The sequence below is a fragment of the Heterodontus francisci genome, chromosome 11 (genome assembly GCF_036365525.1).
Source record: "Heterodontus francisci isolate sHetFra1 chromosome 11, sHetFra1.hap1, whole genome shotgun sequence".
Classification (NCBI taxonomy): Eukaryota; Metazoa; Chordata; class Chondrichthyes; order Heterodontiformes; family Heterodontidae; genus Heterodontus; species Heterodontus francisci.
This window is the reverse complement of record NC_090381.1, coordinates 46,204,370-46,346,805: the sequence shown is the minus strand read 5'-3', so window position 1 is coordinate 46,346,805 and position 142,436 is coordinate 46,204,370. Positions and strand designations below refer to the sequence as shown.

General features: G+C 43.5%; 2 protein-coding genes across 5 annotated transcripts; both read right to left on the bottom strand.

The window, feature by feature from the left end:
* Positions 1 to 3,129: 3,129 nt before the first annotated feature.
* rbp1.1 (retinol binding protein 1, cellular, tandem duplicate 1) lies at positions 3,130 to 24,249 on the bottom strand. Its single transcript, XM_068042104.1, has 4 exons — positions 24,177 to 24,249; positions 23,392 to 23,570; positions 17,250 to 17,351; positions 3,130 to 3,205 (listed from the first exon to the last, which is right to left on the bottom strand). Exons 1-4 carry the CDS (start codon positions 24,247 to 24,249, stop codon positions 3,152 to 3,154), a joined length of 408 nt encoding a protein of 135 aa, XP_067898205.1. The 3' UTR covers positions 3,130 to 3,151.
* A 13,325-nt stretch (positions 24,250 to 37,574) lies between these two features.
* nmnat3 (nicotinamide nucleotide adenylyltransferase 3) lies at positions 37,575 to 123,544 on the bottom strand. Of its 4 annotated transcripts, none has more exons than XM_068042101.1 (5): positions 123,490 to 123,544; positions 117,839 to 117,991; positions 91,759 to 91,942; positions 85,981 to 86,093; positions 37,575 to 38,136 (listed from the first exon to the last, which is right to left on the bottom strand). In XM_068042101.1, exons 2-5 carry the CDS (start codon positions 117,978 to 117,980, stop codon positions 37,727 to 37,729), a joined length of 849 nt encoding a protein of 282 aa, XP_067898202.1. In that variant the 5' UTR covers positions 117,981 to 117,991; positions 123,490 to 123,544; the 3' UTR covers positions 37,575 to 37,726. The 4 variants fall into 4 exon arrangements, with proteins under 4 accessions (XP_067898202.1, XP_067898201.1, XP_067898203.1 ...); XM_068042100.1 differs by lacking the exon at positions 123,490 to 123,544 and adding an exon at positions 123,050 to 123,448; XM_068042102.1 differs by lacking the exons at positions 37,575 to 38,136; positions 123,490 to 123,544 and adding exons at positions 54,670 to 55,514; positions 123,050 to 123,459.
* Positions 123,545 to 142,436: the final 18,892 nt, after the last annotated feature.

Genomic DNA, 142,436 nt, shown 5'->3' with positions numbered 1-142,436 from the left:
ATGCCAAGGAAACAGTCTCAGCATTTACCCTGTCGAGCCCTTTAAGAATTTTATCCATTTCAATGAGATCACCTCTCATTCTTCTAAACCTCAGGGAATATAGGCACTTTCTACTCAATCTGTCCTCATAGGACAGCCCTGTCATTCTAGGAATCAATCTAGTAAATTTATCAATCTATCATTGTTCTTCAGGTATTTGCAATATTTTTTGTTATATATATTTTCTTTTTCTACATTCAGGACATGGGCATCACCGACAACACCATCATTTGCTGCCCATCCCTGGTTACCCAGGTTAGAGTGGATTGCTTGGCCACTTCAAAGGGCAGTTAAGTGGCCATGCTAGTGTAGGTCAGACACATACAGGCCAGACTGGGTAACGATGGGAGATTTTCTTCACTAAAGGAGATTATTGAACCAATTAGATTTTAAAACAATCTAACTTTTAATTAATCTGGTAAAAAGTTAAGTCTAGATTTTAAAAAAAACTTAATTCAAATTCTCAAACATTAACTAACGTTCTCTGGATCATTAGTTCAGTCCTCTGGATTACTAGTCCAGTAACATAATAACTATACTACCATACTATTTGTTTGTAAATTAAGTTATTATGTACTTATTCTAAACATCTGGTTTAAATAGTAATATTTATCATTTCAAAGAGAAGTGCAGTGCAAAACAACATAAAATCTATAATGCAGATTTTTGCAAGTGGGATTATTGTTAGGCCTCAGCCTGCAGGGACTGAATATAGAAAAGGGTATAGCTTCTGGAACATAGAAGATAGAAAGAAGTCTGCTTACGGGAATAGCTTTAGAGATTTGAGAGAAAAGATGGTCAAAAGAATGGCACATCCTTCAAACTGAAAGTAAATTGATGCATTTTTAAATCCCAGGGTCTCAATATCAATGCGGAGTTGGGAGGTTATGGGGGAGTGTGGAAGCACGAAGCAAATCTGGTGAGGAATCCCTGCCAATCTTAATTGATGAGGGCAATTATTTTGAACTTTTTGAAAGATGAATGGAAACTTTCTGTTTTTGCTGTGGTAATTACTAATCAAATAAACACATGGTGCACACAGGATATTTTGACACAGTTGCAGAGAAACAGGTTTCAATCTTGCTCTACAACATCTTATTTTGTAATTGCTTGGCCATGAATGCCAAAGACACATTTCAGTTGTGCAAACATTACTGTCGTTTACAGTTCAAATGATAACTATTACTTTTTTGTGCACTTTAACCCAAATGGAATTATTCAGGTCTGCCCACGACTTCTACCTCATTACAGATAGATTATTTGCCATGGTTCTGAGACTGGATATTAAGGTCATTGACCTCAATAAATTAAAATTGCAGTAAGACAAATGCTTGTCATATGGGGACTCCATGGACCTGTCACATTTGATCAAATCTGTCAAAACATTTAATCAAGTCATTTAATATGCGTTATTACTTTTCAAAAGCTACTGTCAGGTGGGATATAATTGACTGCAGATAAACATACATATCTGGTTTAAGCGTTGAATGTCAATGTGCCAAACCAGTTACTCTCATTATACACAATTCCCAATTGAGACCGAACACTTCAATACATAATTTCAATCAAAGAATAAAGTGTTCCCCAGTTATTCACATTTTCAGCTTCTAATTGCTTAGCTTCAGGGCTATCATTTTTGCATGTCAATCATCTAGTACACACACCATAGGCAGGATTTGATTTTTACCACTTGTGTTGATAGTATTGCCCCTACAGTGCTAAAAATGTATTCTAGTCAGTCGATGAAAAATGATAGTTTTCATTCAAATTTAATGTTCTTCCAGCACACTTCAAATTATCACAGTACTATTTCACATTGCCACAGAGGTTTCAGAAAGTGGCCAGACTTCAAAGAGTTCTTTACACACTGGTTAAGCAGAGGCCATGTAGAATTTCTGCCCTAGATTTATTTTTACCATGGTATAATAATTTTCCAATGGAGCATTTCCAAGTTTATTGTCATCAGCATAACTGGACAAGGTATGTATAATACTGAAAGTTTGTTATTAACATCTATCATACAGTACTAATAATATTTTGTGTGTCTCCAGTCCCCTTCACAGCAGTGTGTAGTGTTATACAACAACCTTGCTTTATTCCTTTGGGAGAGCAATTAATATATAAGGTTGCATTTTGGATTTTGAGTGAAATATGTGTTAACATAATTACGAAAGATCACAAAAATAAATCAGTTCATAAAAGATTTTCAAGATCTATTTGTACATTGAAGAGATTTTCCTATTTTGTTGCAATCAAATGGACCAAGATTCAATACTATAAATTGATCTTTTATAAACAGTCTATAGAAATTCTGACCTAAGCTCACTTTGCCTTAGCAAACTCTTATGTTTGAATAGAAGTGAATTGTAACAGCAACAAAGATAAGTTCAACATTTAAGTGCTGAACTAATTCTATTGAAATATGCTGACTAATAAGATTTATTATAATTAATTTAGGTTGCAAGGTTCAAGTCATAAAAGTAGGGGGAAAGTGCACCACTCTGTGAAATGGGAGCGAAGTCCATGTTTCCAACAAGGCAACACCAATAAATGATTCCCTGTCTGCATTGACTGGTGTGGGTGAATGAGGAGTGAGGAAAAAAAGAGATTTCCTTTACATTTACACAATTGAGTGAGTGAATGAGAACAAAGTGAGTAAGAAAAATATTTGAAAATGAGAGAGCGATAGAAAAAGAGGCAGGCAAGAAAAGAGACAGAGAGATAGGAAAATATGGAGAGATATAGAGATAGAAAAGATAAAAGGAGAGATAAAGCACAAACCATAGAGAAACCATTGTAAATTCAAACATGACATTAAACTGAATGCAAATTAGTGAATCATTATTTGTAGAAAGACAGAAATGAGACACCGAACATATCAAATTAGTTTTCAACCAAGGAGCAATATAATTGGCCAAGTCACTGCTAATAAAAAATGACATTTAAACTATTAAAACTAAACAGAATGTATTATTTCTTGTAACATTTAAAAAGGTGACCTAGTTACTGTCTCCATTGATATTATGAACAGCTTTACTCTTCAAAGTAAAGGGTTTAGAGGCTGTAGAGATCCTCCAACTTCTGTTTTGTCTCCAGTCATGCGGTGAGTTTTTCACTGCACTTTTTTAAAGATCTGTTTACTTGTTACATCTCCAACCCGCAATTCCTGAAAGGGGGTGAGGAATAGAGCAAGAAAGAAAATAAAACAGTTAAAATTAATTGATCTCTTTAAACATTTATGAAGTGTATTTGGAAGATCATTCAATCTAGGATATTACATATACTTTTTAACAATAATATTTTGGGGTGCTCCCTAATTAGCCAGAGAACAAATTCACTGCATGATGTCTATAGCAGAAGGATCCAGGATCAGTGATGGTCTTAAATCCCACTGTAGGTAGCAATGCTTCAGACATGGTAATGGAGAATTGAAATTGGGAACTCCAAGCGTTGGGGCTTGCACAAAAGATGCCATGTTCTCCTAGATGGAATAAGGCATATGAACAATAAGGATCCTGTATTGAACCATACATTCAGGTGGGTCTCAGGTTCTATGCCTAGTTTGTTTATTTAATTTCAATAAGCCCCAGTTTCCTTAGGCAGGGTAGAGAAGGGAAAGAAAAATGGAAAGTCAGTCTGCTCACTCTGATTATTATCTAGTGACCCCTGGAACTCTGCATCCCTGGATATTGAGTGAGCATATGTTCAGTCTCAGCTCATAGACTAAACAGCCTACCAACTATTACTGTCCCAGTCTCATACATAATGAACAGGCCCTTGAATATGGTATACAAGTGATGCAAGCATTAACCACTGGCCTCAGAAGGAGGGAAGAAAAAAGTATTTTGAGATGTCAATGCTGCAGCTTTTTGAAGGTTGCCACATGGTACAGGTACAAATTATAAAGTAAGTACCACTAGCCGCAATTTAAACTCCAGTTATGATTTGGATGGGTCAGCAATGCAGTGAATTGGAAACTCATCCATTAATCCAGAAATAAGGCGAGGACTATTTTAATATCCTGGACCTCATCTAAATCCCACTGACTGACTTCAAACCTGGAACAAGCAGGAAATAGTGGAAAAATCATGTGGTCCAAAATCACCCACTGACACCAGGTAAGTGATGGGACTGGCTTCTTGGCTGTCTCACGTGCAACGGGGCAGTCCTGCTTCTCCTGGGCCCATAAAGAATATACAAAAACTTATCTGTTTGTGCTTCATCTGGCCCTGGGTCCTCTTCCCAATGTCCAAGTCTGTTGAGAAAGCTGCATTGGTTTCCATGCTTAGGCCACCCATTAAAATTGCAGTCTGGTCTCCATGACATTGTTAGGACCCAATATACTTATGTAACACGGACTCTGCCAGCTTTGGCAGGGTGGTGTCCTTGCTGCCTACTCAGTAGAGCACAGGAATGTGTTCCAGGCAGGTCAGTAATGTGGGTGATTCTAACTGCCATCCATCTGTTATTTGCCTGGTGGGTAAGGTTAAAATTGCTAGAATTTACTAAATTCAAAATTGAAAAATGTGTGTTTACAACATAGTGAACCATTTAATGAATCCAAATAGCTACCATTAAGGTTTACTAATTGAATAAGATCTGAGATTAGAATTCTGAGTTTATTTACTAATTTAGATTCTTGTCCATGTTTGACCAAACTATAGGTTAAATGCAAAATGTAGTGTGGATCAGCAACATGCCCTTTGCCCTTTACTCATGCCACTCAAGTCAGTAATTGGGAATTATGCCAGATTGATGCCGGTTAACCTACTGTGATATTTCTTGTTCTACCGACATAAAAGAGAATGAAATACCTGCCTGTGTGGTTGAAGAGATCCAAGACAGCACAAATGACTAGTCTGTGAGCAGGTTTGCCTTTAACCAAATACAGACTCATTTGTTTTTATGTTTAAGGTTCCTAAATAATTTTGCAAGAAGCAAGATCTTCTGCAAGATCTTTTAGCTATCTGAAAAAGCAGAAACCAAGCCGCGTTGGAAGGCGGAGTGAAGAGACAGCAGTTCGAAGTTTGACTCCTACAATTATACCTTGTAGGATTCATTAATTACCAGTCCCCGCAAATGGCAGGGGAATATTGATTTATCACTAACTGATACCATATGTTCAAATTGAGGTTAATCTCAAACCAATATTACTCTTTTGGCTAAATTGGTGTTGATGGGGTTGATTACTGTTACGACCAGGTGAGAAAGGCGTCCAGGGGTCCCTCTCAGCCTTCACCTGGTCTTACCGTAACAGAGTTTAATTTTAAACACACTGTGTTTTTAGCTCCCCCTTGGTGAATCCTTGTTCACCACTTTCCAATTATAATGCGAAGAAACCAGAACAAACAGGTTTTCTTAGGTTAAAAGAAGAAAGGTTGAAATTTATTAAACTTAAACTCTAATTCGGTTGACGCCTACAGATACACGACACGGCCACGCTACATGCATACGCGATAAACATCTGAGACAGATAGAGACAGAAAAGAGCAGAAGAAAAATAAAATGGAAAAGTTTGAGGCAATATCTGAAGAGTTGTTGTTATGGTTCTTCGAGCTCACTGTAAAGTCCTTGATTATAGGTCAATCTTGATCTTCCTTGGAGCCCAGTATTCTTCTTAAATCTTGTTCGCTGATGGAGACTTTTCTCTCTTGGGGTTCATGTGTCTTCAATGGATTCAGAGGCTTGTGAGAAAGAGATGGGAGCAGACAGGAGAGATCTTCTGCTCAGTACAGGAGCAAACAGACACTCTGAATTCAAACTGTTTGTACAATTCAGAAAACCCAGCTGCCAAGCAGGTTAGTCATGTGACTAATTAGTCTGACCACATCTTGGATTGTATCACCTTAGCAGTCTCTGGAATGCTCCTTTTACACAGAATACCTGGTGATCAAGGTCTATTGTGGTTTGAATGTGTTTTTTTTTCATCCATGGGATGTGGGCATCACTGGCTATGTCAGCATTTATTGCTCATCCCTAATTGCCCTTAAGAAGGTGGTGGTGAGCTGCCTTCTTGAACCGCTGCAGTCCATGTGGGGTAGGTATACCCACAGTGCTGTTAGGAAGGGAGTTCCAGGATTTTGACCCAGCGACAGTGAAGGAAACGCGATATAGTTCTAAGCCAGGATGGTGTGTGACTTGGAGGGGAACTTGCAGGTGGTGGTGTTCCCATGTATTTGCTGCCCTTGTCCTTCTAGTTGGTAGAGGTCGCGGGTTTGGAAGGTGCTGTCTAAGGAGCCTTGGTGTATTGCTGCAGTGCATCTTGTAGATGGTACACACCGCTGCTACTGTGCGTCGGTGGTGGAGGGAGTGAATGTTTGTAGATGGTGTGCCAATCAAGCGGGCTGCTTTGTCCTGGATGGTATCGAGCTTCTTGAGTGTTGTTGGAGCTGCACCCATCCAGGCAAGTGGAGAGTATTCCATCACACTCCTGACTTGTGCCTTGTAGATGGCGGCAGGCTTTGGGGGAGTCAGGAGGTGAGTTACACGCCTCAGGATTCCTAGCCTCTGGCCTGCTCTTGTCGCCACGGTATTTATATGGCTACTGCAGTTCAGTTTCTGGTCAATGATAGCCCCTAGGATGTTGATAGTGGGGGATTCAGTGATGGTAATGCCGTTGAATGTCAAGGGAAGATGGTTAGATTCTCTGTTGTTGGAGATGGTCATTGCCTGGCACTTGTGTGGCGCGAATGTTACTTGCCACTTATCAGCCCAAGCCTGGATATTGTCCAGGTCTTGCTGCATTTCTGCATGGACTGCTTCAGTATCTGAGGAGTCACGAATGGTGCTGAGCATTGTGCAATCATCAGCGAACATCCCCACTTCTGACTTATGATTGAAGGAAGGTCATTGATGAAGCAGCTGAAGATAGTTGTGCCGAGGACAATACCCTGAGGAACTCCTGCAATGATGTCCTAGAGCTCAGATGATTGACCTCCAACAACCACAACCATCTTCCTTTGCACTAGGTATGATTCCAACCAGTGGAGGGTTTTCCCCCTGATTCCCATTGACCTCAGTTTTGCTAGGGCTCCTTGAAACAATACTTGGTCAAATGCTGCCTTGATGTCAAGGGCAGTCAGTGAATGATTCTTTGTCCTTCCACGCACTGTTGGTTAATATGCAGATGTCTTTTCCTGCCACGGCTGATCTGATTAACAAGTCCTTTCTTCACTCCAATAACAGTTTAAAATCAATATTCATGACAAAAGTAATGTGCCTCATTCTTGGCAGGTGGGGGCCTAGCATGACAATTACAAAATGCTCTCCTAGCATGACCACCTCCACACCCAGCGGAATGAAATGTGATTTGAGAAAAGGCGCATTTCATTAAAGGGGTCGAGAGAAAATATAAGATACAAAAAAAAAATGCATGTCTTCTCATTCACAAATCCTAAAACTTATTAAAATCACCCCTTTTTTGGCATCCCAATAAATATCTGGTTCTTTTTTGGGGAAGTTTCTCTTCTGTTTGCCCATTTCCATGGCTACCTAGGGTCAGGAGAGTCGGTAGTGGGTGGGTCTATCCTGAACTCTCTTCCAGTGCTTTGCTGAGTCATGGAAAGGCTTTTGACTTTGGGGGATGGGTGGTTTTCTTTTTTCTGACTGTGGAGGAGGATTCTTTGCTAATCTCTCCTTTGTCCCAGAGGACACGCCTGCCTGCAGGTATTTGTGCAGACTCTACTGCACTCCCCTGTGGTACTTCGACTAGGTGAGGCATCACCCTCACGGTTTCTCTGCCCCCTAGAGGTCTTTCTTTGTCTTTGCAGTTTCCTGTAAATGCTGTTAACAACTCTGGTGGGGTGCTTCTGGTGTCTGCAATTACGTAGGAGGATGTGGGGTCCAGCTTATCACATTTTTCAGAGTTGGCGACCAGATAGTAGGGGTTTTTATCTGGGATTCCTCCCGAACTTCCTTTAACCTGCCCTCTTGGTCACATTTTCCCCTTCCCTTTCGAAACTTTTGCCAGCCTTGTGCTTGCCTGTCCCCTTTTGTTCTCAGCAGGGGTCCCTTACAGTTCACCAGCCCTCTGCTGGAAGGTCCTCCTAACACCAGTACAGGACTTAGGGGTGCAGGTTTCACTGTAGGTTAGGTTCACTGTAGGTTTCCCGTCAACCTGGCACATGTGGCAACTCCTGCAGTACTCCACCACACCTTTGTGGTGTTTTGCCAGTCAAGCTGCTATCTTATGCGGGCTTTGGTCTGTCGTATACCGGCTTGTAGAGCCACTATAGTCTTGTTGGCCCTTCTTGATATTTCTCCCCGGTACCTCTGTGGCACCACCAACAGGTGAACTACTGTCCACTCCTTGCTCTCAGGTCTGTGAGGAGAACTCCATTTCATCAGTACCTCATTCTTTAAATAGTAGTAATCAGGGACTCCCTCTGCTTCACTTTCAGACTGGGCAGCCTGTGCTAACTCTCGCAATACTGGGTCGGCTTGCTGAGCCTCAACTAGGGAAAATCCATTTTATTCATTCTCTGAGTCTCCTAACTTTCCAAAGAAAGTCTCAGACAGACAGACCAGGTCATCTGCCTGCAGTGCCAATTCAGTCTCCTCTGGGGGAGCTATTTTGATCATGGCCTGATCCACTACATATTCAAGGACACTGCAGGGGTCTGTCTCCTGCCACCGCCCTGTCTCTCGGGCCTCCTGCAGTCTTTCTTTCACCACTGGGGGGGCTACCACCTTCACACCCGCCAGATCATTACCTAGGAGCAGGTCAACGCTGTCCACAGGCAAACTAGGGACAATCCCTACGATCACCGGTCCCGAAACTAGTTCGCACTCCAGGTGCACCCGGTGTAAAGGTACAGGCATAGACTGCCCTCCAATACCATTCACCACCATTCTGGTGTTCACTGCACTCTCTGGGGGAAAGGTCAGGCCTTTTCCCAGTAAAAGGGATCTAGTGGCCCCTGTGTCCCTGAGAGTTCTATGGGCTTGCTTGCCCCACTCGAGGAGTATGGAGTTATTTTCCCTTCAGACACAAAACCCTGATAATCCTCAGGAATCCTATTAAATTTTCCTGCACTTGCAGTAGTAAGCTTCCTGGATTGCACTCTTACTGCAGTTAAAGCCACAGCTTGTTCTGCTGTGCTTTCCATCAGGTTCACTTCTTCACTGAGCAGGTGTACCCGGGTTAACCCAACAAGTATTCCCTTTAGTTTCCAGCAGTCAGCTTTTAAATGGCCTCCTTTATTACAATGGAAGCACACAGGTCTCTGGGTCTCACTCTTGCTCACAGCATCTTCCTTTTTGGCTGGAGGAGGGCCCCCTGTGTCTCCTGCTTTCCTTTCTCTTCCAGGACTGCCTGGGCTGCTATCACCTTCCTACCCTTTGTCCTTTAGGATTTGTGGGGGTGACTAGGAAAGGTTCTCCCCTGGGATACCGAGTTATAAATTAAAGCAAACTCATCGGCCAGAATGGCCGCTTGCCGGGCTCTCTGGACCCACTGTTGCTCTACATGGGTCTTTGTGGAGAGTGGGAGAGAGTGTTTAAATTTCTCTAACAGAATTACTTCTCTGAGATTCTCGTAGCTGTGCTCTACTTTAAGAGCCTTCAGCCATTGGTCAAAAGCCAGCTGCTTAATTTTTTCAAACGCCAGATTAGTTTGATCAGCTTGCTTCTTGAGGGTTCTAAACTTTTGGCGATAGGCTTCGGGTACTAATTCATATGCCCTGAGGATAGGATTTTTTGTCAGTTCATAATTTGATGAACTCTCATCTGGCAACAGGGAATAAACCTCATGGGATTTTCCAGTTAGCTTGCTTTGCAGTAAAAGAGGCCAGGTTTCAGCTGGCCAATTTAGCTGCCTTGCCAGTTTCTAAAAGGACACAAAAAATCCTCCACATCCTCCTCATTGAATCTTGGAATTAGTTGAACTAGTTTTAACAATTCTGTACCCAGCCCTGAATTATGCTCCTCCATATTGGCCATGCTTTCACTGGGACTACTCTGGTAAGCAGCATGCGATAGACAGAGCTAAGCGATCCCATAACCAACGGATCAGATCTAAGCTCTGCAGTCCTGCCACATCCAGCCATGAATGGTGGTGGACAATTAAACAACGAACTGGAGGAGGTAGCTCCACAAATATCCCCATCCTTAATGATGGGGGAGCCCAGCACAGCGAAAGATAAGGCTGAAGCATTTGAAACAATCTTCAGCCAGAAGTGCCGAGTTGATGATCCATCTCGGCCTCCTCCTGAGGTCCCCAGCATCACAGATGCCAGACTTCAGCCAATTCGATTCACTCCGCCTGCTTTCAAGAAACGACTGAAGGCACTGGATACTGCAAAAGCTATGGGCCCTGACAATATTCCGGCAATAGTACTGAAGACCTGTGCTCCAGAACTTGCCGCGCCCCAAGCCAAGCTGTTGCAGTACAGCTACAATACTGGCATCTACCCTGCAATGAGGAAAATTGCCCAGGTATGTCCTGTACACAAAAAGCAGAACAAGTCCAACCTGGCCAATTACCGTCCCATCAGCCTACTCTCAATCATCCGTAAAGTGATGGAAGGTGTCATCAACAGTGCCATCAAGCGGCACTGCTCAGTGACGCTCAGTTTGGGTTCCGCCAGGATCACTCAGCTCCTGACCTCATTACAGCCTTGGTTCAAACATGGACAAAAGAGCTGAACTCAAGAGGTGAGGTGAGAGTGACTGCCCTTGACATCAAGGCAGCATTTGACCGAGTATGGCATCAAGGAGCCCCAGCAAAACTGAGGTCAATGGGAATCATGGGGGAAACCCTCCGCTGGCTGGAGTCATACCTAGCACAAAGGTAGATGGTTGTGGTTGTTGGAGGTCAATCATCTGAGCTCCAGGATATCACTGCAGGAGTTCCTCAGGGTAGTGTTCTAGGCCCAACCATCTTCAGCTGCTTCATCAATGACCTACCTTCAATCATAAGGTCAGAAGTGGGGGTGTTCGCTGAAGATTGCACAATGTTCAGCACCATTCGTGACTCCTCAGATACTGAAGCAGCCCGTGTCCAGATGCAGCAAGACCAGAACAATATCCAGGCTTGGGCTGATAAGTGGCAAGTCACATTCACGCCACACAAATGCCAGGCAATGACCATCTCCAACAAGAGAGAATCTAACCATCTTCCCTTGACATTCAACAGCATTACCATCGCTGAATCCCCCACTATCAACATCCTAGGGGCTATCATTGACCAGAAACTGAACTGGAGTAGTTATATAAATACCGTGGCTACAAGAGCAGGCCAGAGGCTAGGAATCCTGATGCAAGTAACTCACCTCCTGACTCCCCAAAGCCTATCCACCATCTACAAGGCACAAGTCAGGAGTGTGATGGAATACTCTCCACTTGCCTGGATGGGTGCAGTGCCAACAACACTCAAGAAGCTCGACACCATCTAGGACAAATCAGCCCATTTGATTGGTACCCTATCTACAAACATTCACTATCTCCACCACCGACGCACAGTGGCAGCAGTGTGTACCATCTACAAGATGCACTGCAGCAATGCACCAAGGCTCCTTAGACAGCACCTTCCAAACCCGCGACTTCTACCAACTAGAAGGACAAGGGCAGCAAATACATGGGAACACCACCACCTGCAACTTCCCCTCCAAGTCACACACCATCCTGGCTTGGAACAATATCGCCGTTCCTTCACTGTCGCTGGGTCAAAATCCTGGAACTCTCTTGCTAATAGCACTGTGGGTGTATCTACCCCAAATGGACTGCAGCAGTTCAAGAAGGCAGCTCACCACCACCTTCTCAAGGGCAATTAGGGATGGGCAATAAATGCCGGCCTAGCCAGCGACGCCCACATCCCTGAATGAATTTTAAAAAAGCCGCTTCAGCTCTTTCTTCGCATTCCTTCCGGAATATTTTTGCTCTCTCCTTTTCCTGCCTTTCATTTCCTTCACATTCCTTCTGGAAGGCTCTCTCTTTCTCCCTCTCTCTTTCCTCAAATTCAAGTTTCCTCTGTTCCGATTGTATCTTTTCTAGCAGTACCCTGTCGGAGTCTGCTTCTAACCCTGTTTCTGCTTCTTCAGATTCCAAGGAAAAATGGTTTGCCACTTGCCTTAAGAGTTCAGACTTCCTAGCCTTGTCACATACAGTAATCCCACACTGCTCAGCCATTTTCCTCAACTCCACCATAGACAGTGCTTTTAACTTAGCCCAAGTTACTTCACCCTGGCTGGGGGAGTTACTAGCTTCAGTTGCAGACATGTTAGTAAAAGCACACACAACCACAAGAAAGCCTGTATTGAAATCTTGCTCTTTTTTGCTTGGGAACAATTTGGTTTCCCACTTCCAATTTCTCGTTTGTCTGTGGGTCAATTCCGGACGCTAGCACCCAAATTACTGTTACAACCAGGTGAGAAATAGGTCTAGGGGTTCTCTTAGCCTTCACCTTGTTCGCCACTTTCCAATTATAAGGCAAAGAAAGCAGCACAAACAGGTTTTCTTAGGTTTAAAGAAGAAAGGTTGAAATTTATTAAAGTTAAACTCTAATTCAGTTGACGCCTGCAGTACATGATGCGCCCACGCTAGCATGCATATGCCATACATGCAAATAGAGACAGAAAAGAGCAGAAGAAAAATAAAGTGTAAAGGTTTGAGGCAATATCTGAACAGTTATTGCTACGGTTCTCCGAGCTCACTGTAAAGTTCTTGATTGTAGGTAGATCTTGCTTTTCCTTGGGGCCCAGTTCCTTGTTCGCTGTAGCAGAATTTTCTCACTTGGGGTTCATGTATCTTCAGTGGATTCAAAGGCTTGTCAGAGAGAGATGGGAGTAGCCAGGAGAGATCTTCTCAGTCCAGGAGCAAACAGACACTCTAGTTCAAATTGTACAATTCAGAAAAACCCAGGTTGCCAAGCAGGTTAGTCATGTGACTAACTGGTCTAACCATGTCTTGGATTGTATCACCTTAGCAGTCCCTGAAATGCTCCTTTTACACACAATACCTGGTGATCAAGGCCCGTTGTGGGTGAATGTATCAGGGAATGGTCTTTTGTCTGTTAATGTGCAAATACATTTTTCCAGCATCGGCTGATCTGTTTAACAAGTCCTTTTTTCACTCCAGTAACAGTTTAAAATCAGTGTTTATGACAAAATTAATATGCCTCATTCTTGGCTGGTTGGGGTCTAGCATGACAATTACAAAATGCTCTCCTAGCCAGTTGCATTCAGCAGGGCTGGTGGAAGGCTGCAGATGGTTCTGCAGGATGACCTTGAGCTCTAGCCCTAAAAGACCTAGCTTCAGACTGAACCAACTTGGCATGGGAAGCAGCAATCAGGGCTGGCTGGCTGATAGGTAATAGCAAGGGTAAAGGCAGAGAGGCTGTGATGGGAGGAGAAATACTGACATCCTGAGAGAGGTCAGAAGATCCATGCTCTACAGCGCCACTGCCACACTGGGATGGCAGTGATGTTGAAGGACAGATTGCTAGACTGCTGTGACACACTGCAAGCACCTTTGAACACTGGTATTTGCAGCTATGATGGCAGCAGTTCTGAGCTTGTATGGCAGCAGGCTAACCTTGCATGATTTCCATCTCAGCTTCCACTAGAGCACCCAGACATTGATTGGCTTCTGCTTGTGTTGCACTGGAAGCTGAGACAGCAGCCATCTATTGCTGCATCATGGCTGGGTCTTCAGGCATACTCATGGAATTGGTTACCACTTCCATGCTTGAAAGGATGGTTTCCAAGCTCTGTGCAAAGATCTGTGTCAAATTGGTGCTGGACTCCTTCATGATGACACAAAACTGGGTGGGAGGGTGAGTTGTGAGGATGATGTAGAGAGGCTTCAGGGTGATTTGGACAAGTTGAGTGAGTGGGCTAATGCATGGCAGATGCAGTATAATGTGGATAAATGTGAAGTTATCCACTTTGGTAGCAAAAACAGGAAGGCAGATTATTATCTGAACGGCTACAAACTGCGAGAGGGGAATATGCAACGAGACCTGGGTGTTCTCGTACACCAGTCGCTGAAGGTAAGCATGCAGGTGCAACAGGCGGTAAAAAAGACAAATGGTATGTTGGCCTTCATAGTGAGAGGATTCAAATACAGAAGCAGGGATGTCTTGCTGCAATTATACATGGCCTTGGTGAGGCCACACCTGGAATATTGTGTGCAATTTTGGTCTCCTTATCTGAGGAAGGATGTTCTTGCTATAGAGGGAGTGCAGCGAAGGTTTAACAGACTGATTCCTGGGATGGCAGGACTGACGTATGAGGAGAGATTGAGTCAGTTAGGATTATATTTGCTGGAGTTCAGAACAGTGAGGGGGGATCTCATAGAAACCTATAAAATTCTTTCAGGGCTTGACAGGGTAGATGCAGGAAGGATGTTCCTGATGGTGGGGGAGTCCAGAACCAGGGGTCATAGTCTAAGGATACGGGGTAAACCTTTCAGGACTGAGATGAGGAGAAATTTCTTCACCCAGAGAGTGGTGAGCCTGTGGAATTCGCTACCACAGAAAGCAGTTGAGGCCAAAACATTGCATGTTTTCAAGAAGGAGTTAGATATAGCTCTTGGGTCTAAAGGGATCAAAGGGTATGGGGCGAAAGCTGGAACAGTTTACTGAGTTGGATGATCAGCCATGATCATAATGAATGGTGGCGCAGGCTCGAAGGGCCGAATGGCCTACTCCTACTCCTATTTTCTATGTTTCTATGCACCCTGACATTGATTACAGGCTCTCTGGCAGGCTTCAAATTTATCAAGCATTTCATTGTGCGTACCCATCTCTCTTCTTCTGTAGGCCACCCCTACAATCTTCATTTGAGTCCTCTGTACCAGAAGTTGTGTGCAGCCTTGCCCTCTGGCATGCTGGCATCTTTCCTACCTTTGTCCCCTATCCTGGCTAGAGGCCATTTCATCACCTGCAGAAGCTTTTCGTAAACAATCCTTTAAAGTTTAGTATCAGTATCTGAGCTGGTGGTTGCGAGTGTGGGAGCAAGTGATGGTGTTTCTTCTTCATCATTGTCTTCCTGCTTTTTTACCTCTTGCTCTTCCACCACTGCCTGGCCAGGTTGCAGTTCATAGTAATGGTTGACGGGTGTTTTTGTGACTGGAAGGCTGTTTCCAGTGGGGTTCCGCAGGGCTCAGTGTTAGGTCCCTTGTTTCTTGTGGTATATATCAATGATTTGGACTTGAATGTAGAGGATATGATTAAGAAGTTTGCAGACAACACAAAAATTGGCTATGTGGTTGAAAATGAAGAAGAAAGCTGTAGACTGCAGGAAGATATCAATGGACTAGTCAGGTGGGCGGAACAGTGACAAATGGAGTTCAATCTGGAGAAGCTAATGCATTTGGGGAAGGCTAACAAGGCAAGAGAATGCACAATAAATGGAAGGATACTGAGATGTGTCGAGGAACTGAGGGACCTTGGAGTGCATGTCCACAGATCCCTGAAGGTGGCTGGACAGGTAGATAAGATGGTCAAGAAGGCATTCAGGATATTTGCCTTTATTAGCTGAGACATAGGATATAAGAGCATGGAGGTTATTCTGGAGCTGTATAAAACACTAGTTAGGCTACACTGGAGTACTGTGTGCAGTTCTGGTCACCGCACTATGGGAAAGATGTGATTGCACTAGAGAGGGTACAGAGGAGAGTTATGAGAATGTTGCCTGGACTGGAGAATTTTAGTTATGAGGAAAGATTGGATAGGCTAAGATTGTTTTCTTTGGAGCAGCAGAGGCTGAGGGGAGACCTAATTGAAGAGTATAAAATTGTGAGGGGTCTAGAGACAGTGGATAGGAATGCCCTATTCCCCTTGGTTGTCAAGCGACATAGGTTTAGGGTTAGAGGTAGAAGGTTTAGAGGGGATTGGAGTCGATATATTTTCACCCAGAGGGTGGTGGGGATCTGGAACTAACTACCTGAAAGGGTGGTAGAGACAGAAATCCTCATAACATTTAAAAACTACTTGGATATGCACCTGAAGTGCTGTAACATAGAAGGCTGTGCACCAAGAGCTGGAAAGTGCAATTAAGTTGGATGGTTACTTGTCGGCTGGTGCAGACACGATGGGCCAAATGGCCACCTGCCAGGCTGTAAATTTCTATGATTTCTATCTGTTTAATGAACTGGGACGTGAGGAGTATTAGGAACAAGCATATCATCATCTTCAATGTTTCAGCCCCACCGCAGGCCACAGCCTCAATCATGGCCACTTCAATGATGGTGAGCTGCTCCTCCTCCATTGGGAGGAAGACATGCAGCCATGCCCATCCCTCCTGGTTAGGTGCTGCTGCCTCCGGTCATACGCCACCTTGTTTGGCAAGAGAGAGGGAAGTGTGTGAGTGAGTGTGGTGCAATATGTTTGGGTGATGTGGCTGTCATGATTGAAAAGCTGGCAGTGTGTGCAAACTGTGAGGTATGGGTATGAGGCTTGTAGCATTACTAAGTGCACGATGGTGATATGAAGCTATGAATTCTAGGTATGAGTCGTGGTCAATAGGTAGGTGAGTGATAGGGGTATGTTACATTGAGAAGACTGTGAGCATAGTGGTGTAGATTGTAGGATATAGCATTTGAAGATATATTCACTGACCTTAGGCACTCAAGTGAAGTCGTGGGCTGCAGTGCTGTCAGACCCTCAGGGCTGAAAACCTACCATTGACCTCCACAGTTATTTGGTCCCACTGCCTCTGAAATGTTTTTCTGGAGGTCTCCTGGCCTCTGTGGATAGGTGACATCTCTCCTCCTCTCCATCTCCTGGACCAAGGCCTTCAGTGTAGTGTGGAAAATGTTGGCGCCCACTCTCTGTCATGTTGTACCATTCTTGTATCTTTCCCATGCCAAAGTCACTTTAAAATGACTTCCACCACCTGCTCTACCCAAAATTTACCTTCTATTTAAGGGATGCAACTTAGCTTTAAACAATGCAGGCTAGCTCGAACTTGTGCTAGCCTTTTATGATTTTGCACTGCCTGCTCAGGCATGCAGCCACTCAACAGCACATTCAGCGCTGGCTGAACAGTACAATCATTTAAATTAGCAGGAAGCACAAAGCTTTCTGACTGCGTGGGAAGCAATGGGCACAGGTTAATTGTAACTCGCGATCCCCACACTCGTTTTCAGGAGTTATGGCATTTCATGGCCTAAATGTGATAAGTTTCAAGCAGCAAAAGTCAATACTCTCAAAACTACAAATGGTCTGAAGATATAAGTAGCACCATATTATCCACTGACAAATGACATACCAGATGTAGTTCATCACCCTCTATCCAATGAGTCCATCCTCGACCCTGTTTCTCTCCTCTTTGTATACACACAAGTTTATCCCCATCCCAATTCACTGTGGTCTAAAATGGAAAAACAATGAAAATAATATCACACGCTCGTAACAAAACTATTCAAAATAAGTTTCAGATTTGCACTTCATTTATTGACTGGCCATAATAACTCATGTTCCCTTATTAATCTAAGGATTTATTTCAGGAGTCCATTTCATAGGCTTCATAGGTCTGCATGCACAATTACAAAATTATGAAAAACCACTCTCCCTCATCAGCTGAAATGTTCAATATTGGACATACTTTAATTCAGCTAATAATCAGCCAATTTTTTCTGATGCAGTGTTAAAACCACTATAGGTCAGCACCATTAAATGAAGCATGACTGGCCAATTTCATGGCTTATTCTCCATTCTGAAAAATTAATTAGGTACCTTAAAAACCGTAAAAGGTCCTCATGCCTATACTTCAATAAATCTTTTGTGGAAAAATCATCAGAAATCATTCAGTCAGAAATTTTCAACATTTTCTTAATTTTACCTGAAATGTCCATGTTTACATTCCAACTTTTGGTTTTTAGAATTAAGATATCTTGTATAATCATTGACATGTGATGTGTAACGTCTTGAAGGTTGTATTGATAATAAATCCTCTAAAAATCTGATTTTCACACAACTATAATTTTAAAATATACAATGTGCATGTAATTGTCAAAGAGACACGCTGAATTGCAAGATTTGTAACTGGCCATATGATCTTAGACTTCAGGACTCGAGCTTTAACAAACTAACAGCAAATGAACTATCAGAAAGATTCAAAGTAGGGACCTTAGTTGATGCAACGGACAAGAATGAGGTCCTTTGGTGTTTGGGTACAATACAGACTTGGACGTTTTTGAGAGCTTTAAGAGTCCCAAGTGAGCAGCATTAACTCAATTCCTTAGTGAGTGCAAGTCCAGTTGCAAATTCATAACTCGTGGATTCCCAGATAAGATATAAGGATAAAAGCAAAATACTGTGGATGCTGGAAATCTGAAATAAAAACAAGAAATGCTGGAACCACTCAGCAGGTCTGGCAGCATCTGTGGAAAGAGAAGCAGAGTTAACGTTTCGGGTCAGTGACCCGTCTTCGGAACCCCGAGAGTTCCGAAGAAGGGTCACTGACCCGAAACGTTAACTCTGCTTCTCTTTCCACAGATGCTGCCAGACCTGTTGAGTGGTTCCAGTAAGATATAAGGATGACTGGTGTAGAAATGGAAAAATAACACTCTGGTACTGGAAAGGGATCTTCTTCTAAGGTTGGAGTCACAGTGCGTTGTGGGGGGAAGGTAATTCCCTCTGTGAACTATGCACAACAGATTCATAAACCCAGTAGAATATAAGCTTCGCAATACCACCAACTCACCTAACCTGAAAGTCCTGAGAGTGTTTGACCTGACATTGACCACAGAAAGGGAGGGTATTTCATCATCAAACATCCTTCATCTTAATGAGGACCAATATTTGCCCAAAATATAAATCAGTTTTAAAACAAAGGCTATAGTCAAAGTGTTATACAGCTTTGTCATCATTAGCAACTTCAATACCTGTAGCTCAGATTATATTTAATAGGTTATAGAGCCAGTAAATTGGTAGCTCTATGCAGACACACACTGGCAAATACATCTGCAGCTACTATTTTAAGAAGAAGAAGAAATTGATTTATACAGCACCTTTCACAACCTCACAATGTCTCAAAGCAATTTATGGCAAATTAATTACTCTATAGGGAAACATTGTAACCAATTTGCACACAGCAAGTTCCCACAAACAGCAACAGAAACATAGAAAACAGGAGTAGGAGTAGGCCATTCATCCCTTTGAGGCTGCTCCGCCATTCATTATGATCATGGCTGATCATCCAACTCAGTAACCTGTTCCCGCTTTCACCCCATATCCTTTGATGCCTTTCGCCCCAAGAACTATATCTAACTCCTTCTTGAAAACATACAACGTTTTGACCTTAACTGCTTTCTGTGGTAGCGAATTCCACAGGCTCACCACTCTCTGGGTGAAGAAATTTCTCCTCATCTCAGTCCTGAAAGGTTTACCCCGTATCCTTAGACTATGACCCCTGGTTCTGGACTCCCCCACCATCGGGAACATCCTTCTTGCATCTACCCTGTCAAGCCCTGAAAGAATTTTATAGGTTTCTATGAGATCCCCTCTCACTGTTCTGAACTCCAGCGAATATAATCCTAACCAACTCAATCTCTCCTCATATGTTAGTCCCGCCATCCCAAGAATCAGTCTGGTAAACCTTCTCTACACTCCCTCTATAGCAAGAACATCCTTCCTCAGATAAGGACCCAAAACTGTATACAATATCCCAGGTGTGGCCTCACCAAGGCCCTGTATAATTGCAGCAAGACATCCCAGCTCCTGTACTCGAATCCTCTCGCTATGAAGGCCAACATACCATTTGCCCGTTTTACCGCTGTTGCACCTGCTTGCTTACCTTCAGCAACTGGGGGGGGGGGGGGAATGAGAACACCTAGGTCTCGTTGCATATTCCCCTCTCTCAGTTTATAGCCATTCAGATAATAATCTGCCTTCCTGTTTTTGCCACCAAAGTGGATAACCTCACATTTATCCACATTATACTGCATCTGCCATGCATTAACCCACTCACTCAACTTGTCTAAATCACTCTGAAGCCTCACTGCATCCTCCTCACAACTCACCCTCCCACACAGTTTTGTGTCATCTGCAAATTTGGAAATATTACATTTAGTTTCCTCATCTAAATCATTAATATATATTGTGAATAGCTGGGGTCCTAGCACCGATCCCTGCAGTACCCCACTAGTCACTGCCTGCCATTTGGAAAAAGACCCATTTATTCCTACTGTTTGTTTCCTGTCTGCCAACCAATTTTCTATCCATCGCAATACACTACCTCCAATCCCATGCGCTTTAATTTTACACGTTAACCTCTTATGTGAGACTTTGTCGAAAGCCTTCTGAAAGTCCAAATAAACCACATCCACTGGCTCCCCCTCATCAACTCTACTAGTTACATCCTCGAAGAATTCTAGTAGATTTGTCAATCATGATTTACCCTTTCCTAAATCCATGCTGACTCTGTCCGATTCTACCACTGTTCTTTAAGTGCTCTGCTGTAAAATCTTTAATAATGGATTCTAGAATTTTCCCCACTACCGACGTCAGGCTGACTGGTCTATAATTCCCTGTTTTCTCTCTACCTCCCTTTTTAAATAATGGGGTTACATTAGCTACCCTCCAATCAGTAGGAACTGTTCCAGAGTCTATAGAATCTTGGAAGATGACCACCAATACATCCATTATTTCTAGGGCCACTTCCTTATGTACTCTGGGATGTAGATTATCAGGCCCTGGGTATTTGTCGGCCTTCAATCCCATCAATTTCCCCAACACCATTTCTCTACTGATACTGATTTCCTTCAGTTCCTGCCTCTCACTAAACCCTGTGTTCCCCATAATTTCTGGTATGATATTTGTGTTCTCCTTTGTGAAGACAGAACCAAAGTATGCATTTAGTTGGTCAGCCATTTCTTTGTTCCCCATAATAAATTCCCCTGTTTCTGACTGTAAGGGACCTACATTTGTCTTCACCAATCTTTTTCTCTTCGCATACCTATAGAAACTTTTAGTCAGTTTTTATGTTCCCTGCAAGCTTACTCTCGTACTCTATTTTCCCTTTCTTAAGCAATCCCTTGGTCCTCCTTTGCTGAATTCTAAACTGTTCCCAATCCTCAAGTCTGTTGTTTTTTCTGGTGAATTTGTATGCCTCTTCCTTTGATCTAATGCTATCTCTAATTTCCCTTGTAAGCCATGGTTTGACTGCCTTTCCCGTTTTACTTTTGGGCCAACAGGAATAAACAATTGTTGCAGTTCATCCATGCACCCTTTGAATGTTTGCCATTGCCTATCCACCGTCATCCCTTTAAGTAACATTTCCCAATCCATCATAGCCAACTCGTGCCTCATACCTTCGTAGTTTCCTTTATTAAGATTCAGGACCCTAGTCCCAGAATCAACTACGTCACTCTCCATTTTGATGAAGAATTCTATCATATTATGGTGGCTCATTCCCAAGGGGTCTCGCACAACTAGATTGCCAATTATTCCTCTCTCATTACACAATACCTAGTCTAGGATGGCCTGTTCTCTGGTTGGTTCCTCAATGTACTGGTCCAGAAAACCATCCTGTATACACTCCATGAATTCCTCCTCTGTGGTATTGTAACTAATTTGATTTGCCCAATCTATATGCAAATTAAAGTCACCCATAATTATAGATGTTCCTTTATCGCACGCGTCTCTAATTTCCTGTTTAATGCCATTCCCCACTACAATGAAATCAACGACCAATTAAATTGTTGTAGTGGTGTTGGTTAAGGGATAAATATTGACCAGGGCACTGGGAGAACACTGCTGTTATTTGAAATGTGCAATGTGATCTTTTGTCCACCTGAGAGGGCAAGCAGGACCTTGGGTTAATGCCTCAAGCAAACGTTAGCACCTCCAATAGTGCAGTACTCCCTCAGTAATGCACTGGAGTGTCAGCCAATATTATGTGCTCAAGCCTTGAAGCAGGGGTCACTGCACTCTTCAGCTTTAACAATTTTTCCCTCTATGTGCTGAAAGTGTGAACAGATCATGGTGCCACGAGGTAAACAGGGCATCTTGGTCCAGAGTGAACAGAGCAACCAACAGGGCATCTCCTGAACCAATGAGATTTAAGGAATGGGAAAAAAAGATTGCAGAAGAACTGAGAAGGAAGATGAATTCAATGTCAAATCAGGTGCAGAAAGAAATAAAGAGAGGGAAAGACTGGATTAAGAGAGAAAAAATAGACAGAGAGGAAAAGTAAGAATTCCTTTGATACCTCTAGACTTGACTATTCCAACACACTCCTGGCTGGTGTCCCACATTTTACTCCCTGTAAAAATGAGGACATCCAAAGCTCTGCTTCCTGTGCCTTAACTCGCACCAAATCCTGTTCCCCTATCACGCCCGTGCTTGCTGACCTACTTTGGCTCCTGGTCAAGCAAAGTCTTGATTTTAAAATTCATATCCTTGTTTTCAAATCTCTCCAAGGCCTTGCCTCTCCCTAACTCTGTAATCTCCTCCAACCCCACAACCCTCCAAGATATCTGTGCTCCTCTAATTCTGGAATCTTGTGCATCCCTGATTTTAATCATACCATCATTGCTGGGCATGCCTTCAGTTGCCTAGGCCCCAAGCTCTGGAATACCCTCCCTACACCTCTCTGCCTCTTTACCTCACTTTCCTCCTTTAAAACTCTCCTTAAAACCTACCTCTTTGACCAAGGTTTTAGTCATCTGACCTAATATCTCCTTTTGTGGCTTGGTGTCATACTTTGTTTTATAATACTCCTGTAAAGTGCCTTGGAACGTTTTATTATGTTAAAGGTACAATATAAACATAAGTTGTTGTTTTAAAATTTGGTGTTGTTAAAATCTCCTCAATCAATTCACAACCTGAAGGAATGAGACTCTACATTTGTAGTTATTGGTTGTCAGTGCCAGAAAGATAGACTGGCAGTCATTAACATTTATCACGTTGTTAAAAGGGTACTTGTGCTTGTAATTACTAGCCCTAAATATCTCTGGCAGTTTTTTTTTGTCTACTGCGCAAATACAGCACTTTCACACCATTCAATGCAAGTCAATGTTGAGGCAGGCAGTGAAATCATTTTCACAAAGCTAATGGTGGAGCAGCACAACTCGGGCAGCAATCTTGGATATTGGCATTTGACCACATATCTGCCCCTCGCTTGTACCATTTATGCAAAAATAATGTAGGGGCCATTAGCCTCACCACTATTTTGACAGCAAAATCTGGCCTAAATATGTCTGGAAATGAACTTACACAGAACACTTGTATTCATTGCGAATTTGACCCGGTACATATAAGCATTTACCACAGCAAAAGTGCCATTATCCCCACACCACTGATTGCTGTGTCAGTGTTTCCTATGTTTATTCAGAATAGCACGATCAAAATCCATCCTGATCAGAAGCTTAACAGGTCTTGAGGCACTGTGGCTGCACAATGCTTACCATACATTGGCGATCATCTATTCCAGTTAAGTCTTCAGGGAACTCCTTGCCAATATCGAATTCCATGAGATAATTACGGAGGCTGCTGATGGTTTTAATGACCATGTGGTCTCCCTGCTGAGTAATATCCTTGTCCGGTTTCAGCAAAACTGCAATTTTCCGCAAAGCAATGTTTACATCTGTAAAAAGTCAGAAATAGGATTTGTGTTCACATGAAACATTGATTTTACACTGCACATTAGTCACAGGATTAAGTGAAAATTGAATACTATATAAAAAGAGCATTTCATTTCAATTATCATTCTCTCGCATATATTATATTTTCATATGCAGTTAATCCAGTTGCCTCCCTTTACACCTCATCTGACGTACTGACATTAATCGAAATGAAGGCTAAGGTGTTCGCGAGGATCAGAGTTCCTGCATTAAGTCATAAATTCAACCTTCTGTCATTACATCGCTGAATTAGTATCAATGAAAGATTTGCATTGATGTTGCATTTTTCATGACCTCCAGGACGTCCCAAAAGCGCTTCATAACTAATGAAGCACCTTTGAAACAAAAACAGAACAAGCTGGAAATAACTCACAGAACTGAAATGTTAACGCTGTTTTTCTCTCCACACATGTTGCTTGACCTGTTGAGTATTCTCGCATTTTCTGTTTTTACTTCAAATTTCCAGCATCTGTAGTATTTTGCTTTTATATTAGTTAAAATAGTGTGTCAACCATTGAGTGCAAAGCTGTAAAGTTCTGCTTACACAGATATCAATGGTCAGATTTTACCTAGCGCTTTCAGGTACTCTTCGAAGTTCTCATTGGATATCATTTTCCAGTATCCGCTGAAATCGGTTGACATCTCTAAGGCTTCGGAAGCAGAAGAGCTGGAGCTTGGGCCACACTTCCCAGTCCTCACTGAGTTCAAAATCATGTGCAGACTATAGTCCAACACTCTTGATCAGCCTGACTATAACAGTGTGAGCCGTTTGATCCGATTAATTGGAGAATGCTGCAATGAATTTTCAGGTCAGGATCAGAAATCTCTTTAGCCGAAATCAATGGCGCTTATTAAGTAACATTTTATTGGTATTCAGTGTCTCAGAAACGATTGAGTTCATGCTTTGTTTTGTTCTCTCTTGAAAGCAGAATGTTTCCGGTTGCAATGTTATTTAACTGAGGGTTCTACATGGTCCAGTAGATTATAAAACAGCGTGGCATTCATACATCATCACAACAAGATGAGAGCCACATTCAAATAGTTTGTTGGGACTGCACACTTTTCTAACCTACTGCCAAGCATGCTTATAAGAATATATTTCGTTTATTTACGTGTATAAAATTAGTTTATTTCCTATAGCAATGTTCATGGAGAGCAAAGGGGGGTTGGAGCACTTTGCCGTTTTCCCTTAGTTCTGAATTCCAAACCCAACAAACCTCAAATTGTGCTCAGATGATAAATTAGCAAATTACCAAAGTGTTGCCTCATTTGCATACATGGCCTGTTTTTCTTTTAGAATATTCAGATTGTGGCAATATTTTGGAAAGTCTTTGCCTATTTAACTTATCCAAACCCTTCATAATTTGGAACACCTTTATGTGTCTTTTCTTAACACTCCCTGTCCCTGAACATTCTGCTTCTCTCGTCTTTCATAATTTAAGACTCATTCCTGATATCATCTTAGTAAATGTCCTCTGTACCATTTCTACATCATTCCTAAATTGGAAACCTGCCATGGAAATAGGAACATAGAAATAGAAATAGGCCATTTATCCACACCCAGAGCTGTTCCACCAATTAGACCTTAATTCAATCTATCCATCTTGGTTCTGTAACCCTTTAAACCCTTCCCCAACAAAAATCTGCCAACCTCAGTTTTGGAAATTTTCAGTTGACGCACCAACCTCAAAGCTTTTGGTAGATTTCCAGCTTTCCACTACCTTTGTGTGAAACGCTTGTTCCAACATCACTCCTGAACAGCCTGGCAGGTCATTTTGAATAAATATAGTAAGGGGTTTACACCAGTTCAGTTAATGAATGGTATTGAATTTATATTATACATATATGCATTTAGGTGTTCATATCCTGTTTAAATTATTTAACCACCTGATTGACAATGACAGCAAAATTTAATCAGAACTATGATTATCATGACCTCATCATGTCACTGTAAAAATTGTTTTTATAAATTTGCTACCTGATGTACTGACCTATTGCAGGTTTTCCCAATTTAAATTATATGGATTCATGCATATATTATATGAAACTACTATCTATACATTTTCATTACCGGGTATTTGCAGAAGGAATATATTCAAGCTTCTTGGTATGACGTGAATGTACAGCAAGGAATGCAGGTCAAGATGCTGAGGCAACCTGCTTGTTCTTGGTGTCCTCAAATCAGTTGGATCTGGGGACAGGATTATATATATATGAGGTGGGTGTGGAGAAAGGTCCTGCCTGGTCGTGGTCAAGTCCATTGAATATTGTCCTTACGTTGCCAGTGAGGGATTTGCTGTGTTGCTTGGGAAAAATGTTGTCTCGAGTGAGCTACCAGGACGAGGCTCCAAGCTGCAGAGTATTTTTCCAGTTCTAGACAGAGGCTGAACATTACTCATTCTGACTAGGATATGTCCCAGTGTGATTCAGCCACGTTTATTGTGAGAAAGGTTGTATTCCACCATAGAGCTAATAGCAAGGGTTGTATTAGACTCCTCATTGTGGGTAGGCCCAACAGTGTGGTCCTTGTTGGTTCTCAAATTATTTTCCAGAATGATTGAAAGAAAGCATATGACCAGGATATGTGTAAAGCGGCTTTCTTCTGGTCAAAATTCCTGCAGCAGTCATATGGTATGGAGGGATGGAATCTGTGCACCTTGAGCAGGGTGAGGTACATGAAATGTTTTCTCTTCAGTTAGCCTTCACCCATTTTGCTGCAGGTGGTGATGTTGAAAGCCTGTCTCTATACTTCTTGCCATCTCCCCTTCAATTAACAAATGTCCCACATCTTCTACCCGGGATTCCTTTGAGAGATGATTCTCAAGGCATAAAAATGTTTATCCCAAACTTACAAACACTGATTGCAGCTTCTATGGCTATTTCAAGCCAGGCTCACACAATATATGCAATCAGCATGTCCAAGGTAAACAGTGGGACAGTTTCAAACTGCAACATTTTTGTCATTTAATTTGCCTCAACAATTTTAATTTTCACACGCACTTAAGTTCTGATCACAGATATAAATACATTTTTAAATTCTTACCTGGTGACTGAATATTGCTACAACCAAGGCAGGAGTAATGCACTGTCAATTCAGTCCTACTACTCCACTGGTCATAGCATATTAGTAAAGTTTCCCAGTTGCTGGAAATTAGCCAAATTAAACAGTTTATTTATCCCCAGAATAAAGCACACCAAACTAGGTTTCTTTAAACAACAACAAAATTAACTATTCATTAATAAACCAAGTTTTAAATGATAATGAGGTAAACTATATGGATGAAAAGATTTTACAACTCCTTATTTTTCCTAACCCTCATACACAAATGCATGCATTCAAAACCAAAATGGTTAACTGGGGAAAACGGATGTATTGATTTAGAAATGTTTCTTAGGGATAATAAAATAACTGGGTTGTAACTTCTGGTAGGATATTTCAGAATCAGTGAGGTGTCCCAGAGTCAAATAGTCAGATGCCACTCAAAGTCTGTCCAGGTGAGTTTGATAAACAGTCTGTGATAGATAGGCATTCAAGGCAACTCGTCTGCACAGGGCATCACACAGATCTTTCAGTGACAGGTTGTGGCAACAGGTCAACTGAGATTTTAAAGTAGCAGTCTTACAGGAGAAACTTTTTTGAGATTTCAGGATCTCTCCAAAAAGACAAAACAGAAATCAGAGGCAGAGATTTTTGACAGCCTGGAGACAATAGGAATTTTGCTACCTTCAACAATGCAGACTTCCTCTCAACAAAGCAGTGTTTCTCCACAGAATGTAGCAACTCCTCTTTTCCTGGGTCTTTTCCTCTCTTCAGACATAAACAGCAACAATAGTTTTAGCCCCATACATTAGATTTGCAACTCCTTCAAAGTTCTTTGAACTTCATGAAGAAATTAGAATTTTACTTGATAAGGAATTATTTTTCAAGAGAAAGAATTTTCTGGGCTGTATTCCTGGCCAGTCTCAGCAGTAACTGAACAACCCAAAAGTGAAACTAGCTTTTCAACAGAAGTCACAAGACTGTTGTAAAATCTTCCTGCTGCTTGGTTATGAGCTTACAGCCTGCACTTCAAATACTAGGTCAACAGTCAGTCACTGTTCATAGCAAGTCCTTTTTTTCCAGTCTTAAAGGCACACAGACCTCTTAGTTTAAAAAGAAACAAAACACTTATCACAATATCTAGTGGGGAGAACATCTGATGGCCCTGGTTGACTGTACTTCAGGTTTAAAAAAAAACATAGAGGTTTGTCCCTTGTAGCTTGTCGTTGGTTATCTGTTCCATCTCTGTAATCTTATTGGGTCAGTAGAAAACTATAATTTCTGGTCACCAATGGAGAAAATTGGCAATTTTACAGTTACACTGCATATGCAAAACAAAGGAGGAGAACACGTTGTCATTCTGTAATTCAGCAATTTGTGCAAACTGCTTTTGAAAATTGTATTATGTTCAGATTATTTTTCTGTAATACTGCATGTGTGCTATCAGGTCCTATTGCAGCCGTGGTATCACTTAAAAAACATTTTCACAGTATGTGAGCAACACTGGTTAGGCCAGTATTTATTGACCATCTCTAATTGCCCTTGAGAAGGTGGTAGTGAGCCACCTTCTTGAACCACTGCAGTCCATGTGGGGTAGGTACACCCACAGTGCTATTAGGAAGTTCCAGGATTTTGACCCAGCGACAGTGTTGGAACAGCGATATAGTTCCAAGTCAGGATGGTGTGTGGCTTGGAGGGAAACTTGCAGGTGGTGGTGTTCCCATGCATCTGCTGCCCTTGTCCTTCTAGGTGGTAGGGGTCCCAGGTTTGGAAGGTGCTGTCGAAGGAGCCTTGGCGAGAACCCTGTTCATACTGCCAGCATTTTCATGAAAATAGAATCTTACATGTATGTGAACTACGACCATCACTCTAATTCCACTTGAAGCATAGTGTATGTAAACTAAACTGCATACATTGTTCAGTTGACTATCCACCATTCCTCACACAGGAAAAACAATTGCAATTAGGAAGACTACATCTTGAAAATACATTTCTGTGTTGCTTGAATAAAGTCCGTGTTGACAAGAGACAATCAATAAATTCTGTCTGCATTTGTCAGAAACATCTTTTGATTCTATTAGATCTAATACATTGGAGCTTGTCCAGATAGATTTCTTCATGTGTATTGCTTGTGTTAACTTTAATAAATGGGAAGAAAAAGCTTTTTAAGAGATCCATACATAATACGGTAGAGTTGTCAGTTGCCATTATTTATGTCTGACGTGGCTCAACTCTGGTTCTGTGAAGTGCTGACACTGCTTTCCGCACAACAAGATATCCTATTGGAACATAAACTAAAGATGCTATACTTTCTTGTAGCCCACAAGTCTTCTCTAGATCTAGCATTCAAAATGAACTCTCCTTCCTTCTGTGTTGATACAAAAGGCCTGTTACCCGACCCGAACCGGACGGGACCCGACGACCTGTGTCAGGTTTGGGTCGGGTCCAGTTGAACTTCCAGGTCCGGCATTCGGGCTCAGGTTGGATACGCTCTATCACAGGTAAGTGGCTCCAATGTTAATTTAATTTTTACACTAGAAAGGTGGTCTTGTTACAGTTATTTTAAGCTTGTGCAGATCTGTAACAAAATGAAAAGTGGAAGGTAAGTTAACTGATGGTTGGGTCGGGTCAGGCGGGGAAAAAAATGGAAGGACTCGGGCCGGGTCAGGCTCGGGTCAGATGTGGTTCCGTCGGGCTTGGGTCATTTTTTTTTTGCAGACCTGAGCATGCCTTTAGCTGATACTGCAATCCTGAAAGACTTAGCATGAAAGAATGTAGCACATCTGAGGTCAAATGCCCACAACGGCTGCAATCGCCAATGCAACGGATGACCCAGTTCAGAAGCAATTGCATATTATTATTTGACAAGGCTGACATGGGATCAAGTCAGAGGTACCTGTATGTCTCCACTCCTACTTTGACTTTCAAGGTGAACTAACAGTCCAAGGGGAATTGATATTAAAGGACAGCAACTTGTGGTACTAGCTGCATTGTAAGAAATTAATGTCAGAAGCACATTCAACACAAATCAGCATAGAGGATTATATCCGTAGAGTTTGTGACAGCCTCCTTTGGACCAGGATGCCAACAGAACTTAAACAATATATTGTAAGGTTTTACATCCGTTTGACTCTTCGTAGCTCTTCACGTAAGGGACCATTACTACAGCACGAGATGTGCATCGGCCTTCATCAAAGGTTGGGGTTGACCTTTGAGTTACATCTGTACCCTGCTCGTTGTGCATGACTGTTACAATAACTGTATCGAAATAGCCAGCCTCACTCCTTTGACTATGTGCAGTGTTCTCACAGAATTCCAGGAGATGTTTGCAATATTTGCAATAATAGCCATCCTAATAGCGGATAGCAGTCCAGTTTGCATCCACAGAATTTGCAGTTTTTGTCAAGATGTGGGGATTTAAAGACATGATGTCATCACCTTGCTACCCATAGTCTAATGACAAAGCTGAGAATGCCACCAAAACTGTCAAAAGACTCTTCACGAAATGCAAGGTGTCCAGTTAATCAGAGTTTCTGGCTCTATAAGATTGGTGCAACACAATGAATGGAGCTGTAGGTGCAAGCCCTGCACAGAGATTTATGGATCATAGGTGTATGACACAACTTCCGATAGTACAACAGCTCTCAATGTCTGACTGAAGAAGGCATTCATGCACTTGTTGGTACTGTTACGACTGAGGTGGGAGGAGTGCACTGTCCTCTACTTCCACTTCTCCACGGGTCACAACATATATTTAAATGTTTACCCAGTTACCAATGTGGCCAATTATATACTCTATTATCATTTCAGACTAAAATCCACCAACCAGGTTTTTTAATAAACAACAAAATTATCAATTTATTATTAAACAAGACATATTCAGTAAAGTATTAACACACAGATTGAAATATAAAAGTTCCCTTCTAACACACAAACACACACACACCAGAAAGAAAAACTAAAGAGGTTTTCTCTGCAGAGATCACTTTACAAAAAAAGACAAAATAAAAAATACTTTGGCCAAATTCTTGTTAATTTTTGAAGGAAAAGGATAAAATATGGAATGATATGTTGTTCCTTTTCTGGCATCCCAAATAGATGTAGACAGCTGTCAGTGGGATCTTTTTGGAGCAGTTCTCTTCAAGCGACGTCAAGGATTAATCTGGCAGGCTTTCCAGGAGAAATGCGGCATCAGGGGTTTCAGCTATCACACACTGGATTCTCAGGGTTTCTCGGAGAGGTGGAGAAAGGATGAGTTGGGTGCTTCTCTCAGCAGGCTGCAAACCCCAACTGACTCAAAAAAATATTAAAAACGAAATCAACGCCTGACCACCATAAATCTTGACATGCCATTTCTCTGTAAACAACTCCCCCTAGTCACCAAGGCTCTTGTTGTTTACTTAGCTGATGACATGTGACTTCCAGTAAGTGTGTTTTTAAACCAAGTTCCAAAGTCCTTCCAGTGACCTATTTTTTTTCAAAAAACATCAGTGGAATCTCTTCAGTCTCAAATGAATCCATTTCCACAATTCTAAAACGAGTCCGCAAAAATATTAAAAATTGGAAGCACTTTCACAACAATATAAAGCAATGTTAGCAGAATTACTATAATGGAAACATTACACCTCTTTAAGAAATACACCTTGGTGACATAATGTTGATGGAACTCCTGGGACAGAGTACTTGGAGTGCTGGCATATGCTCAAGTGTGGTGGGTTCCAGAAGTTACGATGTGCAAGTTGGAGACTTGTAATATTGCTAGAACCGGTCTATTCATGCTAATGAGCTACCTTTAATTGAAGCTTCTTTATGACATGATCTTATTGAATGGCAGAGAAGGCTCAAAGGGCAAAATGGCCTACTCCTGCTCCTATTTCTTGTGTTCTGAGATTGAGAACTTTTCTGAAACTCAGGTCCCCAGCAGACCACCAAACTGTCCACAGTCCCAAAACAAGAAACAACTACAAAATCCGAAACACCTGGTAGTTTGATACCAATCACTGATCACAGATCTGGAATACAGCACCATCATGTCTCGATTGAAGGACTATTTGTTTTTGTAGTGCCGACTTGTGATTGTGTATTTTGTTTCACTTACATTTCAAAGTGCCTCTATGCACTTTTTTAAAACTCTGAAATAGGTAGATGGCATATCTCTTTTTTGAAGGGAAAGATGTGACATGGGGTGCACATTTGCTATATGTGTGTGTGGCATCTGAGTCATCGCCATGAGAATGATCATATGATTCTGCAGGTGATGAATCAAGTGATTTGTTTTCTCTCTCCAGTGTGTGGTCTGCTAAAGCAGCAGATCTGTGCAGCTCCTGAAACTACTGTAAATTAACTTGTAATTTCGTACGCTTAATAAACCATTGATACTCTTTCTAACACACAGCTACGCCCACTATTTAAAGAGATATCAGAACAGTAGGTGACTCAGAATTGAAGTCATTTTGAGAAGGTTTCTAGAAGTTAGAGAACCAGAGGAATAAACTGTCAATACTGAAGCCAACTACAATAATAAAGATCATTACAACTTCACACCATTTGATATCAAACCAAAACAATTCCACAGAAAAATCTGGTGTACATAATTACCACGAAGGAAATTTCAAACTGGCGACTTTCGGAGTCAACAGTTCTGATTCCTGTTGTTACTTCCTGTCTTCTTCCTCTTTGGGAATGGGATTCAAAGCTAAGTTATTTGAAGTATTGCCATAGACATAAACGCAGTGATGTGGTGATGGCAAACTCGGTTCCAGAATCCAGATTGCCTGTACACTGTATGAGAACCTTCAAAGGTGTCAATAGGGTCCAATCCTGAATAAAAGGTCACACTGGGTCTGGTTCCAGAATTTCTGGTACAATTTCAGTGATTTAATGACAACTCTGATCGGCATAGGTGCAGGGGTATAATTATGTCAAAGCTGATTTCCTGCCCCTCATAAACCTTTGAAAGCAGTGAATATGTCAATGTAAAGCGTGGTGGGGAGCGGGTTCAGCCAATGATTAATGATTGCGGCAAAGGTGGGACCATCTCCAGGAAAACTGCTTTCTTTGCAGTGGGAAACTGGCCTTTCCTGCCATGGTGGGATCCACTTCCACCAGGTTATAGCACTGTATGCCCACTTCATGTATATGTACAGTATATTGACGGAATGAGAGTGACATCATTTGCCAGTCCTGTCTCTTTTTTTGACATCTAGACAGCAAATGGAAGCCTGAAGCGCCCACACTGTCACGCTGAGGAAATGTCTGGCACAGACCAAATGCATGGCAGACCCAATATAACAGATCCCACCCCAATTTCTGATCTCATTGGCCCCTGCCTGATCCAAGAACACTCCTAATTCAGCCTGATCCCCAAGTAAATTTGGGGCCATAAATATAAGGGAATAAATTTTTGATTTGGGTAAAGGGGGCGAAATTGCATCTGCTGTCTGATATATGTCTTTCCCGATTTTCATTCCCAAGGTGTGAAATTAAGTCTGCTGAAAGATTTGCTTGTATTCAATTATATTGAAAGCTTTGGAGAACAGAATAATGAATAAAAAATGCTGGGGATCTAAATTTGGACTGAGCTCCACCAAGTATGCATCCCTTCTTTAGAAATGAAGTGAGCTTCATATTAGAGTGCCACCAGGCAACTCAGCTTTAGGAATTAGGCCACTTTCTTTCAAAGTCCTCGTTCTGCCCTTCAACAACAATTCAGCCAATAGATCTCATCTGACTTATTTCTGAGAGCAAACAAATTGAATTTTAGTTTTTCCATGAAATTACACTTAGGTTTTCTATAATAAAACCAGCTAAAACAAAAAAAACCCCGATTGTATTACACCACTCATACTGATAGGAATGTAGCTCACAATAAAACTGCATTGAAAAATCACTTTGGGGTATAAATAGGCTTCCAGTTAAATGATAATAATAGTATTTTGCCATCATACATGATGTACAAAGAGGCTGCTCTGATTTTTGTCAACTTTGTAAATCAATACAAATCAGACAAAGGATTTGAATATTTGAAATAAATTATGTATTTGAAATAAAAGTCCAATTGATCCTGATAAAGTTTGCCAATATGAAATGGTATAACCAGATAAGGATTTCACTGAACTACAGATGAAGAGCTAATTGGCAAGTGTTTGTACAACAATCCATCATTTGTCACCAGTTCTATCTGTGTAAAAACTGAAAACATTTAGATAAATGCTATATTGTTTATGCAAGTTAAGACTTGGGGAGGTGGTGGCACAGTGGTATTGTGACTGGACTAATAATCCAGAAATACAGGCTATTTCTCTGGGGACAACGGTTCGAATCCCACCACAGCAAAAGGTGGAATTTGAATTCATCTAATAAATTTGGAATTAAAAGCTAGCCTAATGATGGCCATGAAATCATTGTTGATTGTTGGAAGAACCCATCAGTTTGCTAATGTCCTTTAGGGTAGGAAATCTGCTGTCCTTACCTCGTCTGGCCTACATGTGACTCCAGACCCACCAGCAACGCGGTTGACTCTTAAATGACCTAGCAAGCCACTCAGTCGTATATAACTACTACGAAGTCAATGAAACGGGAAGCACAACCCGGCATCGACTAGGCACCGGAAACGACAATGGCAAACTTATCCCTGTTGACCCTCCTTACTAACATTTGGGGGCTTGTGCCAAAGTTGGGAGAGCTGTCCCAGAGACTAGTCAAGCAACAGCCTGACATAGTCATACTCACGGAATCATAGCTTACAGTCAATGCCCCAGCCACTGGGCCATCACCATCCCAGGGTATGTCCTGTCCCACCAGCAGGACAGACCCAACAGAGGTGGCGGCAAAGTGGTATACAGTCAGGAGGAAGTTGCCCTGGGAGTCCTCAACATCGACTCCGAACCCCATGAAGTCTCATGGCATCATGTCAAACATGGGCAAGGAAACCTCCTGCTGATTACCACCTACTACTGCCCCTCAGCAGATGAATCAGTACTCCTCCATGTTAGGAAGCACTGAGGGTGTCAAGGGCACAGAATGTACTCTGGGTGGGGGACTTCAATGTCCATCACCAAGCATGGCTCAGTAGCACCACTACTGATGAGCTGGCCAAGTCCTAAAGGACTTAGTTGCTTGACTTGGTATGCGGCAGGTGGTGAGGGAAAAACGTACTTGACCTCGTCCACACCAATCTGCCTGCCGCAGATGCATCTGTCTATGACAATATTGGTAGGAGTGACCACCCCACAATCCTTGTGGAGACGAAGTCCAACCTTTACACTGAGGATACCCTCTATTGTGTTGTGTGGCACTACCACTGTGCTAAATGGGATAGATTTCGAACAGATCTAGTAATGCAAAATTGGGCAACCATGAGGTGCTGTGGGCCATCAGCAGAATTGTACTCAACCACAATCTGTAACCTCACAGCCCAGCATATTCCCCACTCTACAATGACCATCAAGCCAGGAGACCAACCTTGGTTCAATGAAGAGTGCAGGAGGGCATGCCAGGAGCAGCACCAGGCATACCTCAAAATGAGATGTCAACCTTGTGAAGCTACAACACAGGACTACTTGCGTGCCAAACTGCATAAGCGGCATGCGATAGACAGAGCTAAGCAATCCCATAACCACGGTTAAGATCTAAGCTCTACAGTCCTAACATATCCAGCTGTGAATGGTGGTGGACAATTAAACAACTAACTGGAGGAGGTGGCTCCACAAATAGCCCCATCCTCAATGATGGGGGAGCCCAGCACATCTGTGCGGCAGATAAGGCTGAAGCATTTGCAACAATCTTCAGCCAGAAATGTCGAGTGGATGATCCATCTCGGCCTCCTCCTGAAGTCCCCAGCATCACAGATGCTAGACTTCAGTCAATTCGATTCACTCGCATGGTATCAAGAAATGACTGAAGGCACTGGATACTGCAACGGCTATGGGTCCTGACAAGATTCCAGCAAAAGTACTGAAGTCCTGTGCTCCAGAACTTGCCGTGCCCCTAGCCAAGCTGTTCCAGTACAGCTACAATACTGGCATCTACCCGACAATTTTGAAAACTGCCCAGGTATGTCCTGTAGACAAAAAGCAGGACAAGTCCAACTCAGCCAATTACCGCCCCATCAGTCTACTCTCAATCAGTAAAGTGATGGAAGGTATCATCGACAGTGCTATCAAGTGGCACTTGCTTAGCAGTGACATGCTCAGTTTGGGTTCTGCCAGGGCCACTCAGCTTGACCTCTACAGCCTTGGTTCAAACATGGGCAAAAGAGCTGAACACCAGAGGTGAGGTGAGAGTGACTGCCCTTGACATCAAGGCAGTATTTGACCAAGTATGGCATCAAGGAGCCCTAGCAAAACTGAAGTCAATGGGAATTGGGGGAAAACTCTCCACTGGTTGGAGTCATACCTAGCGCAAAGGAAGATGGCTGTAGTTGTTGGAGGTCAATCATCTGAGCTCCAGGACATCACTGCAGGAGTTCTTCAGGTTAGTGTCCTAGGTCCAACCATCTTCAACTGCTTTTTTCAATCATAAGGTCAGAAGTGGGGATGTTCACTGATGATTGCACAATGTTCAGCATCATTCGCGACTCCTCAGATACTAAAGCAGTCCGTGTAGAAATGCAGCAAGACCTGGACAATATCCAGGCTTGGGCTGATAAGTGGCAAGTAACATTCATGCCACACAAGTGCCAGGCAATGACGATCTCCAACACGAGAGAGTCTAACCATATTCCCCTGACATTCAATGGCATTATGATCGCTGAATCCCCCACTATCAACATCCTAGGGGTTACCATTGACAGAAACTGAACTGGAATAGCCATATAAATACCGTGGCTACAAGAGCAGGTCAGAGGCTAGGAATCCTGTGGCGAGCAACTCACCTCCTGACTCCCCAAAGCCTGTCCACCATCTACAAGGCACAAGTCAGGAGTGCGATGGAATACTCTCCACTTGCCTGGATGGGTGCAGCTACAACACTCAAGAAGCTCGACACCATCCAGGACAAAGCAGCCCGTTTGATTGGCACCCCATCCACAAATATTCACTCCCTCCACCACCGACGCACAGTGGCAGCAGTGTGTGCCATCTACAAGATGCACTGCAGCAATGCACTAAGGCTCCTTAGACAGCACCTTCCAAACCCGTAACCTCTACCAACTAGAAGGACAAGGGCAGCAAATGCATGGGAACACCACCACCTGCAAGTTCCCCTCCATGTCACACATCATCCTGACTTGGAACTATATCTCCATTCCTTCAATGTCGCTGGGTCAAAATCCTGAACTCCCTTCCTACCAGCACTGTGGGTGTACCTACCCCACATGGACTGCAGCGGTTCAAGAATGCAGCTCACCACCACCTTCTCAAGGGCAATTAGGGATGGGCAATAAATGCTGGCCTAGCCAGCGACGCTCACATCCCATGAATGAATAATTTTTTTTTTAAAGTTGCTGTTTTTAGGTAAGAATTGGCAAAAGTCTCATTATTTTCAGTGCACTGTAACCTTAGGAACTAGATAATGGATAGTGATGTTGTTGTTGTGGATAATAAATCACACTTTTAAACTGTTCAGAATTTCTCTATTACCTTTCTATACAACCTCAGGAAAGTCACTTTGCAGTTGGAAATTCCCCACGCATGCAACATTTACTGTTGTATACAGATGGGAAGTTTAGCGCAAATTTTGGAGTAACTGGAGGAAAACAACTGAATTCTGAATCTAATCATCATCATAAATCCTTATCGCAAGTTACGTTATAGTTTCCTCCATTCCTTCCTTTTTCTCGCATCATCTCACTCACCCAATAGGCTGAATGAGCTTACCATTTAGACAAGCATTGCCCTGGTTATACTTGCACTTTCTCTGTTTCCATTGTTTCCCTTTCGTGACCTGAATTCAGAATTGAAAAATGATCCACTAATTGTACCCAATGAGTTTTAATAAATTTTTCAGGTAATAATAGAGAAATACAGTTAAAATATCAACTCACTCCTTCTTCACTATTATGACATTTTCAAACAGCTTTTTATTGTTATGAATTACAAAACATTGTTGACTCTGACAAACTAAATTATCAATTACACTTTAATCATTTAGCATATTTATCATGTTGCTCTGGGAATTTAATGGCTGCAGGATCTCATTAATAGTCTGCTGCTCACTTTCTGCAGTATATATATTGTGCTGCTGAATGTAGTCAATGACACTTTCTGGGAGCAGGTATTTCACACTGTGTCCTCTGCGCAAAGCACGGCGTATGTGAGTGGCACTTATATCATTTGGTACCCATTCCCTCACCACATGGATGTTGTGCCTATGTTTAAAGAGGATATCAGATTCGTAAATAAATCTCTGTGGATCTACATCCCCACGGCTAATACAAACCAGACCAAATTTCTGAACTATTTCCTCAATGTGTTTGTCCTTCCAGAGATTGGGAATGTCAAACGTTTTCAAAACATCCGCTCCGCAAAGTAATTTTAGCCTTGGTACAACTGCAGGGAGATAAACACAAAATTCACACGTCAATGAATGAGTCAAATATTTGTGATAAAAATATGTTTACCTGGAAGGCAATCTGTTTAAGACTGATAGGCTGAATGTGCTTCAACAGATTCAATTATAACACAACATGCAACACACTGCTGTGAAACAAACTAAAACAGTGGCTAACATATGCATTTAATATCATCACCATGCCTGGGAGCTGATATGTCGCACTGCTCTCCATATGAAAGACATTATTTTGCTCCCTAATAGTTCAAATGATGAAGAATTGGGCTGAATTTTCTGCGTGGACTACGTCAGCTCCTGTGGAACTCAAACTAGTGAGAGTCGCTCCGCAGCCTACCTGCTGACTCCTGCCAATTCTGGGGTTTCCCATTGGAAATGTGGGGGAAAATACAATCCATCTACCCAAACTTGGGCAGACATATTACAAATAATGCAAATAGGTCATCCAATTTATTTTCCATTATTTGTGCCATAGCAAAATTGGGTGCAAGGGATGTTTGATCATTCGTGGCACCCTGCATTGCTATTGGTAACATAGGGGACATTAAGTTTTAACAGCCAAGAAACCTTTGTAGCCCCATTGATTGCATTCATTTAGGTGCCTTTTTTAATTTTCCATTTTCTTAAATAAAAGTTAATCAGGCAGCACAGAGGCCGCTGGCCACACTAAACCGCAGCAGCCTCCTCATCCTATTCCAGCCGATTCTACCTTTTCCTCTCCTCTCTTGGTCCCCATCCCCCAGAAATTTTCCTGATCTTGGAAAATCAGCTGGGGTTAAGGGCACATCCTCAGGGAATATGGAACTCCTATCTCAGAGATTCTGCAATAAAAGAAAATACAAGCCAGTGTATAACTGAGCTATACAGGTCAAAAGGGTCCAGGATTGATTCCCATTCAGCTGGAGAAGCAGTAAGGGTTTAATTGCCTCAGTAACCCTGGGTTATGGAAGGGAAAACATGTTGGGGCTCCTACTTCTGATTGTTCTCCGTTGACCTTTGCTGGAAAGGGCATATGTGGTATTTGTATGTGATCAGTATTAGCCTTGGTTGTGATGGCAAGTATGGCTAATAGATCTGCTGACACTCACTGTCTGGGCTTAGACATAAAGAATGGCCATTTGGATGAGGCATCTTGGGGCAAGGAAACAGAACAGCATCTTCAGGAGGATAGGGGATTAAATAGGTAGAAACACAGAATTGTGGGCTAGATCACCACACTATTCACAGCCAATTGTTGGAGAATCTCATGTAAGTGAAACCTATCACTCGTCACCACATGATAACGCAAAATGTATGAAAAGATAGGAACAGGAGTAGGCCATTTAGCCTCTCGTGCCGTTTTGCCATTCTGTGACTTCAAGCTGATCAGTGACTTAACTCCATATACCCAGCTTTGCCCCGTAACCCTTAATACCTTTGGTTAAGAGAAATCTATCAATCTCAGATTTAAAATTAACTATCGATCCAGCATTAGCTGCTGTTTGTGGAAGAGAGTTCCAAACTTCTATTACCCTTTGTGTGTAGAAGCATTTCCTAATTTCACTTCTGGATACTTGCAGAAATCTTAGTGGAAACCTTTTAACCTTTATGATTTATAAATATACACAAGTCCCAACCAAATGAATACTTTATTCTTGAAATGTGTAACACACTGGTGACCTCAAGCTCATCTCCCATAGGGTTACAGATTAAAGATTTTGGCACATGGCACTAAGACAGTTATTGGTCCCTGCACAATGAGTGTCCTTGATTCATTCCTCCATTAAAGCCGGGCGATATTATTATTATGGACAGCTCTCTGAGGCCCGACAGTTTCATTATTTTCTCTGAATTCATTACTTCACCTTCCTGGTATGGTTCATTCAATTGTCCGCTTCCATATAATGTTCTTTCCTTTCTACTCTCTTTTTATTTTCAGTTTGTCTTATCCTTCTTTTCTTGCTATTTTCATCATTCGGATTTGGTTTGTGTGATTTTTTCCCCCCCGTATGCTTTTCTATTCTCTGTATCCTTTTTTCTGGCTGGTTTTATTTTAACCTTCCTTTTGTTAGCTTCGCAAGTTCCACTGATGCTGTTCCAATTTGTACTGTCCCTTTTCAAGGGCATTTGTTTTGCTTTTTAACATTATTCCTGATTTTTCAGTTTTTCCTTTAAGGTATTAAAATTATGTTTACATTCATTCTATTTTACCAACAGGATCATAAGTAACTCATCACTGGACATCTGCCAGTCAAACTCTACTCTACTACCACAGTCTGTTTAATACCGGTAAACAAAGACAGGCTTGGCCAGTTTTCCCGCTACCAATTTACTAGTCAAATCTTAAAATATTCTTAGTAAGTACTTGGATGAACAAAATCAATCAACAGTTAACTTAAAACTGATTGTTTTGTGCTGTCTATCAGTTTTATAAATACCTATGAACATACCTATGAACTACAGGAAAAGACCAGCTGGTCCATCAAGCTTGCCCACACCATGATAGCTGGAGCATCATGATCTAATACAGGGGTGTCCTACCTTTTCATGTGAGGGGCCACATTACAAATTTTGTTCTACATATGTGTCCGGTGAGCAAATTTTCAAAAGATAAAAGCTTTGTAAATTTTTCTTAGAATTAATCAAAACAACAAAAAAGTGCATTTTTGAGAACAAGCTTTAAATGAGACTAATTTATTAACTTACTTTCTCGTCACAATGTTGAACACTTTCATGAGATACCTGGCATTGTCTTGGCTTACACAAGTAGTCAATGTCTGCCCACACACTTGATGTAGCGATGCGGAGTATTTGGATTGATGTCCATCTGTCAGGAGTGACCTTGATCTCTTTCTTCCCTCTCTCTCCCTCCCCTCTCTGAGTCCATGTCTCTCCCCTCTGTCTTTCTCTTTCCCCCTCTGTGACCCACCCTCCCCACTTCTCTTCCCTCTGTGTCTCTCTCTCTCCCCACTCTCTCTCTCCCTCTGCTCCCCAGACTGGTGCTGGTTTAAAGGGCTGCCTGACTCTCTGTGTGCTCCATCAGCACCGACCCGCTCCGTGCTGACCCACTTGCTGCTCTCCCCTCTCTTTTCTCTCCCTCTCCCCCGCAGCAGCCATTCCCATTCACTTGCTCACTCCATGAACCGCCGAAAAACAGCAGGGGTGGCCGTTCCCAGTGCGCCTGCACTGCGAACCACCAATTAGCGCTCACCCCACCCTGGCAGCTTGCTGTCCATCACAGACAGTGACCAATCACAGAACATGTCAGACGCAGGTCCCACCTACCCCCGCCACCTGACATACACTTTAATAGGAGAGCCGTCAATTAAAGCCAAGCTACACCCCTCCTCCAATAGCAATTGGCCAGTCCCAGAGATCCTGCTGTCAATCAAAGCCAAGCCACAGGCAGTCTGTCAGTCACACAGCATTGGTGGGCTGGATCGAAACCTTTGGTGGGCCAGAATCTGGTCCACGGGCTGTATGTTGGACAACTCTGATCCAATACTTCCTTACCACCCACCAGCACGGTCACCTCAGCCCTCCGCCACCTAATGTGGTGATTCAAATTACTACAAGCTAGATTTTAAGAAGTGGGGGGGGGGGGGGGGGCCCATAGAATTGCAATAGGTGGCAGGGGTGGAGGGCCGAGGGGGCCGGGGACGGGATCGGCTGATGACAGTCTTCCTGCCCAGAGGCCAATTGAGGCCCTTAAGTGGCCTATTAATGGCCACTTAAGGGCATCTTCCCACAGCTGCTGGGCTCTAACCAGCAGCAGGGGATGCCTCAGCCACACAAGGTGGGCACCTTTAAAATGAAGGATCCTCCCTGTGGGCTTGGGGGGGTTCCCTCCTTCGTGGGCAATCTGTGGCCCATGGAGGATCCACCACCAGTAAAACAAACAACTTAATGGCTCCCCAGCCCCCTGGACATTACACCCACCTTCCCACCACCCCCCCACTCCCCCGCCCCACCCACCCATCACCGGGTACCTCTGGACTGGCCCCGGCGAGCCCGCCTCACTTACCTGAGGTCCGGGGTTTCAACGTTGGGCATGGGTCGAAGGCCTCTGCAGTACCAGTGGCCACTGCTCTCTGTGGCACTGCCGATACTGCTAAGCTGCCGGCCCTGTGATTGGCTGGCAGCTGGCAGGATCCCCGTCATTAAGGGAATGGAGATCCCGGCACCAGGTACTTAGGCTTCAAAACACCAGATGACTCTGGGGGGAGGAGAGGGCCAGCAAAGGCAGAGACGGGGTTCCCCCCACCATTTCAGCCTAGCGCAAGGAGCCCCACCTCCTCCACAAAATCCAGCCCTATTTTTCTCATACTAAAGCTGAAGACTATTAACAAAGCACATGATTTTAAAACTTAAAAATATGCATGTTTATATTTTTTGTGGATATATTGAACAGTCTGTATTATCATAGTACTTTCACATTTGGGTAAGCACCTACAGTGGTGCAGAATTAATTTAAATAGGATAAGTTCCAACATTGAAATTTGGAATCTTATACAAAAAGTAACTTAGTGATTGCTCTGTACCACAGGTTTGTATATTTGAACAATAGTTTATAAAAACTCTGGAAATTTATTTCTTTCCAAAAATAATTGCTCAGTAAGAAACAGTGCTGCTGACCCAAGTGTTTCCTGAAAATAATCTCTGAACTTCTTCCTCTCCCTCACAAAAGCATAGTCAATCCTCTTAACACATCAAGGGTAAGCATTTACAAAAGGACTGACTGAAAATTAATACCATTTCCCATGCCTCCTAAGTGCCCATTTATAGAACAAACCCATTCTGAAAAAGGATCTACAGAGACAATTATTTTAAATGCATACCATTCAGGGTTAGTGAGAAAAATCAGCGAACTGAACAAAAGACATTTTACCGTGCTTCAGCTGAGAGTAGATTGAAGAGGTCTTATTGTATTGTTGAAGCAGTTTTACTCAGGAACTACGTGTGTAGAAAATTTCTCTGAAATTTCCATATTGATTCCTAAGGGAAATTTTCACTAGCTGCTGAGTTATAGAATGGAGTTTTTGAAAAGTTTTCCCTCTACCTTAGGTTGCAATCAAAGTTGATAAATTATGTAGGCCAAAGAAATTGAGCTCTTACACCATGCACTGCCATGGTGATCTCCTGATATTGAATTGCAAAAGGAAAGCTATAAGAATAATTGTTTTCACATAGTACCTTACCATGACATGTCTCAAAGCACTTCACAAAATGAAATACTTTTTGAGTCCAGTGACTATTGTGTCGGCAAACAATAGGCATTCTGCACAAACAATATTTTACAGATACAAACAACACACCTGTAAGATGAATAAGCATTTTTTCCATCTTTGTTTGAATGGTATTGAGTCAGGGAGGAGAATTGCAACGCTAGGGACCCCCTGCTCTTCTTCAAATAACGCTACAGGATCTTGGAACACTTTAACCACAGGAATAGGCATGTTGCACCTGGATTTAACATCTCATTCAAAAGGACAATGCAGCACTTCTCAGTATTGCTGTAGAGGAGCAGCCAAGATTACAAACATAGGTACAGGTGTGGGGTTTGAATCTGCATTCTTCTAATTCAAAGGAGAGAATCTTACCAACTGAATCAATCCATCATGCCAGTTCAGGCTAGACATTTCTCCAGAGGGAGGGAAAGAAAACTGGAGAGCAAGTCAATCCACACATCCGTTAGCAGTCAGCTCTACAGCAGCATTTGTAAAGTGCTGAGCCAAGACACAAGTCCATCCTCTCAGAGAAGCTATATTATATGAAGATGCTTATGACGCAGAAAAAGGAGAAACAAGAAAAGGTACCGCAGGCACACATGTAGGCTGAATTTTATGACCCTGTCACAAAATGGCAGTGGTCCCACTTGTGACCTCAGTGGCTGCAGCACCGCAATTAGGAGGATGGCTGCCATTCTGCATAATGGTGGTGGCTGTTCCCCCAATCACATGGTGGGGCGTGACAATGGAGATGCCATTCATGGTGTCACCTGATGTTGCAGCAGGTGCTGGCACCATACTTAAAAGCCTGCCAGCCCTGTATTTACTCTTTCTGTGCATACAAGCCCCTTGCAGGGATCCCCTGGTCACGTACAAGCCTCTTGCAGGGGTCCCGCTGGTCACACACAAGCCCCTTGCAGAACTCCCCCCATTCACATACATTCATAAACAAGCCCCTTGCAGTGATCCCCCTGGTCACACACAAGCCCCTTGCAGAACTCCCCCTGGTCACACACAAGCCTCTTGCAGGGATCCCGCTGGACACACACAAGCCTCTTGCTGAGATCCCCCTGGTCACACACAAGCCCCTTGCAGAACTCCCCCTGGACACACACAAGCCTCTTGCTGAGATCCCGCTGGTCACACACAAGCCTCTTGCAGGGATCCCCTTGGACACACACAAGTCCCTTGCAGAGATCCCTGCCATCCTCACAAAAGCCCTTTGCAGAGATCCCCCCATTCACACACAAGCCCCTTGCAGGGAGCCCCCTGGCCACACACAAGCCCCTTGCAAGGAACCCCTGCTCACAAACAAGCCCCTTGCAGAGATCCCCCCATCGACACACAAGCCCCTTGCAGAATTACCCAGTTCATACACAAGCCCCTTGGACATTCAACATAGTGGTAACTGCCACTGTCAGCCACTTCCCCTATGCTACTCTGGTTCGATTTCCTACCCTTTCGCGGCACCGAGGACTCTTGCCTCAGTGGCGCCAGCTTTTCAAAGTTGCAAAACTGAAGGCATGTGAGTGCTACATGTGAACTAAAAAATTGAGAAAGCTTCAGTGGATCGCAGTGAATTAGATTCAAATGTATTAAAAACTGTATTTCAAACATTTCAATTACGATGCCGTCGCGTTGGGGCATCAGTATCGCCGAGGTACTTCCCCGCCTCTGACAATATCAGCACATTGTGGTACGTTACCAGCTTTCGTGGTGGACAGCTCCGTGGAGATTCTCCGTCAACACCCCCCACGCCACCGAACCCGCCTCCGACAAGAGAATAAAATTCAGCCCATGAATGGAATCAGGGACATGAAGATATGTTTTTGTTATCATTCACATCAAATCTTATAGATAAGGTAATACTTCAAAATGAGCTTCTAAAAAATAGTTTAAAAGGACGTAAATAGAAATGAATGAAAAATAAATTGAGAAAGGATTCAGAAAATCTTCTTATTCAGCGTGATAAATGCTTGAAATAATTTATCAAACAAGATAATAAAAACACAAACATTGGGCAGATTTTCCCAGCCTATTGAAGGTGGGTCTGGGGGTGAGGGAGCTGGGAGAGCAATGGAAAAGGACATCGGGTCGGGTCCCCGACATGATCCTGCCCTCTTGTGGCTATCCCTGGAGTGGGCTGCAAGTTCAGCGGGGAACGCCTGTGGGTCTGGCGGGAATGCAACTGAGGTAGTTTAAAAGGCAATTAAGAGCCTTTTTAAGCATGGATTCCCTCTTTCCCAACATCGCGTGGTTTACAAGCTGTGTCTGCAATGGTGGGTTGGAGAAGGCAAGTGCACAGCAGGAAATCATTGAGGAGTGAAACTGACATGATATGAGCAGTATAAAGGGTGAAACCAGCAAGCCTGCAGTCAGCCACATAGAAAGGCTTGCGAGGACCGGAGCAGATCCTTCAGCCTAAACTCACTGATTTTGTCAGCAACTTTGTGCACTTATTTCAAGTGCTTTGGACACATCTGAGGGTGATCTCACCTTATTCCCTACATCCACATATTCGGAAGTTGGTTGGACCTCCGAGGAGGTGGTGCAGGATCCTCCGGCTCAGCAGCCACAGTGGCAGGGACAGCAACTCAAGCAGCAGAAGCTTCCATCCCCACAGCCACGTGCAGCTGGATGGACAAAGGGCTGCACCTCGAAGGAGGTAATACCCTCAGCACAGAGTCTAGACCCCTGGGGTTAACTTCCTCAACCTCTCTGAACAGCAGTGCTTCCGAAGGCTCCGGCCCTCACAGCAGGTGGCTGCAGAATTCTGCAGCATCTTGGAAGAAGACCTACAGCCAAGAGGTGCAGGTGGCCACCCATTGCCCATGGCTGTCAAGGTGACCGCAGCCCTCAATTTCAATTTGAACGCATCCTTCCAGGGATCAGCTGCTGACATAAGTAGGATATCACAATCTGCAGCTCACAAATGCATCAGCCTTCGACAGCACTTTCCAAACCTGCGACCTCTACTACCTAGAGGGCAAGGGCAGCAGATGCATGAGAACCAGCATCTGCAAGTTCCCCTCCAAGCCACACACCATCCTGACTTGGAACTATATCGCCGTTCCTTCACTGTCGCTGGGTCAAGATCCTGGAACTCCCTTCCTAACAGCACTATGGGTGTACCTAGATGCAAGGACTGCAGCGGTTCAAGAAGGCAGCTCACCACAACCTTTTCAAGGGCAATTAGGGATGGGCAATAAATGCTGGCCTAGCCAGCGATGCCCACATCCCCCAAACGAATAAAAAAAAAGCCAGGTCACCAATGCCTTGTTTGTGAGGGCTTCCAACGACATTAAATTTGAGATGGATGAGGCCAATCAAACACAGAGGGCTGTCAGATTTGCCTTCCTTGCAGGATTTCCACAGGTCCAGGGAGTTGTAGATTGCGCCATGTGGCAATCAAGGCGCCATCAGAACAGCCAGATGTTTTTGTCAATCGGAAGGGATTCTATTCTTTTAATGTGCAGCTGGTAATGTGACCATCGCAAGAGAATAATGCAAGCGTGCGCCAAGAATCCAGGCAGCTGCCATGACACATACATTCTTCAGCAGTCTCAGGCTCTGCAGCTCTTCTCTCCACCAGACAGCCACCGTGGACGGCTCCTGGGCGACAAGGCAGAATCACTCAAGACCTGGCTGATGTCTGCAATGAGGAACCCCACCACAAAGGCACAGGAGAGATACAACTGAAGCCATATTACCACCAGGGCCAAAATAGAGAAAGCCATTGCCCAAAATGAGGTTCTGTTGTTTTGACCAATCTGGAAGTGCCCTTGAGTTTGTCCCTGCAAGGGTCTTCCAGATAATGGTGCTCTTCTGTGCCCTGCACAACAGGGCAGGTAGAGAGAACTGGAGTTGGCACCAGAGGAATATGGAGAGCACCCAGGATCCTCGGAGAGGAAGGAGGAGCATCCTGAAGTGCCGTTGATGCCTCCAGCTACAGACCTGAATGCTTGAGAAGTCCGTGACGCCTTCATCCAGACATACTTCACTGGAGATCTGTGCTTGTTGCATTGAAATCACAACCTATCGCAAACCACCTCCCCCACCAGCAATCCTCCTCCCTACGGACACGTGTCCACCCACCACATTTACAACCTTACCTTTTCATCAATGTGGCTCAGGCTATTCAGCAGCACTCAATTGACCATGAACAATGGGTTATCTAACAAAGTAGATTCCAGAACAATAAGGAGGCCACAAAAACTCATGTCTTCATTGAAATAAAGAGCATCCATGTCACACTAACAATGCAATAAGCACCCAAGTGATTCTCTTTGTGCAACTAAGACCTTTTCCTTGTACTTTTTATCTTATTTTTACGTGGTGCTACTTCTGTGGCTTCAGGTGAGCTGGAGACAGGCTGCTTATTCCCCTGTTTTGTCACAGGAGATGCCCATCACTGATGTCCTCTGGGTTCTGGGGCCATTGAGGGCCCTGCCAAAGACTATCCCACCAGCACCTGTGCAGGGGAAGAATCCGTCATCAGGACAGAATGCAACATGTGTGGCTCTGTCAGAGGGGGTGCAGGCAAGGGGGCACCTTGAGAAGAGTTCCAACTGCATTCAGCCCTTCTCCATCGTCCCTCGCAGGGCTCACCTGCATTCACTCTTGACTTATGCCTTGTGGATACTGTAAGACTTTGTGAGTCAGGAGGCAAGTTACTCACCACAGTATATCCAGTCTCTGACCTGCTCTTGTAGCCACAGTATTTATGTGGCTGGTCCAATTCAAGTTCTGATCAGTGGTGACCCCAGGATGTTGATGGTAACCCCTTGAATTGCTGAAGATCAGCTTGATATTGAGGAAATCCACACGTCAGCTCCAGTAGTTCCTAATGCTAATGAGTCAGTGAAAGAATTTTCTCCTGACCATTCTAAAGAGGGATAATCACAAGCTCAACAGTGAATTCATTAAAGAACACTGGGATATATTTAGTCTCTTATTAGTGTTCATTGAAATTATATATGTAATACAATGAATTAGATTGTGTGGTTATTGTCACTTCTTCTTTGGCCTCCTTGTCTCGAGAGACAATGGGTAAGCGCCTGGAGGTGGTCAGTGGTTTGTGAAGCAGCACCTGGAGTGGCTATAAAGGCCAATTCTAGAGTGACAGACTCTTCCACAGGTGCTGCAGATAAAATTGGTTGTCGGGGCTGTTACACAGTTGGCTCGCTCCTTGCGCGTGACTTTTTTGCTGCTAACAGCTAAGTCTCTTCGACTCGCCACACTTTAGCCCCGCCTTTATGGCTGTCCGCCAGCTCTGGTAATCACTGGCAACTGACTCCCACGACTTGTGATCAATGTCACTGGACTTCATGTCACGTTTGCAGACGTCTTTAAAGCGGAGACATGGACGGCTGGTGGGTCTGATACCAGTGACGAGCTCGCTGTACAATGTGTCCTTGGAGATCCTGCCAACTTCCATGCGGCTCACATGGCCAAGCCATCTCAAGCACCGCTGGCTCAGTAGGGTGTATATGCTGGGGATGTTGGCCGCCTCGAGGACTTCTGTATTGAAGATACAATCTGCCACCTGATGCCAAGGATTCTGCGGAGGCAGCGAAGATGGAATGAATTGAGACGTCGCTCTTGGCTGACATACGTTGTCCAGGCCTCGCTGCCGTAGAGCAAGGTACTGAGGACACAGGCCTGATACACTCGGACTTTTGTGTTCCGTGTCAGTGCGCCATTTTCCCACACTCTCTTGACCAGTCTGGACATAGCAGCGGATGCCTTTCCCATGCACTTGTTGATTTCTGCATCAAGAGACAGGTTACTGGTGATAGTTGAGCCTAGGTAGGTGAACTCTTGAACCACTTCCAGAGCGTGGTCGCCGATATTGATGGATGGAGCATTTCTGACGTCCTGTCCCATGATGTTTGTTTTCTTGAGGCTGATGGTTAGGCCAAATTCGTTGCAGGCAGCCGCAATCCTGTCGATGAGTCTCTGCAGACACTCTTCTGTGTGGGATGTTATTGCAGCATCGTCACTTACGCTTCCTTAAGCACTGTAACCTGCACATGGCAAAAACTGCTATTGTTCAAAAAAGTTGTCTTCGCCAGATTAAATCTCAATGATTTAGATTGTAAGCAGACAGTGTGTAACACATCTTTCATTCTCATTTCACAAAGTATACATTTGATTTATTGTAATGCAAGACTTGTTGGACACCTTAAGGAGAAATTGATTTACCTGTTCACACATTGATAGCAAATCTTATTACTTTGAAATTTGATCAACACATAGTGAAATTCTGTTCTGACAATTTTTCATTACATTCTTCTTGTTATAACAAATGGTTTTCCAGGTCCGATTTAAAGATTGCACATCAAGAACCTGTCACCAAACCTCTTACAAAAAAAGTCGCAGTCATGATATTCAAATTGTTAATATTGAAGGAAATATTCTTTATTAAGCCCCGTTGAAGAATTTGGAAGTCTGCACCTGAAGAAAAGGTATTTAAATCCCTCTTACTCCAATTAGTCAGACAGAATTTATACAAAATAAGTGGTTCAGCGACATTCGTAGCAATACACCATTAGCAACCGTTTAAGATCTGAGAAAGTGTAAGAACAATAAGTCATACCTAACAAAACAGTAAATACAATAAAAGTAAATGCAATTTGTGTTAGACTTTTCAACCTAGAGATTAATGACAGTGTGAAATTTTGATATAAAATATGCGAAAGGAAAGCAATCTTTCCCATTGCAGCTTTCGACCTATATTACAGTTGACAGCAACAAGGAGACCAAGGGAAGCCCATGTCAAACAAAATATGGATCCCCCATTTGCTGGATGTGCTCCTCATTCTAAAAATGCTGTTTTCCTTTTCAAACCTGTAGCCAAGCTGCACACATAACACAACTGGCAATTAAGCTTAGAGTACATGTTACAGGTGAACTCTGGTAGATGCTTGCCAGTCATGTTCAACATAATCATTTTCGAAGGTCTGAATGAAATATGAACATGAGTATAGAAACCAAAGCATTTTAACACAAAAATATGTGGCCAGGAAGACAATTTAATTTTTTTTTAATTCATTCAGGGGATGCCAGCATTCATTGCCCATTCCTAATTGCCCTTGAAAAGGTGGTGAGCCGCCATCTTGAACCGCTGCAGTCCATGTGGGGTAGGTACACCCACAGTGCTGTTTGGAAGGGAGTTCCAGGATTTTGACCCAGCAACAGTGAAGGAATGGTGATATAGTTCCAAGTCAGGATGGTGTGTGGCTTGGAGTGGAACTTGCAAGTGCTGGTGTTCCCATGCAACTGCTGCCCTTGTCCTTCCAGGTGGTAGAGGTCGTAGGTTTGGAAGGTGCTATCAAAGGAGCCTTGGTGCATTGCTGCAGTGCATCTTGTAGATGGTACTGATGCCACTGTGTGTTAGTGGTGGAGGGAGTGCCAATCAAGTAGGCTGCTTTGCCTTGGATGGTGTCGAGCTACTTGAGTGTTGGAGCTGCACCCATCCAGGCAAGTGGAGAGTATTCCATTACACTCTTGACTTGTGCCTTGTAGATTGTGGACAGGCTTTGGGGAGTCAGGAAGTGAGTTACTCGCCGCAGGATTCCTAGCCTCTGACTTGCTCTTGTAGCCATGGTATATATATGGCTACACCAGTTCAGTTTCTGGTCAATGGCAAGCCCAGGATGTTGATAGTGGGGGATTAAGTGACCATAATGCCATTGAATGTCAAGGGGAGATGGTCAGATTCTCTCTTGTTTGAGATAGTCATGGCCTGGCACTTGTGTTGCGTGAATGTTACTTGCCATTTATCAGTCCAAGCCTGGACACTATCCTGAGGAACTCCTGCATTGATGTCCTGGAGCTGAGATGATTGACCTCCAACAACCACAACCATCTTCCTTTGTGCTAGATGTGACTCCAACCAGCAAAGAGTTTTCCCCCTGATTCCCAGTGACTTCAGTTTTGCTAGGGCTTCTTGCTGCCATACTCGGTCAACTGCTGCCTTTAGGTCAAGAGCAGTCACTCTCACCTCGAGTTCACTCTTTTGTCCATTTTTGAACCAAGGCTGTAATGAGATCAGGAGCTGAGTGGCCCTGGCGGAACCCAAACTGAGCATCAGTGAGCAGGTTATTGCTAAGCAAGTGCAACTTGATAGCACTGTCGACGACACCTTCCATCACTTTACTGATGATTGAAAGTAGACTGATGGGGCAGTAATTGGCTGGGTTGGATTTGACCTGCTTTGTGTGTATAGGACATACCTGGGCAATTTTCCACATTGCTGGGTAGATGCCAGTGTTGTAGCTGTACTGGAACAGCTTGGCTAGGGGCGCAAGTTCTGGAGCACAAGTCTTCAGTACTATTGCCGGAATGTTGTCAGGGCCCATCGCCTTTGCAGCATCCAGTGCCTTCATATTATGTGGAGGGAATCAAATTGGCTGAAGACTGGCATCTGTGATGCTGGGGACTTCAGGAGGAGGCCGAGATGGATCATCCACTCAGCACTTCTGGCTGAAAGATTGTTGCAAATGCTTCAGCCTTATCTTTTGCACTGAAGTGCTGGGCTCTCCCATCATTGAAGATGGGGATATTTGTGGACCCACCTCCTCCAGTTAGTTAATTGTCCACCACCATTCATGACTGGATGTGACAGGACTGCAGAGCTTAGATCTGATCCGTTGGCTTAATGTTCACACTGCCGTGCTTTGATCAGATTATCATATTCTCAAACCCCATTTCTGCTGTTTGGCAAGTTCACAGCCTGGCTCTCCCTGGTCTACTCTACATCCAGTTCAAGCTACATTGATTAGATTCCCAGAAGTGGAATGAGTGAGAAAGAATTGAATAAGTTCAATCCTTTTCCTGTTTTTCACTTTCAGCAGGTCCACCATATACAGAATCTGCAATTTAATATTTTCAGTGATGCAATCTAATTTTCAAGATTCACAGTCAATGCAAATCATCTGCCCTATTGACAAATGTTAGGCTTTTCCATTTCTGGGTTAAACGGATAAATCTCTATCACTGCTTCCTTGCTGATACCGATCTCAGTCCAAAATTTATGAAATTGATGTTTATTTGCCACTGCTGGAAAAATGTGTTCTTTGATTTGATTAAAGAAACAAAGATATTCATTTATATAGCACATTTCACAACCACGGGACGCTCAAAGCGCTTTACAGCCCACGAAGTACTTTTGAAGTGTAGTCACTGTTGTAATGTAGGAAATGTCAATTTGCATACAGTAAGCTCCCACAAATAGCAATGTAGTAACGACAAGATAATATTTTTCTGATGTTGATTGAGGGATATATACTGGCCAAGACACCGGAGATAACTCCCCTGTTCTTCAAAATAGTGCCATAGGATCTTTTATATCCATCCGAGAGGGCAGGCAGGGCCTCGTTCAACGTCTCATCTGCAAGACGACTTCTCCAACAGCATGGCACTCTCACAGTACTGCACTACAGTGTCAGGCTTGATGTTTATGCTCAAGTTCTGGAGTGGAACCATGTGACTCAGAGGCGAGGATTCTACCACCTGAGCCACGGCTGATACTCATTAGTTCATAATCATTTCTATAATTTTACTTTATGCTTTTGAGCTTCTGAAGTAGAAAGAAAATTACGACAGTGTCATTATTTGCACCACAGTCAGTGGCTGCCAATCCACATCTATGGAATGTAGCCAGTCTAGTGAAAAGGGTAAAGCTAAAAATATTTGGGAGAAAGTACGGAACCGTCACTCCCACCCGAAAATAGCGCAAGCAAAAAAAGACCAAAATACACACAGAAAAACAGCAGAAATTAACAGTAAAAATATCATACCAACAGCAAAGCCTCGATGAGAAATGCGACACCAACTATGGGTCCTGACAACATTCCGGCAATAGTACTGAAGACCTGTGCTCCAGAACTTGCCGCATCCCTAGCCAAGCTGTTCCGTTACAGCTACAACACTGGCATCTACCCGGCAATGTGGAAAATTGCCCAGGTATGTCCTGTACACAAAAAGCAGGAGAAGTCCAACCCAGCCAATTACCGTCCCATCAACTACTCTCAATCATCAGTAAAGTGATGCAAGGTGTCATCAACAGTGCCATGAAGCAGCACTTGCTTAGCAATAACCTGCTCAGTGACTCTCAGTTTGGGTTCCACCTGGGCCACTCAGCTCCTGACCTCATTACAGCCTTGGTTCAAACATGGACAAAAGAGCTGAACTCAAGAGGTGAGGTGAGAGTGACTGCCCTTGACATCAAGGCAGCATTTGACCAAATATGGCATGAAGGAGCCCTAGCAAAACTGGAGTCAATGGGAATCGGGGGAAAACTCTCTGCTGGTTGGAGTCATACCTAGCGCAAAGGAAGATGGCTGTGGTTGTTGGAGGTCAATCATCTGAGCTCCAGGACATCACTGCAGGTGTTCCTCAGGGTAGTGTCCTAGGCCCAACTATCTTCAGCTGCTTCATCAATGACCTTCCTTCAATCTTAAGGTCAGAAGTGGGGATGTTCGCTGATGATTGCACAATGTTCAGCACCATTCGCGACTCCTCAAATACTGAAGCAGTCTGTGTAGAAATGCAGCAAGACCTGGACAATATCCAGGCTTGGGCCGACAAGTGGCAAGTAACATTTGCGCCACACAAGTGCCAAGCAATGACCATCTCCAACAAGAGAGAATCTAACCATCTCCCCTTGACATTCAATGGCATTACCATTGCTGAATCCCCCACTATCAACATCCTAGGGGCTACCATTGACCAGAAACTGAACTGCAGTAGTTATATAAATACCGTGGCTACAAGAGTAAGTCAGAGGCTAGGAATCCTGCAGCGAGTAACTCACCTCCTGACTCCCCAAAGCCTGTCCACCATCTACAAGGCACAAGTCAGGAGTGTGATGGAACACTCTCCACTTGCCTGGATGGGTCCTGCTCCAACAACACTCCAGAAACCCAACACCATCCAGAACAAAGCCACCCGCATGATTGTCACACCATCCACAAACATTCACTCCCTCCATCACCGACGCACAGTGGCAGCAGTGTGTACCATCTACAAGATGCACTGCAGCAACACACCAAGGCTCCTTCGACAGCACCTTCCAAACACGCGACCTCTACCACCTCGAAAGACAAGAGCAGCAGATGCATGGGAACATCACCACCTGCAAATTCCCGTCCAAGTCACACACCATCCTGACTTGGAACTATATCGCCGTTCCTTCACTGTCATTGGGTCAAAATCCTGGAACTCCCTTCCTAACAGCACTGTGGGTGTACCGAACTCACATGGACTGCAGCGGTTTAAGAAGGCAGCTCACCACCACCTTCTCAAGGGGAATTAGGGATGGGCAATAAATGCTGGCATAGCCAGTGACGCCCACATCCCATGAATGAATGAAAAAAAACAACGAAAAATGGCTACGACCTAATTATGGCTATGACAGTGAGCAACACGAGAAATATTTTTCAGCAACTGCACCCAAGATAATAATCAAGTTCTGAAAACAAAGCAAAAAATGGGATTTATGGGTAATTTTTCAACACAAAGGACCTTGCTATATATTTAAAGAACCAAATGTACCCATTAACCAGAGAGTGCAGGAGAAAGAAAGTGAGAGAGCGCGACATAAATAAATGGAGTACTTTTGTGGTGGAGACAACAACTTATATCTATATAGCGACTTTAACGTAGTAAAATGTCCCAAGGCACTTCACAGGGACGTTATCAAACAAAATTTGACACTGAGTCACATAAGGAGATATTAAGACAGATGATTGAAAGCTTGGTCAAAGAGGTAGGTTTTAAGGAGCGTCTTAAAGGAGAAAAGGGAGGTAGAGTGGTGGAAATGTTCAGGGAGAAAATTCTGGAGCTTAGGGTCTTGACAGCTGATGGCACAGCTGCAAATGCTAGAGCAATTAAAATTGGGAATGCTCAAGAGGCCAGAATTCGAGGAGTTCAGATATCTCAGAGGGTTGCGTGGCTGGAGGGGATTACAGGGATGGCGACGGGCAGGACCATGGAGGGATTTGAAAACAAGTATGAGAATCTAAAAACTGAAGTCTCGCTGAACCAGAAGCCAATGTAGGTTATTGAACACAGGGGTGACAGGGGTGATGTGTGAATGGGAAGTAAAAACACAAAGTGCTTGAAAGACTCAGCGTGTCTGGCAGCATCTGTGGAGAGAGAAACAGTTAACATTTCAGGTCTGTGATCTTTCATCAGAACACCAAAGCATTCAAGCATGAAATTATCCAATTTTCTTGCTTCTAATGCTCAGCATACTAAATATTACCAAACTACTGCAATGGCAGCACTGCTCATTTGTAAGTCAAATTGTCTTTTATACACCATAGCCCAGATTTTGCAGGAGGAGACAAACGGTGAGGCTATCAGCAAGGAGCAAGCAGCAACGTCTGGTGCCTGCACATGAGCCATTAAACATGGAAATTAAACAGGAAGCTGCTGTCTGTTTTAGATTTTTTAGATTTTAGAGATACAGCACTGAAACAGGCCCTTCGGCCCACCAAGTCTGTGCCAACCATTAACCACCCATTTATACTAATCCTACACTAATCCCATATTCCTACAACATCCTCACCTGTCCCTATATTCCCCTACTACCTACCTATACTAGGGGCATAGCCCAGCTCCTCCACAAGCTTCACTACATCAGTACCTCACCAAGAGATTCGGCATTCAAATGCACGCAGGGCAGGAGGCTGTTGTACTTACTTATTAGATACCCATTAAACACACTAGAGAGTTAGAACTGGTCCGTTCAAGTGTAAGCGAATTTTTAATGATGTGTTGAGTAACAATTACAACCAAACAATCTCTCCAGAAATTTACTTTAAGAAATGTGGAATCTCATTCCTTCAGATTTCAATTATTGTTGGAGATTTGAATTCTTATTTCTTATGTTCTCAAAATAAAAGTAATCAATTTTTAAATCTTTTTTCTTTCCCCCCCCTTAATCCCATTTTCTGTCCCTTCCTTCATTTTGCATTTTGTACATGATTTTACATTGAATTAAATATTCGAGCTTACACTTCCTGGTTTAGACTCCGCATGCCTCAGTAAGAATTCTTCAATCTGATTGGTTGAGGAGACACAATGTTGCTTGCCCTGTTCCCACAGATTCCACATCCCCTAAAGATAGCAGTGCACAGTTTTGCCTGTCTAATAACCACAAATCTCAGCATAAAAGCCTAAAGAAATTCTGTGGCTAATTTAAGTGTAATGAGCAGCAACTGCCATTCATTTGCCACTGATTGAGCCATCATGTTTGCATTAAAAATTTCTGTTGGGATTAAAACAGTGAATAAAGATTATGTGTAAGGCTGTGCCAATTGGCTAGTTTTACCTCAGGTTTATAGATATCTCCATCCAAGTACATTCCTCAACAGACTAGCTATATGTTTATTCGGATACAATAGAAGGGAGGATGGAAAAGTGGGATAAATAGAATCATAGAAAGTTTATGACAAAGAAAGAGGCCACTTGGCCCATCGTGTCTGTGCCGTCCAAAAAACGATCCAACTCTTCTAATCCCACCTTCCAACATTTGGTCTGTAGCCCTGCAGTTTACGGCACTTCAGATGCATATCCAGACTCCTTTTGAATGAGTTGAGGGTCTCTGCCTCAACTACCCTTTCAGGCAGTGAGTTCCAGACCATCACCACCCTCTGGGTAAAAAGGTTTTTCCTCATCTCCCCTCTAATTTTTCTACCAATCACTTTCAATCTATGACCCTTCACCACCACTCTTTCCAGGCCCCTCAAAATTTTGTACATTTCAATCAGACCTCTCCTGAGCCTTCTCTGTTCCAAGGAGAACAACCCCAGTCTACTCAATCTTTCCTCATAGCTGCACTTGTCCAATCCTGGAAACATCCTCGTAAATCTCCTCAAAACTCTCTCTAGTGCAATCACATCCTTTCTGTAATGAAGTGACCAGAACTGCACATAGTACTCAAGTTGTAACCTAACCAATGAGTTATACAGTTCCAGCATAACCTCCCTGCTCTTCTATTCTATACCTCAGCTAATAAATGAAAGGGTTCCATATGCCTTCTTAACCACCTTATCGACCTGTCCTGCTACCTTCAGGGATCTGTGGACATTCTCTCCAAGGTCCCTTACTTCCTCTACACTTCTCAGTATTTTCCCATTTATCGTGTATTCCTTTGCCTTGTTTGACCTTCCCATATGCATCACCTCACACTTCTCCAAGTTGAATTCCATTTGCCACTTTTCTGCCCATCTGACCAGCCCATCAATATCTTCCTGCAGCCTACAGCTATGCTCCTCACTATCTACCACATGGCCAATCTTTGTGTCATCCACAAACTTCTTGATCATACCCCCTATATTTACGTCCAAATCGTTAATATACACCATAAAAAGCATGGGACTCAGTACTGAGCTCTGCAGAATGCCACTGGAAACAGCCCTCCAGTCGCTAAAACAGCCATCAACAATTATCCTTTGTTTCCTGCCACTGAGTCAATTTTGTATCCACCTTGCTGCATTTCCCTGGATCCCATGGGACTCTTTTTTAACCAGTCTGCCATGTGGGACCCTGTCAAAAGCCTTGCTAAAATCCATGTAGACCACATCAACTACACTATCCTCATCTATCTTTCTTGTTACTTCTTCAAAAAATTTGATCACCTTGTTCAAACAAGATCTTCTCTTAACAAATCCATGCTGACTATCCTTGATTAACCTGTGCCTTTCTAAGTGACAGTTTATCCTGTCTCTCAGAATAGATTCCAATAATTTGTCCACTACTGAGGTTAGACTGACTGGCCTGTAATTATTCAGTCCCTTTTTAAACAGAGGTACAACGTTAGCAATTCTCCAACCATCTGGCACCACACCTGTATCCAGTCAGGACTGGAAAATGATGGTCAGACCTTCTGCTATTTCCTCTCTTACTTCTTTTAACAGCCTAGGATACATTTCATCTGGCCCTGGTGATTTATCAACTTTCAAGGATGCTAATCCCATTATTACTTCCTCTCTCCCTATGTTTATCGCATCCAATACTTCACACTCTTCCTCCTTAACGACAATATCTGCATCGTCACCCTCTTTTGTGAAGACAGACGCAAAGTATTCATTAAGAACCATACCAATATCTTCCGCTCCTACACATAGGTTACCTTTTTGGTTTTTTATGGGCCATACTCTCCCCTTGGTTATCCTCTTACTCTTAATGTATTGATAAAACATCTTTGGGTTCACTTTGATTTTGTGTGCCAATATTCTTTCATGCCCTCTCTTTGCTTTCCTAATTTCCTTTTTGATTTCACCCCTCCACTTTCTATACTCCTCTTGGCTTTCTGTAGTATTGAGTTCTCGGTGTCGGACATATGCTTTCCTTTTCTGCCTGATCTTACCCTGTAGGCTCCTTGACATCCATGGGGCTCTAGATTTAGCCGCCTCACCCTTTTTCTTTGTCGGAACATGTTTACCCTGAACCCCTTGAATGCCTCCCACAGTTCTGACACTGATTTAACTTCAAGTAGCTGTTTCCAGTCTACTTTTGCTAAATCACTCCTCATTTTAGTAAAATTGGCCTTGCCCCAATTGAGAACTCTAACTCCTGTTCTATCTCTGTCCTTTTCCATAATTATGTTAAAACTGACTGAATTATGATCACTGCCACCAAAATGCTCTCCCACTGTCACTCCTCCCACCAGCCGTCTTCATTTCCTAAAACTAAGTCTAAAACTGCACCCTCTCTTGTTGGACTTGCTACACACTGGGCAAAAAAGTTCTCCTGAATGCATCTCAAGAATTCTGCTCCCTCAATTCCTTTCACACTAAAACTATCCCAGTTAATGCTGGGGTAATTAAAATCCCCTACTATTACTGCTCAATACTCTTGCACTTCTCAGAGATTTGCTTACATATCTACTCTTCTATCTCCCTCTGACTGTTTGGGGGTCTATAGTACACTCCAAACAGTGTGATTGCCCATTTTTTGTTCCTTAGCTCATCCATATGGCCTCATTTGATGAGCCTTCTGACATATCATCCCTCCTCACAGCTGTAATAGTTTCCCTGACCAAAATTGACATTCCCCCTCCTTTCTTATCCCCCTCCCTATCGCATCTGAAAACCCTGTAACTAGGAACGTTGAGCTGCCAATCCTGTCCCTCCTTAAGCCATGTTTCTGTAATAGCTATATCATACTGCCACGTGTCTATCTGTGCCCTCAGCTCACCTGCTTTATTTGCTATACACTTTGCATTGAAATAGATACCCTTAAGCACTGCAAAACTCTTTTTTTAAATTTTATAACCCTTGTTTCCTCTGTCATCCAGACTCATCCATTAATTTTCCATCTTCCATTTTAATTTCTGATTTTGTCCCAGCTGAGTCTACCCTCAGGTCCCCATCCCCCTGCCAAACTAGTTTAAACTCTCCCCAACATCACTAGCAAAACGTCCCGTAAGGAACTCAGTCCCAGCTCTGTTCAGGTGCAACCCGTTAGGTCTGTACAGGTCCCATCTCCCCCAGAGTTGGTCCTAATGTGCCAGGAATTTGAAGCCCTCCATCCTGCACCATCTTTCCAGTCAAGCATTCATCTGTGTTACCCTTCTATTTCTATACTCACTAGCACGTGGCACTGGGAGTAATCTGGAGATTACAATTTTTGAGGTCCTGCTTGCTAATTTCTTAACTAGCTCCCTAAATTCTGACTGCAAGACCACATCCCTCTTTCTACCTATGTCGTTGGTGCCGATGTGGATCACGACTGCTGGATGTTCACCCTCCCCCTTCAGGATGCTCTGCAGCCACTCAGTGGCATCCTTAACCCTGGCACCAGAGAGGTAACGCACCATCCTGGATTCACGCCTGTGGCCAGAGAAACACCTGTCTGTTCCCCTGACTATTGAATCACCTGTCCATATGGCTCTTCCAGTCTTCCCTGTACCCCACTGTGCAGCTGAGCCATCTGTGGTGCCATGGACTTGGCTCTGGTTGCACTCCCCAGGTGAAGCATGACTTTCCTCAGTATTCAGAACTGAATACCTGTTGGAGAGTGAGATGCACTCAGGCGTCTCCTGCACTAACTGCCTGATTCTTTTTGACTGTCTGGTGATCACCCATTCCCTCTCTCCCTGCATAGTCTTAATATGTGGGGTGACCACATCTATAAACGTGCTTTCCACATAGCTCTCATGAATGCACCGCAGTGTCGCCAGCTACTACTCAAGTTCCAAAACCTGGAGCTCAAGCTTCCTGCACAAATGGCTCTCCAGGATACTGGAAGCATCCTGAAGCTCCCACATAGCACAGGAGGTGCACTCTCGAGGTTGAAGCAGCCATGTCATTCCTTTATTTATTAGCTGACCCTTTGCTACTGCTAAGAAAAACCTGACCAATACTACAACAGCTTAGAATTATTAATAAGACCTTACTTGTCCTGATAAATCCTACTAAAAACCAATACAGTTCACGAATTAAAATAGCTCAAAAAAAAAACAACTACTCACTAGTTCCTTATTATTAAGCCATTTATACACACCCTAACAATAGTGTACTAACCCAGCTATTTAGAGTTATTCCCTCACAGCAGTTACTCACCAACTAATCACCTTGCAGCTTTCCTGTGCTGTCACTGCTAACTTTGTTTTCAGAGTCTGGCACACCTGGACTCCTCTCTGCAGCTCTCCCGGAAGATGAGTGCTCTATGTCGCAATCCTTGGCCTCTATTTATCCACTCCTCGCTCCGTGTTCTTCCCGCAAGTCCGCTCCTCTCCCAGAAGGTAAGCGCTGTAGGTTGCCATCCTTGAGCTCTATTTAGCTGTTCCTCGCTCTGTGTTCTTCCTGCAGGTCGGCTGTTCTCCCGGAGGGTAAGCACTGTAGGCCACAATCCTCGGGCTCCATTTATCCGCTTCTTGCTCCGTGTCCTTCCCGCAAGTCCGCTCCTCTCCTGGAAGGTAAATGTCACATTAACTTCATTTGGTCCCATTGACATTTTCTCTTTGTCTTTCCAGGTGTCAAATCTTTCCTCAGCAACATCAAATCACCATAGAAAATGCCTATGTTTTACTGCAATTACTGTTTGCTGCTCCTACTACTCCCATAGTAGGATGAACATATAGGCCCAGAAGATGCTGGAGAGGGTTGGATCATTTTTCTCACCCTTTCAGTCGAAAAGATTTTGTGCCACAAATTATTGGAAGTACAAGTTGATGACAGCATGGCGAGGCCAACAATGCATCTGGGACACAAACAAGAAATGCTGGAAATACTCAGCAGGTCTGGCAGCATCTGTGGAGAGAGAAGCAGAGTTAACCTTTCAGGTCAGTGACCCTGCATCTGGGATCTTAGTGAACAACAGGACCAACAGTCCACCTTCTTAACCAATCAGAAACAGAGGAATGACAAAGAAAGAAATAAGTGAATTAGAGTTAAACTAGATACAGAAAGAGAAAGGAAGAAAGACTGGTTTAAAAGACTGTAAAAGGTAGGTACGGTAGCATACTGGACTAGTAATCCAGAAAACAAAATTTGAATGCAAAATGGCACCTGTGCTGCGTGCACATACTTCTGGTGCAATGCGAACGGGCATTATTCTGGGTAGGTTAGGAACACAGGTCTGGGAGTGTGCACTGGAAGTATTTAGCATTGACAGATAATGACGTCAGTCAATGTGTCATACTAATTTGACTCTAATGCCATTTTTGACATCAATGTTCCAGCTAATGCCCTCTCTTAACTTTGCATAGCTGAACACGCATTCAACAGCAGAAAGGCTACATACTGGCTATGCTATTTAAAGGGATCATCAACCACTCTCAGGTTAATTGCTGATTGATTTCTATTGGCTCCAGCTGAGTTAGTAGAAGTGTTTGGTGGTTTGTACAGTCATTTAAAGTTGGTGATGTCAACGAGGAGTGGTGTGGCACATGGTGAAGGCATTGGTTCTCTCCGAAAGGGTTTTGCTCAGACCACTTGCTCCCAGTCAAGGGTGCTGTAGTTTCCATCGCCCTTGGCCTGCAGCATGGCAGATAGAATGAGTAGAGGAGGACAAGCTTCTTGAAGAAGGAAGAGGAAGAATGGGAGAAGGGCTCACAGCAGGAGGCCATATCCATGCAGGGTCTTCAAGGGAACAATTCTCCTACTTCAACCTGAGCGAGGAACAGTATATAAGACACCTCTGTTTCATTAGAGGTGCTCACTGAAATCTGCCCTTTTGCAGGCAGACCTGCAGCCTCACAGCCCAGAAAGGACAGCACTGCCAGTTGCTGTGAAGGTGATTGTGGCCATGAATTTCTTCGTGTCGGGCTCCTTCCAGTTAGGAGCAAGAGACATCTTCAACATCTCACACTTCGCTGTCCACTGTTGTATAAAGGAGGTGACTGACACACTATATGCAGAGAGAAGAACACATTACCTGCACATGGCTTTGCCAGGATAGTGGGCTTCCTCACAGTGCAGGCTGCCATTGAGTGCATGCACCTTGCTTTGTGGGCACCGCATCTAAATTCAAAGATGTAAGGCAACTGCAAAGGGTTCCACTCCCTCAACGTGCAGATGGTGGGCAAATAAGTGGGCGGTACAGTGGCGCAGTGGTTAGCACCGCAGCCTCACAGCTTCAGGGACCTGGGTTCGATTCTGGGTACTGCCTGTGCGGAGTTTGCAAGTTCTCCCTGTGACCGCGTGGGTTTTTGCCGGGTGCTCCAGTTTCCTCCCACAGCCAAAGACTTGCAGGCGATAGGTAAATTGGCCATTATAAATTGCCCCTAGTGTAGGTAGGTGGTATATTAGGGAATATGGGATTACTGTAGGGTTAGTATAAATGGGTGGTTGTTGGTCGGCACAGACTCGGTGGGCCGAAGGGCCTGTTTCAGTGCTGTATCTCTAAATAAATAAAAAATAAATAAAGCGAGGAATACACAATAAATGGGAGGATATTGAGAGGGGTAAAATAAGTGAGACACCTTGGAATGCATGTCCACAGGTCCCCAAAGGTGGCAGGACAAGTAGACAGAGTGGTGAAGAAGGCATATGGAATGCTTTCCTTTATTGGCTGAGGTATAGAATACAAAAACAGGGACTGTTTTTACAGATGGAACTGTATAAAACACTAGTTAGGTCACAGCTGGAGTATTGTGTACAGTTCTGGTCACATTACAGAAAGGACATAATTTCTCTGGAGAGAGTACAGAGGAGATTTACAAGCATGTTGCCAGGGCTCGAAAGTTGCAGCTATGAGGAAATATTGGATAGGCTAGGGTCGTTTTCCTTAGAACAGAGGAGGCTGAGGGGTGACTTAATAGAGATGTACAAAATTATGAGAGGCCAAGATAGACAGGAAAGACCTGTTTCCCTGAGCGGAGGGGTCAATTACCAGGGGCACAGATTTAAGGTGATTGGTAGAAGGATTACAGGGGACATGAGGAAAAACTTTTTCACCCAGAGGGTGGTGGGTGTCTGGAATTCACTACCAGGAATGGTGGTGGAAGCAGAAGCCCACAATTCTTTTAAAAGATACCTGGACATGCACCTGAAGTGCTGTAACCGGCAAGGCTATGGACCAGGTGCTGGAAGGCGGGATTAGATTGGGCGGCTAGTTTTTTTGGCCAGCACGGACACGATGTTCTGAATGGCCTCCTTTTTTATAATTGTTCTATGGTTCTAACTACGCTTAACATGTCACACAGTTCAATGCACTCTATCCTGACAGCTGTCAAGATTCCTTCATTCTGAGCCAGTCTGCTGTGCCATCAGCATTTCAGCCACCATGAGAGTGGCTACTGTGTGACATGGGCTTTTTGCTCACCACCTAGTTCTGGGGTGCAACCTGCACATACGTGGGCAGCTTGCGTATAACAAGAGCCATGCTGCCACATAGAATGTCATCAAGCAGACCATCGGGGTGCTTAAACAGAACCTCTGTTGCCTGGATTGATCTGGCGGAGCCCTGTAGTACTCTCCAGGCCATGTGTCACTATTTGCTGTGCTCTGCTGCATCCTGAACCATCCTGTCATCATGAGGGCACAATCCTTGCCACCAGGATAGAGTGAGGAGGAAGGGAGGAGGCAACCAACACATCCCCTTTCTGGCCAGGAAGTTCATGATCAGCTCACCCAACTGTGGTACCTGTGAACACAAACCCGATTCCCTATTCAACAACAATCCTGCATCTTGCCATCCATTTGTAAAGACCATCACCGTGCCACTTGGCCACAATGCTGAAATAAAAGCCACCGCAAAACAAAAACAAACATTCCAAATCAACTTTATCAACCTGGAGAAGTGTGAGCTGATGCGCTTGTGGAGGAATACACGATTAACAGGAGAATAACGAGAGGTGTAGAGGAAGTGAGGGACCTTGGAGTGAATGTCCACAGATCCCTGAAGGTAGTATGGCAGGTCAATAAAGTGTTGAAGAAGGCACATGGAATCCTTTCCTTTATTAGTTGAAGTACAGAATATAAGAGCAGCGAGGTTATGCCTGAACTGTATAAATTATTAGTTAGGCCCCAACTTGAGTACTGTGTGCAGTTCCAGTCATCTGATTACAGAAAGGATGTAATTGCACAAGAGAGAGTACAGAAGAGATTTACGAGGACGTTGCCAGGACTGGAAAAATGCAGCTATGAGGAAAGATTGTATAAGCTGGGGTTGTTCTCCTTGGAACAGAGAAGGCCGAGGGGAGATTTGATTGAAACGTTCAAAATTGTGAGGAGCCTGGACAGAGTGGATGTGAAGGGCCTATTTACCTTAGCAGAGAGATCAGTGACTAGGGGACATAGATTTAAAGTGATTGTTCGAAAGATTAGAGGGGTGATGAGGAAATAATTTTTCACCCAGAGGATGGTGGGGGTCTGGAACTCACTGCCTGAAAGGGTAGTTGAGGCAGAAACCCGCAACTCATTTAAAAGGAGTCTTGATATGCATCTCAAGTGCCGTAACCTACGGACCAAACGCTGGAAGGTGGGATTAGGCTGGGTGGCTCGTTTTCAGCCAGAGCAGATAAACTGGGCCTCTTTCTGTGTCGTAAACTTCCTATGATTCTATGATTTATCAAACAAGCCATTCAATATTCCCCCATACTAAAGTCAACTAATCACCCGTGTGCATTTTTTAGTGTTTGTCTTCCATCTACCTTTGCAGGCCTTGTGCCCCTACATAGTGCATCCCAGTGGCTACAGTATAGCTGGTGGAAGGCTGTTGATTTTCAGTGGTAGAGACTGCAGATGGCCATGTAAGATGACCTCGTGCAGCTCTGGTCCTAGAAGACCCGGCTTTGGATTACACCTTGTTACGGCCAGGTGAGAAAGCTGTCTAGGGGTCTTTTACTGTCTTCACCTGGTTTTATTATAACAGGGTTTAATTTTAAACACACTGTGTTTTGAGCTCCCCCTTGGTGATCCTTGTTCACAGCTTTCCGATTATAAGGCAAAGAAATGGGCACACCAAATTTTCTTTACGTTTAAAGAAGAAAAGTGAAATTTATTAAACATTAAACTTAAACTCTAATACGGTTAACGCCTATGGATATACGACGTGCCCACATTCGCATGCACACATGATACACATATGCAAATAGGGACAGAAAAGAGAAGAAAAATAAAATGGAGAGATTTGAGGCAGTCTCTAAAAGGGGGCTTCTTGTTACTGTTTCTATGTTTCCAGATCGCCGTACAATCCTTGATTGTAGACAGCTCTTACTTTTCGTTGGGGCCCAGTATTCTTCTTAAACCTTGTTCACTGAAGGAGACTTTTCTCTCTTGGGGTTCATATGTCTTCAATGGTTTCCGAAGCTGATGATAGCGAGAGGAGTTCTATGCCGTATGACTCTGAGAGCAGACAGGAGAAAGGTGCTCTCAGTCCAGGAGAAAACAGCCTTCTTAGTTCCTAATCCCTGTTGGAAGTTCAAATTCAAAAAACTCCAACAGTCAGTCAGTCATGTGACCAAACTGGCCTGACCATGTCGGTTTGTGTATTCGGCCATCTTAGTAGTTAACCTGGAATGCTTCAACATCTGGTAATCAAAAGTCCATTGTGGATTAAATTGGAGCAGGGATTAGCTCCTTTGTCCTTTGAAGTACTTGTCTGTTGATATGCTAATGTCACTCTCCAGCCAAAGTCTCTAATTCTTTTTTAAAGCAAGTTCTTCCTTCACCATCAGCAGTTTAAAATCAATGTTCATGTGGCAAAATTAATTTTCCTTATTCTTGGCAGGTGGGGACATGCCTGACAACCTCCTCACCATGGGCGGCGGCAGTCTTGGCTGGTTGGCTGACAGACAACAGCGAAGGTACTGGAGGAGTGGCAGCAATGGGAGGACTAATGCTGTCATCCTGAGAGGATAGCAGGTATGTGCTCAATGGAGCCACTGCCATAGAACCATGGCGCTCCAGCAATCTTAGTAATCTGCTGGAGGACAGATTGCTGGACTGCTGCTGCCTGAAAATCCAATGTGGTAATGATTGGAGTGAGTAAAGTCAGGGGCTGTATACTGTCCTCTTCAGCCACAATCATGAATTCTGAAGGTTGTGTTGCCTGCCTGGTGCCAGGATTAGAGATATCAGCCCAGCTGGAGAAGAACTAGGATTGAGAGAGAAGTTGTCAAAGTCCATATTGGGACTAACAAGATTGGTAAGTGTAGGCAAAAGGTCCTGTTTGGAATGTATCAGGAACTAGGAGTTAAATTAAAGAACAGGACCTCAAGGGTTACAATCTTTTCAGTATTACCCAAGCAACATGCAAATTGCAGAAGGACAAGCAGATTAGGGAGCTGAAGAGGTGGTGTGGGAAAGAGGGGTTCTATTTTATGGGGCACTGGCACCAGTATTGGGACAGGAAGGAACTGTAAAACAGGGATGGGCGTCATCTGAATTGGGCTCGGACTAGGATCACAGTAGAAAGGATAAATAGGGTGGTCACAAGCACTTTAAACTAATAAGTGGTGGGGAGGCTTAGGTGGAGAAGGTAGTATAGATAATAGTTCAAAAACAAACAAAAGGGAAGAGAGTAGAATAACAGTCAGAAATTGTGCTTAGGCACCATCAGTAAAGGGAAAGCTAAAAGAGGTAAAGTAATTAAACCAGGAGAGAAATAAGAAGTGTGTGCATAAAACATTAGAGCAGAAGGACAGCGTTCTTTATACAAACATATAGAGTATAAGGAACAAACTGTATGAATTGCAGGCGCAAATTCAACTTGGAGGGTATGACATGGTAGCTATTACTGAGACATGGCTGCAAGACAGTCAGGACTGGGAGCTAAGTATATGCGGTTATAAGGCCTTTTCACGTGGGGGGGCCCACATTACAATTTTTGTCTTACATAGGAGGCCAGTGAGATAATTTTGGAACGATAAAGATATTAATCTTACTATTAATCAAAACAACAGCAAATGTGCATTTTTGTGAAGAAGCTTTAAATAAGACGACTAATTTATTGACTTACTTACTCTTCACTATGTTGGACACAGATTTAGTGAGATTCCTGGCATTTTTTTTTGCTTGCACAAATAGTCAATGTCTGCCTGCACACTAATTGTAGCAATGTGGAATATTCCGGATAGATGTCCATCTGTCAGGAGTGATGTTGATCACTCTTTCTCCCTGTCTGTCTTTCTTCCTCTCCCTCTCTGTGTTGTCCCCCCTTCTGTCATACCCCCGCTCTGTATTGTTCCCTCACCTCTCTGTGCCATCCCCGTCTGTGTCATTTCCCCGTGTGTGTGTGTCATTCCCTCTCTCTCTCTCTGTCCCCCCGTCCTTGCTCTCTCTCTGCCTCCTCTCTCTCTCTCGCTCTGCCTCCACTCTCTCTCTCGCTCTGCCTCCACTCTCTCTCTCCGTCTCTCTCTCTCCCTCCCTCTCTCTGTGCCTCCTCTCTCCGTCTCTCTCTCTCCCTCCCTCTCTCTGTGCCTCCTCCTCTCCGTCCCTCTCACTGTGCCTCCTCTCTCCGTCCCTCTCCCTGTGCCTCCTCTCTCCGTCCCTCTCCCTGTGCCTCCTCTCTCCGTCCCTCTCCCTGTGCCTCCTCTCTCCGTCCCTCTCCCTGTGCCTCCTCTCTCCGTCCCTCTCCCTGTGCCTCCTCTCTCCGTCTCTCTCCCTGTGCCTCCTCTCTCCGTCTCTCTCCCTCTGCCTCCTCTCTCCCTCTGCCTCCTCTCTCCCTCCTCTCTCCCTCCTCTCTCCCTCCTCTCTCCCTCCTCTCTCCCTCCTCTCTGCCTCCTCTCTGCCTCCTCTCTGCCTCCTCTCTGCCTCCTCTCTGCCTCCTCTCTGCCTCCTCTCTGCCTCCTCTCTGCCTCCTCTCTGCCTCTCCCTCTCTCTCTCTGTGCCTCCACTCTCTCTCTCTGTGCCTCCACTCTCTCTCTCTGTGCCTCCACTCTCTCTCTCTGTGCCTCCACTCTCTCTCTCTGTGCCTCCTCTCTCTCTCTCTCTGTGCCTCCTCTCTCTCTCTCTCTGTGCCTCCTCTCTCTCTCTCTCTGTGCCTCCTCTCTCTCTCTCTCTCTGTGCCTCCTCTCTCTCTCTCTCTCTGTGCCTCCTCTCTCTCTCTCTCTCTGTGCCTCCTCTCTCTCTCTCTCTCTCTCTCTCTGTGCCTCCTCTCTCTCTCTCTCTCTCTCTCTCTGTGCCTCCTCTCTCTCTCTCTCTCTCTCTCTCTCTGTGCCTCCTCTCTCTCTCTCTCTCTGTGCCTCCTCTCTCTCTCTCTCTCTCTCTCTCTGTGCCTCCTCTCTCTCTCTCTCTCTCTCTGTGCCTCCTCTCTCTCTCTCTCTTCTCTCTCTCTGTGCCTCCTCTCTCTCTCTCTCTCTCTCTCTCTGTGCCTCCTCTCTCTCTCTCTCTCTCTCTGTGCCTCCTCATCTCTCTCTCTCTCTCTCTCTCTGTGCCTCCTCTCTCTCTCTCTCTCTGTGCCTCCTCTCTCTCTCTCTCTCTCTCTGTGCCTCCTCTCTCTCTCTCTCTCTCTCTGTGCCTCCTCTCTCTCTCTCTCTCTCTCTCTGTGCCTCCTCTCTCTCTCTCTCTCTCTCTGTGCCTCCTCTCTCTCTCTCTCTCTCTGTGCCTCCTCTCTCTCTCTCTCTCTCTCTGTGCCTCCTCTCTCTCTCTCTGTGCCTCCTCTCTCTCTCTCTCTCTCTCTCTGTGCCTCCTCTCTCTCTCTCTCTATCTCTCTCTGTGCCTCCTCTCTCTCTCTCTCTCTCTCTCTCTGTGCCTCCTCTCTCTCTCTCTCTCTCTCTCTCTGTGCCTCCTCTCTCTCTCTCTCTCTCTCTCTCTCTGTGCCCTCCTCTCTCTCTCTCTCTCTCTCTCTTCTCTGTGCCTCCCCTCTCTGTGCCTCCTCTCTCTCTCTCCTCTGTGCCTCCTCTCTCTCTCTCTCTGTGCCTCCTCTCTCTCTCTCTCTGTGCCTCCTCTCTCTCTCTCTCTGTGCTCCTCTCTCTCTCTCTCTGTGCCTCCTCTCTCTCTCTCTCTGTGCCTCCTCTCTCTCTCTCTCTGTGCCTCCTCTCTCTCTCTCTCTGTGCCTCCTCTCTCTCTCTCTCTCTGTGCCTCCTCTCTCTCTCTCTCTGTGCCTCCTCTCTCTCTCTCTCTGTGCCTCCTCTCCTCTCTCTCTCTGTGCCTCCTCTCTCTCTCTCTCTGTGCCTCCTCTCTCTCTCTCTCTGTGCCTCCTCTCTCTCTCTCTCTGTGCCTCCTCTCTTCTCTCTCTCTGTGCCTCCTCTCTCTCTCTCTCTGTGCCTTCCTCTCTCTCTCTCTCTGTGCCTCCTCTCTCTCTCTCTCTGTGCCTTCCTCTCTCTCTCTCTCTGTGCCTCCTCTCTCTCTCTCTCTGTGCCTCCTCTCTCTCTCTCTCTGTGCCTCCTCTCTCTCTCTCTCTGTGCCTCCTCTCTCTCTCTCTCTGTGCCTCCTCTCTCTCTCTCTCTGTGCCTCCTCTCTCTCTCTCTCTGTGCCTCCTCTCTCTCTCTCTCTGTGCCTCCTCTCTCTCTCTCTCTCTGTGCCTCCTCTCTCTCTCCTCTCTCTGTGCCTCCTCTCTCTCTCTCTCTCTGTGCCTCCTCTCTCTCTCTCTCTGTGCCTCCTCTCTCTCTCTCTCTCTGTGCCTCCTCTCACTCTCTCTCTGTGCCTCCTCTCTCTCTCTCTCTCTGTGCCTCCTCTCTCTCTCTCTCTGTGCCTCCTCTCTCTCTCTCTCTGTGCCTCCTCTCTCTCTCTCTCTGTGCCTCCTCTCTCTCTCTCTCTGTGCCTCCTCTCTCTCTCTCTCTGTGCCTCCTCTCTCTCTCTCTCTGTGCCTCCTCTCTCTCTCTCTCTGTGCCTCCTCTCTCTCTCTCTCTGTGCCTCCTCTCTCTCTCTCTCTGTGCCTCCTCTCTCTCTCTCTCTGTGCCTCCTCTCTCTCTCTCTCTGTGCCTCCTCTCTCTCTCTCTCTGTGCCTCCTCTCTCTCTCTCTCTGTGCCTCCTCTCTCTCTCTCTCTGTGCCTCCTCTCTCTCTCTCTCTGTGCCTCCTCTCTCTCTCTCTCTGTGCCTCCTCTCTCTCTCTCTCTGTGCCTCCTCTCTCTCTCTCTCTGTGCCTCCTCTCTCTCTCTCTCTGTGCCTCCTCTCTCTCTCTCTCTGTGCCTCCTCTCTCTCTCTCTCTGTGCCTCCTCTCTCTCTCTCTCTGTGCCTCCTCTCTCTCTCTCTGTGCCTCCTCTCTCTCTCTCTCTGCCTCCTCTCTCTCTCTCTCTGCCTCCTCTCTCTCTCTCTCTCTGCCTCCTCTCTCTCTCTCTCTGCCTCCTCTCTCTCTCTCTCTGCCTCCTCTCTCTCTCTCTGCTGCCTCCTCTCTCTCTCTCTGTGCCTCCTCTCTCTCTCTCTGTGCCTCCTCTCTCTCTCTCTGTGCCTCCTCTCTCTCTCTGTGTGCCTCCTCTCTCTCTCTGTGTGCCTCCTCTCTCTCTCTGTGTGCCTCCTCTCTCTCTCTGTGTGCCTCCTCTCTCTCTCTGTGTGCCTCCTCTCTCTCTCTGTGTGCCTCCTCTCTCTCTCTGTGTGCCTCCTCTCTCTCTCTGTGTGCCTCCTCTCTCTCTCTGTGTGCCTCCTCTCTCTCTCTGTGTGCCTCCTCTCTCTCTCTGTGTGCCTCCTCTCTCTCTCTGTGTGCCTCCTCTCTCTCTCTGTGTGCCTCCTCTCTCTCTCTGTGTGCCTCCTCTCTCTCTCTGTGTGCCTCCTCTCTCTCTCTGTGTGCCTCCTCTCTCTCTCTGTGTGCCTCCTCTCTCTCTCTGTGTGCCTCCTCTCTCTCTCTGTGTGCCTCCTCTCTCTCTCTGTGTGCCTCCTCTCTCTCTCTGTGTGCCTCCTCTCTCTCTCTGTGTGCCTCCTCTCTCTCTCTGTGTGCCTCCTCTCTCTCTCTGTGTGCCTCCTCTCTCTCTCCTCTCTCTCAATCTGTGCCTCCTCCCCCTCTCTCTCTGCCTCCTCTCTCTCCAAACATTGCCGAGAGCGGGAACAGTGGCTTCTGAAGTTCGGACAGGTTCGGAGTTTCCTGGTGGGCTTTTAAAAAAAGATCGGAAGCCGCCAGAAAATCCCGATGCTGTCCTGGCAGGTGCTGGGAGTGGGAACAATGTTTATAAACTTCGGACAGATTCAGGATTTTCCGGTGGGTTCTGATTTTTTTTTTTTATTAACAGCCCGCTGGAAAACCCCAAATCTGTTCAAAGTTCAGAAACCATTGTTCCCACTCTCATGCAGCACCTGTCAGTTTTGAATATGGAAATAAGTGTTAATGAGCATCAGATAAAGATCTGAGCTTAGAAACTCCAATTCAGATGTGATATGGACAGTGCAATTTTTTATAAAGTCTGGTCAAAAAGAAGAAGCCAATGGGAAAATTTTCATCTCTGAAAATACCAGTCACGGACCCCTGGCAAGGATGAGGAACAGCCGGGTACAGTTTACACCCACAGGCCGGATGGAAACCTTTGGCCGGCTGGATCCTGGCCCGCAGGCTGTATGTTGGACAACCCTGGTATAGATCTAGTGTTAGCAGCTGTGAAGTGGTAGATTATAGAAATGCTGAGTTTAGACAAGCGTGTAGTAAAGAAAGTGTGGTTTTAATGGAGGATTTTAACTTTCATATAGATTGGGATAAGCAAGTTAGCACATGCCAGGAAGTGAATTTCCTGAATGCGTCTGGAATAGTTTTCTGCAGCAATATGTTCAAGAACCAAGAGGGCAGGCCAGATTAGATTTAATAATGAGTAACGAGTCAAATTTAGCTAACTGTCTAACGGTGCGTGAATATCTATCTAATAGCGATTATAATATGATCAAGTTCAACATAATGTCTGAAAGGGAGAAATCCAAAACAGCTACTAAGATTCTAGATTTAGGTGAGGCTGATTTTAATGGGATGAGACAGGGACTGTTCACAGTAAATTGGGGGAATCTATTAATGAGTACAATAACAGAAGATCAGTGGGAGGCATTAAAAAAAAGAATTTGTGATACAGAACCAATTTATACCCATAAGTGGCAAGAGCACTACTGGCCAAAAAGTACAGCTACGGACAGCTAAGCGATAACATAAAACTATAAGAAAAAGCATACAAAAATGCAAAAAATAGCACAGCTCCTGCAGAATGAAAAAGATACAAAGAACAAGAAAGGGTGACAAAGCAGACAGAGCCGCGAGAAACTTGCAAGGGGTATCAAAATGAACACAAAAACGTTTTACAATTATATTAGGAAAGAGAGAGTGGTCATGTGCAACTGATAAATGGGATATTGTCAATGAAAATAAGGAAAAGACAGTATTTACAGTAGAAGACGTCAGCAAACTAGACATGCCAAAGAAAATAATACTGAATCAGGGACAGGGTCTCACCAAAATTGACAAAAGCAAAATAACAGTAATGAAGAAAATAATGGCACTAAAGAGCAACAAATCCCCAGGGTTTCTAAGAAGTAGGTGAGTACATTTCAGTTGCCCTAACAATAATCTTCCAAAGTTCTCTATTGATTCGGGAACAGTTACTTTAGATTGAAAAATTATGAATGTTACTCTGCTATTTAAGAAAGGTGAGAGGAGGAAACCAGGGACTTATAGACCTCTTAGCCTAACATCTGTTCTTGGGAAATTGCTAGAGTCTATATTTAAGTATAGGGACTGATTATAGAGAGCCAGACTGGATTTGTAAAAGGTAGTTCATGTACTGTGGGTGTACCTACACCACATGGACTGCAGTGACTCAAGAAGGTGGCTCGCCACCACCTTCTCAAGGGAAGTTAGGGATGGGCAATACATGCTGGCCGAGCCAGCGATGCCCACATCCCGTGAAAGAATAAAAAAAAAGTCTGAATAACCTGATTTAATTTTTTGAAGCAGTAACTAAAGTAGTGGTTAAGGGAATGTTTGTGGATGTCATTTATATGTATTTCTAGAAGGCATCTGATAAAGTTCCAATTAAAAGACTGTTAGCTAAAGTTGAAGCTCATGGAACTGAGGGCAAATTATTGACCTAGTTAGGAAATTGGCTGATTTGCAGGAGACGGAGAGCAGGGATATTGGGCAGGCACTCTAATAGGCAGATGTAACTAGTTGTGTCCCGCAAGGATCTGCATTGGGGCCTTAATTATTCACTGTATCTGTTAACAACTTAGATGATGGAATAGAAAGCCACAAATCCAAATTTGCTGATGACAGAAAGATAGATGGCATTGTAAGCAGTGTAGATGGAAACACAAAATTGCAAAGAGATATTGATAGATGAAGTGAGTGGGCAAAGCCGTGCCAAATGGTTTTCAACCTAGGCAAATATGAGGTCATCCACTTTGGACCAAAAAGGATAGAACAGGGTACTTTCTAAACGGAGAAAAGCTGGAAACAATGGAGGTCCAAAGAGACTTGGAGGGTCCACGTACATAGATCATTAAAACATGAATAGGCACAGAAAATAATCGAAACGGCTAATGGAATGCTGGCCTTTATATCTACACGACTAGAATACAATGGGGTGAAAGTCATGCTTCAGCTATACAAAGCCCTGGTTGAACATCACCTGGAGTACTGTGAGCAGTTTTGGGCACCACATCATGGGAAGGACATACTGGCTTTGAAGGGAGTGCAGTGCAGATTTACTAGAATGATACATGGGCTCCAAGGATTAAATAATAAACAGAAATTACATAAACCAGGATTGGAACTTAAATTCCTTGGAATTTAAAAGTTAAGGGGTGATTTGATTGAAGTTTTCAAGATATTAAGGGAAAATGATAGGGTAGATAGAGAAAAGCTATTTCCATAGGTGGGAAGACTAGGACCACGAGGATAGTCTAAAAATTAGAGCTCGGCCTTTCGGGGATGAAATTAGGAAACACTTCAACTCACAAAAGGCAGTAGAAGTTTGGAACCGTCTTCCCCAAATGACACTTGATGATTTAAAATTAACAATTGTTCTATCTGAGATTGATAGATTTTTGTTCACGGTCATGCTAGGCCTCCACCTGCCAAGAATGAGGCACATGAATTTTGTCATGAACACTGATTTTGAACTGTTATCGGAGTAAAGAAAGGACTTGTTAAACAGATCAGCCGTGGGTGGAAAGACATTTATATATTAACAGACAGTGTTCGGAAGGACAAAGCAGCCATTCCCTGACACATTCAACCCACAAAGGAGTTTTGATCACCAGACGTTGAAGGTGGGGGAGCTCGCATTCCAGGTTGACTGCTAAGATGGCCGAATAAACAAATGGACATGGTCAAACCAGCTAGTCACATGACTAACCTGCTGGGCAACCTGAGTTTTTTTTTTGAATTTGTACAAACTGTTTGGGCAGAAAGTCTGTTTGCTCCTGGACTGAGAAGATCTCTCTTCTGTCTGCTCCCATCTCTTTCTCACAAGTCTCTAAATCCACTGAAGACACATGAACCCCAAGAGAGAAAAGTCTCCTACAGCGAACAAGGTTTAAGAAGAATACTGGGCCCAAGGAAAAGCAAGATCTACCAACAATAAAGGACACTAGTGAGCTCGAAGAACCGGAACACAAAAAAACCTCCTCAGATATTGCCTCAAATTTTTCCACTTTATTTCTTCTGTTTTCCTTCTGTTTCTATTGCATGTGTGTATTGCTTGTGCATGCTAGCGTGGGCGCATCGTGTATCCATAGGCTTTAACCGAATTAAGAGTTTAAATTTAATAAAATTTTGCTTTTCTTCTTTAAACCTGAGAAAACCTGTTGTGCTGGTTTCTTTGCCTTATAATTGGAAAGCTGTGAACAAGGATTCACCAAGGGGGAGCTAAAAACACGGTGTGTTTAAAATTAAACCCTGTAACGGTAAGACCAGGTGAAGGCTGAAAGGGAACCCCTAGACCTCTTTCTCACCTGATCGTAATATTCACCAAAGGTGTTAAAGGAATGAGGCAAAGGTGGGCAAAGGTTGTACTATGAGGAGAGATTGAGGAAACTGGGCCTATATTCTCTAGAGTTTAGAAGAATGAGAGGTGATCTCATTGAAGCATACAAAATTCTTACAGGGCTCAACAAGGTTGATGCAGGAAAGATGTTTCCCCTGGCTGGGAGTAAAGCCTGGCTCAGGTATAAAATTAAAACCCGACCCGACAACAGCCAACCCAAACCCAACCCGGGCCCGAGTCCTTTAATTTTTTTAAATGCCCGACCCGACAACAGCCAACCCAAACCCAACCCGGGCCCGAGTCCTTTAATTTTTTTAAATGCCCAACCCGACCCGAAAATTACAAACATATTATTGAAACAGAAAAAAATCATAGATTAAAACAAAAACAATACGAAACAAAACAGTACAGTCCAGCCCGACCTGACCCGACCCTGAATGCTGGACACAGAATACAGACCCGACCCATGTAGTCGGGTTAGGTCGGGCTCGGGTCGGGTAGCCAGGCTTTAGCTGGGAGGTCTAGAACCAAGGAAGACAGTTTTAGATTAAGAGGTAGGCCATTTAGAACTGAGATGAGGAGGAATTTCTTCACACAGAGCGTGGTGAATCTTTGGAATTCTCTACCCCAGAGGGCTGTGGAAACTCAGTCATTGAGTATATTCAAGATAGAGATTGTTAGATTTCCAGGTATTAAAGATATCAAGGAACATAGGGATAGTGGGGAAAATGGCATTGGGATAGAAGATCAGCCATAATTTAGTTGAATGGTGGAGCAGGTTGGAGGGGCCAAATGGACTACTCCTGCTCCTATGTTCCAATTTGTGTATGCTGCCCATCTGAGTCCTCTGCAGCAAAACTCGTGTGTGATATCACCCTGCCACTCGTGCCTGGTGACTCATCACATGCCGATCCCATCTCTATGCTACCCTCTAAGATTCATGCAGTGCCAGTATCTGAGATGGTGGCTGCGAGCGTGAATCTGAGTGACAGTGTTTCATCATCAATCTCTTTCCTCTTCATGCTCCTACACCACTGCCTGGCCAGGTTGCAGTCCTTGGGTATCTGAAAGGAGAAAGGCATAAGAATAGGATTGCAGTTAGGGCACAAGGGGGTGGGGGAAAGTAAGAGGTCCATGCTTTGACCATCTGCAGGGATCGTGAGATGAGGGGGAAGTGGGATGTGGGAAGGAGGAAGGAGGATTAGGTAGGAACATCTTCCATGCTTTCAGCTCCGCTGTTGGCCACAGCCTCCGTCATGGCTGCTCTAATGATGGCGAGCACAATCTCCTACACAGGGGTGAGGGCATGCAGTCGTGCCTGTTCCTGGTTGGTTAGCTGCTGCTGCCTGACGTTGTGCTCCACCTTGTCCTGCAAGATAGAGGGGTGTCAGTGAATGTGGTGCAATATGTCTGGGTGATATGCCTATCATGGTGAGATGTGGGTGTGAGATTTGCAGCAGTGCTAGGTGAGGGTGAGGTAAAAGTATGAATGTGAGGTATAAGTTATGATTGATCGTGATTGTTGGTAGGTGAGTGAAGTGGGGGTGGTGAATTGAGCAGGGTGTGAGGCTAGTGGTTCTGTTATAAGGATATGGCATTTGACAATGCATTCACTGATCTCGACAACTAGTGTGAGGTCATCGAACCTCTTTTGGCACTGCATGCAGGTCCTCAGGGTTACAACGCTGGCATTGCCCTTCACGACTATCTGCTCCCATTGCCTTCTCAGAGTTTGTCTGGAGGGCCTCTTGTGGATACAGGATATCTCTTACCCTGTCCACTTCCTGCACCAAGGCCTCTGTGCTGCGTAACAGAAATTTGGAGCCCGCTCTCTTACAAGTTCTACCATTCCTGTGTCATTCCCAGGCCAAAGTGACTTCTATAATCACTGCCAGCAGCTGCTCCAGCCAAAATGCATCGACCTTTGAGAGTTGCAGACTGGCTTTAACTAGCACAGATTAGCTTGAACTTATGTCAGCCTCTCAAGATGTTGAGCCCCCTGCTCAGGTGTGCAGCTGCTCAGCAGTGCACTTGACATTGGCTGCATGCTGCAATCATTTAAATTAGCAGGTGGCACAAAGTTTGTATGCTGCCTGCATGGGAAGCAACAGGCATGGGTTAATCACGCATCGCAATTCCCGTGTCTGTTTTTGGGTACTAATGAGTCTCGCCCCCATGAGTTCAAATCCCACCACAGAGAATGGCAAATTTAAATGCAATTAATTAAATTAGTCTGGGAATAAAGGGGCCATGAGATAGTGCTACTGGATTTTGGTAAAAACCCATCTGGTTCACTAATGTCCTTTAGGAAAGGAAATCTGCCATCCTTACCTGGTTTGGCCTTTCTGTGATCCCAGACCCACAGCAATGTGGCTGACTCTAAACTTCCTTGTGAAATGGCCCAGCAAGCCACTTAGCTGACACTCAAGAAGGTTGCTTACCACCACCATCTCACAGGCAATTAGGAATGGGCAATAAATGTTGGCCTCGCCAGCGACACCCACATCCAGTGGATGAATAATAGTAAAAGAAACGGTGAAGAGAAAGAAAAGGAAAGTAAGAAAAAAAATATAGAAAATTTTAAAAAACCTCTAGGAATGACTTACTAACAGCAGGAGCGAGACACCACCATTTCAGTTTTTCCCTCCCTGGGCCTCCAGGATTGAGTGGCAGAGTAGGAACATAAACACTGTCATTCGAAGGGCTCCTTGCACTGTTAAATACCAGCTGCATTTTTACTGCAGCAACTTGATTTGAATTTATCGCACTAGTTTTAGTTTTAGAGATACAGCACTGAAACAGGCCCTTCGGCCCACCGAGTCTGTGCCGACCATCAACCACCCATTTATACTAATCCTACACTAATTCCATATTCCTACCACATCCCCACCTGTCCCTATATTTCCCTACCACCTACCTATACTAGGGGCAATTTATAATGGCCAATTTACCTATCAACCTGCAAGTCTTTTTTGGTCATGTGGGAGGAAACCGGAGCACCCGGAGGAAACCCACGCAGACACAGGGAGAACTTGCAAACTCCACACAGGCAGTACCCAGAATTGAACCCGGGTCGCTGGAGCTGTGAGGCTGCGGTGCTAACCACTGCGCCACTGTGCCGCCCATTTTCAACAATTTCTTGAATGTCCCATTTTTTGTGAGGCTAACTGCGGATTGGTGCAAATCGTCCAGTAATTTGCGGTGATTCGTAACTATGGTGCATCTCTTCCTCCCCACAAATTGCTGGCTTTTGTATGCACCAATAATGGTGAGGACATTAAACCCACTGTTAATTTCCCAACAAATTCTCAGACATAATTCAATCTGAACACTTACATAAAAACACAGCAAAATCTCCTTGCAGCATATGAACTGTCAAATAGTGATTGTTACAAGTTAGCAGCATAAGGAGGAATCCAGTCACTGCGTATAAATTCGTCTTCAATGGTCACACAAAATAGGTGAAAAGTGCATTAACTGTTCATTTAGCATTCCACCCAATATTCATTTCCAATGACTTCAGCGATTCTATTGTGTTCAAATCCCTACAAGGCCTTGCCCCTCCCTATCTGTGACCTCCTCCAGCCCTATAACTTGCTGAAAACTCTGCAATGGTGCACATAAAAAAGTCCATGGTACTATTTTAAAGAAGAGCAGGGGGGTTATCCTGTCTCCTGGCCAATATTTATCCCTCAACCAACATCACAAAAAGAGATTATCTGGTCATTATCACATTGCTGTTTGTGAGAGCCTGCCTTGCGCAAATTGGCCACTGTGTTTTCCACGCCACAGAATCGTAGAATCAGGCTATTTGGCCCATCCTGTCTGTACCAGCTCTCCTAATGAGCATTTCACCTAGTGCCACTCCCCCGCCTTCTTCCCGTAACCCTGCACATTCTTCCTTTTCATATAACAGTCTAATTCCCTTTTGAATGCTTCAATTGAACCTGCCTCCACCACACTCTCAGTCAGTGTATTCCAGACCCTAACCACTCACTGTGTGAAAAATTTTTCCACGTCGTTTTGCTTCTTTCACCAATTACTTTAAACCTGTGCCCTCCCGTTCTTGATAATTTCACAAGTGAGAACAATTTCTCCCTATCTACTCTGTCCAGACCTCTCATGATTTTGCATACCTCTATCAAATCTCCTCTCAGCCTTCTCTTCTCCAAGGAAAACAATCCTAACTTTTCCAATCTATCTTCATAACTGAAGCTAGTCATCCCTGGAACCATTCTTGTGAATCTTTCTGCACCCTCTCCAACACCTTCAAATCCTTCCGAAAGCGTGGCACCCAGAACTGGACACAATACTCCAGCTGAGGCTGAACTAGCATCTTATAAAAGCTCAACATAACCTCCTTGCTCTTGTACTCTATGCCCTTATTAATAAAGCCCAGGATGCTGTATGCTCTCTGAACCTATCCTGCCACCTTCAATGACTGATGCACATATACACCCAGGTCCCTCTGCTCCTGCACCCCCTTTAGAATTGTACCTTTTATATTATTTTATACTTTAAAAGTATCTAATTGGCTGTAAAGCACTTTGGGATGTCCTGTGCTCATGAAAGGCGATTTTCTTATTTTTCTAACCCTGGCCTCTTCTGCACCCCCACTTCCTTCGCCTCACCACTGGTAGCCCTGCCTTCAGCCATCTAGACACTAAGCTCTGAAATTCCCTGTATAATCCGCTCTGCCTCTCTCCTCCTTTAAGATGCTCCTCAAAATATAACTCTTTAACCAAGCTTTTGGCCACCTATCCTCACGTCTCATGCTTTGATTCAGTGTCAGATTATGTCTGATTATGCTCCTGTGAAGCATCTTGGGACTTTTTACTACTTTACAGGCACTGTATAAATGCAAATTGTTGTTGATTATAGTCTTGAAAAATTGTACCCTCGGACTTGTTCCATATCAAGTCCGGTTATATTCTGCATGCCTCTATTACTGGACTATTCTTTATCTTCTACTCAAGATTTGTCAACCTGCTTTGGTGATTGCATTGCACCTTGTTAGCCTAGTAGTTAGTATCTGACTTTGCATTTCTCTTCCAGCCTGATAATTCAGCCCGAGGCACAACTTCATTTATTGTGGTCGATGATTTTTAGGTAATTGCTATATCTACCATTCACAAGTCAAAAACAAATTCTACCTTCAATTGCAGTTCTGTACTAAAATGTTAATCTTGACAAATAATAATCATTCGATAAATTGCTGGAAGGGTTTGATCAGCTTTGCAGGGGAAGAGTTAAACATTCCCTTGAGTGGGAGTCTGTGTCGGTCAACAGCAAAAAACAAAGCTCCTGTAATACTGTCAGTTGCACAACCAGCTGAAGGCTAAGTGACAGTCAGGTGACGAATTGGTGAGTGCGCAGTAAGCGTGAAGATCCACAGCATGATAAATTTAGACTTAGAGGACACTAGAACACTAGAGAGATTAGTTGGTACTGAATTATTTATTATTCATCATTATTTATTGAAAACTTTTTATTTCTCAGTCAGTAGCTACTCTGTAAATGGGCTACATATGTCTTTGGGTTTGGGAAAGAAGACAGGATTAGGGCTGCTAGTTATTTAAGTAGACAAAATAATCCAAGACACTTGGGAAGTAAGTAATATTTTTAGATTCTGGCTGACCGTTAAATGGGGGGAAAGGGAGAGAGAAACTGAATTTAATTTCAGATTTTAGGAACTTTTCTGTCTTAAGTGACTTTCGGACCACTACAATATATCTTACATTAATAACTAGACTGCGTATGCGTCCATTGGAACATAGGAGCAGGAGCAGACCATTCAGCCCATTGAGCCTGCTCCGCCGTTCAATTAGATCATGGCTGATCATCTACCTCAATGCTACTTTCCTGCACTATCCCTATATCCCTTGATATCATTAGTATCCAGAAATCTATTGATTTCTGTCTTGAACATGCTCAATGATTGAGATTCCACAGCCCTCTGGGTAGAGCATTCCAAAGATTCACCACCCTCTAAGTGAAGTGTAGAAAGGCCTCAATGTGCAGATGGAAGTTTAAAAATTCACTGGTAAATTGAACAGGCAGTAAAACTAGAACATAGTTTAAATAATGTAAAATGAGTTAGTACAGAGCACAGTCTGGTTGTTTGTTGAAGCTTGTAATTGTCATCAGTGCTGCTGAGAGCAGGGCTTGCTGCAGGAATTCACTCAATTTGTTTGAACTTTTAATACATATGAAACCAAGGGAAAGACAAATTCTGGTGCTTTTGAACCTTAATGAACAATGTCACTCACAGATCAAAGGAATGCATGGTGTGGAAAATAGAATTCTCACTAGTGCAGTACAGTCTGCTCTTCTGAGACTTGTTAAGGCAAAAAAGTACTTGGTTGGGAAAGAGTAACGGGAGCTGTAGTTTGATTCCATTCCATGCTACACCTGACTTAGGAATACTCAATAGTGAGAAGGGGTGTTAAATATAGAAAAATACTTCATACTGACATTCTTCTCCTTGGCAAGTCTAAGATTTCACCTCCCAAAAAGAGAAAAACTTAGCAATCTTTCTTTCTCAAAGCTCCCATTAGTGTTCTATTAAAAGTTACATTGACATACTTCTGTACAACAAGGGAATGAGTCACAAAGCATTACATTCCAGAGAGTGTAAAAATTGAACATCTCTAAAAAAAAAAATTTTTTTAATGTTTGCAAATTTACTGAAGAATTAGAAATAATTTGCTGGATTTTTCATGGAAGTCACTCACAGTAATAAAGAAAGAACATACGAACTTGCACTTATACAGTGCCTTTCATGAGCCCAGGATGTCTCCAAGTGCTACACAGTCAATGGAGTGCCTTTGAAGTGTAGCCACTGTTGTAACATAGGGAAACACAGTTTTTGCATAGAGAAGTCCCACAAAGGTAATAAATGGCCACTGTTTTAGTGGTATTCTTTGAAGGATAAATATTGGCCACGACTCTGGATGACACCCTGCTCTTCTTCAAATAGTGGCATGGGATCTTTTATGTCCATCTGAGAGGGCAGACTTGATTTAAAAGTCCAGATTTTGCTGCCAAAATAAAGGCGAGCTTAATGGCGCTCGTCATTATTAATGTGAAAATAGTTCAGCAACTTGTGGTGAGGAAGAAATACTCGCGAATTGCGAATCACCACAAGTTGCTGGGCAATTTGCACTGCTCCGCCAGTAGCCTTGTGAAAACGAAGCTCACCCTCACCTCCCCTTGGGTTTCATGAAATTGCTGCATTTGTGCATTGTCAGTTAGAGCTTCTACTTAACAGTGTAGGTACCTGCTTAATGAGCAGATTTATGTTCCTGCAATGCCGTTCAATCTCTACGGCCTAAAAATTGTGGAATCCAATTCCCATAAGCAGTAAATACATACATTGTTCTTAGGAAAAGTAAGAAAAAAATAAAATGTTTTAATTTTATACATCACTTTGTCTGTTTTACCTCTCATAATCCAATCTTTCCCTCTCTGCAAAGGCCCTGACAACATTCTGGCAATAGTATTGAAAACTTGTCCAGAACTAGCAGCATCCCATCCAAGCTGTTCCAGTACAACTACAAAACTGGCATCTACCCAGCAATGTGGAAAGTTGCCCAAGTATGTCCTGTACACAAAAAGCAGGACAAATCCAACCTGGCCAATTACGGCCCTATCAGTTTACTCTCGACAGTGCTATCAAACAGTATTTGCTTAGCAATAACCTGCTTAGTGATGCTCAGTTTGGGTTCTGCCAGGGCCACTAAACTCCTGACCTCATTACAGCCTTGGTTCAAACATGGACAAAAGAGCTGAACCTCAGGAGGTGAGGAGAGAGTGACTGCCCTTGGCAGAACGGCAGCATTTGACCAAATATAGCATCAAGGAGCCCTAGCAAAACTGAAGACAATGGGAATCGAGGGAAAACTTTCCACTGGTTGGAGTCATACCTAGCACAAAGGAAGATGGTTGTGATAGTTGGAGGTCAATTATCTCAGCCCCAGGACATCACTGCAGAAGTTCCTCACGGTAGTGTCCAGGCCCAACCATCTTCAGCTGCTTCATCAATGACCTTCCCTCCATCATCAGGTCAGAAGTGGAGATGTTTGCTGATGATTGCACAATGTTCAGTCCTATTTGCAACTCTTCAGATACTGAAGCAGTGGGGCGGCACAGTGGTTAGCACCGCAGCCTCACAGCTCCAGCGACCCGGGTTCAATTCTGGGTACTACCTGTGTGGAGTTTGCAAGTTCTCCCTGTGTCTGTGTGGGTTTCCTCCGGGTGCTCCGGTTTCCTCCCACAGCCAAAAGACTTGCAGGTTGATAGGTAAATTGGCCATTATAAATTTCCCCTAGTATAGGTAGGTGGTAGGGGAATATAAGAACAGGTGAAGATGTGATAGGAATATGGGATTAGTGTAGGATTAGTATAATGGTCGGCACAGACTCGGTGGGCCGAAGGGCCTGTTTCAGTGCTGTATCTCTAAATCAAATCAAGTCCAGATGCAGCAAGACCTGGACAACATTCAGGCTTTGGCTGATAAGTGGCAAGTAACATTTGGGCTGTACATGTGCCAGGCAATGACCATCTCAAACAAGAGAGAAACTAACCATCTCCCCTTGATGTTCAGCGGCATTACCACCGCCGAATCCCCCACTATTAACATCCTGGGGGTCACCATCGACCAGAAACTGAACTAGGCCAGCCACATAAATACCGTGGCTACGAGTAGGTTAGAGGCTGGGAATTCTGCAGCAAGTAACTCACCTCCTGACTCCCCAAAGCCTGTCCACCATCTACAAGGCACAAGTCAGGAGTGTGATGGAATACTCTCCACTTGTCTGGATGGGTGCAGCTCCAACAACACTCAAGAAGCTCGACACCATCCAGGACGAAGCAGCCCGCTTGATTGGTACCCCATCCATAAACATTCACTCCCTCCACCACCAACGCATAGTGGCAGCAACTCACCAAGGTTTCTTCGACAGCACCTTCCAAACCTGCAACCTCTACCAACCAGAAGGACAAGGGCAACAGATGCATGGGAACACCACCCACCTGCAAGTTCCCCTCCAAGTCACACACCATCCTGACTTGGAACTATATCACCATTCCTTCACTGTTGCTGGATCAAAATTCTGGAACTCCCTTCCTAATAGCACTGTTGGTGTACCCACACCCCAAGGACTGCAGCAGTTCAAGAAGGCAGCTCACCATCAGCTTCTCAAGGGCAATTAGGTATGCCCACATCCCGTGAATGAATCAAAAAAAACCTGATCTGACTCTAATTCACACTATTTCCTTCTCCATCATTCCTTAAACCTCAAGGTTAAGAAGATAGACTATTGGTCCCATCATTCACCAAGGTTCCGATATCCTGTTACCGTTATCAGCTTGCACTTCCAGCAACTTGTGCCAGAAAATATTTTCAAGTTGAAGGGCAAGAGAAAATCTCTAACTGACAAGACACGCTCCGCTCCAGCAAAATCTGGGCTCATTTACTCAGAAGCTGGAATATCGACTTTCAATTTGAAAGGTTTGTGTATAATGCTATTTGTTGAGAATGTGTCAGAAGTATTATTTCAAGATGTTCCCCCAGAAATGCTATGGTACTCCCTGGCACTCGAAATTTATTAGGGTTTTTATCCAGTTTAATCCCTTAAACGTATCATTTGTTTAAATTAGTAAACCACTGGCACCTAATAGGAGATGGAAGGGCACAGTTCTTTTATGGTTTAGGTGTCCTAGGCTGTGAAAAGGGCTAATGTCAATTGGGAGGTCAGCCACAATCAAACAGGTTTTCCTTTCTTTAAAGTGAAGGGCTTTTTTTTTAAAGAAAAATAAGAGTTTCCCCAATTGCTCCAGAGCTTACCATTGAGTAGCTCAGCCATTCAGATTAGGAAGTCCCCAGTTTGGTCCCTGACCTACGCATACTCAGTCAGATAATATTAGCTGGGGAGCAATAATTAACATCATTAACTTCTGGTTTTATCATTAGACTTTTAGAAGGGAGAAAAGCTGGCCATGGTTCTCACTCCTTAACCTTGTCCAATGAATCCTGTTGAAAGTGACCATATGTATGGTGGGTGAGGAGCATTGGATGCCTCCACAGTAGAACAGCCCACCGACACTCACTATCAAGGCTCACATGTGAATAATGGCCACTCAGGTGAAGTACCTAAGGCAGACTTGTGCCTGCAGATCCATAGCTCAAGAAGGATCAACACTTTCAGGTAGAGGAGGGGGTGGGAGGAAAAGATCTGAGGGAAAAATAAGCACATGGAATCCAAAACCTGTGAGGAAAATAAGCAAGTCTCTGGATATCAAAAATTCCTAAATCTACACACCTGGATGAGCTTCGGATAAATCTACTTTATTCTCCTGTTTCAGTGTTTTTGTGCTTTCGAGAGACGTTCCAGTCATAGCTTGATACTGGTGAAGCAACACATTGTAATGGTGCCTGCAAAGAAAGAAAGGAATACAGTAAAACCTGTGTTTATAATAATCCTATCAAAGATGCATAAGGAGATTTAATCCTACTTTCAATTAATACCAGACAGAATCTCAGCAAAGAGTACAAGGGATCACTTCAGGTTTTAATTTGTTCTTTACTAACTTTAGCACATAGCTGCTGCTTAAATGGGAGATTTTGCAGACGCAGTAACTAATTTTCTCTTGTATTTCTCAATTGCAGACTGTTTCCTTGACCTCCTTAGTCACAGTAAGCTCTTCAGAAGCAGACATCCTTCTGAGAAATACTTATTTCAGCTGTACCACAATGGAATTATGTCCACAGGTTTTAACCTCATTTACTGTGTAAAAAAACTGGTATCTTGATTAATGTGCATTTGAAACAGGGAATGTACACAATGATGTCTTTACAGCAGAAAGATGACCCTGCAACAAGCTGTTGGGATGTCATAAAGTTATTAAAGATGCACTGAAGCTGATTTTTGACTACAGGTCAAATCAATCTGGTCTGAAATGTCAAGTGTAACCAGCACGCAATTCTTCAGTGTAAAACTAATTGGCTCAGACTCAAGACAGGTCTATGAAAGACACTAGTCGTTGGGAGAAGAAAATTCAATCCAATTCCCATTTAAAGGGATTGGGATAATTAAAGGTAAGTGGCAGAAAAGGGGGACAAAACTCTGAAAGACTTTAGAAAAGCTTAATCTGCTATGACCTTAAGCGAAATTTTCACCACTTGTCTAAACGTGGCCTCCTGCACTTGTTTCTCTCACTGTAATAGCATGATGCCCTCTTGTGGCAATCACATTGAAATGTCTCTGCAATATAACAAATTACTCAGCCAGTTTTGTCATAAACGTGATACTGCCTCAAGTAATTGTTATATACATGTGAGTACGCAAGTAGATTTACAAGTTTTTTACTATGATGGAACCAAATCAATTCACTGTCCCACATTCCATTAATAACAAAATGACCAAATGGTTTCCAAATGAGACTTTTAACTCTCCTCCCCGCCACCCAATAACCAAGTTTTATTTCCTTTTGTAGTCTGTCCATGCAAATTTTCCATCACATTCCTCATATGTTCCTGCATGGCTAGTTAAAAACAAACTTAAATATTTTACAAGTTCATGTGTATGATAATAGGGAAAGTCCATTCTATGTGGTGTATCTGAGAACCTACAAAATTTATATTGTAATCTAAATCAGCCTGTTTATAAGCAGGAGAATTTCATTTGTGGGTCAGATATACTGAACAGCTGCACTGAATTTACCATACAATAACAACTTGCATTTATATAGCGCTTTTGATCCCAAGGCACTTCGCAGGAGCATCAGACATAATTTGACACGGAGCCATATATTAGGAGAGGAGACCAAAAGTTCAGTCACAGAGGTAGGTTTAAAGCAGCATTATGAAGGAGGAAAGAGGTAGAGAGATAGAGCAGTTTAGGGAGGGAATTTCACAGTTTAAGGCTAAAACAGCTAAAGGCATGACCACCAATGGTAGAGTGTTAAAATCGGGCAGGTGAATTATCAAACAAAATTTGACACTGCAGGTAGTCCAGTTTTCTGATGATAAAAGGGGAGGATTCTAATGATTCAAACTATTGCACAGTTTCAATAATATTTATCAATACTATTTGTTTCTCCAAGAGCCTTGAATTGTTCCCTCAGAGAAGTGTTTTTGTTTACAAAGAGTGCTACCAGGAAAACAAAGCCACTATTAGACTCAGGGCCTCGGCTAACCATGGAGCCAACTGCATTTCCCTTTGGCTCCAAAAGATTTCCTTCTGAACAACTTGTATTCTCACTGCAGTGCTAAAGCAAAGGCTCCGATGGATATCTCAATGCTGCACATGATTGATTATTCACACCCTCAGTCACAATGCTGCTGTCGCTACTTGTTTAAATTGCTCCTGTGTCAGGGAGACTGCAATAAGCCGACCCAGAAGCTTTCCAGCTTAGCGCTAATTCAGCAAATCTTTGAACCCTTGAACCAAATAAAAAATTTTAATTTGGATTTGGATCAAAAATTGGTTCTGCAGGTCCAGTTTGCCCATTTGAATGACAAAAGCAGCTCCTGAAATATAATCACTGGACACGTGCAATTGCATTTATCAGCTCGCTCAAAGGGCAGGATTCCAATCTAAAGTCTAAACCAGTATCAGCATCTGGAAAAATGAGTACACTAAGCTTATCAGTACATTACCTAATAGCCAGAAAGTTGACAAGCAAATCATCAAACATTTTGATATTGTGGGGAATGCAGTGCTGAATTTTAGCTCCAAATAGCATACCGTCTTTATCCTGCATGCAGTTTGTGATTCCTGGTAGCATCACAGTTGTATCATATCAGTCAACATACAAATGATAACTGCAGCAATGCTAGAAATGTTCATTTAATGTGGAGAAAATGTTCTCTACTGATAATAGTCAAGTTTTTTTAAACAATATTGCAACAATTGGAGTTCTGTTCTATCATGGCACAGAGGGTTTTGATACAGAGCTGAGAGAATTCTTATTACACACGTGCTCATTACTGTGCTCCTACAAATTCTTAAATGTAATTAATTTTCCCTTTTCAAAAAACTGTTAAGGATCAGTCACAGCCTGAGGTGCCCTTGAGGAAGAGTGTCATTGCAATGAATCATGGAGTTCAGAAGTTCTTTCATCACTGTAATTTTCTGCCAGGTTTAGTTTCTCATGCTAACAGACTGTGCAGAGATAAAGAAAGAACTTGCATTTATATAACACCTTTCACACACTCAGGACATTCCAAAATACTATACAGCAAATTAATAGGAAATGCTGATCAGAGGTTTGACTTCTGCCCCACAGGAAAGAATGCAAAAAATGAAGACAAATAACACAAAGGTATTGATGTGCATTTTCCAATGTCTCATTACAGACTGTGATCCATGCATCTCAGTGTTGGAATGAGGATCAAGGATGGGACTGTCTAAATAAATCACAATTTTTCCTCCCCTTCTCTCTTAGAAATTGGTGCTTCTCATTACTATACGTCTCCAAGGGCAGTAGTGGCCCTCTAGTACCTTTCCCAAGTGGCTGTCTTCATCTGTGCGTTTAAACAATGAATGCTGGAAATATTCAGCAGGTCAGGCAGCATCTGATGAAAGGTCACAGACCTGAAACGTTAACTGTTTTTCTCTCCACACATGCTGCCTAACCTGCTGAGTATTTCCAACATTTTCTGTTTTCGTTTCAGATTTCCAGCGTCTGCAGTATTTTGCATTTGTTTAAGCAGTGAACGTTGGCAGGCTGTTCAACAGTACAGGACATCAAAGCTAAGTTTGCTCATGTCCTCACCTCATACTCCCGTACACACTTTTCAGTAAGAGTTGCTGCACTGCAGTTAAGAGCAGGCATCCAACCTTATTAATCCTTCATTAGTGCAAATGTGCAGTTGCAAACTATTATGCCACTAACTTGAAACAGAGAAGGGATCAAATCTGAGATTCTGAGTTTCATATTCCCTAGCCATCAGCGCCAACCCTCTCCCTGGCAACTGTCTGAGGCTGAATCAGACCATATGGAAACTTTGTAGGTTCCGTCACATCGCCTGACTCCCCTCCCTCATCGCCTCAGCTCATCTGTGGCTGAAACCCTCTTCTCTGACTTTGTTACCTCTATACTTGGTTATTTCAATGTTCTCTTGGCTGGCCTCCCATCTGTCATGCTCCAAAAACTTGACCTCATCCAAAACTCAGCTGTCTGTACCCCAACTCAAATTAAGTCCCATTCACCCATCACCCCTGCACTCGCTGACTCAGATTAGCTCACAGTATGGCAGCGCCTCGATTTTAAAATTCTCATCCTTATTTTCAAATCCCTCCATAATCACACTCCTCCCTATCTCTGTAATCTCGACCAGCTTATCACCCTCCAAGGTATCTGTGCTTCTTCAAATCTTGCCTCTTCAGCATCCCCTATTTTAATCCCTCACCATTGGCGGCAGTGCCTTTAGCTGCACAGGCCCTAAGCTTTGGAATTCCTCTCTAAACCTCTCCAACCCCCACTGCTTCTATAAAACACTCCTTAAAACCTTCCTCACTGACCAAGCATTTGGTCATCTGTCCTAATATCTCCTTATGCAGCTAAGTGTCAGATACAAGTGATAACACTTGTGTGAAATAAACATTTTACTTGGGTCATTTTACTACATTAGAGGTACTAGATAAATGCACGTTGTTGTTATATCAAGGCCACTGAATACAAAAGCAAATAAGTGAGGTTGAATTTGTACAAAACATTAGTTAAGTCACAGTTGGGAGTATTGCTTCCAGTTCAGGATGCTCTATTATTGGAAAGATGACAGAGGAATGGAAAGATTTGTTAGGATGAGACAAGGACGAGAGATTATGGTTATGAAAGAAATATCAAAAATCAAAGCTTTTTCACTGGAACAAGGGAGTTTGAAGAGGGAATCTAATTGAGGTTTTCAACATTATGAAAGGCTATGAGAGGGTAAATAGTAAAGAGTGTTTCCACTAGCTTGGGAACGAGCAATAAGGGGCACAAACTCCGGATCATCACTGGAAGAACAAAGTGGGCAGTTTAAACAATTTTTTCCCACAAAGGATTATTAGAACATGGAAGCTGAGATTAGGCTAGACAGCTCTTTTGTGGCAGGCACAGGCAGGATAGGCTGAGTGGCCTCCTTCTGTGCTGTAAATCCTTCTATGTTTCTATGAATGTTCTACCATAAGTAAATACTAAGACAATTTGAAATGGAATTAGGCAGTTATTTGCTAAGGAATATAAAAGGGTAGAGAAACGAGTTTAGGGTAGATAGCTTGGCATAGCTAATAGCGGCACACGCCTAATGGACCGAATGTCCTCCAACTGTGCTGTAATTTTTATGATCTGTAGTCTGAATGGATCAGTACCACATGACACAGTGCAATTTAGAACTAAGCCACTGGAGGAAACTAGATTTTGGAACATGTTACCCTATAGTTATTATACATTAATATTTCATAATGTGATTTAAGATTATTAATGAGTTTAGATTCTGGAACATTTAATTCAACAGGACGAGCTCAGATGGATCCTAAATATGACACATTCCTAATAGCAGCTGCTCAGCCCTCAAGCACGACCACGCATTGCAGTAACTGTTACAAATACCAGCAATGCCTGCTCAAATCAAATATGTATTTGGTACTAGAGCGACCATGCCTTCGTATTTTCAATGTTGTGGTAAAATTGCTATTCAGGCACTGCCAGATGGCTTCAGCTCCATCTCATATCTGCAGATCTCAGTCAATATTGTGTTGATATTTCTGCAAATAAAATTCAGTCTGTCTTTTTTTTTGTTTTTTCCTTTCTCATAGCAATTAAAATATGTCCTGTCATAAAATACACAAAGTAATATGGAGGAGTCAAAACATATCCTGGAAACTGGAATTGCTAATTATTGTGAAGTTATTAACCAACTCAATTAAATTGTTTGTGTTTGTAAAACACAGCTGCCAGTCTTTGAGATCTCTGTGATCCATCAATTTCCTAATCAATTTTGCTGCAGATTGATCAGCAACTCAACCTCTAATCTGAAAGAAAACTGTGGATCCAAAGTAGATTAGGGCAGCAATGCTTTTTGTTTGTGTCAAATTAGCTGCGAGGTTTACCTCAGCACCATTACAGTCTCCACCCATTGCTCCTGCTGACTCTCCCACGGGTCGTCGGTAATCCAGTCTGATGCCTCCAGAGCATGCTGCACCATAGCAACACGGTGCTTTGCCCCCACCAATCCTTTCTTCCCATATCTGTCGTTTACCGGGGAAATAATGCCCTTGATAACTTTATATAGTCCTGTGAAAAAAAAATTAAATACAATTGAATTTGAGTTACATTTTGAATCCAATCCAAAATTCAGCATCAGTTGGCTTTTAATTAATTAATTCTGTGAATGTGCTTTACAATAGGAGGTAGATTTTCAAATTTTTCTTTCTCTTCTCTCATACATCTCTGTCACATCTAGAATGAGAAAATAATATTTTCTAAACATTTAGTATTTTTGAAGGACCCATGGGCAACATTCCTTTTAAAATGTAGTTGTTCTGCGCGGCCTGTTTTTTCCAGTGCGCAACCCCACACACGTGCTATTTATAACAGAACAAGGTGTGAACGATACCTTGAAGGCTGCTGTGCAGCCGCTAACTCTCAGTTTAGCGGGAACATTGCCTGTGGGAAGGCTGTAGAAAAAACTGCAGCTTTGTGAGATGTCAATCAGAAATGTGATGAAAGGGTTAACTATGAGAATTAGATAGTGTCCCGGAAGTTTCTGTCAGTAATACCCTGTTCCTCCACAGGGTGCGATGTTCCATCTTCGCAAATACATTCAACACAAGAATCAGTGATATCACGGAAACTTCAACTTTTTATGTACTATGCTCAATTTAAAATCCTTTGAAAATGTTAAGTCTTCTTGAGGTGAAAATGAGCTTTTAAGGGCATACTAAGTCATAATTACTGAACAACCACTCTGGCCTTGAAAAAAATAATTTTGTAAGTGTGGAGTCTCATTCCCTCCACTGCATGATTTCTGAAGTAATAAAAATTAATTTCATTTTCAAACTAATGACATTTCAGCTTCCACCTTAAACCTACGTGTCTGCCCCAATCTTCATTTCACTTCTGTAAAGTGATTAAAAAGTGAATTATAATCCGTGCTTTTTACTTCCTGGTTTGCTGTCTGTGAGAATTCATTAATATGACTGGCTTGATGACTTTACTGCTGCTGAACACCACAGTTCCCTTATGGATGATGCCAGATTGAAAGTCACGTCAGAATAGGGGAAATTGACAATCTAGAGCCTGCTAAATCTTGGTAGGCTGGTTTTATTTAGGCCAGAGGTGAATGTCGTCACTTCGCCAATGACTGCAAAGTCCAGGTCAATGTGTCATTGTGACCTCACACATGGTGTCTCCATGCAATATACCTTTTTCTTGACCAGCAGGACAGGCAAATGAGTCTGCAAATGTTGGTCTATTGCCAGCTGCACACAGGGGAGCCTGTCTGTTCACTTCCCTCACAGCTTCCACTGATAGATTGGATGAGATTAAAGGCTCGCCATACACAGAACGAGACTACAGACTGATGCACCATCACAGCTCGACAAGTTCATATAGCAAGCCCCTGATAGCACCACTAAGCAAGACAGGCATCTTTAAAAATCTGCCCCAATAAGCACTGTTCATTTTCCTTAATTGCAGTAGGTCCTCACAAGAATGTGCATCCAAATGAACCAAGGATCCAAACATATTTAAATTTATCTAATTCAACCAAACTAAATCTTTTCAAATTCAAAGTACAAATAAACCACTGCTGTGTTCACATGAAATTCGACAGATGTTCACTGTAAAGCTGATAAAATGTCCGTTCATATTCAACATTACAACAACCATCATACTTGAGGCTTGGAATATAGCCTTCTTAAATGATGGCAAAAAGGGCATGCTCAGAGATTATACTGCATTGTGTATTCATTCTGTTCAGTTCAGTGTTGGAATAAAATGTAAATATCACAAAATGGCTGCTTTACCTCTTGGCCAGAACATTACTGTACAATATTTCATCTAATGAAAATGGATAACAGAACAAGAACAATCAACCATCACCCAATAAGCGGTAAATACCAAAAAAACAAAAATCTCACAAACTGTCAAATCAGAGGAAAAAGTCCATTAGCATTGTAAGTTTCATTTTCCGAGGATTTATTTTTCAATATGACCCTCCAGGTTAGTAAAAATAGCCCAATGCATGAGACAAATCTTCATTGCTGCATTGCAGAAAAAGGCTCCAGGCTGTCTAGTTTTGATACAAATAAAGAGAAAAATATGAAAGCGCTGAAAATGTGAAATAAAAAACAGAAACATACTAGAAATACACAACAGTCTGCACCAATAAAGAAAAAAGACCATTTAATATTTTGGATACTATGCGGTTCCTTCTTCCCCCATCACCCCCCGCCACACCTTTTTTTACCCAACCCTACCAGAATAAATGCTTTAGTTTTTCAGTTCAGTTTCAGTTCTAACAAAGGGTCAGACCTGAATTATCTGCATGCTTCTGAGCTTTATAGATGTTCACTGATCTGTTCAGCATTTTCTGCTTTTGTGAAACACGGATGGTTGGGTCATGGGAGAAGTCTTCTTCATCCATCACTGCATTCTCTAACATAACTCGTGCTGCAGTCTGTGGCTTGGAGCTTCTGCTAGCTTTCGCTGGTTTTCCGGCGCAAATCAGCCAAAATTAGCGTAACCACCGCAAAAGATTGCAGAATTTTAAGATTATGTACTGCATAAATTGCGCTGCTGTAATCTTTTGCGCCAGTTTAAAAAACATCGCACAAGAAAGCAAGCATTTAACACAAAACTGGCCCGGGGTGAATTAATGATCATTAGGAGTTTCATCATTGGGAATTTTGCTCATTTGCAGGCCTTTGAGAAGGCTCTGAAAGTTCAGCTGAATGATTTTGGGTGCAAGGTCAGTAACAGGCATGTTTTAAAACCTTCTGAATATAATTCCTTTTTTAATTTGTGAAGAAACTCAATTTGTTATGACCTCAGTGAGACCGTTAACGTTAAAATACGAGATATGAACCCCAGACCAAATTCAAGAATTACATGGCAAGATTTCATGTTTTAAGACTTATTATATCATCTAAACTAACAGAAATACCCATAAACTAAATAGCACTTTGCAAGCAACTGATAGCCCAGATCACCAAAAAAGGTACTTTGTTTATTTATTAAATTACTTGAAAACCTCACACAGAACTTATACATTACACAGTCCTCCGTTACAGACAGATCAGAAATAACGGGGAAGGTTTCCCTTTATCATCTCTCAACTGACCGAAACAACAGCCGGGATTTTATCCAGCAAAAGTGTCGGTGAAAGCCCCTCGTCACCTCCTCTGGGGAAGGCACACCACATTATTTGCCAATTAGGCACTTAAGTGGACAGTGGCAGGCCTTCCCCAGGATCAAGGACCTGGCAACGAAAGTCCCGCCTGCTGAGAGCTGCCATCCAATCAGTGGCTGGCAGCTTTTATTGAGCAGTGCCACTGAGCAGGAGGAGGCTGCTGCCAGTACTGGACTCACTGGTAGCTGTGGATCGCTGAGGGACCTAGGCCACAGGTGAGTCGAGGGGTGAGGACTTTCGCATGGTGGGGATCGCGGGATAGGGGGTGTGGGGAGGGGGTCGGCAGCAAGTGGGAAGGGCTCTCAGCGGGCCCCCCCTTTCCGATGCCAGGACCCTTGATCAGGCACTAGGTGCCTTTTAAGGAGGGAACACTGCCCCTGGAGCTGGCAAGCAACCTGCACGGGTTTGCTTGGCATCCGCTCCATGAGGCAACAGGCCCGCTGGCCACTGGGCTAATACCTGTGGCAGCGGGATGAGGCCCTTAATTGGGCATTATTAATTGGTGGAGATTTTTTAAAATGGTGCAGGCCTGTTTTCCTTTTTCCTGGTACACAAAACGTGGAACGTTTCAGGTGGGTGAATGCATTGTTGCAAACTTCATTTTGTTGTATCTTAGTCACAGTTCAATGTCAAAAACCCTGGTACAATTTCTCAGGTATGAAGTTCAAAGCCACTTCCAGTCACTGCCTACTCATAGTTTAAAAATTGTGTTCTTAGGCAGGGTCCTTCTTCTTCTGCTGGAGCAGATGGAATATCTCTCTGGCTCTGCCTTTCTCTGCCCAGCATTTACTAATATGAAGCTCCTTATCAGACCCCGAGTTTCTGTCATGTGACCATAGTTCCTCTTCATCAATGTCCTCATAAATGGTGTCTGATGGTGGGGCCATTGTTCGACATTGGGGTCTGGGTGTCACCCATCTTCATTCCATTTTGATAAAGTGGATTTTTTTCTACACCCATCTATTTGATTTTAAATTTGCAGACACCATGTCTGCCATCCCATTGTTAACATAATTTGTTGAAGAGAGGTGGCCATTAACACAGAATGGGTCATTCACATTTTAATGTCTTCTGCAAGACTGATCCAGATATGAAGATTGACTCAGGGTTCTTGTAGTTTCCATATGTATTGGCAGTACAGGATAAGGTCACCTGATCTCTTCTCTCCATCTTGTTTTTCAGGAAAAGTGTCCGTTTTTGGGTTTGTTTTCTAAGTCCATTATGTAGTTCATAATTTCTCCATGTGTGAGCATGACACCTCTTTGATGTCGAAAACCTTTGCAGTTAAAAGTTCCAAACTCCTCCAAGTAGAAATGGATTGGATCTCCCAGACCTTTTTGAAAAGCAATGTCCTCTTCGCTCACTTCTCCGAGCACTTCTGACCTGGCGTCTGTGACTAAGACGATTCCTGGTGATCCTGCTGGTTTTCTGCTTCTCCGCAGCTTCAACATTCAAACCAGGTTCAATTCTTTACAGCCTTTCACTGTATCAGGCTCCCCCCATCTCTCACGAGGCCGCCACCGCCGGCTGTCTTCCTTACAGCCTGCTCTAAGGCTGTAACTGCTGGGTTCCCTTCTTACAGCCTATCTGCCTTCAGAAAATCTGTTAAAGTTACATGGACTGAAAAGTCAATAGCTCATTGTCCTGTTCCAATATGCAAAGTCCAGAAATCTGGTTTTACAGAGCCATCTGGGCCTTCCATTGTTCCCAGATGTTAACAGCTGCTTGGTGCATTTGCTTCTTCAAAATCACTGACCCCCTTGTTTACAGCCTGAAAGTCTGGGAGGGCGAAACCCATTGTTCTTCAGGTATTACCCCTGCAGATTCTTTGATCCTCAAAAGTCTTTGATCTGTCTTGTCCTTTAGCAAAATAGATGAGAGGTCATCTGACCTTCCGGACTCCATATTAAACTTTTAAAAATCACGATTTCAAAATATAATCAAGTCACAAAGTCCAGCATTCATAACAACTCCTGTACCCCAATATAACTAGTGAATCTTCTAAAAGTCATTTAAAATGGGGTTACTCACAGGTGATGGATTGACACTATGGTTTAAAAAGCTTATGTTTGTTTTCAGCAGTCAAACTGCACCTAGTTATCACTCAAATATATCAAAGAATATTTTTAAAGCAAAGTTTTTTATAAATACATTTTAAAACACTGCCAGATTACACTGGCTCGTGGCAGATTTTGCATTGGGTGATATGTAAACATGTTTGAATGAAAACGCAAGAAAAAAGATATTCTTCAGAACAGATGCAATTTGCTTCCGATTGCCAATTGTGCCCAAAATGGAAACTCTACCCCTAGCAGCCAGATAGCTTCTCACATCTGGTCACCTAGAGGTGGATTGTCCAGTTTTCAGCATGATAACTCGTAAAAACTATGTGGGAATTATTTAGGGCTTAAAAACAACAATGGAATTTAACACAAGTGCAATCTGTTCCACATCAGTATTATGAAAATTGTCATGCCACTGGAGTAAATTAATGCCCACACAATAAAACAAGCCTACTTCATTAGCTTAAAAATTGGCTGATGCTTCATACTCTGAGGAATTATAAGAATCCTCTTTTGCCACCTATCTCCACCTGGGGTCACTCATCTGTTTCAGTACTTTTGGACATCTTGAAGTCACAAAAGGTGCTGTACAAATGTAAGTCATTTTTTTTTAAAAAATCCTGGCCAAAGTCAATGCATATGAAATTGCACCTAAAATTCTTTCCTGGCTACCAGAATTTGGACATTCCTTTTGGTCTTGAACTATAGATAACAAAGCTATGAATAGTTTGAAGGATGACAGTGATCTTATTTGAAATTCATAGAATCTTAGAACGTTTATATCACAGGTGGCTCTCTGGAACAGCAACTCTGCTAGACCGACTCTTGCAGCCCTTTCCCTGTAATACTGCAACTTTTCTCTCATCAGCTAATTATCCAATTCCCTTGTAGAAGCCATGATTGAATCTGCCACCACTGTACTCTCAGGCAGTACATTCTAGATCCTAATGACTCGCTGCACAAAAAAAGGTTTTTCCTCATGTCACCTGTGATTCTTTAGTCATTCACCTTAAATCAGTGTACTCTGGTTCTTGACCCTTCTGCCAATAGGAACAGTTTCTCCCTGTCTACTCTGTACAGACCCCTCATGATTTTGAACATGTCTATCAAATCTCCTTTCAACCTTTTCTTCTCTCAGGAGAACAGCCCCAGCTTCTCCAATCTATCCACGTAACTGAAGTCCCTCATCCCTAGAACCATTCTCGTAAATCTTTTCTGCACCCTCTCTAATGCCTTCACATCCTTCCTAAAGCATGGTGCCCAGAATTGGACACAATACTCCTGTTGAGGCTGAACCAATGTTTTATAAACGTTCACCATAATTACCTTGCCTCTAATTATAAAGCACAGCATCCTGTATGACTTATTAGCCATTTTCTCAACTTGCCCTGCCACCTTCAATGATTTGTGCACATACGCCCACAGGTCCGATAACTCCTGCACCTCTTTTAGAATTGTACCCTTTATTTTATATTGCCACTGCTTGTACTTCCTACCAAAGTACATCATTTCACACTTCTCTGCATTAAATTTCACCTGCCATGTGTCCACCCTTTCCATTTGTCAATGTCCTCTTGAAGTCTGTCACTATCCTCTTCACAATACTTCCAAAATTAGTGTCATCTGCAAATTTTGAAATTGTATCCTCAACATTCAAGTCTTGGTCACTAATATATATCAAGAAAAGTAGTTTCCCTCGTACCGACCCCTGGGCAACCCACTGTATCCCTTACACCAGTCTCAAAAACAACCGTTCACCAATATTCTCTCTTTCCTGTCACTCAGCCAACTTCATATCCATGTTGCCACCGTACCTTTTATCCCATGGGCTTTGACTTTGCTGACTAGCCAATTATGTGGTATTTTATCAAATGCCTTTTGGAATCCATGTACACCACATGGTATGCATTACCCTCTTCAACCCCCTCTGTTACCTCAGCAAAAAATTCAATCAAGTTAGTTAACCACATTGCCTTTAACAAATCCATGCTGGCTTTTCTAATTACTCTACATTTGTCCAAGTGACTGGTAATTTTATCCCAGAATATAGTTTCTAAAAGTTTCCCCACCACTAAAGTTAAACTGACTGACCTGCAGCTCCTGAGCTTATCCCTGCACCCCTTTTTGAACAAGATGTGACATTTGCAATTCTCTAGTCCTCTTAAATACATCCCTGTACCTAATGAAGGTGGCTACTGCTCCGACAATTTCCAATCTTACTTCCCTCAGTATCCTCAGATGCATCTCATCCAGTCCTGGTGACTTATCAACTTTTAAGTACAGCGAGCCTTTCTAAAACCTCCTCCAGATCAATTTTTGGCCCATGCAGCATCTCAACTACCTCCTCTCTCACTATGACTTGGACAGCACCTTCTTCCTTGGTAAAGACAGACGTAAAGCACTAATTTAGTATCTCAGCCATGCCCTTTGCCTCTATGCGTAAATCACCTTTCTGATCCCTAATCGGCCCCACCCCTCCTTTTACTAACCATTTACTATTTATATACCTTTGGAAGATTTTGGATTCCCTTTTATGTTAGCTGCCAGTCACTTCTCATATTCTCCCTTTGCTTCTCATTACTTTTTCACTTCCCCTCTGAACTTTCCATATTCAGCCTCATTCTCACTTGTATTATCAACCTGACATCTTTAATACCCACCCTTTTTCTGCTTCATCTTACTCTCTATCTCTTTCATCATCCAGGGAGTTTGGCTTTGTTTTTCCTACCTTTACTGTCATGGGAATATACCTCAACTGTACCCAAAGCATCTTCTCTTTAAAGGCACACCATTGTTCAGTTACAATTTTGCCAGCTAATCTTTGATTCTAATTTATCTGGGCCAGATCTGTTCTCAACCCACTGAAATTGGCCTCCCCGCCAATGAATTATTTTTACTCTGGATTGTTCCTGGTCTTTTTCCATAACTAACGTGAAACTTATGAGATTATGAACACTGTCCCCTATATGTTCCCCAACTGCTACTTGATCCACTTGACTCAACTCATTCTCCGGAACCAGATCCAGCAATGCCCTCGTTCCTCATTGGGCTGGCAACATACTGATCTAGAAAATTCTCCTGAAAAATTACTGTAAGGTGCAATCATATGCAAACTTATGGATGTAGTCATTATCTTTAATAGCTAAGCCATTGAAAATAAGCCTCATCTTACAAAAGTGGTCTGTTACAGTTTGTGTCAGTATTAGGTCTGGAAGAAACTGCAGCCTCTTGCCATATTTTCACCAGTGCTGACTATATTTTCTTGTCACCATAGTAAGATGAAACTATAAAAGCAAATGCTTACTGCACATAAATCATGTTAAAAACTCTGTTTAAGGGCTCTATGAATTCAAACACTTCTGTTATTTTGATTTCAGGTAATGGTTTGAAGTACTGGTAAAATTAAATAGTGCACCATTCTTTATGTGATTTATTTTATTTTGTACAACTTTTAGGTCCTACAGTTGTACAATGAATATATGTTTTAGTTTATCTTGAAGTATATGCTTGTCAGCATGGTGGTACATGGAGTGATCAGGAAAGTCATGTGGGTATATTCAAAGCCTGGTGCAATTTCAGATAAGGGTAACTGTTAATCCTGCAGCATGCTAATCCATTCACTTAACCCATGAGGTGTACCATTTGTCAATTTCTAGGTCGCTTAGGCTTGCCTGTGGAAACTGTGCTGTTGCTGCAGACATGGAGAAAGAGTGTTGGGGGAAGTCTTTTTTTTTAGATTAGAGATACAGCACTGAAACAGGCCCTTCGGCCCACCGAGTCTGTGCCGAACATCAACCACCCATTTATACTAATCCTACACTAATCCCATATTCCCAACAAACATCCCCACTTGTCCCTATATTTCCCTACCACCTACCTATACTGGTGACAATTTATAATGGCCAATTTACCTATCAACCTGCAAGTCTTTTGGCTTGTGGGAGGAAACCGGAGCACCCGGAGAAAACCCACGCAGACACAGGGAGAACTTGCAAACTCCACACAGGCAGTACCCGGAATCGAACCCGGGTCCCTGGAGCTGTGAGGCTGCGGTGCTAACCACTGCGCCACTGTGCCGCCCTAAATGTTTAACAGTTGTGATATTTCTTCCATCTCCCCATTCACTCATTATTGGCCTTGCAATCTTCTATACCAAGTTCTCCAAACTTCTTTCTCAGCTAGTAGGATTCACACCAGCAAATTTGCATGCATAATTGTCAAACTAGTACAGCAACAATTTGTCCCCAGCCAAAAAGTCAGTAATGATGCAGCTGGTATATAGGCTTTATATTGCCAGCTTCTTGAAGCTCTTGTGTTCGGATATGCTCTTCATTCGTTTGCAGCGTTGAAAGAAAGTGTTGGTGCCAAGTTACTCTGCAACTTCATGCTTTTTTCCCCTCTTTCTCCCCATCTGCTACAGTTTGCAGAGCCTCAGTTTTCATTGGTAGAGTTCTACACACCAGCTTGGGCCTTTGATGCTGTCGCTCATCGAGGTCATGGATCATAAGCGTGTGGAGCAGATGGCACTTTGGCTGGAATAAATATTTTGTCACAGATAGATTGCTGCAAGGCACAACTAAAAAACGTGTATAGTACTCCGCAAGAATAACATGGGCCACTATTGCTTTGCATCCCCTCCCAGCTCCACTGTGCCAGCTCGGAGCCAGCAAACCGCAGTGTCTGGCACCAGGAACCTGCCGCTTCAATGCGGCACATTTTGAGTCGCATTTATGTTAATGAGGTAGGCTGTCAAAATAGACTGGGCTTTCCACTGGCGCAATTGGGTTGGGTGGCCAACACCCTCCATCAGTCAGCCACCAAATATTTTTTAAATATACTCCATGGTGTGCAACTAGCTTAGTTATCTGCAGACCTGGCTCAAACATGTTAAGTAATAATTCCTCTCCTCTGATCATTTGTGTGGCGCCTTTAGTGTAACGTAAATGTTCCAAGGTGCTTTACTGGAGGAATAGTGGACAACAAACAGGAAGTAAGGGAGGTATCTGAATCAACAAAGAGGTACATTTTGAGGGTACTTTTAGAAACATAGAAAGTAGAAGGAGCAGTAAGCCGTTCGGGCATACCCCGCCATTCAAAAAAGATCATGCCTGATCATCTAATTCAGTACCCATATCCCTTGATACCTTTGGCATTAAGGAATATATCTATCTCCTTCTTGAATATATTTAATGTATTGGCCTCCACTGCATTCTGCGGTAGAGAATTCCACAGGTTCATCACCCTCTGAGTGAAGAAATTTCTCCTCATCTCGGTTCTAAATGGCATACCCCGTATCCTGAGACTGTGACCCCAGGTTCTGGACTCCCCAGCCATCAGGAACATCCTCCCTGCATCTAGCCTGTCTGGTCCTGTTAGAATTTTATAGATTTCTACGAGATCCCCTCTCATTCTTCTAAACTCTAGTGAATACAGGCCTAGTCAACCCAATCTCTCCTCATATGTCAAGCCTGCCATCCCAGGAATCAGCCTAGTAATTCTTCTTTGCATGCCATCCATGACAAGAACATCCTTCCTCAGATAAGGAGACCAAAACTGCACACAATACTCCAGATGTGGTCTCACCAAGGCCCTGTATAACTGCAGTAAGACATCCTTGCTCCTATACTCAAATCCTCTTGCAATGAAGGCCAACATACCATTTGCCTTCCTAACTGCTTGCTGTACCTAAATGCTTGCTTTCAGCGACTGGTATACAAGGACACCCAGGTCTCGTTGCACCTCTCCCTTTCCCAATCTATCTTTCTTTTGGGCCTCCTTATCTCGAGAGACAATGGATACGCGCCTGGAGGTGGTCAGTGGTTTGTGAAGCAGCGCCTGGAGTGGCTATAAAGGCCAATTCTGGAGTGACAGGCTCTTCCACAGGTGCTGCAGAGAAATTTGTTTGTTGGGGCTGTTGCACAGTTGGCTCTCCCCTTGCGCCTCTGTCTTTTTTCCTGCCAACTACTAAGTCTCTTCGACTCGCCACAATTTAGCCCTGTCTTTATGGCTGCCCGCCAGCTCTGGCGAATGCTGGCAACTGACTCCCACGACTTGTGATCAATGTCACACGATTTCATGTCGCGTTTGCAGACGTCTTTATAACGGAGACATGGACGGCCGGTGGGTCTGATACCAGTGGCGAGCTCGCTGTACAATGTGTCTTTGGGGATCCTGCCATCTTCCATGCGGCTCACATGGCCAAGCCATCTCAAGCGCCGCTGACTCAGTAGTGTGTATAAGCTGGGGATGTTGGCCGCTTCAAGGACTTCTGTGTTGGAGATATAGTCCTGCCACCTGATGCCAAGTATTCTCCGAAGGCAGCGAAGATGGAATGAATTGAGACGTCGCTCTTGGCTGGCATACGTTGTCCAGGCCTCGCTGCCGTAGAGCAAGGTACTGAGGACACAGGCCTGATACACTCGGACTTTTGTGTTCCGTGTCAGTGCGCCATTTTCCCACACTCTCTTGGCCAGTCTGAACATAGCAGTGGAAGCCTTACCCATGCGCTTGTTGATTTCTGCATCTAGAGACAGGTTACTGGTGATAGTTGAGCCTAGGTAGGTGAACTCTTGAACCACTTCCAGAGCGTGGTCGCCAATATTGATGGATGGAGCATTTCTGACATCCTGCCCCATGATGTTCGTTTTCTTGAGGCTGATGGTTAGGCCAAATTCATTGCAGGCAGACGCAAACCTGTCGATGAGACTCTGCAGGCATTCTTCAGTGTGAGATGTTAAAGCAGCATCGTCAGCAAAGAGGAGTTCTCTGATGAGGACTTTCCGTACTTTGGACTTCGCTCTTAGACGGGCAAGGTTGAACAACCTGCCCCCTGATCTTGTGTGGAGGAAAATTCCTTCTTCAGAGGATTTGAACGCATGTGAAAGCAGCAGGGAGAAGAAAATCCCAAAAAGTGTGGGTGCGAGAACACAGCCCTGTTTCACACCACTCAGGATAGGAAAGGGCTCTGATGAGGAGCCACCATGTTGAATTGTGCCTTTCATATTGTCATGGAATGAGGTGATGATACTTAGTAGCTTTGGTGGACATCCGATCTTTTCTAGTAGTCTGAAGAGACCAATCTATCACCATTCAGATAATAATCCGCCTTTCTGTTTTCACAACAACAGTGGATAACCTCACATTTATCCACATTATACTGCATCTACCATGCATTTGCCCACTCACCCAACTTGTCCAAATCACATTGGAACCTCTTTGCATCCTCCTCACAGCTCACATTCCCCCCCAGCTTTGTGTCGTCTGCAAACTTGGAAATGTTACACTTAGTTCCCGCACCCAAGTCAATATATACAATATATATTGTGAATAGCAAGGTGCTAAAGGCAAAAACGCAAAGTAGTTTAGAAAAAGAGCTCCCATCTGTTCATCAATATTCTGCCGCTTGCAGATATTATCCATAAGTCGTCAACTTCCCTATGCATGCCGTGCCACCCAGCATTACCTCTTTTCCATCACTCTCCAATCCATCACTGCTACTATGCTGTGTGACTGTATGCCGAATAAGCTAGAAAATATTCTAGGTCAACATTGATAAGATCAAAGCCATGCTGTGGTCCTGATCAGAAACTGCATCTGAGCTACCAATTCCATCGACTTCCTGGTTGCTCACTCAGGCTAGCCTTGGCAATGCACAAGCTCAGTAAATTGGTAGTGAACTGGGCTTCAAATCCTACCAAAACTAAAATTGCCCATTTCCAGTTTTGACAAAGGGTCCAAACCCAAAGTATCAATTCATGTCTTCTCTCCACATATGCGGCCTGATCCATTTTCTATTCTGGTTTCTGATTTCCAGCACATGCACTATTTTGACTTTTGCCTTTTTCCGCCTCTAATATCAGCTCCATCATCCCTACCTCATTGCCACTGCCATTCCAAGCTCTAATTCTCCAGGGTTGTCCTCGCTGCTTCCTTTAAAAATCCCAATGCATCAAAGTCTCCTCCGCTTGCTCGCTGTCTCATCTTAATACTTGATCACTGATCATCACTGTTTTGAATAAAGTGAGAAAGGACAAGCTTTTATGGAGGTTCATTGTTTGGTGTTGACACTTGGCAACTGTAAAGCCTGGAGAATTAAATCAGTTCCTGCTATCAGTTACCAGTATCAGAGTATGTGATACTGTAAAGTCAATCTAACCTGATCTTTGTGGGGCAAACAGTGCTGATGATATGAACCGCCTGCAACAGGACATAGATAGGCTAGCAGAATGGGCAGACAGGTGGCAGGTGGAATTTAATACTGACAATTTGAGGTGATGCATTTTGGCAGAAGCAATAGAGAGAGGTAATGTGTACTTAATGGCACAAATCTAAAGATTGTGCAGGGACAGAGGGACCTGCGGGTGCATAGATCTTTGAAGGTGGCAGGACATATTGAGAGAGTGGTTATCAAAGCATATGGGATCTTGGGCTTCATAAATAGAGACATTGAGTACAAATGCAGGGAAGTTATGCTGAAACTTTATAAAGTTTATAAAGATCAGCCATGACCTTACTGAATGGCGGAGCAGGCTCGAGGAACTGAATGGCCTATTTCTCCTCCTAATTCGTATGTTCGTATGTATGTAGTTCTGGTTAGACCCCAACAAGAGTACTGCGTCCTGTTCCAGTCACTACACTTTAGGAAGGATGTGAGGGTCCTTGAGAGGGTGCACAGGAGATTTACAAGAATGGTTCCAGGGATGGGGGATTTTAGTTACAAGGTTAGATTGGAAAAGCTGGTGTTGTTCTTCTTAGAACAGAGGAGATTGAGGGGAGATTTAATAGAGATGTACAAGATTATGACAGGCTTAGGTAAGTTAAACAAGGAAAAACTGTTCCCATTAACAAATAGTACAAGGACTAGGGGACACAAATTGAAGGCTTTGGGCAAGAAATGCAGAGGGAATATGAGGAAGAACTTTTTTACAAAGCAGGTTGTAAAAACCTGGAACTCTCTGCCCACGAGAGTGGTGAAAGCGGAGACAATCAATGACTTCAAAAGGAAATTGGATGGTCACTTGTAGGAAATAAACTTACAGGGTTATGGGGATTGAGCGGGGTAGTGGGACTGACTGGATAGCTCCACGAAGAGCCAGCAGGGACTCAATAGGCCGCATGGCCCCCTTCTGTCCCACCAACGACTCTATAACTCTAGAGAAGCTGCCACTTTATCCCACATTTATGATGACGAAAAGTATGACAACAGGTGCGAAGAACTCTTTGCTGGGGAAAAGCAAGCTCGTTCGCAATCTTCATATGATGTGAGAATAGGTCACTGTGCACAACATCACCTTTCTTTAGTGTCATAACATTTTCACTTGCATGCTCAGCACATCATTTCCTCACAACCGATGGAGCTAGGCGGGAACGGAGGCGGGCGGGGCTCCAAAATACCATCATTGGCCAGCGTGCTGGTTTCCCAATCCCAGCCCAGTTCACAAGGCCAGGGGGAGGGCGGCATCACGATCCCACCCGATCCCTGATTAAGGCAAATTAAGCTGGTTAAGAAGCTCATTAATGGCTCATTAAGGGGGAGGCTGAGAATTTCTCAGGGACGCATGGTCTGCATGTGCTGCCTGAGCCAGACCACGTGAAGGGAGGTGGGTGCACAGTGGAGAGTCAGTCGTGAACATCCCAAGGAATTAGCTGGGCTCCATAATAGGGTGAATGATGCAGAGGGGGACTTAGCCATTGACAAAAAGGTGCCCTTGGCAGTGCAGGTGGTAGGGAAAGGGCAATAAGCGCACGGGTAGTGCAGAGGCTCATCACGCTGCTAGTATCGTGGAAGCAGAAGAGCAGAGAACAAGGCTGTTGAGGACAATTGGGCAACCACTTGAGCACAAGGAAGGCAGCAGCCAGCAATGGGAACAGAGTTCACAGATTTTATGCCCAATGGTGATGAGGAGCAATACCCTCCACAGGAAGAGCAGAGTCCTGGGCATCAGGAGGGCAGGGGAGAGGAATAAGGAGCAGTAAAGTGACAGAGGCCATACCCACAGTATAGGATCTACCAGTGAAGATGGAACTACCCAGAGATGACAGAGAACCAGTGCTACACGAGAATGCGACTCTGCAGGGAGATGGCCAAAGAGATCTGTGCCCTTGTCGCCGAAGATCTCGCACCTCACAGCACTGGACGCCAGAAGCCGTCAAAGTCAGAGTGGCCTTGAACATCTTCACTTCTGGTTCCTTCCAAGGATCAGCTGCAGACCTTGGTAACACCTGGCACACAGCTGCACACCACTGCATCTCACAAGTTACTGATATCCTATTTGTCAAAGATGGACAGTATGTTCAGTTCATGACAGACGAGGCTTCAGAGGCTCAGAGGGTAGAGGGCAGAGGGTTTCGCCACCAGGGCTGGATTCCCCCATGTGCAGGGAATTATCGATTGCAGCCATGTGGCCATCAAGGCACCCAGTGACCAACCAGCAAGATCCATCAAAAGGAAGGGCTTCCACTCCCTCAACATACAGCTGGTCTGCGAACACAACAAGAGCTTCCTCCATGTGTGACTTTCTCTCCTGGCTACAGCCATGACTCCTTCATCCTTTGGCAGTCCAGGCTCCTGTAGCTCTTCACTCCAACCCCAAAGTCCCCTAGAATCCATCCACAGACAAGGGATATCCCTTGAAAAGATGGATACTTACCCCTCTTTGGGAGCCCCAGACAGAGGCAGAGGCGATAGAATTAAAGCCATCTGATCACTAGGACAACCACTGAGCAGGCCATTGGGCTTCTGGAAATGTGTTTCCAGTGCCTAGACTGGTTAGGTGGCAGTCTGCAGTGTAGCCCTACAAGACTCTTGCTCATTGTGGTGATCTGCTGCACTCTCCACATCATGGCCCACCAGAGAGGTGTGGAGCTGAAAGACAGTGAGGCCCTGGAAGGAGACAGCTCATAAGAGTAATAGGAGGAGCAGGACACGAAAGAGGAGGGGGAAAAGGTGGTGGGGGCGGGGAGGATGCAGAACACCAAGATGCTTCGACCGGAAAGGGAGGTGGCCGGGCCCAGCGCAGAGCTCAAAGATCTCATCAGGATGTCAAGGATCATCTTATTCAGGAACGTTTCAGTTGAGCCGCTCTGACTCAGGGTGAACAGCATTGTATGGAACTCACTCTGAGATAATACATCCATTAAAGACACAGCCTGGAACATGTAAACTCTTACCATCAATGAAGGATTTGCATCTGCCTGGAGGTTTTGCTGGGCGGCACAGTGGCGCAGTGGTTAGCACTGCAGCCTCACAGCTTCAGCGACCCGGGTTCAATTCTGGGTACTGCCTGTGTGGAGTTTGCAAGTTCTCCCTGTGTCTGTGTGGGTTTTCTCCGGGTGCTCCGGTTTCCTCCCACAAGCCAAAAGACTTGCAGGTTGGTAGGTAAATTGGCCATTATAAAATTGCCCCTAGTATAGGTAGGTGGTAGGGAAATATAGGGACAGGTGGGGATGTGGTAGGAATATGGGATGAGCGTAGGATTAGTATATATGGGTGGTTGATAGTCGGCACAGACTCGGTGGGCCGAAGGGCCTGTTTCAGTGCTGTATCTCTAAACTAAACCATTGAGGAACCCTTAAACTCCTTCACCTCCTCATAACTTTTTTCTTGTCCTGCCCAACAATAAAAGAAGTCTCACATGTGTGGCTTCAGATGTCATTATTTACATAGTGCTCAGAAAGGGAAACAGTGCACAGTTACAGCAAGACACCCCAGTTACAGCCTCTATCACTTGGTTCTGTTGTACGGATGCTCCCTCAGTCAGAGGAGCCAAAGAGGTCGAAGATCATGATGGCGCCCCATGAGGGGTGGCACCTTCATCCTCCACTAGCGCTCTGGATGGCTGGAGGGGAGCACCAGCCGATATCCTACTAGCCACCCCTCCAAACATCTCTGCACCACCAGTACCACTGACTGGTCCAGGCTACATAATGTGCCATGCATCCTGTACATCAGTGCGCAGTCCCTGCCTGCATTCCAAGTGCTGTTGCATGTGGCTCCCCCTGAGGTTGGCCATTCTCTAGATGGAGAAGCTCTTGCACTCATAGCCCTGAGCCATTGTGACACACGAGCTGGATAGACTCCTCCATTCTCTGCCAATGACCCTGCACTGCCTCAGGGAACTCCAACATCTGTTCCTGATCTAGGTCAAGTCACCTTCCTTTCCAGTGACTCCTGAGGCCCTGCATCAATGCCCTGCTGAACAGGGCTGTGTCCGTCCTCCCTCCTCCAAGGCCCACAGCTGCCTCTGCCACCTCCTCCTGCACATAGTGCCACACTAACTAAATGCACATGAGGACCCACCGAGGTGAGTGTATCTGTGCTGGCAGAGGGTGCGCTTGTAAGGTGTGATGGTGTTTCTTCGGATCTTTGCTGGTCATCTTAGCCCAGTGATGTAGAGGTTTCCGGTGGATGTCTGCACATGTGGGAGATACAAGAAGAGATAATAAGAGCTGTTCTTGGAGAGCAAAAGCCTTTGCAGTGTTGAGGCTTCGCAATGCAATACAGCATTCGGCATGCTGTCGGATGGGGTGGAATGCAATGCACCCCCTTAAGGAGCACATTGCCCTCTGTAATCACCATCTCCAGCATAAGTGTCCATTTCACCAGGGTCGACATCCTCGTGGACTGCGATCATGGCTGTTTCCATCACTCTATCCTCCACTGGTGTAACGATCTTAAGGTCCACCTGTTTGGGCACTCTCACAAGCACTATCTGCTCATTTCTCCTGCAGGACAAAAGAGAGCATGATAAGACATTGCTGTCCTCTATGGCCAATGGCAGCTGTTCCAATTACTGGAAGCTGCATGTATCAGTGGTTATAGGCCCTCAGCAGGACTATGGCTCAGAGCCATTCTCAGGGGTCAATAAGTGGCCTTGGCACACACATCTGCCATGTTCAGAAGCCGCAATTGGCCTCAGGTTCCTCAGCTGGTGTCTCTGCTGGAGGGTGAATACCCAGCGGCCTGTCCTGAGGGTTGGGGGTAGCACTCACCTTGCCAGAGCATTTCAGGTCATTGAATCTTTTCCTGCACTGGATCCAGGGTCTTCCCTCTGTGCCTCTGCCTCTGACGGTGGCAGTGACATCCATCCACGCCTGCTTGGTCTGTGTGGATGGTTTCCTCCTGCCACCTTCCTTCATGGACTTCAGCATCACCCCCAGGTCCGCATCTGAAAAACTAGGGCTGCCTTGCCTCGTGTTCCAGGCCTCTGGCTTTTCTGGGACATTGTGCAAAGGTAGTGCTCTGAGGTCACTCACTCTGCAGTATGAGTACTTAAATGGCAGCCACAGTAATGGTTGCTGTGGTGAGTTTAAATTGGAGCCGCACTTCAGTTGGCCCACCTCCATTGCCGCCAAACCTGTCTTCACATCAATTAACTGGTCATGCCGTGAAACTCAGAGCTCATTTCTGTTTCCCCCGGTGGCAGATTTGGGACCTGGAAACGGTCCTGACTTCTGTTTCCTGTCCCCACAGCAGAAATTCAGTCCCTAGAATTCAGAGGTTACAGTAAGAAGAAAAATCAAAGTTTACCATATTCTGTGTTGAATGGTAACCATGGGAATCAGAGATTTATGTTTATGCTGGTGGTGTGAATTTGAGATGCTGCATTAAAGATGTGGGAATGCCCCAAAGGTAATTTTTTTTTTCGGAGAAAAATAATTTATCATAGATTACAGAGACTCCAGTTCCCCTGGACCTCGAAGGTGTAGTATTGCGAGACATCTCCATTCTGAATTCTTCTCACAAAAGAAACAAATGGGTAAATTCAGCAATGCAATAACCAAAAGGATAATGCCACATACATGGAAAGGGGATGATGCAAGTGCAGACTGGAGACGCTGGTCAGATATAGCTAGCTGCATCCACTATAAATATGAGCTCACTAGCAATTTGAGGAGTTGGAACACAAATAAATGGTCACGATTATGACTTGAAACTATGCAGGCCTCAACATAAATTTAAAGAGATGACACTGATAAACCTGTACTTTCTAATTCTAAAGCTATAATACTTAAATTAAAGACCTGTCATTTATATTTATAGCTATAATTATTCTGTATTGAAATATGACTGTGTAAAGTGCTTTATAGTTGTTACTGTCATGCTAGGCCCCCACTTGCCAAGAATGAGGCACATTAATTTTGTCATGGACATTGATTTTAAACTGTTGCTGGAGCGAGGAAATGACTTGTTAATAAGATCAGCCGTGGCTGGAAAATACATTTACATATTAACAGACAATGCTTGGAAGGATAAAGGACTATTCCCTGATACATTCAACCCACAATGGACTTTGATCACCAGGTATTGTGTGTAAGAGGAGCATTTCAGAGACTCCAGGACTACAATCCAGGACTAATTAGACCAGTTGGTCACATGACTTACTGGCTTTTGAACTAGCCACAGAGTTTAAACGTAGAAAGACTGTTTACTCCTGGACGGAGAATATCACTCCTGACTGCTCCCATCTCCTTCTCACCAGCCTTTGAATCCACTGAAGACACATGAACCCCAAGAGAGAAAAGTCTCCTACAGCAAACAAGATTTAAGAAGAATACTGGGCCCCAACGAAAAGCAAGATCTACCTACAATCAAGGACTCTACAGTGAGCTCGAAGAACCGTAACAAAAACTCTTCAGATATTGCCTCAAATGTTTCCACTTTTTTTCCTTCTGCTCTTTTCTGTCTCTATTTACATGCGTGTATCGTGTATGCATGCTAGCGTGGGCGCGTCGTGTATCCGGAGGCGTCAACCGAACTAGAGTTTAAGTTCAAGTTTAATAAATTTCAACTTTTCCTTCTTTAAACCTGAGAAAACCTGTTGTGCTGGTTTCTTTGCCTTATAATTGGAAAGCGGTGAACAAGGATTCACCAAGGGGGAGCTAAAAACACGGTGTGTTTAAAATTAAACCCTGTTATGCTAAGACCAGGTGAAGGCTGAGAGGGACCCTTAGGCATCTTGCTCATTGGGTCGTAACATTACAGTTAAGTCTCTTGATTTTCAGGTTTCAAGTCCTGAATTGGGTGAAATCAGCTTTTTTCAACATCAACAACCTGTTTTGATATAACACCTTTAACGTAGTAAAACCTCCCAAAATGCTTCACAGGAACCTTGAAACAAAATTTGACACTGATCTGCGTCAGGAGATATTAGAGCACATGGCCAAAAGCTTCATCAAAGAGGTAGATTTTAAGAAGAATCTTAAAGGAGGAAAGAAAGGAAGAGAGGTGGGAAGGTATAGGAAGGGAATTCCAGAGCTTAGGCTCGAAGCAGCTGAAGGCATGGCCACCAACGGTGGAGCAATTAAAATCAGAGATGCTCAAGAGGCCAGAATTGGAGGAGCATAGATATCTCATAGGGTTTGTGGAGCTGGAGGAGATTACAGAGATAGGGAGGGGCAAAGCCATGGAGGAATTTGAAAACAAGGATGAGGAATTTTAAATTGAGACATTGCTTAACCAAGAGCCAAAACAGAAAACAGAATGTTCGTAATCAGAAAACTTGTATCTAATCAAGAAAACATCAAACATTGGGTAGGGCAAATAGTTAAATGCTTGTAGTAAATAATAAACACTTGCAACATCTTGACAAAGTATAATGCTAAAAGATGCATCATTAGCAAAAATGCATTCAGCACATCCTTCCCCTGGAAAGTTGTGTAGCTGTTTGTGGGTTATACTGGCTATGATTACGTTGCCCGTTGGTACAGAAAGATGACAAACCATGCCCTGTGCCAAACAGATAGAATGGCAGCATGTGTCAACATCAGAACTACTAAAATAATACCAGAACTGAAAAATTATACCTATCAAAAAAGACTGAACATCGGGGTTCTTTTCTCCAGTAAAAGAGAAGACTGAGGGCTGACCTGGTACAGGTCTTTAAAATTATGAAAGTTTAAGATCATTTAAGTTTATAAAAGGGTAAACATAGAGAAGATGTTTCCACGTGCCGGTGAAACCAGAACTAGGGGCCATAAATATAAGATTTAATAAATCCAATAGGAAATTCAGGAGAAATTTTTCACCCAGAAACTGATTAGAATGTGGAACTCACTATCAAAAGGAGTAGTTGAGGCAAATAGCATTGAGGCATTTAAGGGGAAAGCTAGATAAGTACATGAGGGAAAAAAGAATAGAAGGATATGCTGATCGGGTTAGATGAAGAAGGGTGGGAGGAGGCTCATGTGGAGAATAAGTAGCGGCAAGGATCTGTTGGGCGGAGTGGGCTGCTTCTGTGCTGTAAATACTTGGTAGTTTGTCCATACAAAGATACGAATTAGGAGGAGTAGGCCACTCGGCCCCTCAAACCTGCTCCGCCATTCAAGATCATGGCTGATCTGATTGTAACCGACTCCACATGCCCGCATATCCCTGATAAGCTTTCACCCCTTGCTTATCAAGAATCTATCTACCTCTGCCTTAAAAATATTTAAGACTTTGCTTCTACTGCCTTTTGAGGAAGAGAGTTCCAAAGACTCACGACCCTCAGAGAAAACATTTCTCCTCATCTCTGTCTTAAATGGGCGACCCCTTATTTTTAAATAATGACCCCTAGTTCTAGATTCTCCCACAAGGGGAAATATCCTTTCCACATTCACCCTGTTAAGACCCCACAGGATCTTACGTGTCAGGGTTTTAAGCTTCATTTTAGGATTATCTTTCAAAGCATTAATTAGCTGTTGAATGCACACGAGTGCTACCCAGCTAAATCATACTCACGATTCAAACTGTAGCTTTCCAACACATGAATAATCATTTAGTTAGCATGCTAAGGTTGAGAAATATTGATGAACAGGCTTAGAACTGAGTAGATAGGAAGGTCATCAGGAACCAAACTGAATAGAAAAACCGGACAGGCTAAAGTGTAGCATGTCTAAACATTCAAAACAAAATGAGCATTTCCGTTCCGTATGAAATTCAGACTACCGCCTACACATAAAAATGTAAAAACTGAACATATATTTAAAGTAACAGTGTTTTTATAGATTTTGTCTGCACTGGCACCCGGGTTTATAGAAGGGAAGTTGAGCATAACTAGTGAGAGAGTCAATTTTATTTCCCGTTTTTAAAAAGTGAATTTGTGATTAGAGTCATGGGGAAAAAATTCAAATTCACCGAGGGCACATACCAGGTAGTAGCACATCTACTGCCTGTTGTACTCTCCGCCAGATCTCCCTTTCCATTCACTTCAATAGATTTGTATCATCACTGAAAGGCATTTGATACAGTGCCACACAACAGACTTGTGAGCAAAATTATAGCTCATGGAATAAACAGGACAGAAGCAACATTGATACGGAATTGGCTGAGTGACAAGAAACAAAGAGTAGTGATTAATGAATGCTTTTTCGGCTGGAGGAAGGTTTGTAGTAGAGTTCCCAAGGGTTAGTGTTGGCACCCTTGCTTTTGCTGATATATATTAATGACCTAGACCTTGGTATACAGGGCACAATTTCAAAGTTTGCAGATGATACGAAACTTGAAAGCATTGTGAACTGTGAGGAAGATAGTGTAAAACTTCAAAAGGACATCGACAAATTGGTGGAATGGGTAGAAAAGTGGCAGTTGAAGTTCAATGCGGGAAAATGTGAAGTGATTCATTTTGGTAGGAAGAACATGGAGAGACAATATAGAATAAAGGATACAATTCTAAAGGGGGTACAGGAGCAGAGGGACCTCCCTGTACATGTGCATAAGTCATTGAAGGTGGCAGGACAGGTTGAGGGAGTGGTTAAAAAAGCATACAGTATCCTGGGCTTTATTAATAGGGGTATAGAGTACAAGAGCATGGAGATTATGTTGAACTTGTATAAGACACTAGTTCAGCCTCAGCTGGAGTATTGCATTCAGATCTGGCACCGCGCTTTAGGAAGAATGTGAGGACATTGGAGAGGGTGCAGAAAAAATTCACAAGAATGATTCCAGGCATTAGGAACTTCAGTTATGAAAATAGATTGGACAAGTTGGGACAAGAAGAGAAGGCTGAGAGGAGATTTGATAGAGGTATTCAAAATCATGAGGGTCCTGGACAGATTAGATAGGGAGAAACTGTTCCCACTTGTGAAAGGATCGAGAACGAGATGGCACAGATTTAAAGTAATTGTTAAAAGAAGCAAAAGTGACATGAGAAAAAACTTTTTCATGCAGCGAGTGGTTAAGGTCTGGAATGTACTGCCAGCATGTGTGGTGGAGGCAGGTTCAATTGAGCATTCAAAAGGGAATTAGACTGTTATATGAAGAGGAAGAATGTGCAGGGTTACAGGGAGAAGGCTGGGAAGCGGCACTAGGTGAATTGCTCATTCGGAGAACCAGTGCAGACACAATGGGCCGAATGGCCTCCTTCTGCACTGTAACAATGGCGATTCTGTGAAGCTGAATTCTAGAAAGCATGGCATTTCAATTCTTCACTTCCTCCAGGTACATTTTCAAAGACTGCAATGGTGCTCGTGATAATATCACAGACTTGTATCCTGTGCCTATCTACACTTCACCACTAAGGTCTAACTCTGAACATCAAGTGGTGAAAACTTGCCACCCGTCAGTATTTCTGTGGCATATGGATTTAACACAAATGCTATGACAATTTGCAATTCATGAAAAAAAGGGTGCATGAGCATAGGACCACTCTAACATCTGAACCACAGAGGGTTTATTAATATTTTACATGTCTCTGGCACCAGGCTCCTATGAATTTCTATTTTGTTCAACAGAATCTGACAACTTAAGCTTCTTTAGATGATACAGCCCAAAGATAAAACTGATATGAGTTACTATCAATTATTGTTATGTACATAGTACACCCCAATGATGGTGACTGTTTTTACTGAGAGGCATGGTAGGTACTTCAGATGCTGTCAAGCGTTAACCAAGTAGTATGGAACTGGAGTCATAGATAGGGATGATAAGTTACCTTCCCTAAAGGACATGAGTGAACATTTGGGTTGTTACAAAAATCCAGCAACCTTCTTGGTCAATTTTTCTTGGTGCCAGCCCAAAAATGACCAGACTTGTCAGATTTTATTTCAGAAACTCACTGCCCTTGGGTTAACATAACCACTCACTACCATGCACTACCTAAGTATAGAGCATTTTCAGATGCCTTGATTGGAGAAAATTAATTGGAGTGAAATGCGTTTGGGCAGTCTCAAATAAATGATTGTGTGTGGATTCACAGCACAAAACTTCTAATTCTGAACTAATTAACAATCTCACTAACAGGAGTGGGCAAGCTCCTTTGAGGTAGGAATAGTGGCACATTTAGAGTCATCGAGTCATTTATGGGTCAGAAGAGGCCATTCGGCCCATCAAGTCCATGCTGGCTCTCCGCATAGCAATCAAGTCAGTCCCACTCTATCCCCATAGCCCTGCAAGTTTATTTCCTTCAAATGACCATTCAATTTCCCTCTAGTGACCATTCAATTTCATTCTGAAATCATTGGTTGTTTCCATTTCCACTACGCTTGTAGGCAGCAAGTTCCAGGTCATTACCACTCGCTGTGTAAAAAAGTTCTTCCTAACATTCCCCCTGCATCTCTTGCCCAAAACATTCAATCTGTGTCCCCTCATCCTTGTGCCATCACCTAAATGGGAACAGTTTTTCCTTGTCTACCTTATCTAAGCCTGTCATAATCTTGTATACCTCTATCAAATCTCACCATAATCTCCTTTGCTCCAGGAAGAACAACCCCAGCTTTTCCAACCTAACCTTGTAACTAAAATCCCCCATTCCTGGAACCGTTCTGGTAAATCTCCTCTGCACCCTCTCAAGGACCTTCCGAAAATGTGGTGACCAGAACTGGATGCAATACTCTAGTTGGAGCCTCACCAGAGTTTATAAAGGTTCAACATAACTTCCCTGCTTTTGCACTCAATGCCTCTATTTATGAAGCCCAAGACCCCATTTGCTTTACTAACCACTCTCTCAAAATGTCCTGCCACCTTCAAAGATCAATGCACATGCACCCCCGGGTCCCTATGTTCCTGCACACTCTTTAGAATGGTGCTATTCAGACTATATTGCCTCCCCCTGTTGCTTCTGCCAAAATGCATCACCTCCCACTTCTCCATATTAAATTCCATCTGCCACTCCTCCAAGTTTGGTATGGTCGGCAAATTTTGAAATTCTACTCTGTATTCCAAAATCCAAGTCATTTATATATAGCGAAAAAAAAGTAGTGGTCCCAGCACTGACGCTTGGCCTACCATCCTCCAGTCTCAAAAATAACCATTTATCATAACTCGCTGTTTTCTGTACTTAAGCCAATATTTTTTTATCCAATTGGACACTGACCCTCCTATTCCATGAGCCTCAATTTTGTTAACCACCTAGAGCAGTATTAAGAGCTCTTCCCTCTGCATCTAAACTGTGCTGTCCCTGAGCTGAGGAAGATTGATACTTATTCTGCAGGAGAAAAGCAGAACCATGGTGTTCTCCTCAGTGCTGATATCCCTCATTCTGTTGAATGTAAACTCATAACAATAATTATGGGGGGGGGGGGAAAGTAACTGGTCACTTTCCATCTATTCAATCGCTGTCTGAGAAAAGTGCATTCACATTCTGTTTTTACACACTTGCAGTCATTATAAAAAACATTATTCTTTTCAGCTGAACCTCCTTGAAATGATAGAAAGTAGTTTTGATAATTCATTTCACTTTGTAGTCAATTTAAGACCATGTGTAGTACAGAACCATTTAAAGCTGCGACAACACTGACCTGTGTGATGAAGATGATCTCTGGCAAGTTCAAACATTCGCAGGTGCATATTTGTGATGGGATTGAAGGAGCCACAGGCGAGCAATGCAACTGGAACTCTGTTAATCATTTTCGCATACAAAGGTGTACTGGTCTCCAGCATCAAAATTAAAGCTTAAAGGAAGGAAGTAAATACAGTAATTGAGTTCATCATAACCACAGACAAATATTACTGTGTCATGTACAGAATGTGAAATGAGTGTTCAAGATGGTGAGTAATGTGCAGTTTGACTTGGGATGAGACACAAAATAAGAAAAGGAAATCTGATATATTCAGGGTAGGGTTGAAAATATCCACTTACGGTGTACTGAGGTGGTGTAACAAGTTTGATTAGGACAGAGTGCCCTGGAATGACCAGAGCTGTGAAGATAGGTGTTAGAGGTGTGATGGTACAGGAATCAAAGCCTCTATTTACAGCTCTCGAACTCTGGTAGCTCACTGATTAATGCATTAGTGTAAACTTCCTTTGTGGATTATTTTAACCCGGTCAAAAAGTTTATTTTAAGCACGTGACAGTGTTGCTTTCCATTTCCACATCCAAGAGTTTCTCTGACCGTGTGGCATGCATGTGAACGCTCCCTGAAGTCCAAAATGCTTCCCCTCACCCCACATCCTACGACGTGGCACTCGAAATATGCACTTCAAAAGAAAATTGAAGCTGAATGAACTGTGCTTGGATTCAAACTGAAGATCCTGTCTCCCAGTACTCAACCAATTGAGCTACCAGTGCTATCTATAAATATAAAGGAAAAATCACTCCAAAACCCTTGAGAATAGTAGCATTTGCTCAGGTTTCAATAAATGTTAGTCTTGAAATCATGCAGTGGAAAAGCATACGAACATTTACTGCTTTCATCTGAAAGTTCTCTCTGATGCTTTAATGCAGATGTCCATCAGTTCAAATTAAGTGGGCATGTTAAAATTGTGGAGTGAAGAATTTCAGACCAATATATGCTATTATCCTATAATGATCTATCAAGGCCTTTATTTCTTTCCTATAACTATTATTTATGTCTAATACTCATAATACTAAACTGAAACTAGAAGCTCTACTGAATTAAGCAGCTTGTTTTCGATACAGTACAGAACCGGGCTCTAACTTAGGGAGTGAAGACAACATCCCGGCTGTAGCACAGAAGACTTGTGCTCCAGAACTAGCCGCGCTCTGAGCCAACCTGTTCCAGGACAGCTATAATACTTGCATCTACTTGACAGTGTGGAAAATTGTCCTGTCCACAAAAATCAAGACAAATCCAATCCAGCCAATTACTGCCCCTTCAGTCTACTCTCAGCAAACAATGGAAGGTGTCGATGACAGTGCTATCAAGCGGCACTTACTCAGCAATAACCTGTTCATGGATGCTCAGTTTGGGTTTCGCTAGGGCCACCCAGTTCCAGACCTCATTACAGCCCTGGCCCAAACATGGAACAAAGAGCTGAATTTCAATCGTGAAGGGAGAGTGACTGCCCTTGACATCAAGGCAGCATTTGAACGAGTATGGCATCAAGGAGACCTAACAAAATTGAATTCAATGGGGATCAAGGGAAAACTCTCCACTGGTTGGAGTCATACATAGCACAAAGGAAGATAGTTGTGGTTGTTGGAGGCCAATCATCTCAGCCCCAGGACATTGCTGCAAGAGTTCCACAGGGTAGTGTTCTAGGCCCAACCATCTTCAGCTGCTTCACCAATGACCTTCCCTCCTTCATAAGGTCAGAAGTGGGGATGGTCGCTAATGATTGCACAATGTTCAGTACCATTTGCAACTCCTCAGATACTGAAGTAGTCCATACCCGCATGCAGCAAGACCTGAACAACATTCAGGCTTGGGATGATAAGTGGTAAGTAACATTCATGACATTCTAGTGCCAGGCAATGATCATCTCCAGCAAAAGAGAATCTAACCATGAACTGCAATACCATCGCAAAGGCCTCCACCATCAACATCCTGGGAGTTTCCACTGACCAGAAACTTAACTGGACCAGCCATACAAATACTGTGCTACAAGAGCAGGTCAGAGACTGCGAATTCTGCAGTAATTCACCTCTTGACTCTCCAAAGCCTGTCCACCATCTACAAGGTGCAAGTCAGGATTGTAATGGAATACTCTCCATTTGCCTGGATGGGTGCAGCTCCAAGAAGCTCGACATCACCCAAGGCAAAGCAACCCACTTGATCCACCACCTTAAATATTCACTCCCTCAACCACTGGTGCACAGTGGCAGCAGTGTGTACTGTATACAAGAAGCACTGCAGCAACTTGCTAAGCCTCCTTTCACAGCACCTTCCAAATCCACAACCTTCATCACCTAGTAGGCCAAAGGCAGCAGACGCATGCAAATACCACCACCTGCAAGTTCCCTTCCAAGCCACACACTATCCTGACTTTAGATTAGATTAGAGATACAGCACTGAAACAGGCCCTTCGGCCCACCGAGTCTGTGCCGACCATCAACCACCCATTTTATACTAATCCTACACTAATCCCATATTCCCAACAAACATCCCCACCTGTCCCTATATTTCCCTACCACCTACCTATACTAGTGACAATTTATAATGGCCAATTTACCTATCAACCTGCAAGTCTTTTGGCTTGTGGGAGGAAACCGGAGCACCCGGAGAAAACCCACGCAGACACAGGGAGAACTTGCAAACTCCACACAGGCAGTACCCGGAATCGAACCCGGGTCCCTGGAGCTGTGAGGCTGCGGTGCTAACCACTGCGCCACTGTGCCGCCCCTATATTGAAACTATATTGCTGTTCCTTCACTGCCACTTAGTCAAAAACCTGGAATTGCCTTCCTAAAAGTGCTGTGGGTGTACCTATACCGCACAGCAGTTCAAGAAGGTGGCTCACCAGCACCTTTTCAAGGGCAATTAGGAATGGGCAACAAATGTTGGCATTGCCAGTGATCCTCACATCCCATGAATGAATGAAAACAAGTTGGAAATCTATTCTCATTAAATTTACATTCAAATCTTTTGACAGTGGGTGTCTTCGGGGAGGGAGACTTAGCAAGGAACAGTCCCCTCCCATTCTTCAGCGAGACGCTGTTGGCATTAATACAAACGTTAGTTGTTAGTCAAGAGGTTGAGGGCTCCTACCCTATTCCAGGACTTGGGCACATAATCTAAAACAGCGTTTTTGGATGCGATGTTACACCAAAGTCAACTTTGTGCTATTTAGATGGACATTAAAAATTCCAGAAGTCTATTTGAAGAACAGTCAATTCTCCAAGTGTCACAGCCAACATTGCTCCCTCAGTCAAACATATATTAACTGGTCATTCTCAGTGTGTTGGCGAGACCCTGCTGTGTGAAAATCATATTCTTGTATGCCGACACAACAGGTACTGCTCTTCAAACATATTTGATTGAACTTAAAGCGCTTTGAGTTACCAGATAAGCTTGCATACAAAGACAAGACTGTCTGTCTCTCCATTTTTTCCCCCTATTTCTAGTTGCACATGTAGTTTTTGTATCCAATCTTTGACTAACTTCTTTCAGTATATTAATACTGGTACATTATTTGGCAGTTTAAAAAAAAAAATTCTTATCCCTTCCCAATTTTTCTTTTATATCTTGAAATGATTTGTGTGTCCATGTACAAAAATAACTAAAAGCAATCAAAAAGCGAATGTAATGTTGCCCTTTATCTCAAGGGGGCTGGAATATGAAGGGAAGAAATGTATGTCTTCATTTGTACAGTGCCCTGTACAGACAGCACCTGGAGTATTGTGCTCAGCTTTGGATATCAAACCTCTGGGAAGATATACTGGACTTGGAGGGGGTGCAGCAGAGTCACCAGAATGATACCAGAGCATAAAGAGTTAAATTATGAGGAAAAGCTACATCAACTTGACTTGTATTTATTTACTTGAGTTTAGAAGGTTGAGGGGTGATCTGATAGAGAGGTTTAAAATGATAAAATGATTTGGTAAGATGAATAAAAAGAAAGTATTTCCTCTGGTGAAGGAATTCAAAACAAGGGGAAACAATCTCAAAATTAGATATTTAGGAGTGAGATCAGGATACACTTTTGCTTTTTACACAAAGAGTGGTGGAAATCAAACTCTCGCTCCAAAGCAGTGGATGCTACGTCAATTGAAATTTTCAAGACTGAGATTAATAGTTTTTTGCCAGAGAAGGGAATCAAGGGTTATGGAGCAAGATGGATGAATGAATTAAGGATCAGCCATGATCCGACAGAATGGCAAAACAGGCTCGAGGGTCTGAATAGCCTACTCCTGTTCCATGTTGAAAGTGCTGACTCTTGCACGGGTGTAGCTCAAAGCGCAGTGGACGATCTGCTGCCCTTCACACAGCCGTGATACTTTGTGTCAGCCGGGACAGCAAGTGTCTTTTCAACTATGGATGGCACCCAGGTCCAGCCTAATCCTGTCTACCCATGGACTGTCCAGCTGGGGTTACTTATCTAATCCAGAACAGGGACCATTGATAATGTTGTTTCCTTCCCTATCCCAGAATGTTGAGGGCAAATATTGTCTACCTGCTGAGAACAGTTAACTTAGTATAGAGTGAGGATCTGGAATATATAGCTCAGCAAAACACCAAAGAAAAAAACAACTTGCATTTATATAGAACTTTAAAAAGTTAAGTACTGTTTGAAGTGTAGTCGTTGTTATAATGTAGGAAACCCAGCTGCCAATTTGCACACAGCAAGATCTCACAAACAGCAATGAGATAATGACTTTTTTAAACGATAAATACCAACCAGGAGACAGGGAGAACTCCCCTGCTCTTTTTCAAATGATGCAATGGGATTTTTGCATCACAGAGATCTCAGTTTAATGTATCGTCTGAAAGATGGCTCTTCTGACATTGCAGCACTATTTCAGTACTGCACTGAAGTGTCAGCCTATATTATGTGCTCAGTTCTCTGAAGTGAAATTTGAAGCCACAATCTTCTGAATCAGACGTGAGAGTGCTACCACTGAGCCATCAAGAGAATGATATTTAGGGCTTTAAACTGACTAACAATAAGGATCTCACACTATCAGCAGCACAAGATGGCCACCTGAACAGCAGCAAGTCTAAGGTTTCTGACCCACCTGCTGAAACATTTCCTGTGACTCCGAATAAATCACAACAGTAAATTCCGTTCACAAAATAGCTGGTGATGCATTTCACAAATTTTTCTCTTACCACAACTGCTGTTTGATTTCTCCGTTTCTGGTCCCTTCACCATACAATATGCAATATGTAATGTTTGTCTGACAAAAAGCTGCTGCTCATTCCTCCAGGCCTAAACTGCTCTAACTTAAAGACAAGTTCACTTTCTGACAACACCTAACCTCACCTGCCCCCCTCCCCCCCAAAACTGCTGCAAATATCCAGCAACACCCTGGGATCAAGTCCCTCGTCACATTTCCTGACAAAGTGGTATTCACGGGTGAATTAGGGCTTTCGAGCCTCTGCAGCAGGTGCCTAGTTGTAGTGAAGATTCCTGCATTGACACAGTTCACTCTATCAGGGAGGGAAGCTCCAGGACAGGAAGTCTCACAGGCAGATCCCCAGAAAGTAAAGCTCGATTGTGTACATTAAGGAGCAGGTATAGAGACCAAACAGTAGTCGGTTACACTCACACACAAAACTTAAACCTTCCCCCTCCACTCTCTTCCTTCGCCCTCTGCTGGCTGAGCCTCAAGTGCAGCTCCGATCACAGCACAAACACGGGGTATGAGGAGGGACAAAACACACAGGACAGCCAATATCTCACAACACTCTCTGAACTCGCATCCCTGATGCCTGCACAGTAAAACCAATTTACAACAGATGATCACACCAAATTTTAGATTGCTCCGGGAGCGGGAGCGAGAGGGGGAATCTTGCAGAACTGCGAGTTGAATTAAACAAAGTATTTGCTGCTGGTGAATGAGAAGAAATGGCAAAAGTTAATTTGTGCATGTGAAGATTTTTTTTGAAAGTGATTAAATCAATGGGCAAATGGTGGTCCATGTATTCCCAAAAAAACAATGCTATATACAGGTTATTAGCCCCGATTTTGTGGTGTTGGGGCATAGAACAGTACAGCACAGTACAGGCCCTTCGGCCCACGATGTTGTGCCGAACCTTTAACCTACTCTAAGATCAAACTACCTACATACCCTTCATACTACTATCATCCATGTACCTATCCAAGAGTCGCTTAAATGTCCCTAATGTATCTGCTTCTACTACCACCGCTGGCAGTGCATTCCACGCACCCACCACTCTCTGTGTAAAGAACCTACCTCTGACATCTCCCCGAAACCTTCCTCCAATCACCTTAAAATTATGCCCCCTGGTGATAGCCCTTTCCGCCCTGAGAAAAAGTCTCTGGCTATCCACTCTATTTATGCCTCTCATCATCTTGTACCCCTCTATCAAGTCACCTCTCATCCTTCTTTGCTCCAATGAGAAAAGCCCTAGCTCCCTCAACCTTTCTTCGTAAGACATGCCCTCCAGTCCAGGCAGCATCCTGGTAAATCTCCTCTGCACTCTCTCTAAAGCTTCCACATCCTTCCTATAATGAGGCGACCAGAACTGAACACAATATTCCAAGTGTGGTCGAACCAGGGCCTTATAGAGCTGCAGCATAACCTCGCGGCTCTTAAACTCAATCCCCCTGTTAATGAAAGCCAACACACCATACGCTTTCTTAACAACCCTATCAACTTGGGTGGCAACTTTGAGCGATCTATGGACATGGACCCCAAGATCCCTCTGTTCCTCCACACTACCAAGAATCCTGTCTTTAAGCCTGTATTCTGCATTCAAATTCGACCTTCCAAAATGAATCACTTCACACTTTTCCAGGTTGAACTCCATCTGCCACTTCTCAGCCCAGCTCTGCATCCGGTCAATGTCCCGTTGCAACCTACAACAGCCTTCCACACTATCCACAACTCCAGCAACCTTCGTGTTCCATCTTGGGACCTGGGCAAGGCCAGCATTTATTGCCCATCCCTAATTGCCCTTGAGAAGGTCGTGGTGAGCTGCCTTTTTGAACTGCTGCAGTCCATGTGGGGTAAAGGCCTGCTCGGGTATGAAATTGAAACCCAACCCGGGCCCAACCTAACCACATCCAACCCAAACCCGACCCGAGCCCCAGTCCTTTGATCTTTACCCGCGTCCAACCCGACTACCATAATAAAGTTAATTATATCAAACATACCTCGTCCAAATGTTGTGATCCTCCGTTCCAGCAGCAGGCTATTCCTGCAGAATTGTGCAGAAGTTCCCTCCCTGAGCAAGGCAGCACTGTGTCTGTGTTCTGCCCGACCCAACCCAAGCCCGAATGCCGGACACATGTCGCGGGTCTGGTCGGGTTCGGATCGGATAGTCATCCTTTAATGTGGGGTAGGTACTGTGCTGTCCGGAACGGAGCTCCAGGAATGTGACCCAGCGACAGTGAAGGAACGGTGATACAGTACCAAGTCAGGATGGTGTATGGCTTGGAGGGGAACTTGCAGGTGGTGGTGTTCCCATGCATCTGCTGCCCTTGTGCTTCTAGGTGGTAGAGGTTGCGGGTTTGGAAGGTGCTGTCTAAGGAGCTTGGTGAGTTCCTGAAGTGCATCTTGTAGATGGTACACACTGCTGCCACTGTGTGTCGGTGGTGGAGGAATGAATGTTTGTGAATGGGACGCCAATCAAGTGGCCTGCTTTGTCCTGGATGGTGTTGAGCTTCTTGAGTGTTGTTGGAGCTGCATTCATCCAGGCAAGTGGAGAGTATTCCATCACACTCCTGACTTATGCCTTGTAGATGGTAGACAGGCATTGGGGAGACAGGAGGTGGGTTATTCACTGCAGAATTCCCAGCCTCTGACCTGCTCTTGTAGCCACAGTATTGATGTGGCTACTCCAGTTCAGTTTCTGGTCAATTGTAACTCCCAGAATGTTGATTGTGCGGGAGTCAGTGATGGTAATGCCATTGAATGTCAAGGGGAGTTGGTTAGATTCTCTCATGTTTGAGTTGGTCATTGCCTGGCACTTGTGTAGCGCGAATGTTACTTGCCACTTATCAGCCCAAGCCTGGATGTTGTCCAGGTCTTGCTGCATCTGGACACGGGCTGTTTCAGTATCGGAGGAGTCACGAATGGTGCTGAACATTGTGCAATCATCAGCGAACATCCTCACTTCTGATCTTATGATGGAGGGAAAGTCATTAATGAATCAGCTAAAGATGGTTGGGCCTAGGACACGACCCTGAGGAACTCCTGCAGTAATGTCCTGGAGCTGAGATGATTGACCTCCAACAACCTCAACCATCTTCCTTTGTGCTAGGCATTACTCTAACCAACAGAGTGTTTTCCCTGATTCCCATTGACTCAAGTTTTGCTCGGGCTCCTTGATGCTGTACTCGGTCAAATGCTGCCTTGATGTTAAGGACAGTCACTCACCTCACCTCACACTGAACTGTCAGCGTTCGCCATCATTACTCCTCTGAAGCTGACCGCAGCTTTAGGATGTTGGGCATGTGCAGACTAGCACAGAAATCCTGAAGTTGTGACCTGTCACTCAGAGCTTCAACATCGACTGTGCTGTGGTCACCCAGAACCTGTAATCACTGAAATCAATGAGAATTTCAATTTTCCTGCATCCTCCACATCGCCATTTTAAACCCCTTAAAAAGTTACACCTCATTCAAACATGAGTAACAGGGTTTTTAAGAGCGATGTGATTAATAACATTTGATGAACGACAGAACTGGTCCTGAAAACATAATGTTATGATCATGGAGTGCTGTTAAATATTTAGTAGATTTTTAAATACATTTTTTTACAGTTTGTTCAGAAATTTTAGCTTCTACCTTCACCCCATGTACCTGTCTCAATCTTCAATTTTTTTCTATGTAAACATTTTAAAAAGTGTTGTTATTTTACTGCTTTTAGTTTCCTGGTTGCGGGGTCTGTGAAAACCCTTTCATGTGATTGGCTGCTTGGGCAGTCGATGAGATCGCTGCTGCTTCACTCTGGGTGTGCCCAGTAAAGAACACTGTAAACAGTTGCTGTATCACTGCACGGCAATAGAGATGAAATTCTCGCCAGAGAGATTGCTATATCTCTCAGTGAGACTTACGAGATTAACAGTGAGTGTCCCCGTTTCGTCGCTGACCACAAACTCCAGGCCGTTTTTGGATTGTGGCATGGATGTCAGCGGAACCTCAATGCATTGGCGAATCTGTTAAAATCCTGAGGGTATTGGGATAGTCAGAGTTTACAATTTATCGGTCGAACTTCCACATGCAACAATGACATTAAAGACTGATGAAAATATGTTACTTTGTCAAAAGTGTAACACCAAATTCTGTGAAATGTCTGCCTGAAATTCAAAATTACAAGAAGCATTCCCAGGAACTGTGACTTGTAAGATGAATTCTGCCTTTGATTCCAAGTCTGAGTGAAAAATTGATGTTTACGTCCACATACATATTATCATAACTGAAAGTACATGCTGTTTCAAGTTTCAGTTCTGCCTCAGATATTCACTCGGATGCACTCATGCTAATCACTCCTGTAAGTAGTCTCAGCATCTTACAATTATGGATGTGCTCATATTTCCCAATATCTAACTACATGATAGTAAAAGAGTGCAACAATGGGACTTCCCTATGATCTGAATGGGAAATCGTGTTTTTCACACGTGCCCTCAAATGTGCTCCTCCCAGACTAAGAAAGCCTTGGTGAGACTAGGCCTCATACAATGTTATTTACAGACAGTAAGTAACAACATATCCAGTATTAGCTCTGGCTTGGTAATAACACTCTTATCTCTGAATCAGAAGGTGATGAGTTCAAGTTCTACTCCACAAATGTCAGTGCAAAATCTAGGTTGACACTCAAGTGTAGTACCAAGGGAGTGCTGCACTGTTGTAGCTACTGTCTTTCAAATGGAGATGTTAAACTGAGACCTGGTCTGCCCTCTCAGGTGAACACAAAAGATCCCATTGCACTATTTTCAAAGAACAGCAGAGGAGTTCTCTCTGGTGTCCTGACCAATATTTATCCCTCAACCAACATCACAAAAAACAGACTATCTGAACATTTATCCCATTGCTGTTTGTGGGACTTGTTTGTGCACAAATCGGCTGCCACATTTTCTACAGAATGACAGTAGCTGCACTTCATTGGCTGTAAAGCACTTTGGGATGTTGCATGGCGATAAAAGGCTTTATTAAAGCAAGACTTTTGTTTTTAATGGTCAGAGCTGACTTTACTAAATCTAATTTCTCTCTTCAAAAAATGGAAGAAATAATAAGCTGCACACTCTGTCCTTTTTGTGAGTGGACTTACTTGTTTTTAGCATTACCTTTCTTTCCAGATACCTTCTACTGCAAAAACAAACCTCCTGCATTTTAGCTTCCAGCTCTGAGCCAAGGACAGTCCTTCACATTCTTTTGTTCAAAACCAGTTTTCCTCATAACTCAGAGTTCAGACAGTAGGGGTCAGTCTTGTGGCTCTTCTCTGCACTGCCCCCACCACTTAGAAACAGAGAAAATTTACAGCACAAAGTGAGGCCATTCAGCCCATTGTGCCTGTGCCGGCTGAAAAAGAGCTATCCAGCCTGATCCCACTTTCCAGCTCTTGGTTCGGAACCCTATTGGTTACGGCACATTAAGTGCATGTCCAAGAATTTTTTTTTAAAGCAATGAGGGTTTCTGCCTCTACCAACCTTTCAAGCAGTGAGTTCCAGACCCCCACCATCCTTTCAGTGAAAAGATTCTCTGCTCAAATCCCCTTTAATCCATCTGCTGATTAATTTAAATCTATGCACCCATGTTATTGATCTATCTTCTGAGGGAAATAGATCCTCACCATTCACTCTATCCAGGCCCCTCATAATTTTATACACCTCAATTAAATCTCCCCACAGTCTCCTCTGTTCCAAAGGAAACAGCCCAACCTGTCCAATCTTTCCTCATGGCTAAAATTCTCCATTCCTGGCAACATCCTCATAATTCTCCTCTGTACCCTCTCTAGTGTAATCACATCCTTCCTGTAATGCAGTGAGCAGAACTGCACGCAGTACTCTTGGTGTGGCCTAACTAGCGTTTTATACAGTTCTAGCATAACATCCCTGCTCTTATATTCTGTGCCTCAACTAATAAAAGAAAGCACTTCCTATGCCTTCTTAACTACATTATCTGCCTGTCCAGCTACCTTCAGGAATCTGCTGGCGCTCCAAGGTCTCTCTGTTCCTCTACATGTCTCAGTATCCTACCATTTATTGTGTATTCCCTTCGCTTGTTTGCCTTCTCCAAATGCATTACCTCACACTTCTCCAGATTGAATTCCATTTGCCACTTTTAGAATCATAGAATGGTTACAGTACTGAACAAGGCCATTCATCCCATCATGTCTGTGCTGGTTCTCTGCAACAGCAACTCAGCTAGTCCCACTCGCCTGCCCTTTCACCGTAGCCCTGCAACTTTTTTCTCTTCAGGTGCTAATCCAAATCCCTTTTGAAAGCCACAATTGAATCTGCTGCCATCACATTCTCATGCATTACATTCCAGATCTCAACCACTCACTGTGTAAAAACATTTTCCTCATATTGGCAATCAGAATTGGACACAATACTCCAGTTGAGATTGAACCAGTGTTTTAAAAAGGTTCATCATAACTTCCTTGCTTTTATTCTCTATGCCTCTATTTAAAAAACCTGGGATCTATGCCTTTTTAAATACTTTCTCAACCAGCCTTGCCATCTTCAAAGATTTGTACACATATCCCCAAGGCTCTCAGTTCCTGCATATCCTTTAGAATTGTATCCTTGTTATGACCAGGCGAGCAATGTGACTGGGGGGTCGCTTGCTGTCATCACCTGGTCTTATTGTAACAGGATTTAATTTTAAACACAGAGTTTTGAGCTCTCCCTTTGGGGATCCTTGTTTACAACTTTCCAATTATAAGGCAAATAACTGAGCACAAACAGGCTTTCTTCGGTATAAAGCAGAAAGATGACATTTATTAAACCTTAAACTTAACTCTAATACAGTTCACGACTGTGGATATACGACGTGCTCACACTAGCATGCACACGCGATGCAAACATGCAAGCTAGGGACAGAAAAGAGCAGAAGAAGAGATAAGTAGAACAGTTTGAAGCAATATCTTGTTACTGTTTCTCAAACTCACTGTAGTCCTTGATTGAAGTTATAGCCTTGCATTTTGGTGGGGCCCAGTAATCGTCTTAAAACTTTGCTCACATGGCAAACCTTTCTCTCTTTGAGTTTCATGTGCCTTCAACGGTTTCAGTTCCCTGAGAGATAGACAGACAGAGATGTTCTTAGTTCCAGGAGACCACATGACATTCTGCCTGGCAATTCCTTTGTTTGGGAGTTCAAATTCAAAAAGCTCCCAGGGTGCTCAGCAGGTTAGTCATGTGACTAGTTCCTTATATGGAACAGTCTTTTCACATCCCTTGTTGGAGACTCAAATTTCTCTGCCCTAGCCAGCTAGCCATGTGACTAAAACTAGTCGGATTACTTCTGTGTATTGGAGAGCAACTGCAGAGTCTCCATTGTTTCAACATTGTCTGTTACCATAGAAATGTCTTTCTAGTCAGGGCTTGCAATTTTAAGTTTTAATGTTCATGTGGCGAAAGAATATGTGCCTCAGTCTTGGCAGGTGGGGGTTTGCCTGACAATCCTTTACTTATTATTGCCTCTCCTCATTCTTCCTACCAAAATGTATCATTTAAAACGTCTCTTCATTAAATTTCATCTGTCATATGTCTGCCCATTCCACCAGCCTATCTATATCCTCTAGAAGTTTATCACTATCCTCCTCACAGTTCACAATACTTCCAAGTCTTGTGTCATCTGCAAATTTGTAGTTGTACCTGTACACCCAAGTCTAGGTCATGAATATATATCAAGAAAAACAGTGGTCTTAGAACCGACCCCTGAGGAACCCCACTGCATACCTTCCTCCAGTCTGAAAAACAACCATTCACCGCTACTCTCTGTTTCCTGTCACTCAGCCAACTTTGTATCCATGCTGCCACTGTCCCTTTTATTCCATGGGCTTCAACTTTGTTGACAAGCCTGTTATTTGGCACTTTATCAAATGCATTTTGGAAGTCAATGTTCACCACATCAACTGCATTACCCTCATCAACCCTCTCTGTTCTCATCAAAAAACTCAATCAAATTGGTTAAACATGATTTGCCTTTAACAGATCCATGCTGGCTTTCCTTAATTGATCTATACTTGTCTAAGTGACAACTTTGTCCTGGATTATTGTTTCTAAAAGCTTTCCCACTACCAAGGTTAAACTGACTGGTCTTCAATTCTCTTGTCCTCTAGTTCTCTCCCCCTTTATCTAAAGAGGATTGAAAGATTATGACCAGCACATCTGCAATTTTTACTCTTACTTTCCTCAGTTCCCTCGGATGCCTTCCATCTGGTCCTGACGACATATCAACTTGAAGTTCATCCAGCCTTTCTAATACCTCCTCTTTATCATTTTTTAGTGGATCCAGTATTTCCACTACCTCCACTACTTCCTCTCTCGCTATGACTTTGGCAGCATCTTCTTCCTTGGTAAAGACAAATGCAAAGTACTCATTTAGTACCTCAGCTATGCCCCAGGTCTTCAGGCATAGATTCCCCTTTTTGGTTGCTAATCCACCCCACCCATCCTTTTACTACCCTATCAGTATTTATATGCCAATAGAAGACCTCTGGATTTCCTTTTTTGTTAGATGCCAGTCTTTTCTCATACTCTCTCTTTGCCTCTCATTTCCTTTTTTAATTCCCCTCTGAACTTTCTATATTCAGCCTAGTTCTCACTTGCATTATCAATCATATATTTGTTATATGCACCCTTTTTCTGCTTCATCTTACTCTCGATCTCCTTCATCATCCAAGGAGCTCTGGCTTCTGTTGCCCTATCTTTCCCTATCATGGGAATGTACCTCATGTTAGAGAAACGTCCAGGTCTGTTTGTGAAGAAGAGACTGAGACTAGGATGCTTTGGTGGAGACTGTTTATTGCTTGCCACAGAGCTTACTTCTCCACTCTTAACAACACTCCCGCCAGTGCTGGCTGGCTCTTCTTTATAGGTACATCTGAGTACAATTAACCAATCAACACCCAACAGCTGTTCACCCTATTACCTTCAACTACTAGGTATTTAACATTCATTAGCAGAGTTTATTAGACACGAACAGATTCCCCTCTTTTCTTTAAATTAAACACATATATAAAATGAAAAAGAGACAAAATAATGATACATTTTTCTATATCTTACATTATTATACCATTAACCTTCAACAGTAACAACCATTAGCATACTGTATATTCACCCCTTTTTAACAAAAATAACTTGTTCAAAGAATTACAAAACGATCTTAACATAAAAAATTCCACTTTTTCCTTACTCATCAAAACACAAGACAGCCCTCTTCGAGGACATCCAACAATTTCCTTAAACAAGCACCTCTCTTTGTAAAACAGTCTAACAACTGATGACTTATGTTGACCCATTTTATTTTGGAAATTTCTTTTCTTTCCAACATTTCTTTTATACTCATGAGATCAATCCTCAACCTCTTTTCCATGACAGTTTTGACAAATGGACATTGTCTCAGAGAGAATGGGTATCCATATAGCATTCTATAGGAACATTTTTCTCTGATTGCCACTTATATAAGTCATAGAGTCATCGAGTTATACAGCATAGAAACAGGCCCTTTAGCCCATCGTGTCTGTGCCGGCCATCAAGCACCTAACTATTCTAATCCCATTTTCCAGCAATTGGCCTGTAGCCTTGAATGCTATGGCATTTCAAGTGCTCATCTAAATACTTCTTAAATGTTGTGAGGGTTCCTGCCTCTACCACCTCTTCAGGCAGTGTGTTCCAGATTCCAACCACCCTCTGAGTGAAAACATTTTTCCTCAAATCCCCTCTAAACCTCCTGCCCCTTACCTTAAATCTATGCCCCCTGGTTGTTGACCCTTCTACTAAGGGAAAAAGTCTCTTCCTATCTAACCTATCAATGCCCCTCATAATTTGTATACCTCAATCATATCTCCCCTCAGCCTTCAATGCTCTAAGGAAAACAACCCTAGCCTTTTCAGTCTCTCTTCATAGCTGAAATGCTCCAGCCCAGGCAACATCCTGGTGAATCTCCTCCGCACCCTCTCCAGTGCAATCACCATCCTTCCTATAGTGTGGTGACCAGAACTGTACACAGTACTTCAGCTGTGGCCTAATTAGCGTTTTATACAGCTCCATCATAACCTCCCTGCTGTTATATTCTACGCCTCGGCGAATAAAAGCAAGTATCCCATATGCCTTCCTAACCACCTTATCTACCTGTGCTGCTGCCTTCAGTGATCTATCTATCACTTCTATCAGTGCAAGTGTCTCAACAGCTCAGGTGCTTTTAACTATCCTCTTTATTTTTTTTGATTCCCAGGCTAACTTACAACATTTATCACTTCTTCCCAACAAAAATATAATGAACCCTGCTGCACTCGAATAACCATTGGGAAGATTAGTGTGCGAGCCATCACTAAAATGCCTAATTTCATTTCTTCTGGGTCACTCAATGCTGGAAGCTGGAGTGTACTATTGTCTAAACTCAATTTATTCAATGTCTTATTTGCTTTCAGCACTTCCCCAACAATAGCATGTTTCAGCCCGGTGCTCAGTTCTAATACATCATAGCAAGCATCCGCTCTATTTTGTGTGCACAACCAGTTTAATTGTCAGATTAAGCTCCTTAACTGGTCTGTTTCTTATTTGGTTGCAGAGTCTTCCTATTGTGAGGATCTGGCCCGATTTATTGGGATCCTATTAACATTCTCTAGGTAAGACTGTTGATTTAGGGTTACTCCCAACTTAGTCTGCCTAATATTCAACCCTATATATTTAAAAGCTCCAGAACCCAAACTTCCAATTTTAAATTCCTGTGGAACCATATCTACCACAAATTTCTCAAATGCTGCAGACCCTCCCCACAGAAGATTGCCGATGTGTATAAGAAAATGCCTGCTAGTTTTTCTTCATAGCACCAATAAAACATTGCCGGATCCGCTTTTAACTGAATACAACCAGCTTTTATTAGGACAGACCTAACTGAAAAATACCACACCCTGGATGCATCGCTTAGCCTATAAGCACATTTGTTTAGCTTCAATAATTTCCCCACTACATCTCCAGCTTCTTTTGATGGCTTTAAAAATACTTCCCTTTGAAATTTCTCCCCTTGCAAAAATGCTGCTTTGATATCAATGGACTTATATTCCCATGAGTGTGTCGCTAAAAGGTGTAGGAAAATCCTCAAACTTGCTTTTCCTGCTGTTTGGGAGTCTACTTTAACTTCTTGGTCGCCGAGTCGTTCCTCAAATCCCCAAGCTACAAGTCAGGTTTTAGCTTTATACGTACCATCTGGAAGTACTTTCTCTCTACAGATCCATCTATGGGACAATGCTGGTAGTCTTCGATCGGGCACCTCCGTGTATACACCAAACTCTCTCCAACTGTTAAGCTCTTTTTGTTTTGCATCCTTTACCAACTTACCATCTAACTTGTTAGTACCCACTAGAGCTTCTCTATTGTAAATGCTCCTACTTCTTGTGGTGCCCCTCACCTGCTCTTTGGTCCTCACTCTTGTTAAACTATATCCCCTACTAGACTTCCTATCCATTTCTGGACGACTACTACTCGACCTGTCCCTTCTATGACCAGACTTCCTTTCACAAGTTCATGACCGTTTCCTTGGACTATGATCATCGTCAGGCCCACTGTCTGAACTTCTGCCTTCCACATTTTTACTTCCTTCTGCCAAACTATAGGTCAGATTTCCTGTACCTTGTCTTGCACATTCATCCAAGTTTTGTTTTTCCCTGTGGCCTTTCCTGCCCTTCCTATAATGGTGGCTTCCCTCCATTTACTGTCCCCTTCTGGCATATACATTACTCTAGTCCCAACTTTCAGTAACTGGCCTTCGGGATAAATGATCTTGATCTTGATCTTCACTATCACTTGGTCCACTCTCAGTTCGCCCTTTATTTGCCACAGTCTGTTGCTCATAAATGTCTGACATATGTGCATGCGAAGTATAGGGTGCATCATCAGTGTCCATAATTTGTTAAGATTTGGTCAATGTATTATCGGTGCCAATAAGTCGTGAGGAATGTACTCGAATGGTTTGGTTGCCATGTTGCAAAATTACGGTTTTGCCATCAGTGCCTATAACCCTTACTGGGTCTCTCCATTCTTTCTGAGCTTTTTTGTAATACACTATGTCCCCAGTATTAAAATTCTTTTCTGATGACCTGATCCGATACCTCAAAGCTCTCCTGATTTTTTCTGAAACCTTTGCCTTAGTAAATGCTCTTCTCCCTGCATGCATGGTATTCAAATGTTCCGCAAATATTGAACTAATTGTAGTCCCCTCTAAAGCCAGGGAATGGTCCCACATTACCAAAGGTATTTTTGGATTCCTGTCTTAAACTAATTGATAGTGGTTGTAGCCCCTAACCATTTGAAGCATGTTTTCATATGTACTGCCCACACCAGAGCAGTCATCAATTTACAATTTGGTTGGTCGGCTAAAACTTTTCAGAGCATTTTTTCAATCAAAACGTGATTTTTCTCACAAATCCCGTTTGTCATGCTCGGCCCCCACCTGCCAAGAATGAGGCACATTAATTTTGTCAAGAACATTGATTTTTAACTGTTGCTGGACCGAGGAAAAGACTTGTTAAACAGACCAGCCGTGGCTGGAAAATATATTTGCATAGGGTAAATAAGATTAGAGAGGTAAATGTGTGGCTCAAAGATTGGTGTGGGAGAAACGGGTTCCGATTCATGGGACACTGGCACCAGTACTGGGGAAAGAGTGAGCTGTTCCGTTGGGATGGGCTTACTTGAACCATGTCCTGGTGAATCGTATAACTAGGGTTGTAGATAAGGCTTTAAACTAATTAGTGGGGGGGAAGGTTCAATTGAAAGGAAGTTTAAAAAGTCAAAAAGTAATGAGAGAGCAGAGGTGCAGGGTAGTGAAGGAGCATACATTAATCAGAGAGTGACAGGAAGGGACAGAGAATACAAGCATCAGAGTCCAGCAGAAATTAGAACCAGAGTAGGTAAAAATGGTAAAAAGTCAAAGCTTAAGGCTCTTTATCTGAATGCATGTAGCATTTGTAACAAGATAGATGAGCTGATGGCGCAGATCGAAATAAATGAATATGATTTGATAGCTATCACTGAACGTGGTTGCAGGATGACCAGGACTGGAATCTTAATGTTCAAGGATATTTGATGTTCCAGAAGAATAGGCAGAAAGGAAAAGGAGGTGGGGTAGCTTTGTTATTAAAGGGAGGGACCAGTGCAGTTGTGAGTAATGATATAGGTGTAATAGATCATGATGTAGAATCAGTTTAGGTGGAAATAAGGAATAACAAGGGAAAGAAATCACAGGAGGGAGTAGTCTACAGGCACCAAAGAGTTGCCTCTCTGTAGCACAAGATATTAATCTGGAAATAATGGAGGTGTGTAAGAAGGGCACTGTAATTATCATGGGTGATTTTAATCTGCATATAGACTGGACAAATCAAATAGGCAAGGGTAGCATGGAAGATGAATTTGTAGAGTGCCTCAGGGATTGTTACTTAGAGCAATACATTGCACAACCTACCATGGAACAGGCTATTTTAGATTTGGTATTGTGTAATGAGATAGGATTAATAAGAGATCTCGTGGTTAAGGATCCTTTAGGGGGGAAGCGATCATAACATGGAAGAATTTCAAATTCAGTTTAAGGGTGAGCAACTTGGGTCTCAAACCAGTGTCTTCAACTTAAACAAGGGTAATTACAGAGGTATGAAGGAGTTGTCTAAAGTGGGCTGGGAAGATAGATTACAGGGGAAGTAGATGAGCAGTGGCAGACTTTTAAGCAGATATTTCATAACACTCGGCAAACATTTATTCCAGTCAGAAGGAAGGACTCGAAGAGAATGATGAACCACCCATGTATAACAAAGGAAGTTAAGGAGAGTATCAAATCAAAAACAAAGGCGTACAATGCGGCGAAAACAAGTGGTAGGCCAGAGGATTGGGAATTTTTTAGAAACCAGCAGTGGATGACTAAAAAACTAATAAAGAGGGAGAAGATTGATTATGAGAGTAAATTGGCAAGAAATATAAAAACAAACAGTAAGAGCTTCAATGGGTAGATTAAAAGGAAGAGAGTAGCTAAAGTAAGTGTGGGACCCTTAGAGGATGACACTGGGGAATTAATAACAGGGAACAGGGAAATGGCAGACAATTTAAACCAATATTTTGCGGTCTTCACGGTGGAGGACACTATAAACATCCCAACAATAATAGATGAACAAGGCGTAAATGGGAGAGAGGAACTTGCAACAATCTCTATCACGAGGGAAAAGGTGCTGGACAAACGAATGGGACTAAAGGCAGACAAGTCGCCAGGACCTGATGGCCTGCATCCAAGGGTTTTAAAAGAAGTGGCTGCAGAGATAGTGGAGGTATTGGTCATAATATACCAAAACTTACTGGATTCCGGTAGGGTACCAGTGGATTGGAAAACCGCTAATGTGACACCCCTATTCAAGAAAGGAGGGAGACAGAAAGCAGGAAACTATAGACCAGTTAGCTTAACATCAGCATTGGGAAAATGCTAGAGTCCATTATTAAGGAAGAAATAGCAGGACATTTAGAAAAATTTAATGCAATCAAACAGAGTCAACGTGGTTTTATGAAAGGGAAATCAATGTTTGACAAATTTGCTAGAGTTTAGTTTAGTTTAGTTTAGTTTAGAGATACAGCACTGAAACAGGCCCTTCGGCCCACCGAGTCTGTGCCGACCATCAACCACCCATTTATACTAATCCTACACTAATCCCATATTCCTACCACATCCCCACCTGTCCCTATATATTTCCCTACCACTTACCTATACTGGGGGCAATTTATAATGGCCAATTAACCTATCAACCTGCAAGTCTTTGGCATGTGGGAGGAAACCGGAGCACCCGGAGGAAACCCACGCAGACACAGGGAGAACTTGCAAACTCCACACAGGCAGTACCCGGAATTGAAGCCAGGTCGCTGGAGCTGTGAGGCTGCGGTGCTAACCACTGCGCCACTGTGCCGCCCCTGAGGATCTTTGAGGATATAACAAGCAGAGTAGATAAAGGGGAACCGGTAGATGTAGTGTATTTGGATTTTCAGAAGGTGTTTGATAAGGTGCCACATAAAAGGTTATTGCACAAAATAAGAGCTCAGGGTATTGGTGGTAATGTGTTTCTATCAAAGGGCATGGGGAGAAAGCAGGAACAGGTTACTGAGTTGGATGATCAGACATGATCATAATGAATGGTGGAGCAGGCTCGAAGGGCCGAATGGCCTACTCCTGCTCCTATTTTCTATGTTTCTATGTTGGCATGGATTGAGGATTGGCCAGCACACAGAAGGCAGAGAGTGGGAATAATGGGTCTTTTTCAGGTTGGAAAGCCGTAACTAGTGGGGTGCGACAAGGATCGGTCCTAGAACCTCAACTATTTACTCGCTATATTAATGACTTAGAGAAAGGGACAGAGTGTAATATATCCAAATTTGCTGACGATACAAAAATAGGTGGGAAGGCATGTTGTGATGAAGACACAAAGAATCTGCAAAGAGATATCGATAGGTTAAGTGAGTGGGCAAAAACTTGGCAGATGGTGTTCAATGTGGGAAAGTGTGAGGTAGTACACTTTGGTAGGAAGAATAAAAAGGCAGATTATTATTTAGATGGAGAAAGACTACAAAACACTGCAATAGAGAGGGATCTGGGTGTTCTTGTGCATGAAACACAAAAGGTTAGCATGCAGGTGCAGCAAGTAATTAAGAAGGCAAATGGAATTTTGGCATTTATTGCTAGGGGGTTAGAGTTTAAAAATAGGGAAGCCCTGTTACAACTGTACAGGGTGTTGGTGAGGCCACACCTGGAGTACTGCGTACAGTTTTGGTCCCCGTATTTAAAGAAGGATATACTAACATTGGAGGCAGTTCAGAAAAGGTTCACTAGGCTGATTCCTGGGATGAAGGGGTTGTCTTATCAAGAGTGGCTAAACAGCTTAGGCCTTTATTCATTGGAGTTTAGAAGAATGAGAGGTGATCTTATAGAAACATATAAGATTTTAAGGGGGCTTGACAGGATGGATGTTGAGAAGATGTTTCCAATAGTAGGGGAATCTCAAACTAGGGGACATAGTTACAGAATAAGGGGGCACACATTTAAAACTGAGAAGCAAAGGAATTTCTTCTCTCAGAGGGTGGTGAATCTCCGGAATTCTCTACCTCAGAGAGTTGTGGAGGCTAGCCAACTAAATGTATTTAAGGACGAGGTAAATAGATTTTTGAAATCTTGGGGAGTCGAGGGTTATGCGGAGCAGGCCCGAAAGAGGAGTTGAGGCCTGGGACAGATCAGCCATGATCTTATTGAATGGCAGGGCAGGCTTGAGGGGTTGAATGGCCTACTCCTGCTCCTATTTCTTATGTTCTTATGTTCTTATATTAACAGATGGTGATTGGAAGGACAAAGGACCATTCCCTGACACATTCAACCCACAATGGATGTTGATCACCAGACAGTGAGGGGGTGGCGGAGCGCATTCCAGGGCCTGCTGGGGTAATGCAATTCACAGGGGCCAGGACTGGTTAGACCAGCTCGTCGCATGACTAACTGGCTTTTCCAGGGCTTTCTTTTGAACTGGCCACAGAGAGGTTGAACTCGGAAAGACTCTTTGCTCCTGGACTGAGAAGATCTCTCCTGTCTGCTCTTTCTCACAAGCCTCTGAATCCACTGGAGACACATGAACCCCAAGGAAGAAAAGTCTCCTAAAGCGAACAACGTTTAAGAAGAATACTGGGCCCCAAGGAAAAGCAAGGTCTAAGTACAATCAAGGACTCTACAATGAGCTCGACGAACCGTAACAACAACTCTTCAGATATTGCCTCAAACTTTTCCACTTTATTTTCCTTCTGCTCTTTTCTGTCTCTATTTGCATGTGTGTATCTCGTATGCATGCTAGTTTGGGCGTGTCGTGTATCCCTAGGCATCAACTGAATTAGAGTTTAAGTTTAATAAATTTCAACCTTCTTTTCTTTAAACCTAAGAAAACCTGTTTGTGCTGGTTTCTTTGTCTTATAATTGGAAAGCGGTGAACAAGGATTCACGAAGGTGGTGCTAAAAACATGGTGTGTTTAAAATTAAACCCTGTTACGGTAAGACCAGGTGAAGGCTGAAAGGGAATCCTAGACCTCTTTTTCACCGGGTCGTAACACATTACTAAAAGGACTTTCTGCCACCTTGTGCATTGCTACAATATTCATATTTTCACACATCCTCCTGAACACATCATTGGCAAATTCTCCTCCATTGTCAGTGAGAAATCTAGCTGGTGCTGCCAGTCCCTTTCCAGTCCACCTTTCCATTATCTTGTCCACCATTACTTTTTTGTCTTTACTATAAATTACTGTTGACAGACTAAATCTAATTGCTATGTCTATAAAGTGTAGAAGAAAAATGTTTTTGTCTTTATCCCAGACCTTCAAATCCATTGCTACAGTTTCATTAAAGTCCCTTACTAATGGGAGACTCACTCTCGGTTACACTGGCATCCTCCTGTATTTTTTATAGTTATCACATTTTTCACTCATATCCTCAATAAGTTTAGTGTAGTCATCATCTATTACCCCTGCATCTTTTAACAGAATCTTCAACCTATGGTAAGATGGATGTGTAAACTTCCGACGTAGTTTTGAAATAATTTGCCTTTTCTCCTTTAAATCTCTACCCCCACTTGCCATTAATACCTCTTTAACATCCTGCTTAGAGATGTTAGGTCCCGCTAAAGGAATACTTGAAACAGGTAGAATTGTCATATTCTTTGACCTTACTTCGGTCTTCCTTACTTAAAGAATCCATGTAACACCTTAACCAGCCCACTCTTGGAGGCAGGACTTCCTGCCTCAGCAGGATGGGAGTCCCGACCGAGGCCAATCAAGGGCCTGGGCAGCGTAAAATTGCTGTGTGACTTCCAGGCCTGGTGGAGGTGGGCTCACCCCCAACATTTTAGCCAGAGGGTGGGACCACTGCCACAACGTAAAATTCCAGCCTCTGTCTTTGACCCATCAACTACATCATCCTTCACCAGTGTTATAATAGTTTCTTTGATCAATACTGCCACCCACCCTGCTTTTTTTTCCTTTCCTATCTTTGCTGAATACCCGGAAATATTATGATCTCAATTCTCACCTTCTTTGAGCCAGGTCTCTGTTATTGCCATTGTATCATAGCCCCATGTGGTAACCTGTGCCTGGAGCTCATCAATTTTATTTACCACATTATGTGCGTTTACGTACTCCAAACCCATCTTAGACTGCCTCGCATGTGCTCCTTGATTGATCCCTCCTATTTCTGATTCTATTTTCATCCCAGTGCATCCTTTCTCATTTCTCCTGAGCAGAGGAGCTATAGAGGTCATTTTTCTTCTTTATTTCACCTTTAATCTGCTTCTTCAGTTTGAGCTTGTTGATCTTGGGTATATACTTGTTCTGCCTGTCTAGCATCATTCATTTAAAGGTGTTCCATGTAATTTCTACTGAAATGTTAACAAACTTTCTCCTACAATCCATTTCTTTCAATTCTTCCCTCACCTCTTTGAATTTAGCCATTTTGAGTTGGAAACCTGACCACTGGTGTTTAAATTGGGTCCCAGATTACACTATACTTGTTAATTCTATGGTCACTGTCCCAGAGGGTATTATAACTTCTGTTCCTGTACTGGGTCATGTGTGAAAACCAGGACAAGATGAGCACTGCCTCTCTTGGCTTCAGCTCTGCAATCATGAAGCTGCCATGTGTTACATTTACCAACTCTGACTCTAAACCACTTGGATTTTCCCAGTTTATATTTGGTTGATTGCATTGAAATCTCCCATTAAAATGACTTCCCTGTAGTCACACATACTTCTTGTATCTTTGTACAACAAAATGCCCTCTGCCTTCTGTTGGTCTGGTGGTCTTTAGTAAATTGGATAACCCCTGAAAATAGGCACAGGGATTTTGATGCAAGATTAACCTGTGCCTGTTAATTGCAATGCAGGTAGGGTGCCAACTTTGTGCTGCCTGTTCATTTCCATGATAGCTGCGTGCAGCCTGTGCTCCCCGCAATGTTCATTGGCTGCATGCATCAGCAAGAAGCCAATATCTTGAATACCTAGCAATACATAAAGCCAAGCTGCAACTCTTAAAGAAAACGTGCATTGTGGCTGCTGGTGGTGCTAAGATCATTCTGAATTTTGTACTGTGGAAGAATCAACAATGACTGACCATGGGTGAGAGTGGGCACCAAGGTTTTTGCACGCTAGACTGGAGATGGTGGTGGAAGAGATAGAAAGAAGAAGAGGTGTCATTTGGAATTCTCTGCCTCAGAAGGTGGTGGAGGTGGGGTCATTGAATATTTTTAAGGTGGAGCTAGATAGATTCTTGTTAGGCAAGGGAATCAAAGATTATCAGGGGGTA

Excerpts from the sequence above, each read along its gene's own strand:
- rbp1.1 (XM_068042104.1), bottom strand. The coding sequence starts at position 24,249 with ATGTCAACCGATTTCAGCGGATACTGGAAAATGATATCCAATGAGAAC. Across the intron at positions 17,352-23,391 it reads TAGATGATCGCCAATGTATG|ACCACAGTGAATTGGGATGG; the intron begins GTAAGCATTGTG and ends TTTCCATTTTAG. Across the intron at positions 3,206-17,249 it reads AGGGTGATGAACTACATCTG|GAATTGCGGGTTGGAGATGT; the intron begins GTATGTCATTTG and ends ACCCCCTTTCAG.
- nmnat3 (XM_068042100.1), bottom strand. The coding sequence starts at position 123,092 with ATGGTGAAGGGACCAGAAACGGAGAAATCAAACAGCAGTTGTG. Across the intron at positions 86,094-91,758 it reads GAGACTGTAATGGTGCTGAG|GCACCATTACAATGTGTTGC; the intron begins GTAAACCTCGCA and ends CTTTCTTTGCAG. Across the intron at positions 38,137-85,980 it reads TTTATCCGAAGCTCATCCAG|TTGTACCAAGGCTAAAATTA; the intron begins GTGTGTAGATTT and ends ATCTCCCTGCAG.